We start from the raw sequence: 123,194 nt of genomic DNA, 5'->3' as shown, positions 1-123,194 counted from the left end.
TCCTAAAATATTTTCGTCAGATTTCCTACTCAATTAGGTTGCATCGGTTCATGTATCTTAATTCTTTTTTCTTTTGAAATAGAAAAAAATCTTGATTTGATTAGATTTCAATATTTGATTGGGCTTTTAAATTCCTAATTCGATCAATTTTGGAAAGTTTACTCACAATAAACCAATACAAAACTTGAAATTTTAAGCCTTTATTTATTGAAAAAGTAAAATCTTATTAGCAATTACATATGAATAATTAAATCATTAATTTTATATCAAATGAGAAAATAAAAACGAGAATATATGAAGTTTATGAACAGGCAAAAGTGTAAGATGTTGGGATAAAAAAAAGTAAAAACGTACCGATGTTAGTAGTTTTACACTTTTACCCAATTTACCCCAAAATAATCTTCCAATTTTGATTTTACCCCTTTATTTACAAGGAGTCGAACTATGTTCCATCATAAGAAACTCAGAATTTTCGAAATTTTTGCACAACCCTACTCGCAAAGGCTAAAAAAAACCGAAGCAACTGCATCAAATTCCCAGCTTCAAAGGGAGTAATGGCAGAAGCAGAAGCAGAAGCAGAAGCAATTAACACAGTTGAAGAAGATCAACGACACCTTCCTGACGATTTAATTACCCAGCAAATTCTTACAAAGTTGCCTGTCAAATCTCTTCTTCGATTCAAATCTGTTTCCAAACTATGGTATTTCACTATTTCTTCTTCCCAATTTGCTCATACCCACCTCAAATTTTCTCTCTTTTCCCCTCCCCATTTCATATTTATCCAATATAGGAATAAATTTTACCTCTTTTCTTGTAATTCTGATGATTCTTATGGTATTGGTGATATTTCCGACAAGAATTTGATCAAATTAGGGTTTGATTTTCGTGGTGATGACCTTGTTTTGATTGGAACATGTAATGGGTTGGTTTGTTTAGCTTCTTTTTCTGGGTTTTTCTTCATTTTATGGAACCCTATTACTGGGAGATTTAAGAAATATTTGGACCCTGATTTGTTACTTGATTCTCCTTGCCGGGTTTCGTGGGGATTTGGGTATGTTTCGAGTATTGATGATTATAAGATTGTTAGAATTCTTGAATTGAATGATTACCGAGAGATTTGGGTGCATGTTTTTTCATTAAAATCAAAGAAATGGACAAGAATTTCTGATGAGTTGTATAAAGATATTTTTTCATTGAAGACTAATGAGCATGAAGAGATTGGATTTGATCACAGCGAGGAGCCTATTCGGAACCCCTATGCATTCCATTCAAGGCAAGGAATTTTGGTTAATGAGACTCTGTATTGGATTGTGTCTGAGGTGGATGATTTCGGTCGGAAGATCATTGCCTTTGATTTAGCCCTTGAGATGTTTGATTCACCCGGCGATTTGGATTTGGTTTCAAATACTGCGTATCGCGATAAGTTTTTATGTGTCATGGGAAGATGTTTGTCTAAGTGTGGGATGGATATACGTGATGATATATATATATAACTATGTTGAAGGGTCCTGGGAAGATAGAATCTATTTGTCTTTCCAGAGACTTGAGGTTAAGATCATGCCAAGGCATTGTTGGATTCACAGGGACCGGCAAGTTTTACGTCCTGCTGGAAGATTCAACCATAGGGGTTATCAACCCTAGCTCTAAGCCGATGAAGTACACGCCAATTTTAACTTGGAAAAGGTTGGCGAAATCTCGCGTTGCTAGTTTTGTTCCAAGTCTAATTTTTCCATCCACCAATGTGTAGCTGTCAGGTATGTGTGTGTACTATACTCCCATTTATATCTTGTTTGGCTCCAAAACTTATGACCTTGTACGATGCATAAAGTTAAGGATAGTTTATGGAACTAAGGAGATCCAAACGAAGTTTTACAAGTGTCGGCCTCCACAATCAAACCTGAATAAGACCTACTAGATCCTAGCTCAAAATTATCTGCATGTCTTAGATCAAAATCAGCAACTTTGAGTCACAAGTCTTTCGAATCTCAATCCAAACGAGCAAACAAATCATAAAATTCCAATAAATGTGTATCTTTTTATGCTATTGCAAAAGTTTGAATGCATAAAATTTGCTGGATGACATTGTGAAGCAGAAAAAAGATTGGAGGAGCACTGGTTGTGTAAGTTGGAAAAGCTTAAGAATTATCCAAATAATCACCTATTATTTTCACCTAGTTATTAATACGTAGATACGAAGTAACTTTGTTCTGACAAATGCAAACACCTCCTGTGATGCAATGACCAAGGATAAGAATTAAAGCAGTCAACATATCTATGTATTTTGCTCTTATTTGATTTTACACGTCTCCCGTTTGTATAATGGCCTTTCCTCCAACAAACAGATACCCAATTGAGGTCTGCTTTGCATGGTGCAGCACCAAATTGTTGGGCTGTTGGCACTTGGCAATGTCAAACTACAAAAATGCCAAAGGAGTAACAAAAATATGAAGTCAGAATAATTGATTAGAAAAATTGGAAATGTGATTTTCTTTTCAAGATCCTCTTATTTGATTCGAACCGATGATAAGTGAACATGCTAGGCAGTTGAAAATGAAAGATACCTGATATTATTTCGAAGGGGTAGACAAGTAAAATGAAGTGCTACTAAATGAAGTAGAATTGCCAAATAATTGTAAGCTAAAAATGAAAGGATAGAAACTAACTTGATGCAAGAATATAAAGGAGTAGAATGATAGAAATGGAATTGAGGATATCTTCATTATTTGGTTAATCGCCTGTATATGCTTAGCCTAGTTGATGGTGTTAATAATTGTCTACTTCTTGCCTCTCATGTATAAGTACTTCCTCCATCTCTATTTACTTGACTAACATTTCTGAAAAATCAAGTTTTATAGAAATCAGCTTTAAAATTCCTGAAAAAATGTCATCTATATAGGACGGGATAGAGGATATAGAAGGGAGGGGTGGAAGGGGAAAAAAAAAATGAGGCAAATGGTGGAAATGTGGCATTAATTCCTTAGAGAAGGAAACATCCTATTCACTTTTAGAATCATAATCTAAATCCCAGAAGAAGTATTTCGGTGATTCACTATATCACTCTACTGTATGGCTATTATGTTTCCTTAAGCTTTGACTAGGACTTTCAAAAAGATTCTTATAAGGCATTTAGCAACTAATAAATGTTTTTACCTGTCTGCTAATGGGAGTGTACATCCAATAGCTTCATGAGGCTGTGTTACAGTAGTTTATTCATGATGCACTTGTTCTCCATTTCAAAATTTGTCTTGATAATATATGAAAGGGAGTGAGGGACTACTACGTTAATCTAAGAGGCTGGAGTGAAATTGTGCCTGGTCTGATTTAAAATCATTTGCATTTGTTTATATGAAGCAGCTGCAAATCATATAGCACTCGTACACTTGAAAGTTGTTTACATAGAATTGGTAGAAATGAAGAATGGTGAATTGGTGACTTTTTTATGTTTAAAGAGAATGCGGAGAGATGAAGTTTAAAGAGAATGAGAATGAGAGGAGAGATAAGAGTTAGGGAGAATGAGTGGAGAAATGGAGTGAGTGATTTAATTTCCCTTGTTTACTTGATAATTGAGTGATTAATCTTCATACACTCATCAGTAAACCAAATCCTTTAAATATTTGGATTTGTAATGCACTCCCTTTTATTCCTTCAACTTGTGTGTAATTCTAATTGGAAAATATTATTTATGCCTTCTTCCAATGTTCTTCCATACACTGCTCTACCTATAACTAAAATTTTCCAACTTTCAACTTTTATTTTGGCTTATTTATGTATAACAAATTTTGTTTTTGTAGTACATAAAAGGGTATGTTATTTCCCATTATTTTAGTAAATATAAGAGCCATTAATCCATTACTCCGTATTACATAATTTAAGAAAGTATGTACCACTTGCTATTGCTAAGCTAATTGTGAACTTAATTTTACAGGAATCGTCTCCCTTGTCGAGCTGAAGCTACTATTGACTCTTAACATATCATGAAAATATGACCGTCAGTTATCATATTGGCAGCTAATAGCTTGTGGATAGCTTGGACTGGAATGGGTTCTTGTTCTTCGAAAGCATTAGGCAGAATCAGTGATGATACCAACTCCACTGTTATCGGTCTACCTCATCCGTATGATTAAATGGACAAAATTTTGCTGCAAAAGTATCATATTTGATAGTTTTAATTTACATGGTTAATTGCCTAGATTTGTTATATTCCGTAGTGAATTTTCTTTATTAACAAATAAATTTTACTTAGGGTAAGTAGAATTCTTAAACTCCATACAATCGCATTGATTTATTTCTATTTGCACCAGTAAATCCAATAATGACATCTACTTTGTTCCAAAAACTTCTTGACCTAATATATTGATGATGAGTAGTGGAAACAACATGACACGATTGTAAAACAACGGATTTATGGAACGATTTCTCTCTAAAGAGATTTTCATGTTCTTACTCCACTTTTTTAACTTTATTTTCTTTACTTTATTCACTTTTTTCTTATAACTACATACATTTATAAAATTTAATTAATTCACATATCTACAAGACTACAATAACTAAATTAGACAAAAGGAAAAGTTAAATTTAAGTAATGAAGCGATAATATTTTATTATTTTTTGAGTTTCTTTTAATTTTGGCTTAAAAGACATTATTTTAATTCAGTTCAATTATGTAATTATGTGTAAATATATACGAAGTATAAGTATCACTGTAATTTATATAATTAATTTGCAATCTTTTGTTGTATATCTAAAACCTTATTCATCAGTGTGTTTTTTTTTTCTAATTCCTTTAAATATTGTTGCTGATGTATGTTAAATATATTTTTTAAATTTACCGGAGAATAATTTATATACTTATATATTCGCAATAACCAATTTTATCACTCTTTATTCTTTCATGTAAGAGATAAGGTCTATGTTATATGGACTCGGGAACGGGTGTCGACACGGACACATGTCCAAGTGTTCGATCTGGCAAGTTCCAAAATTTTAGGACACGGGTACGGGGACATGTCAATACGTCACTTAAATTTATATAAATAAATTATAAATTACAAAAGTTTTAAATTTTTCATTATGTCTACCCATATTTTTTTTATTATAATTCTTTCCTCAATAAATTCTCCTAATAAATGGCAATCTTCTTCTCTCCATCTTCTCTATATTAATGGTGGTTTTCGAACAAGATATGTTTTTTTTCATGTTTCTTCTCTTTTTTCCTCTCCTCTCTTAATGGAAGTGTCCGAGTGCACAGTGAAGGATCGAACACGTGTCCCATGTCCATGTCCGTGTCGATATGGACATTTCGCGATATTAGCCGTGTCCGATTAACATAAAATAAGGCATGCTCAAAGAACCAATGTAAATTTCAAATATAGGTTTGATCTTCAATTAAAATAGTCAATATAAACCTAAGATTCTAGTTGATTAGGGGATTTTGCTCCCACCAATCGGAATGCGCTACGTGGGCCAATCAGGTCCTGCCAAGTGTCCCCCAGTTGGAACTGTCAGGGCTTGCCACGTGGCACGCGCTTATTCGTCCACCTTGGACCTATTATGTCATGACATGTGGCATACTCCATGCCTAATGGAGAAACCGGCCACCCAGGCCCAACTTCCGAGGGAAGCCCAATCGGCCCTAGGTTAATCTAAACCTAGGATGGGCACGTTTCCCAAGGTTATAAATACCTCCCTTAATCCTCATTAAGGGGGGATTACGAAAAAAACACATTAATTACACCCAGTAATAACCGGCTGATCTCGCTAACAAAGCAGATTACCTACATTAAACACTCTCACCTAGAGAGACCCAATCACTTTAATTTCCGCATTAATTACTCCTTAATCAAGTACTAACTTGACCGTTGGAGGCGGAGCTCCCACCACCAGGAGTCTCCGTTATTTTGCAGGTACAGGCGTCCGGTTCCAGTCTCGGAATTGTAACTCTCCCGCAGGACATCAGAAAACCCCGAAACATTTGGCGCCGTCTGTGGGGAGAGTACTTCTGAGATGGCATCCAAGTCTGTACCGACTCCTGAAGAGAGGCGTCCCCTAGACGACCCTCAAGTTCAGTCGGACCATGATACCGAGAGTGAATTTGAAGTTGAAGCTCACACAGCTTCAGACGGGACCCTAAGGGCCCGACGTACCCGTCATACCGAAAGGAGGGAACGGGAACATCTTCAAACAGGAAGTGAGCCAGCAGGCGCACCGCCTGTTCGGCAATAGCCGACTGATGGGTCTGCTCCCATCACAAGGAACGAACTCATGACCTTCATGAGGGACTTCAAGGGAGAGATTCAAGAGTTGATCAACAAGAAGCCGCCTGCTCCAGTCAAGGAGCAGTCGGCTAAGAAACCCTCCACTTCACTGAAGAGGAAGCCAGTTCAAGGGCGAGAGGCGACTCCTCATCCTAAATCTAGGAAGCGGGAGCCACCTGCCCTTGATTTCACAAAATTCCGTTTTCCTACAGGAAATAGGAAACCTGTTCGTCATATTCAGGCGGACGGGTCGAAGCAAACATTCACAGACGCTCGGCTACTGCTAGAGCAGAAGAAGAGTGACCGATTGTCAGAGTCGGCCTCTACTTCAAACTTTCAAGACAGTCTACGAAATGCCTCGATGAGGCATACTCAGTCGTATCATGAGAGTCAGTCAGGCGGCACCTCCCGTCAGTCCGGCTTTCATAGCGACCAGGCGGTACCAAACTTACCATTTGTGCCGTCAGCCACCTCCGTTTGGTGGACCTGCAGCAAAAAACGTCCAACCTATGGACTGGCAGCTACGGTTGCTTAGACTTGGTGAACGGTCTTCGGCCTTCTCCAAGGAAATTATTGAAGCCGCTCAGCCGGCCAAAGTGAAAAATGTACTAGTAGGCGCCTATGACGGCACTACTAACCCAGAAGACCATCTGATGTCATTCACCAACCTGATGTACCTTCAAGGGTTGGATGATCCCACTTGGTGCAAGTGTTTCCCAGCGACTCTCAAAGGAATCGCACAACAATGGTTCGGCAACCTGCCGACTGGTTGTGTAAATAGCTTCAGGACGCTTGCTTACTTATTCACCTCCAACTTCGCGATGAACATCCCTGCGAAGAAAACGACCCTTGATTTAGGAACAATTCAGCAGGGCGAGAAGGAGGGGCTTCGTTCTTACATCAGGCGGTTTAACCTGATGAGAATACAGATTCAAGGGTTACCGGATGAGGTAGCCTATACTGACTTTTTCAGAGGTCTCAAAGACGGGTCTACCTTCAAATTTGATTTGGTTCGAAAGAGGGTGGCGACTCTTCAAGAGGCCTTGATTGAAGCAGAAGCCTATATACAGGCGACTGATCTTTGTACGGTAAAACAGTCGGACGGAAAAAGGTTCGACAAAAGAGAAGGACGACAGAAACAGTCGTCAAACAAAGATGAGAAGAGAAAAGAGGTCTGGGCGGCTGATTCCTCTAAACAGCCGGCCCAGAGAAAGAAAAAAGAATTCAAACCATACTCCCCAAAGTATGCGTTTAACAAGGATAACCAGTTTATCCTAAAAGAAATCAAGGGACGGATCTCAATTAAGAAGCCGGTCCCCATGAAGGGTTCTGCAAACAACCGGAACCAAGATAAATTCTGTGCTTATCATGATGATGTTGGTCATCACACCAATGACTGCATTAGTCTCATGCGGTACCTGGACCGCCTGGCTGAGCAAGGTGATCTTGACACTTATGTCAAGAAATCTACGGGGAACACTTCCTCAAAAAAGCAGTCGGCCAAAAAGAATCAACAGGCCGACAGCTCCGATACAGATGATGCAGTCGTCTACACTATTGCAGGCGGCTTCTCAGGAGGCGGCCCCACTATTAGGGGAAACAAAGACAATATCAGGCGGTTAGATGTAAATTCCGTTCACCAAGAACGGCCGTCCAAATATTCATTTCCTGAGATTGTCATCACTGAAGAAGATCTAGGAGGGGTAAGGGGGCCGCATGACGACCCTATCGTTATTGAATATAAAGTGGCCAACCAGAGAGTTGGCCGAATCCTCATAGATACCGGAAGCTCCTCAGATCTCATCAGTAGCAAATGTCTGTCGAAACTAAAATATCAGACTGATTGCATACATCCGGCCTCCCACCCTTTAGTAGGGTTTGGAGGAGGAGTCGTCCACCCACTGGGACGAGTGGATTTACCCATCCGCCTGGGTGAAAAAGGGGAAGGACGACACATGGTAGTCCGGTTCCTGGTAGTGGAAGAACTCTCAGCCTACAACATGATTCTGGGTCGACCAACCCTGAATAATTCCAAGGCTGTTATAATCCCATCTCTTATGTTGCTCAAGTTTGAGAGGGATAATGGAACAGTCGGCTCCCTAAGGGGAGATCAGAGGATGGCCCGAGAGTGCTATCTCTCGGATGTCAAGCCCACTGTTATGGCCACTGGGTCAAGCGGTGAAAAAACAGACCTTGACAATGTCAAGGAGAGTGCGCCTGTTCAAGAAGCAGGCGGCAAAAAGAGAAAGGCATCCCAAACAGGGGCCGCAAGAAAAGAAAGAAAATAGCAATCATTGGCAGAGGAGCGGTCGGATGAGTTCCGCCCTCAGCCGGCTGGTGAGCATACGGACCTGATCTTAGACGACTCACGTCCTGATCGAACAGTCAAAGTTGGGACGACTGCTCTGAGAGACCTTGGTGACGACTTTCACAAACTATTGAAAGAATACAAGGACATCTTTGCATTCGAAGTCCATGAAATGCCAGGCATTAGTCCTGATCTAGCGGTACATAAACTGGCTGTGGATCCAAAAAAGAAGCCGGTACGGCAGAAGAAACGGAACCATGGCGAAGAAAGAAGTCAGGCGGCAGCCGCCGAAGTGAAAAAATTACTTGATGCAGGGTTCATTCGGCAATGTTACTTCCCAGACTGGGTTGCAAATGTGGTGCTTGTTAAAAAACCGAATGGCACCTGGCGAATGTGTGTAGACTACACAGACTTAAACAAGGCGTGCCCCAAAGACAGTTACCCTCTGCCTAAAATTGATAACCTGGTCGACTCAACAGCCGGCCATGCTTTGATGAGCTTTATGGACGCCTATTCTGGTTTCCATCAAATTCCTTTATGGAAGAAAGATCAAGAGAAGACGGCCTTCGTCACTGATCAGGGGTTATATTGTTACACGGTCATGCCGTTTGGTCTTAAGAATGCCCCGGCTACTTTCCAGCGAATGATAAACACTGTGTTCTTTGATCAGATTGGGAGAAACGTCGAGGCATACATTGATGATATGATTGTCAAGACTAAACTTCAGAAAGATCATCTGTCGGACCTCCGAGAAACTTTCGCCACACTCAGGCGGCACCATGTCATGCTCAATCCCAAGAAATGTGTATTTGGAGTTGAGTCTGGGAAATTTCTCGGATTCCTTATCAATCAGAGAGGAATAGAGGCGAACCCTGAGAAGGTGCAGGCGGTCATTGACATGCAGTCGCCTCGTACCATCCGAGAGGTTCAGAAGTTAACAGGTTGTCTGGCGGCCTTGGGAAGATTTCTAAGCCGATCAGGCGACAAATGCCTATACTTTTTCCAGGCAATTAAGAAAAAGGCAAGGTTTGAATGGGGGCCGGATGCTGAGGCCGCCTTCCAGAAATTGAAAGTTCACTTGCATTCCTTGCCGAGGCTGGTCAGCCCTTTGCCCAAAGAAGTACTCTACATGTACCTGGCCGTCTCTGATCATGCGTTAAGCGCTGTTCTCCTTGCTGAAAGAGACGGTTGTCAGCTCCCGGTCTACTTTGTCAGTCACGTACTGAAAAATGCCGAGTTGAGGTATCCCCTAGTGGAGAAATTTGGTCTTGCACTCTTCATGGCTGTTAAAAAATTGAAGCCCTACTTTTTGGCACATGCAGTCGTCGTGTATACAGTCCAACCTATCAAGCGGCCACTTACCATCATGGAGTCGTCAGGCCGAATGATCAAATGGGCCATAGAAATACAGAGCCTCGAAGTTACTTTCGAGCCTAGAAAAGCAGTGAAGGGGCAAGCCTTTGCTGACTTTATTGTAGATATGACTCGTCCTCCTGACTCTCAAGTTCCAGACCAAGTATGGAAGGTATATGTCATATGTCAGTCGCCAGAGGGCGACAGGTACGAGTATGCTCTACGCTTCAGTTTTCTTGCTTCAAACAATGAGGCAGAATATGAAGCTTTACTAGCCGGGATCTGCATGTGCAAGGCGGCAGGGGCAAGAAAAATAGACGCCTGTTCCGATTCACAATTGATAGTGAGTCAGTACAATGGCGAATACGAAGCAACCCATCCAGCCATGATCAAGTATTTACAGGCGGTCCGACAAGCAGTCGGCTCCCTTGAGGATTTCCATCTAATCCAAGTGCTGAGATCAGAAAACAACCAGGCGGATGCACTGTCAAAATTAGCATCATCCGCCTCCTCTGATACTCCTCGAACTGTTTTTTGGGAAGTAATGGAGAAGAGAAGCATCGAGGAAAACCCTATTGGAATCCTAGACAGAAGCTCAACCTGGATGGATTCAATCAGGGCATATCTGACAAACGGTACACTGCCGGATGATCCTCAACAGGCGGCAGCACTGAAAAAACGAGCCACCTGTTTTGAAATGATAAAGGGAGAACTTCACAAAATGGGGTACCTTCAACCCTTCTTAAAGTGTGTTACTCCAGAAAAGGGACGAGAGATACTAGACGATCTTCACTCTTGTTACTGTGCTTCTCATATAGGCGGTAGGACGCTTGCTCAAAGGGCAAGGCGGCAGGGCTACTTTTGGCCTACATTGGAAGCAGATGCAATGGAGATGGTGAAAAAATGTGACAAGTGCCAAAGGTTTGGCAAATTAATTCACCGTCCGGCTACTGACCTCACTACCATTCATAGCCCACTACCGTTTGCTAAGTGGGGCATGGACATTCTGGGTCCATATACGCCTGCTACAGGCGGAAGGAGGTACATACTTGTTGCCGTTGACTACTTCACTAAATGGGTAGAGGCGGAGGCTGTAAAGGGAATCAAGACGAAAGATGTAATTTCATTCATTTGGAAAAATGTCATCACTCGGTTCAGGGTTCCCATGTCTATGGTTTTTGATAATGGTCCCCAATTTGAGACGCCTGTTCTCAAAAGTTGGTTGGGTGACCAAGGAATTGCAAACTACTTTGCATCTGTCGGCCGTCCACAAGCAAACGGCCAGGTAGAAGCCTTTAATAAAATCATCTCGGACGGTCTCAAGAAAAAGATTGAACGAGCAGGCGGCCTATGGGCGGATGAACTACCACATGTTCTCTGGGCCATTAGGACGACTGAAAAAGGGGCGACTGGAGAAACTCCATTCCTCCTAACTTACGGTGCGGAAGCTGTTCTTCCAATAGAACACTACGAGCCGACTCTTCGAGTAATGCTATATGACGAAGAGGAAAACTGGGAAGCCATGCGCCTGGCATTAGACTCACTTCCTGAAAAAAGGGGCAATGCTGTCTTGCGCCATGAAATCTATCGCCTGAGAATGACTAGATCATACAACAAAAAAGTACACAGGCGTCCACTCAAAGTAGGGGACTTTGTACTTAGAAAAATGGAAGCAGTTGGTAGGGCTAATGAGTCTGGCAAACTAACTCCCAACTGGGAAGGACCCTACCGAATCTGTGAGGAAGTCAGGGACGGTACCTACTGTCTGGAAACACCAGACGGACAACCGTTGCCTCGAACCTGGAATGTAGATAATCTTAAGAAATATTTCTTTTGAATGATGTAAATAGTCAAGAGCTACTTAATAAAAGTTTGCACTTACTATTCAATTTTGTACTAAGAGGGGCACGCCTACTAACAAATAGTCGGCTACTCTCCATGTTTAATTTTTATTCTTACTTAAAGAGGGGCATGCCGTCTGTACCTTTACAGTCGGCTACTCTCATTGAGTATTTTACTCTATTTTCAGAGGGGCATGCCGTCTATACCTTTACAGTCGGCTACTCTCCATTGAGTTTTTCACTCTATCTTCAGAGGGGCATGCCGTCTGTACCTTTACAGTCGGCTACTCTCCATTGAGTTTTTCACTCTATCTTCAGAGGGGCATGCCGTCTGTACCTTTACAGTCGGCTACTCTCATTGAGTATTTTACTCACAATAGGGGCATGTCGTCTGGGCATATAGTTGGCTACTCTCCATAAGAAGATGGCCGACCGGTTCCAAACACATAGCCACCCCCCTAATACTTAGCTAAAAAGATTAGGGCCTGGCCGACCCTGTGTCTAACAGGCGGCTACCCTCCTTTTACTTAGCACCTATGTTCACCAAGAACTTACCAAGGCCACAGGCCGAATGATCTGACCAGGCGCCAAGCCAACTGATCAAATCTACAAAACTAATACGACATGTCCCAACATCATAGCAGGCGTCCGGCGGCATCCCTCCGGATGAAATTCGTCGCAGAGAGCAGCTCCCTTTTGGGTGGAACATTGTTCTATAAACTAATTACACGGCACCTATACGACTGTCCCCAAGGGCAACCACGTAGCCGTTTTTGAGACAAGGATAACTCTATCACTAACCAAACCAGTGGTAGCAGTTGACATCTGAGTCAGATGACCGCCTGTATTACTTGGGATAAATGCAGGGGGTACCTCTTGAGTTAATAGCCAACGAACATTGGCGAATCAAGGGGTCTAGCCGGCCTCCGCCGCCTGGTACCTCTACTACTCAACCTAGAGTGTGACAGAGACTAAGTAACTCCTATGTTAACTTATAGTCACTCCCTCAAACTTAGTATAGAGCCTAAAAGGTATGAGTCGTCCGCCTGTTTTTAGCAAACAGGGGCTCTCAACCACTACTCCTGCTAGGTTAACAAATTATGAGTTAAAAGCCAACAAACATTGGCGAATAAAGGGAAACAACCGGTACCCGCCGCTTGTTATCTCTACTACTCAGTTCCTTGGAAACTAGGTAACACTAATGTTTACTTGGTCAGACCACTTTCCTACTTGGTTAAATTTACAAATGACAGGACCGCCTGCCTAAAAAGGATCCAGACCTTAAAATAGTTCAAATACCGATTGGATAAATGGCTGACTGATCGTCTATCCTGGAAACAGACAACCAGTCGTCCAGGGGCATAGGCGGCGTGACTAACCATCCGTACCTGTCTGCAACTATCGGCCATGTAAAACAGTCGGTCTAGTGAACAATTGGATATTAGAATATGGAATACTTAGACAAATTTGAGGCAAAACAAAAATTCATTAAAAAGAAGCCGGTCATTAAAGACCGGCAAAATATTCAAAGCCCTGGCCCCCTGGCCGGGTAAATACAAAACAAACGGCACGCAGGCCGTGGAAAGAATACATAAAGCTTAAGAAGGGGGCAGATCTTCAATATTAGCAGCTGCCGCCTGGTCAGCACTCTTCTTGCTGGACTCGGCTTCAGCTGCATCCTTTTTTGATGCCTTACCCCCAAGCGGCACAAGCGCCACTACCGGCTCCTCCTCCTCCAACGCTTCCTCCAACGCCTCTTCCTCAGCAGCCGCCAGGATCTCCTGATTATATGTATCTGAACACTGGCGGTACGTTTTTTCCCAAGAGGCAAAGTCAGCATTGGGGAAGAGGCGGCCCCAAGTCATTCGCTGAATTTGAGCGGAGTCTTCCATCATCTCCCGGACCAGCTCTTTCTTCTCTTGCTCGGCCTTTTCCGAGAGCTCTTGGGTAAGACTCTTCTCTTGGGTCACCAGGCGTTCTTTTACGCTGGCCAAGGATTTCTCCAAGGCTTCGTAAGAGTACATTTTTAGGCGAAGAGGTTTCAGCTCGGCCTTGAGATTGGTGATGGTCGCCTCCAGCTCGCCATTCCTCTTCTGGGTCGCCTCTAACTGAGCCCGAACAGCGGCGGTAGCCTGCACCTGATAATAAAGAATATCAATGGTCAGAACTTCATTTTGGGCAATTTGAAACATTGCCTTATCACAGTCAGAGGCGGCCATAGCTTTTGCAGCCTTTACTTCTTTGTTCTTCCGATCAAGCGGCTTGCGAAGGACGTTCACTCGGAGCAGGGCCTAAGTACAAAGGAACAGGCGTCAGTTTCCAAACAAAAAGAAAACAGGCGTCCAGAAATTCAAATACTCAAAAATATGCTTATACCTCAGCAAGGACCCCTGCAATCCCGTCTAGGTCAAGGGTGCCGACACCCCTGACCGCCTCCCTTTCAGCTGGAGGAACTGCCCTGATCATAGACTTGGCCATCTCTACCAAGTTAGGCTCCTGAGGGCCGGCTGCATCAAGCATAAACAAACGGATTAGACCTAGTAAAAAAGGGAGCGAGTCTAAAATTTACAAGGACAACTTCTTACTTCTAGGCGGCCCAGTTGGAGTTTTAGAAGAAGTGGTCGGCTGTTTCTCAGCCGCCACATGTTTCCTGGCAGAACCAGGAGAGCTCCCAACAGTCGTCTTCCGGGCCTTGGGGTCCGGCTGTTGGGAAGATGAAGCTCTTGGAGCACCCGTCTAAAAAAGAAGAAAAAAATTCAGTATATGCATAAACACAACTCCAAAAAGAGGGTGAAAGGTTCGGAGCTCACCAAGGGTGCCCCCTTCTTGGGGGAGTCGGTTGAAGCTTGTTGCATGATAGAGGCCCGCAACATGGCCGCCGCAGTCTTGGAGGCGGTGATTTTGCTCATGGCGTCAGCTGCAAAAACAAACGGCAAAGTTAATAAAAGTCATAACAAGAAATGTATGGAACAACAGAGTATTCGACAGGCCGACTACCTCTTGAGCACCGACTGCTAAGGCCACAGGCGGCCAAAAAGTACTCGTCGTAGAGCCATTTGAAGCTCGGGACGCACTGCAGGGGTACTTGCTCTCGTACCCCTGAAGTAGAGTCAACCCTCGACTCTATTTTAAAGAGTCCTTTATCAAGGATCTCTTTCCTAGCCTTGGGGGGAACAGGCGGCATGTTACGGCCGCCTGCAAGAAGGGGCGGATTCCTGTTCCACCTATTGAAGCGCTTGTTCAGCTCAATGTCTGAACTCTCAATGATGAGGAAGGTGCTCCGCCAGTCATTCCACTTGTTTGCTTTACCTCTCGTCATGAGGTAGCCCCTGTGGCTTGTCAATTGATACCATCCGGTACCGCCTGTCTTAGGGGTCCGGCTGAGATAGTTCATATGGGCGAAAGCCTCGAAGCTCGGCTCCACCCCGTGCAGTTCGCACCCGGCCACATAGCCGAGTACGTTGACCCAGGAGTTTGGGGCTAACTGCCATAACCCCAACTCATACCCATCCAAGATCCGCTGAACAGCCGGATGTAATGGGAAGCGAAGCCCTGCCTTGATGGCCGCCTCGTAGCAGCCAAAGCAGGCGCTATCATAACTGGAACCAGCCGGCCAGACGACTGTTCTTCTGGATCCGGCACAAATACTAGAAAGTCGGGGCCCATGGTGTGGTTTGCAATAAAGCTTTCCACTTTCTCTTGCATGGCTGTGATCCGGCCCCGAGGTACCGTGCAGTAGTAGGGAGTATTTAGCTCTCGGTAAGAGGCGGATGGCTCCGCCCAATTGTCCCCCTTCTCAACTGCGTGAGAAAGTCTCGCCTCTTGCAGGCGGCTGTTTTTCTCTTCTGTGTCCAAAGAAGCATGGCCAGAAGAGCTTGACTCGGAATCGCCCTCTGATGAGTCCGAAGAGGACGACTCCTCCCCACTCCCAGAGGGGCCCGCCTCCTCTCTTTGAAAAGGAGCAGAATTGTTAACTGTTAAATGGGAAGGGGTCACTATGACTCCCCCCACAGAATTGTCGGCATTCAGGTCGCCTTGTTTCACTTCCACATCTGGCGCCTGGTCAGATGTTTCACTAAGCGGCACCCTGTGGGAGGAGCCGTCTGAATTTGAGATCCTAGCAGTCTTTTTCGTTATGGCCATCCTGCTCTGCATAGACACAGATACAGTCGGACTTTGTATAAAGGGCAAAGATGGGTCTGGAAAAGGGCAGGCGGCACTCCTAGTCCTAGATTCAGCCGTCCCCGGTGACCGGCTGATCACTAACCTAGGTCGTGTCGTGTGCTTCCGTGGTGCCATTTCAAAAAATAAAAAGAAAATTAAGAGTAAGAGAACCGACAGTTACCTGAACGAGTGACGGTTGATGAAGTTCTGAAAATCCTGTGCAGGCGGCTTGTCAGAACAGGCGGTAGGCAGAAAAGGTCCGAAATGTCAGAGCAAGTTCAGGGGTCCGAATGTTCTCAAAAAGTTCTCAAAGTGTGAAAATGACTCAAGACAATCCTCCCTTATATAGGCGAAGTGAGAAGGCGAAGGGTCACTTTCAGAATTCAAAATTTGGGCGGGAAAATCTCTCGTCCTTTCGCCGACTGACACCTGTAGAAGGTCGCCGCCTGTTACAGTGCGACACCTGTCACAGGTAACACGTGACCAATCACGTGCCACCTGTGAGGGGCAAATGATTAGGGGATTTTGCTCCCACCAATCGGAATGCGCCACGTGGGCCAATCAGGTCCTGCCAAGTGTCCCCCAGTTGGAACTGTCAGGGCTTGTCACGTGGCACGCGCTTATTCGTCCACCTTGGACCTATTATGTCATGACATGTGGCATACTCCATGCCTAATGGAGAAACCAGCCACCCAGGCCCAACTTCCGAGGGAAGCCCAATCGGCCCTAGGTTAATCTAAACCTAGGATGGGCACGTTTCCCAAGGTTATAAATACCTCCCTTAATCCTCATTAAGGGGGGATTACGAAAAAAACACATTAATTACACCCAGTAATAACCGGCTGATCTCGCTAACAAAGCAGATTACCTACATTAAACACTCTCACCTAGAGAGACCCAATCACTTTAATTTCCGCATTAATTACTCCTTAATCAAGTACTAACTTGACCGTTGGAGGCGGAGCTCCCACCACCAGGAGTCTCCGTTATTTTGCAGGTACAGGCGTCCGGTTCCAATCTCGGAATTGTAACTCTCCCGCAGGACATCAGAAAACCCCGAAACACTAGTAATTTCCCATATTGAAACACTTGAAAGTCCCTTTACAAAAGTATCATAATGTAAAATGTGCCTTGTGTTACAAACTACAAGAACTTTTAAAAATGGTTTGCAAAGGAATTAGCCCACTTGGTATGTCAAAAAGAGACACTAGTACATAGAATGAAAGGCAAATAATAAAAGCAAAATAAAACAAGGATGACGAGGAAATCGAACAAGATATTGTTGATGCATCTAATATCTTTGACTACCCCATTTATGTACAAACACCTGGCCTTAGATAGTTAAATCTAATACTCGCTTCTTTTCTTCTTTTAACCTAACAAAAGCCACAGATGCTCATTATTACCAACGGTGTACATGCACGTAGCACACCATCTTCAACGCGTATGCTCTTACATCCTCATGTCCGTCATCAACACCTCATTATACGAGGGTTGTTCCTTTCATGGCCAGATCGGAACTTCGATATGAACCATGGCCCACGGGTTGTACGTCGACTTCATCCATGGCTGAATTGGAACTTTGTTATGATTCTTATGAACCATGGGTTATGAGTCTTATGACCCCTACTTGACCAATAGTTGGTCAAATTGTTTCACTATAAAAGTTTTTTAGAAGAAAAGGTACAAAGAAAAAAATTTCTTCTCAAAATTTTATCCATTTCAATGAAGAGGTCATATTATTATAATTACGGTTGCTACATCCTTTTCAGGATGCCATTAAGCATCAAATATTGAAAGTACACTGGAGATAGAAGGCCAGAGCGGTTGGCTAGTTTTTTAATATCCAGGCCTGAGCCCAAGGACTAAATCTCATCATACGGAAAAAAAAAATGGTGCATTTGCAACGACATTTCAACGCCTTCAAGTACCTGAAGGCACTTCCAACATTTTCATACAGAACTTTGCAAAAGATTTCATACTTCTTTCAATCACTGGCATACCTAGTTGGACCTCATCCTTCGATTAAGGAATTTAAAAGAACAAAAAAGGCACAACAAAATTGTTTCCGGCCTATAATAAGGCAAAAGTATGTTTTGCCTCTTACCATTTCTCATCACATTTAAGTGAGCTCAAGGTAACAAAAAGTTCCTCAAGAAGAAAAATAAATAAAAAGAGGGCTAAGAAGCTTACATATCCATTAGCAAATAACTCTACATTGAAATCAAACCAATATTATATGTTTCACCGGGTTGCATTAGAGAGGGGAATTCCGTCAGAGGTCACTGGAAGGGAGATGTAGACGGGCTAACAACAATATGTCTAAGAGGGTGCTCTACGTCCCTGCCACCAGCATGCTTGACAAACTCCTTAGGAGAATGGAAGGTCCCGTGACAAACGCACATTATGCGCACTTCTTCTCCTTTCCCGTACTTGTATAAGATCCCTTCCACCTTTCTACCATTTGGACCATCTCCTATCGTGAACACACATGGCATATCTTCTATCCCACCCGATGCTGTCTCTTTCTTCTTATTGTCGGTGCTCTCAGGCTGCTTAGATGAGCTCTCCGGTTCAGGCCTGCTAGCTCGGTGGAAAGGGTTGTCTTTGGTTCCCGAGGGCCCCATGGTTTCTTGGCTATCTCGGTCTGGTAGGGAATGAGTACTACTAGGTGGGCTTCTTGTATCACCACAGCTGCTCGATCCTATCAACATTAGAAATAACACAAGAAGATTTGAGAACCAATATAAACAGAAACCCATTTTTATTACCAACGCTTTAGATATAATTCATGAAACCTCAATTTCTGTATTTCAAAATTTTCAAGTGAGAACAAGTCCAGAACTTCCCATGTAGGAAAGTCGGCTCAGTGTACATCTAAAAATCTCCACAATGAGGTACTCATCAATATAAATGGAGCATGTAAACAAAAATATTCAACTCTATAACTTCCCATAGGCACGAGGTTATTGTAACCAAATGACAAAAATAAACAGTAAGAAGAGGTATAGGGAAGAAGCAAATGTATGCAGATTTACTTAACAAAATACAGAAGTTCCTTCCATTAATTCAAGGTCTAACCAACCTTGTTAATTCTGAAGTACCAGCTAGATATTGGACACAACTTTAATTTGAACTGAAATTAGTGAAATTAGCTACCCAGATCCTCATCTAATTAACCAAGATTTGAACTGCGTGAAAACCCTGGCAGCAGAACTACTAACTACGAAGTAATACACAAATGAGATTCCCAACATACACGTTTGCACATCTGACAAGAAACAAGTGATCCTTTTTGGTTCAACAACTACTTACTAACTAGTGAACTCAACACACAAGAGAAATAAATCAGCTCACAGGCTGCCTTAAAGATTGGCCTTTATAGTACCTGACTCTTTCTGCATGTACTACAGGCTACAGGAAACTATATACCTACCAAAATGCCACTGTGTTGTTTAAATTTGAAAAAAAATTCCGACACTTGAGATCAGAGGATACTTGGAGGACATCAGGTTTATAAAGTTCTAGAAACCGCAAAATCATATAAACCCACTGATCTTCAACTTTAATTTCTCTCAAGGTTTCCCCATCAGAACCTTATACCCCTAAGCTCCAATACATGAGACACATTCCAAAAGTAGATCCCGGAGGATGAAGTCTAGGCAAGCAATCCTAGGGAAGTAGAGAATTGAACACGAGAAAAAAATATTCCTGAAGACGTACTTCCAAATCCTTGGCTTTTATAGAAAAAGATCTTCTCAAGTTTCTCAATTGTTATGTAATAAAATGTCGTGTGTTAGCCTTTTTAAGAAAGATTACAGTAGGATATAAGGAATAAGATACAAATAAAATTAGTAGAAGTGAAATGTTAGGGTTGGAGGGGGAGAAGATTCACACTTTTGAGAAAGTGTCAAATTATTTTTCAAAATCTAAAACTAAACAACATGGAACCCATAAAAAAAAAATTACTGGTAAACAAAAAATAAAAATAAAAAAAGGAAGGACGCAAAATCTCTCAGTCTGGTTAACAAGGATTGATGGCGTGCTGAAAAGGAGATTGAAGATCAAAAATTGAAAGATATGGTTTGCACTTGAAAATGTTGGATAAACCTAATTCAGAGCCAGAGAGAGTGATCAGAAACAAGAGGCAACTGTAATAAATGACACACACTCAGATGATTTACTGTCGGAAAAAGAAATGGCATGTTTAGTCAATCTATACAGATTGCCTGTTCTCCCTACTTCCTATCCACGAAATCACTCTTGCAATGAGGTCTTCGTTTCCACTCAACAAAAAGACACCTTATGTGCCCATCCTAGAAAAAGAGGCCTACTTCTGCTCATTCAGTTTGGAACCAAATGGTTTAAGATTGCAAAGAGTTCCCACAGAATCTTGGCATATAACCGAATTTGTGAGAAAGAAATCGCGTAGTCCAAGTGATACTAAAGTTTCATTGAAATTAAAAATACAGAGTAGTCGTTATCAGATGAGAAAAGGAGAAATTTTAATGTCGCACATAAGTAAAAAGAAACCAAAATGTCCATATATACCTCTTTGCCAGCATAGTAAATCAAGCAATAATCATCGTATCATTCCCAATCCTGACAAACCAATAAAGATCAGAAATTTATGTTTGCTATGGATCTGATTTACTTCTACACATCACCATCTATGTACTCCCAAGCGCCTTTCTTAGTGGAAACAAACTATTATTACTTGGAAAAACAAAATACAGTTTCTTACTCCAAGTGCAAATGACATACCAGAGAAGACAATCTTCTCTGGTGACAGTTGAAAACTGCAGTTTAGTGATTGCAGCATCACCCTCCACTGTCAAGAAATGGAAAGCTAAGCCAATGACCAGACTAATGAGGGAGATATGTCATCAGGAAAGTTATGGTAATCATAATTGAGTATAAATGGAAACAAATTAAGGATCTCACTTAAGTTAAAGGAAACTTCAAACAACGAAACATGAAACGGTATCCTCAAAATATCTTGGAGAGTTAAATTATAACGAGAAGACCACAAATAGCAAGCAATAGAAGAACAAAAGACTATTGCAATTGGCTGGAAACGGCGACAAACTAAACATCCCACTCCAACCAATTGAAACAATGACGAATTATCAAGGGATTCAAGGCATTTTACCCGTGCAAACAACTATAATAATCCAAAATTTGAAGTTTAAATAAAAAGCAACTTGATACACTCGAACAAAATTACAGCATAGAGAGAAGATACAATAACAGAAATCCAAAAGCAATTTTTTAACTTCCAACCTAACTTTCACAGACACAATACCAAATCCAATCCAATTCAATTCAAATTGCAGCACAGAAACTATAAAATCAACAAGAACACACCATCGATCGAGGATCCTAACACAAACAATATAAAGAATTCAAGATGCACTGTACATAACAAGCAGATATAACAAGATCAACCTGAAAACATACATAATCAATCAAAAAAAACTAGGGCTTGATTAATTTCAATCAATAAAAGAAAATGATACCTTGATGGGTTTTACTCTCAAGCTCAGAGGCGTCAGAGGAAGTACCCCCTTGTGACTCCCCTGAGCCCTGAGACGAACCCTGCTGCGGTTGCACCTGCACCTGCACCTGCGCCTGTGCCTGAGCCTGAGCCTGAGCCTGAGCTTGATCCTGAGCAATCAAGAACCCTTGCAAACTACCAAAAGTAGTTCTTCTCCCTTTAACCTCCAAATTATTACTAGGTGGAGGTGGTTTAGATGACCCAAAAAAATTCCCCATTGATGAACCAATTAACTTACTAGTTAACCCCAAACATTGTTGCTCCCTTTCTAACCTAGCCCTCAACTTCAACCCCTCAACCCCTTTTTCCTCCCCACCACTACCTCCACTACCCCCAACACCCCCAGTTTCCTTCAAAACCCTCTGCTTCTCGGACCGGCGCCGCTTCGCCTCCATCCTCCTCAATGTCTGCATCTCCTTCCTCTTCCTCCACTCCTCCTCCGTCTCAACCGGCAAGGAGGAGGTTCTAACCAGATTATTATTACTATTACTATTATTTCCCGGGGTTGGCGGTAACGCCACCCCGGTATCATCCTCCCTAAACAAAGGCATAGTACCAGCAATTGATGATGACCTTATTAAACCCCCCAAATTTTTAGACTTATCTACCCCAAATTTACCCCCTAATGATAAACCAAGTCCAAGATTCAAACCCTCATCATCTTCTTCCTCTTCGCCTAATTTTGAATCATCTGATCTATTTCTTCCACCAGAATTTTTATTAGTATTATTTCCCAAAAATGTTTGCAAGAGATCTCTTGGATATTTGCTTATTTCTAATGATAAACTCTCCATTTCTTTGCTCCTATGTTTGCTACTATTACTACTGCTACTCATACTAAATCCTCTGCTAATATTCACTGTTTCACCCATTCCTTTTGAAGTACTACTTGAATATAGCTGAGATGAACTATCCATTCACTAATTTTAACTAAATCCCACCTAAATTCAGCAAAAACCCAGAAAATTTTCCATATTTTTTTGCTGTTTTCTCATCTTTTGCTGAGTAAAGTTTTGATCTTTGCTTCAATTTTGGGTTGAAACTGAAATTGAGAGAAACCCAGATTCAGAACAACCCAGAATTTAGATAAAAAAATTTATAAAAAAAATAGAAAATAAAAAAAGAATTATATTGGGTGAAATAATGAGTAGTAATACAAAGGAAAGAAGAAAGACAGGAAAAGAGACGGTTTTTGGTATTGGACTGTTAATCTTCAACACGTGGAGAACTCAACCCAGAAAACAACATAAAACGTTTTCTTGGGTTTTGTATGAAAGAAAGAAATTATCAATGGTTTTTTATTAAAAAAAAAAAAAAAAAAAAAAAAAGGAAAAAAATTCTCTCAAATGTTCAAAAATCATAGAGGGAAGAGAACTGTGAAAGCTTTCCTTTCTCCCTCTCTCTTTTTCTGCTTGTGAATGATTGGGGAGAAAGGGGTGAAAAATCAAATTCAAAAACTAAAAATTAATAAAGTTTAGTAAAATTAATAACTCTATAATTTTGTTTTTTAATCTTAGAATTAAAATTCAAGCATGTTTTTTTTAAAATTTTAACAATAATAGATTTTTGTATACAACGGATTTATAGTATTTATGGGCATGAAGTACTATCAAATTATCAATCAGTTAAAGTCAACTCCCTGTGAACAATGTACGGCTTGTTTACCCTTGTTTTTGTTTTTCTAACGAATTACCTAATCAATTTTACTTAGTTACTTTTTTGTCGAAAGAAAAGTACGGCTCATATACGTTTTTTTAGCGGGTTATAATCAATTTTACTTTATCTCTTTAATGTCAATTTTGTATTTTTTTTTTAATCTCCTTTAACACAACATTGTATAGTGTACATAAAACATATACTCCTTTTAACACACCAATTGATTTTATATATAGAACCGAAAGGAAATGTAGGAATCATCTTACCTTTTCTTTTCTTTTTTTTTTGACATAAGGAATCATCTTACTTAAACATTGCTCACTTCACATGAGTATAATTTAATTAAAATAATGTATTTATTGAATTTGATTTGTGCTAATCAAAGAAATTAATCAATAAGTGTGTTCTTCCTAATATAAAACTATGCATTATTCAAATAAATTGGACAAACAAATTTTAATGAAAAAGTTGTTTAATTTTATTTCCTATGTCCCAAAATAAAGAGCTCGATTTTATTATCATAGACTTCATCGTCAAACATTAAAATCTTTGATCAAATATTCTCATTAATATATAATCATGTGAGATATTCATCTCCAAGTGTTTTTTTATGATATCAAAATTTTACAATTATTATTAACATGTAAGTAAAAGTATCGATGGTCATATTATATTTAAAGACCTGCAAAATAAAAATAAGCACATCATTATATGATAAAGGGAGTGTTTTATTAGTAAACATTTTAGATGGTACTCAACTCATGAGATCCATTATTCAAAAAAAACAATCTCATGAGATCAAAATTTCTCTATATTTGCTCAATCTCGTTTACATCATTGCACTTCATGTTCTTTATACTTGATAATAGGGGAAAAGTACAAGAATAACAATAGTACCCTTCAATTGAGGAAGTACTAATGAAGGTTTGATATGTATTTACAAATATATATCAAACTTTAAAATATTAAAAAGTATTGTAAGCACATGGGGGTGAGAGAAAGTAGGAGAGAGATTAACAAGTGGGACCAATTTTTAAATGTACCACTAAAAACTTATATAATGTCATTGAATATGTAGTTATATTATTTCTATGCGTAGTTGGTAATACTAAATGAATTTATAGTACCATTGAATGAATATATAGTACCACTGAATGTTCAATGATACTATTTGATCATCTAGTGATACTATTAATCACTCAATGGTACACTTAAATCCAGCACGTGGGGGTAAGAGAAAAGGAGGAGAGAAATGGGTAAATTTCATGCGAAATGTCTCAAATGCCCCTTGATATGTATATACAAGTACCTATCAAACCTCCCTTTGGAAGGCCTCCCCTTCAATTAGGTAAGGAAATTGCCAAGAAATGCCATGTGGCTGCATTGATGCCATGACACGTTGAGCATCCCTGCACATCTATTACCTAATAAGATTTGATTACATCAGATAATATAATTAATCCAGAACCCTATTTCCAACAATAAGTAAATCGAGTAGAAATTCTTAATTTTTTATTTCTTGCAGTAATAATAAATAAATAAATAATAAAAAAAAATAGAGTTTCAAGAAATATTTTAATCAAAAAAAATGTAAGAGAAGCAAGTAGTGTGGGGCTGTCCCAGGGAAGTCGCAGATAGTATGACACGCGTCCAGAAAACATGAGAATAGGCAATAATAAACACGTGTCAAGTGGGAATGCAAAGTACCAGCATCAACCACGTGTCCTTAACCCGTCTCCTAGCCGCAGCGTTTTCTCTCTCATCATCATTGTATAATTCACTCTACTACGGAGTACTTTATTCTTTTGCAATGTCATCAACAAATATCAGCCATTGATTTTTTTTTAATTTTTTTTTTATTAGGCGGTCTAGATTTCTCCTTTGTAATCTACGTAAGTACGTAGTACGTACTCGTATATCTTGATATGTTGGGTTGGTCAACTATAAATTGTTTTTATAAATTAATTTACTGTTTTTTCATCGTATACCTCTAAGATTTTTTTTATTTATTCACCATATACCTCTAACCTTTTTTAAATTCATCATATACTCTCGAGTTTTCAGAAAAATACACCATATCCTTGATGAATAATGATTGTTATTTTCGTCATTATCCCGAAACCACCCTAAATACATACCCTTGCCCCTACCACCACACACATTCCTTTTTCCACCCCCAAAACCACCCTAAATTTCCCTTTCTCATCCTCAAAATCAATCATACGGATATGATTATAGAGATTTAGAGTGGTTTCGGGGGTTGAAGAATGGGAGGAGTGGTTTCGGAGATGAGGGAGAGAGATATAAGATGGTTTCGATGCATAATTAACAAAATTTCAATTATTTTGTTGTCATTAGGGGTATATGGTGAATATTTGTAACAACTTAGAGGTATATGGTGAATTTGAAAATTTTCAGGGGTACATAGTGAAATAACAAAAAAAACTTTGGAGTATATGGTGAAAAAACCGATTATTTATTAATTCTAAGTAGGAAAAAAAAATAACTTAGTACGTTTTTTTTTTTTTTTTTTTTTTGAAGAAATCGTACAAAATTATTTTACTACGGAGAAATCGGGAATGTGTAATACATCGGAAACAATAATACATACGAAGTACTTGTATAATTATCTTAAGTTATTATATCAATAATTTTTGAAACTAAATGATCAACTTAAATTAACCAAGGATGAAAAAAAAAAAAAAAAAAAAGAAACACTGAAAAACATAGGTAATGTATACTTTAATTTGTCACATACACTAATGATTTAGTTGCAGTTCGATCGTTGTTGTAATAGACTAATAGGTAAACCTTATTACTCTATCATTTATGCAAAAACGTTAATTATCCAATATGTTACGTGATTCACTAATTGATGAATTTGCTAAATGGAGTATCTTAATTGTAAAATCGTTAAAGAAGGGATTTAATCTATATGATTATGATTTATCTATAAAAGAAATAATTACTAGTATTTTTACATTATTAACAGTCTTTAACCAATACAAATAAAAAAAAAATACAAATCTAGTTTTGCACAAATCAAAGTATCTACTATATATTATCGCATTAATCTACTATAATTTGTAGGCGGCGTATTATCATTTAAAAAGAATTGACTTTTACTCCATATAAAAGTATATCATGCGGAGTCTCTACCTTGATGTGGTGTCGCATAATGTAAGTTAATGGTGAAGTGACAAATTTTAATGTAAATCAATCAATATCAACAAGTACACCACAATCAAATATAGAAAATTAATTGAAGAAACAATTTTTGAAAATTTTACAATAATCATTTGAAATATGACTATCATAATGTTTTAATGATTATATAGTTCATAATTGACATATTTTTTCCACATAATTAGTTATATTACTTTATTAATAGTATTAAATAGTATTATCAACATTTTTTGGATTTATCAAATTTTTAGTTTCATTTATGTAATTTTTATTCTTATTTTATAATTTCTCAAAAAATATTTATTTTATGTTGGATTAAAATTTTCAAAATTTAAATTTACATTGTATATATTATAAGACTAATTGTGGTCATTTTATAACGTGAAAAAATAAACCGACTATATTATATATCATTAAAATAATATGTTAGTCATTTTTCAAATGACCGCTGTAAAATCACCTAACAATTTTGGCATTGTTGGCCCTATTAATTTACCCTAAACTCTCTCTTCTAATATTATACGAAGTGTATATATATATATATATATATATAACACATTGTGCAATATAACGCAAAAAATTTATAAAAATTCTAAATATGTCCGAATTCACTTACAAATACATACATATAACTATTGTAGTAAAATGCAATAATTGTATTTTTTATTTTTTTTAAACTCCATACACACACCCACTCTAAAAGGCTCCATAACACATGTAAAACTCAGTGCAACAGTATTGATATCTGATGTATCATTCTTGAAAATCAAGTGTTCATAGGTGAGGCAGTCTTATATCTCCGCCACCCAACCTTGAGATGAAGAGTTCAATTCTATATTTCTAAATTAAAAATTTAAGGTGATAAAGAGGTTGGGTGGCTTTAATAGTATGAGAGAGCAAGGACGATAATGTAGAACATATTATTTTACATATTTTCTTTGTATATCAAAGAAGAGAAAAAAAAGAAAAAGAAAAACGTCCCACTCCAAATCATTTTCCTTTTCTTTATCATATTTATCTCCCTTTTTCCCAAAGAACTTAGTTTTTCTAAAAGACCTTTTTATCATAGCATATAATTAGTACTAGTACCATATAAATTGCGTCATATTCAATCATACATTTATGAAGCATACGTACGTAACAAGGAAATTGCAACAATGCAAGTTGTAGATTAAGCTGAGGTGTGAAACTTTGGTATGGGTGTAGGAAGTTTAGATTGCAAGGATAATGAGAGATCGAGTACGATACATACATAATATCTTTTCCGATTTATTACTTGTATTTGACGACTGTAATAATACACCAAACATGCTCCTATAATTATTCGAATGAGCTCATAATTTTTACCATTTTTAATTAAGTTAGGATAGAGGCTTAACTAGAAACACTATGGTGCCATATTAAGTTATTGACCACTTTTGATTAGGTAATCTATCTATTTGTCGAGCTATGATAAATTTTTTACATTTGTTCCATCAAAACATCCCCATGTCGTAATAATTAACAATTAGATTTAATTTTATTGTTCTAGATACTCCCATCGTCTTACATTAATCGCAATAATTTAATCAGCACATGGCTTTATACTATTATAAGAAAGCTAGTAGGGACTAGTGAGACAGTCAAAGTACATACGTATTGAAAATTGTACGTCAAAAATCAAATAAGCTGGATTTTAATCGAAAATCCGTTTCTATTTAAGTGCATCATTTACCTAATATGGAAATAACATAATAGTTGCACCATTTCCTTATTAAGTACGAGTACTCCATTTTTTTTTCTTACAAAATCTTTCATATGCCCCTACTTTTTCCCCTAAATCATTGTGCTAAAAAGAAATAATGCAACTAAATAGAAATGTGATAACAATATAAATTTAAATTATAAAACATGTGTTGCACAACAACAACAACAACAACAACAAAAAAAAAATTATAAAATATGTTTCAATATATTTTTTTTCTATTTGACTTTTTGCAACATTTTTAACACACACATTGGTGAATTATTATCTCTAATATGCACTATAATAAAAACACTCTTTGAAACTACATATCAATAAAATCTAACGAATTCTCAAATGGATGGTTTTTTCTTATATATCAATAAATAGTTATGGTTAAAATTTCTCTCTTGGAATTCACTACTTCGTATTATAATTGGAACAAAAAAAAAATAAAAAAAATTACGCTTTACTTTTGTATTGTAGGTAATATATTCAACTTACTCCGTAGATAATTTAATTTTTTTTTTTTTTGGTGTTCCACCCGCTTCACCCTCTGGGCAAATATAGATTTGAGGGTTAATTATGGGTGATTAGGTTTTAATCCCTACCCCAATTGTTGTTATAAGGGTTCGAACATGCGGTTTTCCCTACCAATGTAGCCCTAGATAACTTAATTATTTGCTCCGTATAAAATAAGAAAAATACAAGTAATACGTTGTAACAAACAAGTACACAAAATGTCTACAAGTATATTAATTTGTTTAGAATGTTGTGTGGGCGAAGTACTCTATATAATCTCTATAGTAGGTCCGTCCTCCAATCCTCGGATTATCGACAGCAAGGCAAATAAGCAATAAGTTATAGAAAACGAAGATTAAGATTCCCGACATATACAAAAGCCACGTGTTATAACACATCTCTGTTTTGATTTGCAACTTGTGTATCGCGACAATTGTCAGTGACTTAGGTGGCACACTCCACCTTCCCACACTTATTCCACCCATTTTACCATTTTTGTATACTTCTTCCAACTTGTCCTCTTCAACTCTTTTGATAATTAATTAGGGAAATAAATTGACAGAATAATCTTAACTTTGCTCAATTCGCCTAAAATAATTTTAACTTTTGATTATTTTTTAATAATTCAAACTTTAATATGAATTTGCTTCTAATGGTCCCAACCGGTTATATTTATAACAAGTCATCTGACACGTGTCAAAACGTGATTGTTTAAATAAATAAATTAAAAAAAATTTAAATAACTAAAAAGTAAAAAAAAATATATATAATTAATTAAAAAACTTTAAAAGAATTTTTAAAAAATATAAAAAAAAAAAAAATAAATAAAAAACCCTCCACCAGCCCGGCCATCACTGCCACCACCGCCTAACCCCCATCTCGGTTTTCGGCACCTGGCCCACTCCCCGGCTAGCAGATCTCGGTCGGCGAAGCTTGGCCACCATACCCCTTTCCCCCTTCCACGAACAACCCCTACTCCCCAAATTCCCCCACCCCGACACGTCGCCTTAGCACCCTCCTCCCATTTCCCCCTCCCCGATCCATCGCATAAACGACCCTCCCTTCCCGGAATGACCCCCGTCCGATATTCGCCGGCCCCCAAAACCTTAAATTCAACAATAAACTACCTTGTAAACCCAACGGGAAGCCTACCTTGAATAACAAGCGAGATGGGCGCCAGCGCTGGAGAGGAGTAGGGTGAGCTGCACCGGCAGGGGAGGGGGAAAGGGGCCAGCGGGATAGTCGCTGGCCAACCAGGGGTCACCTAGGCGCCAGCCGTCGGAGGTGGGGGGTCAGGCAGGGCTGTGGGCGACGGTTGTTGCACTAGGGGTGTTTTTTTTTTTTAATAATTTTTTTAAATTAATTAATTAAATAATTAAATCAATAATATAAATTAAAATAAAAATTAAACTTATTTTTGACCAATCATGTAATGACACGTGTACAATAAATTTTTTTTTTGTAAAAAAATTACCTATTCAACAGGTTATTGGTCACCTGGGACCATTGAAAGAAAATTCATATTAAAGTTCGAATTATTAAAAAATTATCAAAAGTTGGGATTATTTTGGGCGAATCGAGCAAAGTTGGGATTATTCCTGTCAAATTTTCCTATTAGTTATTACTTCTTCCGCCTCTTATAGGATTGTTACAGGTGAGTCGAGTTGGACATGAGCTTGGTCGGCATGAGAGTCACTTATAGCAGTATTCTAATAAGCACAAAATTCATTCGATTTTAGATGAGATCATTATGAGTCTAGCATGACATGAGAAGCACAACAGTGGATATAAGACGTGCATGAAAATAGGACAAGGGTTGTGCATGAAGAACATTTTCAAAAACTATCTTTTTAAGTAAAACTTCCATGTTGAAGAAATTAAAGAAATCAAAAGGTATGGAATATGATAGCTTGTGACAATTATAGTCAATTTTGATAGCTCATCTAATCGGGGCTCATCCAACCACACTATCTTTTGAATCCCCTGTATATTAAGCCCAAGCCCTTATTGGAGATGATCTAAATAAATTACACATTTACTGAATGTACTGAAAGTTGGAACAATTCTTAAGGTTATGAAATGTAAGTCTTACCAATGCACTAGGCCAAGCAGGCAAGCGTGACTGGCTTTAACTCTTCTTTCCAATATCAAATTTCTCCTTTTTAGTTTTGAAGTATATATTTATTAAAGAGTTGTAATGTCATAAGAGAATTGAACAGGGCTTTAATGGTATGACTCTCACCTCCTAATTATGAAATTGAAGGCATGGTTCCTGTACCCCTATCTTATTAGCCAGTGATTTATTGTAGTTATTGTCTCATTTGGATTGAAGTTACATATAATTCTAAATAACTAAGATTTCATCACGCGCAATCACATACACATTTCACTATACATATTTTATCGATTTTTCACCATATACCTCTGAGTTATTTTTTTTATTCACCAAATACCCATAAAATTTTCAAATTTACCATATACACTTGAGTTTCACAAAAATGTTACGAAATGCCTTTAATGATTAACGGCAGTTAACTCCGTTAGTCATTAAGGCTAAATTTTCCACGTGGTGATAAATGATTGTCTGCCTTTTAAATTAATTAAATTTTAAAATAATTTAATTAATTATCAAAAAATAAAGAAACAAAAAACCCACCACCAAAGCAAAGCCCAGCCAGCCAGCCACTATGTCCCCGCAACCCCCCACCGGCGCGGATTCGCTTGAACCCCGGTGCCGGCGCAACCCAGACCTCAATACCCCACCTACCGGTGAACCACCTTTCCTTCCCCTGAACCACCTTCTCCCGGATCGTAAAAACCCCCTTTTCTCTCCCTCAAAAAACCCTCCCCTCCCCACCGCCGGCGTCCAAACCCCCCTTCCCGCGCCAGGCCGCCAGCGAACCCAAATCGCCTCTCCCCTTGCCATTTCCAACCCCTTAACCACCACGCTGAAACCCCAAAATTAGGGAAAAAAATCCCTAAAATCAAAATCTAGGGTTTTGATTTTGGGGGTGGTGGTTTCGGGCTAAAGTGGGCAGCGGCAATGCGGGGGAGGGGGTCTGGGCTACCGGCGAAGGGGTATCTGGGGTGGTTGCCTGATTTTCGGCTCAGATGGTTAGGCGGGGAGGGGTTTTTATGGTCTAAGGCAGGGAGGGAAATCCGGAGCAGTGGTTCAGGGGATGGGGCAATCACCGGCGCGGGGTTAGGGGGAGGGGTGGCGCCGACGCAGTAGGGAGGCTGGGCAGGGTGGCGGTTTTGGGGAGATGCCTGGCTTGGGCTTTGGTGGTCGGCGGAAGGTGGCTGGTTGGGTTAGAGGTGTTTTTTTTTTTTTAATAATTAATTAAATAATTTAAAAAATAACCAATCATGCTGCCACGTGGCTTAATCAATCCTAATGACTAACGGCAAACTCCGTTAGTCATTAAGGGCATTTCGTGACATTTTTGTGAAACTCAAGTATATATGGTGAATTTGAAATTTTTTATGGATATATGGTGAATAAAAAATTAACTCAGGAGTATATGATAAAAAATCCGTATATTTTAAGTTACGTACAAATACATTAAAAATTTTACAAAAATTGATATTTTATGATTTGTTATGAATGTAATAAGTTTATTTTGTGATTTTTGAGTTTATAGGGATCTAAATTGTTGGCAAATGTAGCCCGTTATGATGGATTATAATAGTCATATCTGACTTCTAAAACTCCAAACCTGGACTTCAATTGTCAAATTTGACCATCTAGACCAATTTTCATACTGGTAATTGATAGTTGGATCACTTGATGGTAATTGCAGTTGTTAGGTTAAAAACTTATTTGACAGTGGAGTCGCTTGATGCCCATGGGCCAATTTGGTGGCGGTGTTTGTGGTTCACTTATTAAGAGTTTGATGGTCTCGATGGCTGACTGGCTCGAGTTCCACGGATGGTGGTGGTAGCCTGGGTTGCTATGACAGATAAGTGGTGGGGTTTTATTATATGGGTCTTAAGCTCATAACCTTATAACGATAGCAAGTGAAACTGAAATTGCATCCCCTATTAACTTGTTCCAAAACTCTGTTACGATTTTAGTAAAACAGAGTAGTAATAATTGTAAACAAAGCCTAAACTTAAGAATTACAAAGTAGCACAATTAATCAAGCAACAAACGAAAGAGAAATAATACAGATTATGTAAATACGAACAAGAATGCTGACAAAGTGACAATATAGAATTTCACATAAGACCAAACTCAGACAAATTGCCCATCAACGTTTTCTACGAGCAGAAAGATCCCTACCTATTCTCAGAAAAAATAGTGTTATAATAATAGAATAAAATATTAGTAATAACAATTGATTTTTCTAGCTTTCCTTCTAAAACTCCAGAGAAACTTTTGCCTATTTGAAAATGTAGTAGATCTAATGAAGGAAAGAGAATCAAGAGGAGACTCGTCCTACTCACTACAAAAATCTCTCTATGTATCACCAACTCCGAAAGGGGATATGGTACAAAAATCACTCCTACTTTGGAGGTGGTGCAGCCCCTTGGCGGAGGCCACCTCTTCCACCACCATTCTGGTAAACAAATCCATCCCCGTTGCGGTTGCCTCGAGAAGAAACTTCCCCGTTACGCCTGCCATTGTCACTTCTTACATATCCACGACCACCATTTGAAAAGTTGCCACGACCCCTGAAACCATCATTCCTGAAGCCATTTCGCCCAGAGGGATACGTGCTCACGCCATTGACAACTACAGAAAACAATAGAACATCAGATTAACAACCAATTTTTGTTGACTTTAGTAAGTTCCCCAACAGCAAAAACTGTATACTACGTAAAATGTAGCATGATGTGCTTACCTTTAGTACTCGTTTTCTTCTCTTCAATAAAAGCTTCTTTCCCACCAATATTAATGTAGCCCAACTGAAAAATTAAATAACACATCAGAATTAGACAATATGTAACAAGGAATCTCTGCAGCTGCCCAGAAGTATATGAATCCACACATAGTGATCAGATTATCTATAAGCCTATAGTTAAGGCGAAATCTTAAATGACACATCGTTTTCTGGTAAAAGTTTTTCCCATTTTTATCCTTTTATTTTACTCCCTCCGTTAAATGTTATGTGCAACTTTTACATTTCAGGATGATCAGGGTTATGTGCAACTCTCTGTTTTTTTTCTATTTTTAATAAACAAAAACCCTAGAAATTACATATTTACCCTTACTTGAAAATTTTGATTTTCTTAATTTTACCCTTAAATTATTTTAATCACAATAACCTTTTTAGTCTAATCTAAAATCATTAACCCAATTCTACCCATCCCATTTACTCATCTCCTAGTCTACCCACCACCCATTCATCTCTTTCCTCAACCTCTCTTCACCTTCACCCTCTTCATCTCTTTCACCTGCACGAGTCACGACCACCGCCCCTCCCACCACTATTCTCTCTCCTCCTTCACGACCACCTTCCACCCCACCACCGTCTTTCTCCTCCCTATGACCACAGCCTTTAGATCCCACCACCACGAATGATCCTCTTCATCTCTCCTCCCTCATAAGTTTTGGGTTTTCATGTTCTAAGTTTCGATTTTCCGGGTTTTGAGTCCCTCCCACCACCATTCAATTTTCTGAGTTTCAATTTTGTGGGTTTTGATTTTGATTTTTTGGGTTTTGATTTCGAATTTCTGAGTTTTGATTTTCCGGATTTTGATTTCAGTTTTCTGGGTTTTGATTTTCAAGGTTTTGATTTCGATTATCTGAGTTTTGGCTTTCTGGGTTTTTGGGTTTGGGATTTCTGGGTTTTTAGGTTAGGGAGGAGGCTGCCAGAAAAAGGAGGGAAAGACGGGGGAGGGGGCTGCCGGAAAAGGGAGGGGAAGACGAATTAGGGGTTGTTTGTTTGGGGATGGTGGGTTTTCGTGAGGGTGGGGGTGGTTTTGTGGGGGTGGGGGTGGTAGTGGTGGTAGTGGTGGTGGTGAAGGCGGCGGTGGTATTGGTGAAGGTGGTGTGGGTGGTGTTGCCTGGTCTTGGTGGTGGCAATGGGTTTTGATTAATTAATCTCTCCACCTTAATTACATACCACAAGTTGCTTAACTTTCTCTAATCTTTGCCCCTTAACTTTTGCATTGGCAACCGCAAACCTCCATTTTGTTGCACATAGCATTTAACGGAGGGAGTAATTGTTACTAAATCTTAACATATATACCATACCAATTCATAACTATCAACAAGGAAAATAATATTTTTTATATTATAACAAATCTAAAGTTATGGAAAAAAAAATTCCAACCAAAAAATGTATGAACTAATATATCATTTTGAAAACTAAAATTTCTTAAGAGTATATAACTTCTTATTCAATTAATCCTATTTTTTCACGCAAAAAATGTGAGACATAATCATATGTCAATTGTTTTATTTAAGTTTTAATATAATGTACTGTATTTTGAGTTAATTGTAAAAATAAATCTTAGTAATATCCGTGCATGAACAAGATCTAAACTAGTTCTTTATATACAACAAGAAAATGGAAAGGTACAGCCTAAGGACCCAACTAAGTTCATTTGCTCAATTATAACCTTGCATAATTGAATTGTACTAGGACTGTTTTTACTCTTCGTAGTTATAGGAATGTTCTCCTTGATATCTAGGTATAGAGAGATACTTAGATACCCAGGAGAACATTCCTAAAACTACAAAGATCAAAAACTAATAACTTCTGACATAAATCAAACAATGAGCTTCATCTAACAAGGCAGCCCCCAAAAGAACAATCTACATCCATATAAAAGATATTAGAGCTGGTAAATAATCATGGAGGTATACAATCTTCATGCTGGAAATTTTAATATTCCAAAGGAATCCAATAGCTAGTTCATGAATACCCCAAAAGATAATTATTTATAACCAAAGAGGGGGAAAAGCAATGGGAAAAATAAAAAACCAAAGTATTTGGTTTTATAAAAGCATAGCATGGGAAGCTATTAGAGCAGCAGGGGTAAACAAGCAGGTGGAAATTTTAAAATTCCAAAGAAATCCAACAGCTAGCTCATGAGTACCCCGACAGTGATTTCTTTATAAGCAAATAGTGGCAATGCAAAAAGAAACAAGGACAAACAGAGTCCAGAACGTACTTCGATTGCCTTCTGTTTCGCAGTGGCATCTTCATACTCAACAAATCCAAAACAATAACCCTGTAGCAAGCAGAAGCACAGAAGGAAAGAGATTTCATCGATAACATGCTTAAAATAGCTAGATAAAAAAAGTACATCTTGATTACAATAAGGTGCTTTTAGGCAAGAAAATACGCCTTCATGATTACATACCTTATTTGATCGTACTTGAATGCCATTGTGTTTGATGCGTCCAAATTTTTTGAATTCCTGCTCAATTTGAGCCGGAGTTGCATCGAAGGGCAAATCTCCAATATATACAGAATGACCCTTTTCTGCACATTTTCATTACAGAGTGTTAAATATTTATCATATCATAATTACTATTCTATTTTATAATATTAGACAAATGGAAATATAGTAAAGTTTAAATAATTGACACTTTGACTGTAGTACCTTCGGATTGGACAGCTGTATTACCATTGCTGCCATTAGGAGCAGATGATTCAGATACAGTTGCAGACACTGGAGCAGCAGGACGAGTTGGTTGTACAACAGGAGAGGCTGCTACATTCTTCTGTGGTGCCTTTGAAGTTGGAGCCTTAGCGGCAATAGTAGGTCTTTGCACAGGTGTCTTAGTTGCACCCTCATTCCCATTCTTAAGCTGAATTAAATCAAAAAATAACAAACGATCAGCATCAATAATAAAGATCCAACATAATCACATAGAAACAAAAACTTACAAGTGATGCATATGACTTCTTAGGAGCATCCACATGACCATTAGATAAAGTCTCAGCCACTGGTTGGACTTTAAGACCAGAGTCAACAGAGGCCTGAGGAACAGCCTTCTCAGTGACAGTCAATTTAGGTTCATCTTCGGATATGCTGATTGTTTTTGTCACATCCTCTGCAACTGGAGCATGATTTACAGTAACGTTTGAGGTTTCGATAGTGTCTGTAATGAAGCACAACATTTAGCATTGCAGAAATCAGAAACAACCTCTCCATAGAGGCAAAAAGGCAAGAAGATTATGACAGCGATGAAATAAAAGCTTACCTTCAACGGGAACCACAGGAGATGCTGGTGCACTTTTATCAACATCCTTCTCTTCTACTGAATTAACCTCTGGCGTGCTGTCTTCCTCAATAAACCTAAAAGTGTCATTGAGTACGAAAAAACCACCTTTGTTTTGAGGAGCTAGAAAGAATGACTCGGTGAAGTTCCTCCTCACATTGTCCTTTCCCGTCAAACATCCAGTCACTAATACGATCACTCCATTCATGTAAGAAGCTTGTGCATCGGCTGTCAATATCTCTACTTTGTAATCGGTACAATCTAAGGAGAGGATAAGACCCTTAATTCCCTGTAACATAAATTGCATTAGATCATATTGCCCAATTAGAAACATTGAAAAAAAAATACCCCAAACAGGCAAACACCCCTTAAGTTTTATTGGAACAATAATCAAGCCACAAAGATAGTACTATAACTATATAGTATACAATAAGTCAATGAGAAAAAAGTGGAAAAACAACAGAATTTCTAAACCACCAATCCACCATTAGATGATTCTACATCATAAGTATGACTTCAATGAATTTTCTCTATCAATACACAATATAAGCCATTACAAGACCTATAATTTATACATTTCAGATAACTGGTTGATCCTATCTACTAGTCTAAAGTACCACTCCAGGCAAGGAGATATAATAAGAGAGGCTTACTTCCATCGCAGTCACAGTCGCCAATGCTCCATCAGGGCCTGGTCGACTCATTGTGCTTGAATCTTGATAAAACCGGTAGACAAGCTCCGGTGACTGATGCAAAATTTTGTAAAACTGACCGACGAAAGCATTCCCCACCGTTTCCGCACTGAAATCTGAGGAAGGGGCATCCGTTTGTGCAGCCATCTCTGAAAAATCCAATTCAAATGTACACAATCAATCACAACACTACATTACATACAGAAAACCCAATATCCGGGTCGTCAATCAAAACCAATATCATGTTCATAAATCAACATAATAAGTCTTGATGAATTAGGGTTTTAGAACTCAAGTATACACCAATTGTACATGTATCTTTAACAGAAAACACAAGATCTATAAACAAGACAATAAGCAACACCGACACAAAGTAATTAACTTTCATCTACTTACATTGTGGACTAAGAACACAAACTATATCTAAACCCTAGATTCAATCAGGCTGAACTCTAAACTCTAAACCGGGATCATATCATAGTTCCGTCCTAACACTAATAAATTAGGGTTTTACATCACATTAAACAACCAAATTTGACTCAATTATCAAATTAATTTCTTCTCGCTCAAAGATTTGAATTTGAATAGAAAAAAAATATTACAAACAATAGTTCAATAATCAATCGAACTCAGAAGAACCCTAAACTGAATTAAAACCCTAGATTGTGAAATTGATATTCGATTAATAAAAAAGATAAATCAAACCTGAAGAAGCTGCTGAGGAATTCAGAGTAGACTGGTAGATTGAAGAACACAATGAAGCGACGAGAAAACGTTGTGTTCCGTATTTTAAGAGTGTATTGCCTAGCGACTTGTCACGAGACGAGGCTGCTCGATATATATATGCAAAGCTACTAGGTTAAAGCCTCACTTAATTTAGGAAACTAAGCTTAACAAGGAAATTTAATACCTAGTACGGACTAACAAAAGATATTACTCCTACTGGTACCAAACATCCTTACACTACCCTACCCTCCGAGAGGTGATGATAAAAAAAAACAAAAAAAATAAATAAATAAAAAATAAATAAATTGGGTCGGGTTGAGCCTGAGTATGAAATTTTATTCCCAAACATATATAGTTTTTGATTTATCGGGCCAAACTAGATTTTTCGGATTAGACTCGGATTTTAAACTAAGATTGTGTTTTACGCTTGTCTAAATCCGCACCTCTTTTTTTTTTCTTTCCCTTTTTTTTTGAAAAGGAAAGATTACCCCGTAAATCCGCACTTTCTTTGGATTGGGGTGAGTTGGACCATTGTTGATCACCTCTAGATTCTTGAATGCGTTACTTTGTGAAAGGTGTAAAGAATTGTGATTTTAAAAGAATTTTGGTAAAGTGTTCATTAATTGATCAGTCATTTGATGATAGGATGTACGAGTAGCAATGTTGTCTAATTCGATCTTATCTTAAACAAAGTAACAATTAACCTCAATAGGTTTTGTTTGCTTGTGAAACATCACATTACACCTTATAGGATGGTCATGTGAATTATGTCTTACATCGAGATAAAAACAAATAAAATAGACCTCAACTACTGTCATTCACAATTAGTATCAGGCAATAGGCACTAATTCAACAGAGGAGAGAAAAGATAGCGAGTTTTTCCTTTTCTTCCAATATACTAGAGAGAATTCCAAAATAACATATTAAATACGTTTTAGCTCAATAAATCGTATTTTTATTTTATTTAGCCAGTGAAAAAAGATATTTACAATTTATTTAGCCAATGAAAAAAGATATTTATAATTTATTTAGCCAAATGATAAAAGAAATTTAAAATTATTTTTAGAGGAACTTCCGTGTATACTTCATCCTCCAAGTCTCAATGTAGAAATGCGTTGTGCACAATCATTTGATGATGTTATAAATTACGAGGACCTTCGTTACAGATACTTCATTAGTTAATGTCAATAACAAAAAATCGTCAATTGCCAAAACCAACGTCTTTCCCCTTCAACTAAGGCCTTGTTTAGTTCAACTTATTTTTACTTATTTCAGAAAAAATAAGTTCAGATCAGATCAGATCAGAAAAAATAAGTTCATATCAGAACATCGTTTTATGTGCGGTTTTTTATCGCTAAATATTCTTAATTCCGTAATGAAAAAAATTGTGAAAATTACATATTAATAAACTACACATTATTACGAATCTAACAAGATCCCACTTGATATATTTTTTCCTTATAGATTATCGTACACTTAAGGTCAAAGTTTGGTCAAATCAGACAATCAGATCAGACCAGACCAGATCAGATTAGTAAAAATAAGGTGAACCAAACAAGGCCTAAGTGTTGTTTAGTTTCAACAAGCGATTTGAAATTTTCTGATATTCTAATTTTCGAATCGAATCATCGGGTTTCGGATCAGATTGATTTTCAAATCGAATCATCGGGTTTCGGATGAGGACGTTGAATTTTTTGAAAAATATCTGATTCAAAACTTTGATTTTTTTTTTTCAAAAGTAGTGTACAACTAGCCATTTGAGAGGAATTATTAACGCGGCCTTTTATGTCCTATGTCATTTGCATGACATTTTTGTTATAACTATTGGATTTTTTAATGTAAACAGACAAACCTTTGTCCGCTTCTCCCATATTGGACAAACCTATAAATCTGCCCATATTGGACAGAAGTTTACCATTTTTTGCCCATAATGGACTGAGTTTACGGGCAACCGGTTATTCAAGTCAACATTACCCATGTTGACCTCTAAAATAAAAAAATTAATAAAAAAAAAAAAAAAAAAACTCAAACCCCCAATCCACTGCCAACCCCTCCTTCCCTGACCTCATTGCCAACCACCCCTCCTCCCTCCGTCTGACGGCTACCAGCGCCCAACCCACCCCCAGCGCCGACAACCCCACCCTCGAACCCTAAACCACCTTCTCGAAACCACCCTCCTACACCACACAATTCACCCCTCAATGAAGATTAATCTCACTTGTGTTCGAATTTCAATGCTCAAATTCCTGTTTTGGTTGTTTTAAAGTGATTGATATGATATTCTTTTTTTTTGGTTTTTTTTTTTCGATTTAAAGTTCATGATTTCATTCTAATTCATATATCTGATATTCATTTTAATTTTCGTTTTACTTCTCAATTATTTATATCTGTGGGTTTTTGGTGTGGTTGCTCTATGGGTGTTTGGTTTTCATGTTATAATCTCTGATTTTATCATTTTTTTTTGTAGTGTTAGTTGTTGTTATGTTGATTTGTGGGTGGTTGATTCGGGAGCGTGGGTGAGAAGGGGTGTGGGTTGCGGCTGCTGTGATTGGACATCATCGCACCTGATTATTAATTTCACTTCCAGCCCTTTTCATCTTCCTGTGATAGGTGGTTAATGTTTATCATATCGGTGGAGTGGCGGGATGGTGGAGTTAAGACCTGAGAGGTGGTGCGGGTTTTCGGTGTAGGTGGTTGCTAAATGAAAGAGGTTTTTGGGATGTGGTGTCGAGCTAGTGGTGGGGGTGAGTTTTCGATTAAGGGGTGGAGTTTATATGGGTCGCCGGAGTTGGGTTGCGAGGTCAGCTGGGGTTGGACAGCGCAGACGTGTGATTTTGTCGGGGAGGTTATATGGTGGGTCAGGTGGTGTTCGGTGTGTGGGGTCAAGTAGTGGCCAAGTGGTCTGGTGGGAGGGAGTAGGGTTGGGAGTTCGTGGTGGAGGTTAGGTGGGGATCAAGTGGTGGTTGTTATGGTGGTTATGGAGAGGCGGTGGTGGTGCTGTTCTTGGAGGTGTTGCTGGAATTTGGTGGTGATGTTGTGGTTGTTCTTTGTTGTGGGGGGTGGCTGGCAGTGGGGTGAGGGGAGGGGGGCTGGCAGTGCGGTGGTTTTGGTTTTTTTTTTATTTCTTTTTTTTTTAAAAAAAATTATCAAAATTTAAAAATTAAAAAAAAAAAAACTTGATCAATGATTTAATGACAAGTAGATTTTTACCTGGTATAACAAGTAGGGTGACCTGCTTGGTCCATTTTGGGAGAAAAATGCAAATTTCTGTCCAATATGGGCAGATTTATGGGTTTGTCTAATATGGGTGAACCGGCCAAAGGTTTGTCTGTTTATGTTAAAAAATTCATAACTATTTACATATAGGTGATAAATGTGTTGAATGTTGTGCAGCTTTGTAATGTTCGAAACTTTAGTAAAGAAACTTTGATTTAGCTAGGGAACGGTAAAATAAAAATATCGAGTTCTAGAAATATAAATGTCTAATAAAATTTAAGTACTTATTGAGACAAATTGAATAAATTAAACAAGACATCACACAATTTTATACTCTGTAATCCTTATACTCAATATATATATATATTAAAATTAATTTATAATACTTTTAAAATAGTGTTTCAATTCTAAATAGAAAAAACAAAAAGAATGGAGAGTAAAAGATGACTTTAAAAATTAAACACACGTTTTTATTTATAAAAATTAATCAATTTAGGGGATTTAAGAGACAATTTAATACTTTTAAAATCAAATGAGGGCAAATATGTAAATTAACATTTTTAGGGACATAAATGTCCATGCATTGTTCATAAGAGTTTTGTTATATCAATAACTTAATACTAAAACAGACACCGAGAATGACACATGTTACTTCCTGGTGTTTTTTTTCCCTCCAAAATACCTCAGTCCTTTTTTTTTTTTTTTTATGCCACCTACTATATATAATCATTAACAACATAATACTAAAACAAACACCAGGAATGACACGTGTCACTTCCTGGTGCTGTTTTTTCCCTCCAAAACACCCCCTCCCCTTTTAGCAAAAAATCTTTTATTTTTGGAAAATTTGTATAATACAACTACAAAAATATTCCAAATCTTTACATAAAAATATATATATATATATATTATCTTTACATAAAATGTGTTTCTTTTTATTTCGTATTCTTAATTCTTCCACACACATTTACCTAAAATATTATTCTAACTCTTTTTTAATTATAGAAAAAGTGAACCACTGGTTCAGGTACAAGATACAATCAATACCGCCTGGACATTTTTTAGCCGGAGTATTATTGAAATTTTGCCCTAAAAGTAAGAATAAAATTGATTCATATAATTGATATTAAAGAAATTACTTTAAAATATCACTTTAATTTTTTTTTCAAATACCTCTAATATTTTGTTTCTTAGACTAATGGAGTATTACATATGATCAACAATTATATCATATGTCTAATTCTAGGAAAATATGAATTATCAGTCAATTTTTTGCTATTACGTAATTAAATAAATTTATATCTTAGTACATAAAAGAAAAATTATTGTCTTTTGTTGAAACATGTTATTGAGATGATAAATCTATTACATTTGACATTGTAAATAAATTGCATAGTAAAAGACACATCGGACATAGTGACAAGTGACATCTTCTTGTGTATCATTTTTTTTCAATAAATAACTATCATTTACAATTAAACTTTTAAGGCAATAAACAAACAACGATTAAACTACCATTTTTGGATAGCTTCGAAAATATTTTTATATAATACTCCCTCCAACCCCCAAATGTTTTTCCCAAGCCATTTGGACTGTGCACGTTTGTCAATGCAACACTTTGACCATAAATATCGTTAGTTGTTTATCAGTGAAAAATGTAACAATTGAATATTAATAATTAATTCATTGAGAAGAATCAAATAAGACCCAATTTGACAATATTGTATATTATATATTAAGAGTAATTTAAAAGATTCTTTCACCTTATGAATATTGTCAAAATTACTAATAGGAAGAAAAAAAGGGACAGAGGGAGTAACAAAGAGCGACGATATCATGTAGAGCATCAATTTATAAACAAAAAATGTACTATTAATAATAAGGTTAGTGTTGCTTAATTGTTGATTATAATTGCCTTTAATGATACGAGTACAATTGATTTCCATTGAAATTATTTTATTGATAAAGGTGATATATTATTTGTAATTTATATATTTACATGTATGTTGTGCTAATAGTTTTACTGAAGATTTTATTATGTTGTTTGATGAATATTTTCATGTTTATTAAAAGACATTTATAAATAAGTCTTTAGTCATATAGTCACTTTTTATTGTGAATAATATGCATCATTAATGTAATATAATGTATACTACTTTTAAATATTTTCAACACAACTAATCAACAATAATTTTTTTCTTCTCAATTTTAGTTTTAATAATTTTTGCGTTATTTTTTTATTTTTCTATATGCATTGCATTTTTTATCTCACAAGTTGCCTCATTTTTATATTATTTCACAATTAATTATGGGAAAATGATTATTACTACTGTGCATCGCACGGGCACTAATCTAGTTTATACACAAAATATTCACCAAATATAATTGTGGTAATTTTGATTCACACACTTTTCATATCTATACTAAAGTATTTTCCAAATCTATTATTTTAGATCTTATAAGAATTACTGTGATACCACAAATTTTTGAGTAAATGAATTTCTAGTATTCATTTTTTTATAATTATTTTCAAATTTCTTATTATCGTAAAAAAAAAAAAAAAAAAAAAAAAAAGAACTGATTGTGTGATTCAATCCTATTTCATTTGAAAACTAATTTTATCTAAAAATTTGAATTTTAATCTTATCATGGTTAGTTACATCAACCTATCTCAAACCTCAATCTCACCCAAATTCCACCTTATAAATTGCCTTGACCGTGAAAAGGGGGGGGGGGGAGCACAAAAACAACTATTCTACTTCTTCCACCCTTCATCTCCATTAATTTAATTGTAAGCCAAATTGATAGGTAAGAGAGCTCATTTAATTCATAACTCCTTCTTTATTTAGATGACTTTAACTAGTCAATTAAGCCTCAATCTTACGACTAGTAATCTTTAACACCTTTCACTATTAAACCCGTAACTCCATTGACGAACCCGACCTTTTGGCTCTCAAATTGAATCCGTTGCTTGTCTCCATTGTTATATCTCAATATTAGACCACCATAGCTTCAACTCATACCGTCAATTATTATCATCATCACTGTTGCTTCATTAGCACATTTTCCCTTTCGAAATTATGCCAAATTCATCAAACTGTAATGCTCTTATCCTATTTCTTTCAAAAGAAAAAAAAAAAGAGGTGGAAAACAAGTTATTATCGTTTGTGATTTAAGGGTAGCAGTACCATATATGGTGGTGGAATTTCATACTTTGTATTAAAATTTGAAAGCATTTGATGATTTTAAAGGATAAGTTGTCTTTAATAAAAATAGGAAAGGAAGACTACCAATATTGGTTATGGGTGTTCTTTTTGTTTTGTTTTCTTAAAAAAAGGAAAAATTTCTTTTGTAATCTATACGTAAGCAAGTTGGAGGCGTGTGTATAGTATTACTAACTAACTTAGTTTTATCATCGGTTTATTTGTAGACGGAGGCTACTAAGTGAACGTTTCGAAGGTTAATTACCTTGAATTTTTACGCACGATTAAGGTAATTTTCAATGTCCATCATCTTTAGAATCCCGTTAGGAAATTGTTTTGAAATATTGTGTGCCAACTATGTGCTTATGTAATTATATGTGATGAGTGTGTTACCGTATGATATTATGGAATCATATTTTATACTAGTTTTCTATATTTTGTGTACTATTATAAGTATTTTCGAAAATTTGATTAATTGGTATCGTATGAGTTTCTAAAATAATTAAAATATTAGGAATTTGATGATTGATTATATGTAATTGATGGTCTCCAAGGCCTACTGGGAAACGAGTTGTAATTAGTATGTCATGTAGAATGACTATGTTCTAAAATACTGAAATTGAAATATTGTTACTTGGGATTAAATTGATTTGTGCAATACTTGTGTGCAATGTGATCGGACAGTTTAATCTATTAATTAAAATGTACATTGAAATTAAGAAGGGAAATAAAACCCAAATAGGTTGCCCACTAGTAGTTATGGGTCAATGGGTATTAGTGAGGGGAGTGCACATCAGGGACATTCTGTTTTATTTTATGGCCATTTGGGGTTACGCGCGTCCCTCTGTTAAGCAGGTGGTGACAGGGACTAATTCCGGCTTACTGGCGTTCTCTTTCCCTTTCTTAACCAAAGTAATAAAGTGTTATGTGACAATTTGATATTGGTTTAGTATTATAATGTTTATGTAACTGTATTTTGTATAAAATGTTTTCAAACTAAAATTATTTATTTTACGGGATAGAGATGGAATTACTCAGTTTATCTGATTTTGGGAGTTTTCTCTCTTTTCTTGTTTCTAATTTATTTTGCAGGTTGGTGAGAGGGTACTTGGTTACGTGTGAGGAGACGTTAGAATAATCACGTGACTAAAACAATTTAGTTTACTTCCGAACTTATCTATTTTCCTTTTATTTACTTTAATTAAAATGTTTTACAGTTTGGATGTAATGACTATTTTATTTTTCCGCTACTACCACTTAGTTTATTAGATATCTTGTTTTGCTTTGCATTTGTTTTCTACGGAGAATAATGTAGCAGTAACACTCCCAAGGTTCGATGGTTGGGTTTTGAAAGTTAAAAAAGTTACTCTTATTGTTTTAAAAGACTCGAATTTTGGGGTGTTACAATCTATGTATGTAAAATTATGTTTTTAAATAGCACAATCAATCATCAATAACCAATAATCTTAATACTAAAACAGACACCGAGAATGTCACTTGTCACTTCCTGGTGTTGTACACACCAAAAATGACACGTGTCATTTTCTAGAGTGTCCCTTGGGATTTTTTTTTAAAAAAATAAAAAAGATATAATATATCCTTCCACAATATATATTGATACCATAAACTTGTGTTTTTAAAAAAAAAAATTCTAATTTCTAACATGATTTGTGACATAAATAGTATTATGCACTACTCTACCATTATTACAAGGTTTTTTTTTTAAAGATTTTTGTATTTAATTATGTATGAAAAATTCGTGGGAAATTCTACAAGGTGGCCTCAAGAATTTAACTTTTCCACGTGGAAGACGAACTTTTTTCCAACTCTCTTCAGTGGCACCAAGGTTTAGAAAAATTGACCATAGTGGCCTTTTTTAGGTTTATGGCTAACCTTTGATTTTTTTTTATTAAAAAATTATTTAAATTATATTTTAAAATAATAAAATTTAAATTATATTTTAAAATAATAAAATTAAAAAAAAGTAAAAAAATAAATAAAAAAATTCCCAAAAATTCCCAGCCACCTCGCTAACCCTAACCTTGCCGGAATCCGGCCAGCCACCAACTCCCGACCACCGAAACCACCTCCCAGCCAACTCCCAACCACCGAAACCACCTCCCAGCCCAACCCCCGATCTCCAATTTCCGAGCAGCCCACCTCCTTCCTCCTCCTCCATAATTTCCGACAGCCTATTCCTTCCTCCTTCCTTTCTCTTTCCCTTCACTCTCCATTAATTCCGATCCCCTCCACCCAGCCACCCACGACTGACCACGCACCCCTGCCAACCTCCCTTTATTGTCCTCAATTTCTCTCTCTTCGTTTTCAATTTCCGGCTGCCGCTTATCCTCTTTCGACACCGAAATCTCAGCTCGCCCTCCTCGAATAACAGGACCCTTTTTTCGATTTCGAGGGTAGTCAGAAACTGGACAAAGGAGGGGGAGGGGCAGCAACAGTCAGTAGGGGGGTAGGGGTGGGGGTGGTCGAAAACTGGAAAAGAGAGTAGGAGGGGCCGCAGAGGGGTAGGGGTGGTCGGGGAAGGTGGGTGGCTGGGTTCGAGATTGGGAGAAAGAGAGGAGGTGGAGGTGGGGGATCGAAGGCCGGCGCACCGGCGAAGGTGGAGCTGGGTGTTGGCGTTGGTGGGGGTAGGGGAGAGGTGGCTAATGGATGCCGGAAGGGGAGGGGCTGCTGGGGCTGGAATTTTTGGGATTTTTTTTTATTTTTTTTATTTTTTTAATTTTATTATTTTAAAATATAATTTAAATAATTTTTTAATAAAAAAAAAAAATCAAAGGTTAACTATTTTAACTAAAAAGTTAGCCATAAACCTAAAAAAGGCCACTACAGTCAATTTTTCTAAACCTTGGTGCCACTGAAGAGAGTTGGAAAAAAGTTCGTCTTCCACATAGAAAAGTTAAATTCATGAGGCCACCATGTAGAAACGCTAGGAAAGATATGAAAAAATATTTTAAGTCAATTGATTATTGAAAAAAAATACTTCATAAGAGAGAATGAATAATAGATTAATAGTGTGTAAAAAGAAATCTATTTGCGTACTAATACATATTGTTAAGATATTCATTTGGTTAACAAGAAGAAAATGATACGGAGTATAAATTTGTTAGTGAAATATACTGTATATAAAAATACATATATGCGTATTTTAAAATATCTATTTTGCTAATAATAGACTCTTTCATAATAAATAAATTCATTTTACGAAGTAATAACTTAGACAGATTCATTTTTTTCATTATTAAATGTAGTATTAATTATATACAGAGTAATAGTTATTGAAAATTACCGTGTATAATATGGGACTTAACCTAATTTTTATAAAGTAGGGATATCCGAAATCTTAACTTCAGATCAGATATTTTTAAACACCGCTTCGGCCCGACCTTCAACAATAAGACTCATCTTGCTTAAATTCGCCTTGAACACCTAAATACTTCCAAGAGCAACAGTTTTTTTTTTTTTTTTTTTTTTTTTTTGAGGGAAAGAGCAACAGTACTTTATCTTGAGGCAACTCCTCCAAAATCCAGGTACCATGTCGTTCAAGGGCATCAAGTTCTTCATTAAAAAAAAAAAAAAAGGCATTCTCCAAAAATAGAGAGCCCCCAGCGAGGATCGAACTCGCGACCTCTCGCTTACGAAGCGAACGCACTACCACTATGCTATGGAGGCATTTGTTGACACTTTTTCTTAAAAAAGCAAAATTTTTAATTATTGTTATATATTTTTTTGAAAAGCGTGTTTTCAGTTCACTGCGTCTAGGGAGGCAAGTAGAAAGGAGAAGGCGGAAGAGGAGAGAGAGGAGAGAGAAGAAAGGAAGAGAAAATGTGTGGAATTTCATTGATAATTGATGGCATTTGCTTCGATTTATCCTCCATCAATACCATTCAACAATCATCTTCAGATGTTACTTTTGAACCAGTTAAGTTATTTCTACTCCTCTTTTTATGTTTTTTGGTGGGTAATTTTGAGCTGTATTATTTCTGCTTCAATTTGCACTATTAATTCTGGATATCATAGAAAAACCCCATTTAGTGAAGAAAATTTGATGGGGTTGTTGTTGCTGTTCATATAATTATTATTTCTTCTTGTTCTTGACATATTTGCTGAATTGGGGTTTTATTTATGAATTTAGTTTGGTGTTTGGTGGAATAAGTATTTTGTTGATTAAGTAGAGGTGATCATGGGCCGGGTCGGGGCGGGGCACAATTTTTCTATGGTAATGCTATATGAATGAACAGTATGGTAGATTGCTGCCCTTATTGGTTATGTGGAAACATATTGGACTAATAGGAGGACTACTTGCTGTACTGGATGCAGTTTACATTTGCAATTGATGACTTGAAAGCCGGTTTACGGAGACGAGGTCCTGATAGTTTGGGGATCAAAAAGGTTATCCTTGAAGTGAGGGATACAGAAGTACATTCTTATGTTGCCAGGGACGAGGAAACTGAAAGGGAAATCTCTTGTTTGCGCGCTATGCGTGATTGTAAACCTTTTTCTGATAGAGAGAGTGGAATTGGAATGCAGCAGTCTGTTGCAGCGATGTACTTTGTTGGTGCTGTATTACAGTTGAGGGGAACAAAGCCAGTTGTGCAGCCGTTAGTCAGTGCGACTGGGAATGTCCTCATTTATAATGGTAATTTCAACATTATGTATTGTTGTTGTAGATTGAAAGGGCTTGAGCAATGCTAGACAAAATCTTTAGTAGTGTAGACGAGTGAACATCCATGATTAAGCAAAACAATCATGGTTGTTCACTTGTCTAAACTAATATTGAGTAGATATTGGATGTTTGGTGGGTAGCTTATTTGAAAATTTCAAGTCTTGCCATATGTCTTATAGGTCTTAAGTCATTTTGATGATAAGATTGAGTTTGTCGATTATTATTGCCTTCGTTTAATCAATTTTACTGAGGATGAACTATTAAATTTTGGATGAGAAAGTGAAGACCTTTTTCCTTTTATATTCTTTTTCAAACTTGCTTGTACCCTTCTCTTGTTCACTGACCTTTATGTGCTTCTGTTTGTTGTTCTCGATAGCAAAATAAGTGGTCTTGCAGCAGTGTTCTGAGTTTCTATATTGATTTTGATAAAAAAAAAAAATCAATTACATAATTATATGCTTATGATTTTGGTAAATTCATCCTTTGGTGAGGGAGGATAGCCATAAGATGCTTGCATTCTGTAAACTTAAAGTGCAAAGCTTTGTTCTTTTTCAATTGAAGGATGAATTGCTTTCTTTTCCTATTATATGCAGTGAATATGTGTGTTCTGACTTATGCGTGTATCCATTTTGAAGGTGAAATATATGACGGGCTTTATGTGAGCTGTGACAGCAATGATACTAATGTCCTTCTGCAGTCTTTGGAAAACTGTTGCTGTTGCCAATCCCATGAAAATGTGAGCAGCTGTAGCGGAAAACCAATCCCCGAACTTCTTTCATCTATCAAGGGGCCATGGGCCGCTATATATTGGCAGGTATCCTCTTGGACTGGTAAGTTCCTTTTGGCAGTTTCCTAGAGTCATGCTGCTTTTTTCCTTTTTAAATGTTACATTTTTGAATTATGCCCATCGATCTTAGGATGCCTCCAGGACTTTGTGGTTTGGCAGGGATGCATTAGGGAGGAGGAGTCTTCTTGTTCATTGGCCCACTTCAGAGGATTCTCGGCTTGTTTTGTCTTCTGTATCACCAGCATCCACTTCCCAGGAGCCTGGTAATGTTGCTACCTGATTCTCTTTTCTGTTACCCCTCCTTGGAAAACATTATGACATTACCACTTGATTAGGATTGTTTTAAGCACAAACTGTAATAGCTGTGCTGTTTAAGCATTTTTTTTAATCCTTGAAGTAGATCTTCAATTTTGAGTGGTGTCTGCATAACTGCACAACTACTGTTGTCTGGATTGAGGGTGCAATTTATGTCCAAGATACGGAGTATAAATGATGCCATTAATTCTTATATCCTATGCGACCTTGCGTTAAATCTAATTAAAGACCTATTTATGTCTTTACAAGTTGAGCACAAATGTGTAATTACTTTTTAATCCTCTTCTGTTTCTTGAATGTCATTGAAATTCACGTGTTTCTGAATTCAATTCCACATTAATCCATTTAATTGTTGTCCTCTGAATTCATCTATTATTCTATTAATGAATTGTTTGATGATCCATCTAATTTCATGTCAGAAAAATAATTTGATAGAGCCATTTTATGCCTTAGTTACAGGGTTATCTTAGGACAACCAACGTTCCAATGGTGTAATAATTCCTTAAATATTTTAAGGAAGAAAAAGGGCGTAAATGCTCCAGGATTCATGTGATTTTTAAGTTAGAAGGAAAATGATGATTTTACAAATAAGATTGTTAAGATATTATCACCAGGTAATCAAAAGAGATTGTAGGAGACTATTCAATGATTGATTGTCTACTGTATATGGGGGCTTTAAATCTAAGTTTTCCAATTTGTCCGTCGTTTGGATTGTCGCTTATTGGTCAACTGTAATGAACCGACATACACGGATGGTTACACGGATGGTTCCAAAGAGATGAATAATGATGATTTTGATTAATAAAGCTTTGAACCTGAAAATTTAAGAAGAATTTCAAAGAAAGAAGAAGATGAAATTTGCATTAAAATCTGTATATAAGAAAGATAGTAGAAGCTTTCGAGAGGCTTGTTCTCTCCCTAACCAACATTTGAGAGTTTGGAGCTCTCCACTTTTTAGCAATATTCAGCATGCCTTTTCCCTATGGCTACTCTCCCTTATCTATACTAAATCTGATGACTATTAACAGAATAATATTAGACTACCTATAATGCCCCTCCTTTAGGTCTGTTCATTACATCAATCTACATAATTTCTACTCCTTAATAATGCATTCCTTACTAGTTGTTTTTCACACGTGGCATTTGGTTGATTCTGCTGGGTAGCTCTTCCATCCTCTATATCTCCACTTGTGCTGCACTATGCTGATATAATCTGTTTTCTAGATCCTGAAGTTGAAGGTAGAGCTAGTAACATTACATACTGGGAAGAGCTCCCCTGTGGGGTGTACAGTATCGCTATTGATGCAACAGGAGCCGGTGCCTGTCTGGCTGGAAAAATCAGAAAACATGAATGGATGAACTATATGCTAAAAGATCTGATCAAGTGGGAGAGAAAACTGATTGAACCTAAGCTTATGGAGTTTAATTCTTCCAATTGCTCGCTACTTTTAGGGAACTCAGACATCCTTTCAGCATCTTGCAATGGTATGTAATTACTATGGTTTTCAGGACAAAGTGTTCAAGCTTGCCTGTGAAAACTGATAATGACATTAAACCTTAATTTATTGAATTTTGTTCTTTTCATGCTTGATTTTCCGTGTTGTTGTTTAGATACCGACTCTTAACATTGTTGTCTCTTTATACTGTTTGTGGATAACTATAGGAACATTACACTCTTCAACTATTTCACCAGCTGACAGGGTCTTGGCTGCCCTGAGAAAATCCATCACACGACGTACTACCCAAAACACAATTTATAAGGTGCTAAACTGTTAGATTTCTAGTTCTTTACCTTTAAGATATTTCTCTTTGACATTGTCTATTTACTTATTTGTGAAATCTTTCGCTCTTGATGTTCTATGCATGTACCTTGCAGACTTTTCTGTTTGTAGTACTCATGTAGTTATGTGGCTTGGTGACTGTTAATCAGAACATAAAATTGTCAGTTACTAGTAGACAAGAATCTTTTGAAAAGTGGCATATTTTGCTGATGGAATGTAGATGTCTTACTTTGAAGTGTGATGGAGTTTTTGCTCATTCATTCTTAGTGGCCATTCTGGTGACAATTCCTGTTCACTCAACCTGTTGCCAAATAATAAATAAATATTATGATTTGAATAATTGTACATTAAATATTGAACTTCACTATGTGCATGTTTGGCTAATTTATTAAATGGGTTTCAAAAAATTTGTAAAATGTTAGTTATTTGTTAAATAAATTATCACAAGCAAGCTCTTTTGTCCACTTTGAATAATGTCAGACTTTACTACTTTCCCACAATGAGTTATATACTTATCTTTGACTTAACACAATCAGGAGTGTCTCTAGAACAGTTATCTAAGAGTAAGAAATACTCCTACCATAAGTTATATGTAGTAATTTTAGTAAACAATAAATTAGAGATAGCCAAAAAAAGGAAATTAGGCAATCATGGACTATCTGACACATTTTCAGGCTTTGGTTCACAATAAACTTTATCAACCAATTACTGTTCTCTCAAATAGCATTCTGATCAAGTATTTAATAATACCCTCTTTCAAAATTAAGGTTTGACCTTCATGATCTGAGTTCTTTGAGCATGCTTTTTTATTTCAGTTTCCCATAGTGTCACATCTTCCTAGGGTCTGCTGGACTTTTTCATGGTTGTGGAAAGGCACTATAATTTGCATCGCGGTTTATACTTTTTAATGTTTCATTAAATTCTATCTAGCTGTTGAAACTTGAAAGTTAATGAGGCCCTTATGTTTGGCTTCTAACTAGATCCAATTGTTTGGACATCATAGATCAAGAAGGATTGAACTCATTGAAGGATTCACTTTGAAGTTTGAAATCTAGAACATTTACTTGCTTTGAGTTTTACACAAAATTTCTGATGCTTTGGTTGTATCATTAGACGGTTCTTAATGTTTGGTTTCTGGCAATTCAGCTATGTGTGCCACTTGGGACATATATGTTCCCTTCATACACAATTGCATTATTTGCATGTAATTGGGAAGTTAAAAAGATAGCTAGATGAACAGTTACAAAACTGGAATATGATCAGATTCCATATGTTATGCAATTATTCTTGCTAATTTCTCATTTTTTGTGCTCTCTGATCAGCAATAGTTTTTGTAAAGAGACCAGGTTCTGAGGGGTATGAACCGTAGGGCTCTTTAGGAAGGATAAACTGTGGCACTGTTGATGTAATTTGTGTCAGATAGGAAGATTTGGATGATAATAAATTATAGTATAGCCGCTACATATCAAACATTTGCTCCAGAGTATCGAGTGAAGTACTGGCAGCTGGTTTTCTTTTAAATCATTAATGCCTTAAGTGGGTTGTTATCAGTCATGGCTTTGCAGACAAGCCAGCTAGTAAGAATAGTTGAATATTTATGCCGTTTCACACTTGTTGTCCTAGTTGGTCTTTTACAATGAATAAGAAAAGTGGAATTAAACTAATATCAGTAGCTTATAACCATTATCAGAGGAATAAATTCATACATTGAGAGTTAATTGATAATTAGAATTGTTAAACGTTGTCAAACAAAGAGGAGGGAAATCACAGTCAAATGGAGGGAGTATATAGATAGCTACGATGAAGGAAGTTGGTCGCAAATGAGCTTAAATGCTTTGGTATGTAGTGCGTACTTGCAGAGATGATGGCCTTTACTTTTCTGGTGCAGCATTATTTTTCCTTTTTTTTTTTTTTTTTTTTTTTTTTTTTTTTTTTTTTTTTTCTTTTGGGGTCAGCAGTATTTAACTCACTTGAATTAACTCTAGCTCTTCTGATTGAATTTTAATCAGCAGGAAGCTTTGCATGACTGACAAAAGAACACTGTTCCTGTGGCTGTTCTCTTTTCAGGAGGGTTAGATTCCATGATACTGGCTGCAATACTGCACGAATGCTTAGATGCCGAATGTAAGTGGCTAGTCTATCTTAGAAGGCGTCATTAAACTACAATGCCTTTATTGTAATTATGATTTGTTGATTTTATTTTGGACGTCTGATTGATTATCTAGAGCTTGATGGCAGATGACATTGATTTGCTAAATGTCAGCTTCAATGGCGAAGCAGCTCCTGATCGAATTACTTCTAGAGCAGGACTGAAAGAACTGAAAAGAATTGCACCTTTGAGAAGGTATAATAATAGCCTGATAGGAAATGAAGATAACATCCTTTCTGTTTTTTTTTTCCCTCTTTTTGTGTCCTATTTAGCTTCTCTAGAATGCATCGTTTTATCTAGTAGCTACTTCGTATTAAAACAAACTCTTATCTGCAGTGAATTTAAAATAAAAAGTTTGAATAATTACCTTCTTGGAACCAGGCAAGGTGAGTTGGAGGGCTGGGAGGGGATATATAAATGAAGTATTCTGTGACTGCTCTCTACAGCGATTGCACATAGTTTTTTCAAAGCGGTAGACACTATTCATTTTACCAGGCAAGATCCCGGGCCTTTAAACAAAAGGGAGAGAATAATACAATTCATTGTCTGTAGAAATTATCACTATCCGTTTGGCTTTCTCTGTATTGTTTGTGGTAGTAGGACTTGCATTCTACTATCTACATTCCATATAAATGTTCTTGGTTTTATTTTGAGTATTTTCCCAAATTTTCTTGGATATTACTTATGTATAATAAACTCTTAAGCTTGTCCGTCTTCTAGATATTGATGTAGGATTTATTTGTTATAGACTCGGTGTCTACCACCACTGAGCCAACAAGGAACACAGTAGCACACTAGCACTAGAGGACAAAAGCAATTAAGAAAGCACTAGGGGGGGGGGGGGAGCATGGGACTGATTCCTGATTCTGTATGGCAGCAGTAGAGGACAAGAACAATTAATATTAGGTTAATGTTTTGTAATGTGGCTTTAGTATATAAAGTGTAGTAGTGAAGGCAGTAGGACATTATGTGAATTGTGAGGAAATATGTTGAAGTAATGGTAATCTCAAGTTACTAAGAGAGTGATAACCAAAAGTTATCGAGAGATTAATAGCCTAAAGCTATTAACCTATCACTTTTGTATCCATATTTCTGCCATTATCAATCAAAGACTCAAGCTTTTATCTTTACATTTCTTGTTCAATAGAACTTATAACCTGAAAATCCTAGTCTATTACATTATTCTTTCACTTGTGTTGACAGATTAGGATCTGCTTATTCTCTTCTTGCACCTTTTTCAAAAAGTAATAATCACAAAGTTGAATGGATGTATAAGTAGATTAAGAGCAACAAAGAAAAGTAAGATGAAGGTCCATGGCTAGAAAATCTTCATTGTAGAACAGTTGACATGGCACATTTATTTTGCTTGACAGAATTAAATAATTACATCATGTTTTGTTTTAAAATAAGGTTTAGCGCATGATGATCTTAATACATGGCCTTTTTATTTCCCCACCTTGAGATATGATCTTTATCGAATAACATAATGGTGTTCATGTATGTTTATTCCGTAGAAATTATATAAAAGCTACATCAGCCATTCTCAAGGTAGATTCTTCTTCTAGGATCCACTGTGTAAATTTTATTACTCCGTGCAAATCATTAAAAAGGGGGAGGGGGATTATCCTGTTAATTCTGATGGGTTGGGTCATCTTGTTAGATTAGCAAAATAATTCGATTTATTTGCACGATCATTCATTTAAGATGTACATTCCTTTGACATCAAATAACGCCACATTGCCCACATAATTGATTTTTCGAGTTCACTAGTTACTTGATTCTTCTTTCTCTTTACTGTATTGATAACTGTATATAACTTTCCTAATTTTACTTTGAGAGAAATGTTCGTAATATTCAATTGTTTGGAGAACATAGGTGGAGACTTGTGGAGATTGATGCTGATCTCTCGAATCTAACCATGGAGATGAAGCAAGTTATGGCTCTAATCAACCCTGCAAAAACTTACATGGTACTCCATTTTTATCAGTTTTATCTTTATATAGAACTTTTAGAGACTATTTTTGTTCTGAATCTGGATTTTATGTATTTAGGGCTTATTCTGTTCACCTAATTTTCACTTATTTCAGGAAAAAATAAGTTCAGATAAGCTAAATTTAGGAAAAATAAGTTCTGATAAGGGTTACCTAAGTTCAATTTACATCTATAATAAGTTATGATAAGATTTGAAAGTTCAGATAAGATAATACTTTCTCCATTCCACAAATATTGCAACAATTACCATTTTAGGAAATTTCACAACTATTGCAACATTTCCCTATATGCACATGTTTTCTTTCTTTCTCTCTCCGTATTACATGGGTCCCTATTTTTATTCCTCTCTATCTTTGTCCTCTTCTTAAAATTTGTGTCCCATTCCCATGTTGTAATATTTGGGGAACGGAGGAAGTATAACTTTAGATAAGTTCAGATAAGTGAAAATCAGGTGAATAAAACGCACCTTGTCTGGCTTTGGAATTTTTTAGTCTACCATTATATGGACGAAAGCCTTATTTGTTTGACTGTTTGCATGCTGGAGCTGGACCATTATTTTATGGGGTGTCAGTGTCTTGCCTTTTTTTTTGTATGTAAATTTAATTTTTAAAATTAATTTTATTAATTACCCTTTTCCGTTTCCCTGTCTGGCTTAATGATCAGGACCTGAATATTGGTATAGCACTAAGGTTGGCTTCTGGCGGTGATGGTTGGGTGCATGAAGTAATTAATTCTGCTCTGCATGAAGGCTATCAGCGCTTCAGATACAAGTCTGAAGCAAGAATACTACTAGTTGGTTCTGGTGCCGATGAGCAATGTGCTGGATATGGTAGGCATAGAACAAAATACAGAAATAGCAGGTAGTCTTATTTCCCATCTTTTTCATACATCAACCATGTATATGGCTCTGGCTCTTCTTACTTTCTTAGCAACTCCCCCCCCCCCCCTCCTTGCTTCCAAGAAAATACCCTCGTATTAGGAGTGGTGCAAATATTTTCTGGCATTTTCTTTCGGTGATTTGATTAATTTGAGGAGTAATAAGTAAGAAACACAAGAGGAGTGTGGAAAGAAATGATGCTCTATTGGCTTCTAATTTTGAACATCTGCATAAATCTCCTCAATTGTTTAAAAATGAGTAAAGTGCAATGTCTCCTCTACTTAAGGTTTATTGTCCCCAAGTTTTTTTAGTTTGATTGAAGATAACACAAGATAAAAGCTAGAATCTAGATCTCTTCATCTCCAATCTCCTTCCTCTTCCTTAAGTACATGAATTAGAGAAGCAGACTCTATGCTTTTCCTTTCTTTTCCATTTGTCTTATTGTTTCATTACTTAATTTTATGCTATGATCAGTTGGCTTGGCCTACATGAAGAAATGAAGTTGGACATGCAGAGAATCTGGAAAAGAAATCTTGGGAGAGATGATAGATGTATTGCTGACAATGGAAAAGAGGTAATGCTAGTCTGCTTCCGACTTCTCAGTTTTCACGTGAAATAATTGTTGTGTGATAATTATCAACCGGCATTTTCTTTTCTATTCTCCTCAGGCAAGATTTCCGTTCTTGGATGAGGACGTCATAAGGAGTTTACTTGACTTTCCACTATGGGAGATCGCTGACCTCAATCAGCCAAGTGGCAAGGGTGATAAAAAAATTTTGAGAGAGGTAATGCCTTTTTTTATGCTGAACTAATCCCTAGTGCTGTCTATTAATATGCGTTTTTGTATCAATTCGTAGTCCAATTGCTTGGACTTTTCATGATGTAGTCTTTCACAATCTTGGTGAATCTAAGTATTATCTTACTGAACCATCTTTTTTCTCCGTGTTAAGGTTGCTAGATTGCTTGGGTTACATGAAGCAGCAATTCAGCCAAAACGAGCTATTCAGGTAATGCAAGTATACCACAGACTGCAAAAATCTTCGTAGTTTCAAATTAAGGTGGAACTAATGTATTTTCAGCGCTGGTAGATTAACTAATATCTTTCTGTGCTGCTTCAGTTTGGCTCCAGAATAGCACAAGAATCAAATCGTAAGAATTTTGGCAGCAACCGTGCAGCAAATCAAGCATCTGCTGGCAGTGTAGACTTCCACAAGTCATTAAGTTAAAATCTCGTGTTACCTGGTGAGCGTGCTGATGGCATTGGTAAATGATTGGCAGCAGATGTTTTCAGTTTGGTTCCATTGAGGATTTGCTTACGAAGTGTAGATGCATAATGATTTTCCAGCAGTCGAAGTTTGCTGAGCATGACAAAATTTTGCTTTGAAGGTTTTAATTGCACTTGAATTTTGTATTTTCAAAGTTTCCAACTTCCAAGTATTTAGTTGAACAATATAAGCATATTCATGTAATATCAAAATCATTTTGAGAAATTCTACATGGTGGCCTCATATTATTCCAATTTCCACTTGGCGGAATATTTTTTGCCATATTCTCAAGTGATCGTTGAGTGACAAACATATGCTTGTGTAGTTGTGCATACACTAAGAAACAAAGTACTTAAATTAATTAAAAGATTAAAGTGAAATTTAATCCCTATTAGGCTTTCTTTAATTTAGCATATGTGTGGTGTGTGAGAGAGAAAGAGTGTGAGGGAGAAGGGTAGAGATCTAATGAAAACATTACCACCATTTACTGATTTGAATCTAACATTGTTGTTTAACTTATTAAAACATAAGTATATATATAAAAAAAAGTATAATGAACATTTTATTTAAGATTTGAACAAGTAGTTAGACCACTAACAAACAAATATTATAAACATCTTAAGTTATTTTATCATTTTCAAACTAGTAGTAACTTTTAGTTCAAATATAAAACAATTATTTACGAAGTATTATTACCTTGTATGTGATGACATCAAATGCGGTCCGTTTGGTTTGATGTAAAATGTTTTTATAGAAAATGATTTTCACATCTTTTCCCATTTTCCTTTGTTTGGTTTGTGAAGGGGTGGAAAACAATTTTTCCAATGGTGGAAAATTGTATCCTTAATGATGGAAAACATTTTCCTTTACAGAAGGGAAGCCACATTTTCCTCCCTCCATCTTACCTCTTTTTTTATTCTTCTCGAACTTTTCTTGTATGCAATCAAAAATAGGAAAACTAATTTGCAATTGTGCTTTTCTTTGAAATTATGTTTTCCATGAAAACTAATTTTTTATAAACGATAATATAACAATAGACTAATGAGCACCCACTACCCGGGAGCGACAATACCAGCAATATAAAAGATTATTTATTTATTATTTTTTTTTAAAAAAAATAAGTAAATAGGAAAAAAAACAGAAAGGGGGGTAAAAACCATTAAAAGCCATGAAACCACTTACTACACTTCCCGGCTTCCCGCGAAATCCCTAAAATCCACTCAAGAGTAGCCAATCATCAGAAAACCGGTCAAGACAAAGTATACTAAGCTAGTCGACCATGAAACCCATGAGCCAACCATCGGAAAACCACCAAACCTAAGCTACCATTACTAAGCGAATATCTTGAGGACAATATGGGATCCCATGTGTAGCGAAATCAAGTGCAATGCTCAGATTTATCTCCCTTGAATTGTAAGCTTCTGTAGATAAGCTGAATTTGGATGTTTGGGGGTTGAAGATGATGACGCAAATTGTTTGTCGGTGATAGTTATTGTTGATGTTACTAGTGTAATTGTAAATTGTTATTCTGCTATTGTTGATTTGTATACTGTTATTATGGATTTGTTTACAATTGTTGGATATTTGATATGAGTTTATATGTTTTCGATTATATGGAATGTGGGTTTGCTTTAAATGTTATTGTTTTAACAAAATTATTTTTAGTTTCTAAGTATACTATTATTTTTTAAAAAGAGAGTATTTTTTATAGCGTAGTAATTAATGTATAAGCTTTTGCGTGAAATTATATTTTTGCCCTAGGTATCGTCGCTCCCGTGTAGCGGACTAGCGGGCTATCACGGCTTTATAACAATACGGGGATATCGACATATAAATGAGTCAACGACCATTGTCACTGTGGCTCTTAAACCCCATCACAAGCCTTTAAACCCTGCGCCAAAACTTCAAACTTTTACTCATTCTCTCTCCTCTGAAGAAAATCAAAGGTGCAATAATGGAGGAGAGTACCAAATCCAGCAATAAATCAATCAGAAATGAAGAATGGAAAGCTGAACAATCAATCGCTGGAAATTCTGAAGCACTCCAAGCTCTTCGTGAACTCATCGCTTTTCCTCTTCTATACTCTTCTCATGCTCAACTCCTTGGTCTCAAAGTATTTGTCTCTCTTTCTTTCTAAATTATATTTCAGATAATTTTGTATGTTTTTTGTAATTTTTGATTATATTTCAGTGGCGTCGCGGCTTGTTGCTCTTCGGTCCTCCGGGCACCGGTAAGGTGAGTCAATCTAACCCCCTTTTCCCCCAATTGATTGAATTCTTTTTTGCGGTTTTGCCCGAATTTTGATTTTGGTGTGTGATGTCTAAAAATTGGAAATTTGATTATTGTGAAAGTTGTGTGTATCATTTTCTTGGTAATGGGAGTTAAATTAAGATTGTTATGGAAAGAGGGCATAGAAATTATTTGAATGTATTGATATAATTACGTCGAAAGTCTTGTTTTGAGGGGATTTTTAAATGAATTGCGAGTAGCTGATATATTCATTGGTGTTGTCACCTAAGCAAATGATATGGTGGTGGAAGTCTTTTTATGGGGGGGGGGGGTTGGCATAGTTCTATTTTGGAATTGAGGAACCCTAACCTAAGAAGTGCATGATTCTAGTGGAAATAAAAAAAATGTTGCTTAGGCTTTTTTTGGGAAAATGATTTTCCATAGAAAAGAAAACATGATTGTAAAAATAGTTTTCCTTCCTTAAAAGAAAATTAATAGAGGAAGAGGAAATTGGAAGTGTAAAGGAGAAGATGGATGGGAGGAGAGGAAAGGGATGCTAGGAGTAGGGAGGCAATTGTAGCATTGCTTCCTTTCATAAGAAAAATGTTTTCCATTTTTGGGAAAACTATTTTTTGCCTTTGGGAAAGTTGTTTTCCACCCTTTATAGATAAACTATAAAAAATGAGAAAAGTATTTTCTAAAAAATGCTTTCCGTTGAAAAAAGCAGAGCCTTAGTGAAAGATAAATGAAAAAGATTTGAGGTCATTGGGTTTGACCAACTGGTAGGGGAAGGTTATTTAGAGATTTTGATGTAGCTGCATCCATAGATGTTCTTGCTTAAGTGATCTATTACTAGTATAGTAGTATAGGCTAGCGATCATTTTTCAAATTTATTCTGAAGCTCTAATCAAGCGATCAACTTCATTTATATATTTGGCTACTGATGTGTTTCGTTTGCATTGCCAGACAAGCTTGGTACGTGCAGTGGTCAAGGAATGTGATGCCAAGCTAATCGTTATTAGGTAGTGAAAGTGTGTTCTCTCGTGTTTATTCATAAAATGGGTTCTAATTTGCTCTTGTTTTTGTTGCAGTCCACATACTGTTCATAGAGCTCATGTTGGAGAAAGTGAGAGAGTCCTTCGCGACGCTTTCTCAGAAGCGTCATCTCATGCAAAGTCAGGCAAGCCTTCGGTCATTTTTATTGATGAGATTGATGCTCTCTGTCCACGTCGTGCTTCCAGGTATGAAAGAATACACTTCTGATAAACTTAAATCTAGCTTGTAGCATTTCAGCTAGTATTGATACTTATTACATATATTTTTCCCTAAATAAGTTCTCTTTTCTAATAGATAAAAATAATAGAGGATTAAAATGAGAGACATGTGAGCCTCTAGCTCCTCTATCTTTATGCTACTTGATTTCAATGTGAGTAATTATTTTAATTCTGGAAAGCTGGATAACAATATGCAAATGAAAAGCCTACATTGATTTATGTTACCAAAATAATAGTCTTTCTTCTACGTCTTGTAGCTGCGTAGCGGGAATATCTGTTTGAATTCTGCTTTTCTGTGGATAATTGAAAGGTTTATTGATAGGACATATACAGTGTTATTAAAAATACTGATGTGATGTGATTAACATACTGAATTTAAAGATAGCATTTAGCATTTAAACTTTAGAGTCATGTCTGTGCTGTGGTTGCTCAGAGTGATATTTTTATTTTGCTGCAAACTTTGATTATTATCCAATAAATAACTAAATGCAGAAGAGAGCAAGATACTCGATTGGCCTCCCAACTATTTACACTTATGGATTCAAATGGACCCACATCAACTACACCTCAGTTTGTTGTTGTAGCATCAACTAACAGGTTGTTCCTTACTCTGATATCTATACTATCATGCAGTGTATTTACATCTTCCTATATGCTAATTTTTATTTCCTTGCTCCACCATTACAGTCTTCTTCTTGGCAAGTAGCTAAAACTGTCCAAATATTGATTGCAAATAATCTCTTTGATCATTCTGGTGTTGGGATCATTGCTTAAGATTATATTGCTGGGTGGAGATTATATACTGAATAATATCGCAATAATTACAATTCCTTCTTTCAAGGGATACTATGTTCAGAGCTTTGGTTGTCATATTACAAACTGGAATGCAGTACAAACATATATTTGTCCAATCTCTTGCACATATTCTAAAGTCTCTTCTTCCTAGTTAATTTTCTCGGTCATAGTGTCATACTGTCATATGATCTGGCAAATTCTGGGGTATTATCTCCTGTCATATATTAGCTCAAGTGCTCAACCAATACGGTACATTTGTTATAACTGTAGTTTGTTTGAACTCTATGAAACATAATATTATGCTGTATGTTGCCACATATATAGCTCAGTACGGATGTTGTTTGTCTATCACTCTATCTTATAGCTAAATATTATTATTATCTCCTCCATATGGAGTTGGATTGTAGTTTGCACCTTGTATTTGTTAGGCAACTATTTTTGGAAACACAAAAGAAGCTGATGAGAACCTTATGATGGATTATGTTGGCTTGGATATTTTTTTTTTCTTGTGTCTGTGTAGATTACATGTTATATTGATCTTGGAAATCTGTTTTTACTGATGTGGTTTACAACTTGATTTTTAATGATATTCATGATGATGATGGAGCTGTAGTAAGATGAACACCATCATCATCAGGGTCTTTTTTACTTTTGCATTTCAGTTAATTCACATATACTTACTAATTCTAAGTTGCTAATATCTAAAGGATTGATGCTATTGATCCAGCACTGAGAAGATCAGGACGATTTGATGCTGAAATTGAGGTGACAACCCCTAATGAGTATGAGCGCCTTCAAATATTGATGGTAAGCTATGATAAGGACCTCCTATCCTTCCTGTCTACATTTGCTAGATCAATAGACAGTTGACTTTCTATAGCAACCACTTCTTTGGATGTTTTGGCCACAGCTGTTGTTTATGCAGGTTTTTTTTTTTTTTTTCCTTGTTTTTGGCAGTTGTATACCAGGAAGCTTCCACTTGATCCCAGTACTGACTTACAAGCAATAGCTGCGTCATGTAATGGATATGTCGGGGCTGATTTGGAAGCTTTATGTCGTGAGGCGGCCATGTCTGCTGTGCAGAGATCAAAAGCTATTGTGGAAAATGATGATATGTGGTGCATCACAATGGATGATTGGAAGCTTGCAAGATCTATAGTTGGTCCAAGCATAACAAGAGGTGTCACGGTAGAAATCCCTAAGGTGTCCTGGGATGATATCGGGGGACTAAATGAGCTGAAGGTCGGTATACTCGATGAACTTTTACTTTCTTCTTGGCAGGAAATTTTTATTGTGTTTAGAGGTGGATTGAATATAACACGGTATGGGGAAGCAAGGGATGTAGAAGAAGCACAAATTTAGTTTAAGCTAATTTAATTACGAGTTTACGACATTGGAACAGATTTTACTGAGGAAAAAATATGTTGGACAAATTTACTTGAGCTAAAGGCAATCTAATCGATCTTAGCCTTTCCTGTAGTTATTGCTGTTAATGAGCTTCTGCGTATTTGTTTAGGCAATTTAGATCATATAAGAGGATGCTACTCTTAGGAAAATACCATACTAATATACCAAATCCATTGATCAAACAAACATCAAGTTATGAAGGTCTCTTGCTTACATCTGGTTTCTATATTTTGAATCAACATTTTGTGATAGAATACAAGAGACATGAGAACTGTAAATGAAAGCTATATGCAGACATAAAGGGTCTTAGAATGGTGGATAGACAAGATAAAGTTTCCCTTTAAACTAAATGATAATTTAAGATTTCAAGCTACTTTTGCATGATAATATCTGGATAGTATTAGGCCTGATGACTTCTCGGAATATGTTGGCATCAAAAGAGATTTTTATAGTGCTAGGAAGATCAGTAACTGCTAGCTTGACTTTAATATTGGGATGGATGCTATCAGGAAATTATTAGGTTAGATTTTGTTGGATTTCCTTGTAGTTTCTTACTCTCTTTTGGTGATGCTGCATTGCAGAAGAAGCTTCGGCAGGCAGTGGAGTGGCCTATTAAACATGCTGGTGCTTTTTCAAGGATGGGTGTGTCTCCCATTCGAGGGATTCTTCTGCATGGACCTCCTGGATGCTCGAAAACCACCCTTGCTAAAGCTGCAGCTCATGCAGCACAAGCTTCTTTTTTCTCCTTGAGGTATGGTTATCTTCAATATGCCAATTCTCAGTTGTAAGTTGTTATGCGATACCATTTGTCAGACAGCTACCTAGAGCATTTCTCCTTTATATAATTTCACATTTCTTGAGTACAAATTGCAAACTTCTAAATTGATGTTGAACATTTATACTATAACAGGTTCTCATTTATATAATTGTTTCACATAGTGGTGCAGAGCTATATTCAATGTATGTTGGTGAGGGTGAGGCTTTGTTGCGGAACACGTTTCGGAGAGCACGGCTAGCAGCACCTAGCATTTTATTCTTTGATGAAGCTGATGTCATTGCTGCAAGGAGGTTGTTATACTGTCTCTTTTGGCCTGAGGGTTTGCTTAAAATTTGTGTCTACTTATTGCATTGTCAGCATCCACTATATATAGAACCAGGAGTATCTACTATACATGACATTCATTCTCTTGTCAATTTAGCTGACTCTATTTAGCATAAAAAGAAAGATTTGCCCTTCTCATTTTATAACTTTACATATGGCATCCCTCTCCCCTTGTAATGAATTCCATACAGAGTTAAGGAACCTAGTTGTTTTATTCAATCTTCAAATAATAACTCAGTATATGTGAAAAAGCTTTACTTGTGACAATTGCCTCTGACACCATTTATTTGGTAGGCAGTGATATATTGTATGTGTTGTTCTTCACAAGTTCCAATTATCATCCATCACCACTTATGAGGTGGAATTGAGAATTTATGAAAGAAAATAGTTGTCTTGGAAGGACAGGCGTAATGGACATTGACATGGAGCTTCCCTTACATATTTTCATGTACCATTATTTATGTTTATTTCTGCCTACCATACGGGTCATAGGTTCCATCCTTTCTGTTTTAGGGTCAATTTCCGTAATGAGCTACAAGTGTAAAACAATGCAGGTCCATTAATAAGAGGATTTTTAAGGTTAACTTCTGGGGCCATCTTCTTTCTCTTTGTTTATCTAAATGATGCAGCGCAGTTACTAACTACAAATTGCCATCTGAAGTTCTGAACATGTTTACATGTGATGTATTTATTTTTTATTTTTATTTCTTTGGTGATTGAAAGAACATTTTGTAAGGATATTTGCCTTGATCTTCTTATCTTACTGTGTTGCCTAGTGCAAACTAAATAAAATTAATTATACTGTAACTCTTAAAGAAGTAATAGCTAAGTTCTGGACTCTTTCTGTTTTGATGGACGACTCTTATTCTCTCCTGACAATAATCGCCTTTTAAAATGTGATTTGGCCCTTGGAAAATGTTGGTACATGTGTTAGTGTCTTTGTGACATTGTATCAGCTTATTAAGAACTTAAGTGTGGTTTAATATTAACCTTTAGAATTTTTTTTATGATGATTCATTTCCAGGGGTGGGGGTTCAAGTGGCAATATATCCGTTGGAGAGAGGCTTCTGTCAACATTGCTGACTGAAATGGATGGTTTGGAGCTGGCAAAAGTATGCTATGATCTTGAATTATTTTAATATGTGCATTAACTGCTTACAACTCAGCAAAGTTCATTCCAGCACTTGTTTCCTTGCAAGCATGTTCACTTAATGTTTTCTTGTATATTGTTCATTTCTTCTGACCTTTTGACTTGATGAAATTTCCATTTTATCTTGTCAGGGAATACTTGTATTGGCTGCCACAAATCGACCTCATGCAATTGATCCTGCACTTATGCGTCCAGGGCGATTTGATTTGGTAAATATATTTTGTCAGACAGCTCCATATTAGCTAATTTCTAGACAGATTATACCACTTGAGTAATTCATTTATAATACTTCGTATAACAAGTCCTACAAAATTAAAAGGGTTTCTGTGTAAATAAAAAAAAAAAAAAAAAAATAGGGGTCAGACTTTCGCTGAGATGAAGAGATCCGCATGGAAGGAAGGGGGAGGGGGGGGGGGGTGAGATTTTTTATTTTCATCTCCACTTCTCAAATGAACAAAGTCTTGGTTATAACCATGAATTTGTGTGGAGGGTTTTTACTTGTAAGGGAAAACATCGCCTACTTTTAGTATAATTTTTTTTTTTGGGGTGTATCAGAGCTGGTCTTAACATGGAAATACACTAGTCACTACTAGAGAAGTGACTGGAAAATGATAGTCAAGTCTTGGCTATATCCATGAATTTGTTGTTGATTACTTAATGTGAGTATAGAAACTGTGGGGCATGGGTAGTATGTGCAATTGCAGAATTTGTGAGCTAATATTATTTTCCAGATGCCTGAAACAAATTGGTAAGTTATGTGTATAAAAATCAGCTTTACATTGCATCAATTCTTTCTTCAGCTCATTACTCAATTAGCCAAACTTTCAAATGGCCTAATTGATAGATTGTGAGAAGGCCCTCTGAACAAAGTTAAATGTCCCATTCAATTTGGATATACATTTGCAGTGTCTCCAAATTGGATTTGTAATTGTAGATAGAACATCTTTCACTTAGAAACTGGAACTTAAATTTATTTCTCAATTTGTAGAATTTTATGTTCGTTTCTCCTGAATTTTTCTGCTGTCCAGGTACTCTATGTACCACCTCCAGATTTGGAAGGTCGATATGAGATATTACGTGTGCATACAAGAAATATGAAACTAGGAGCTGATGTCAATCTTCAACAAATAGCAGATGGCACTGATCTATTTACAGGTGCTGAGCTGGAGGGCCTTTGTAGAGAAGCTGGAATTGTAGCGTTGAGGGAGGATATATCTGCAACCATTGTGAGTGATCGACATTTCCAGAGAGTGAAGAATTCCCTAAAACCTGCATTAACAAGGAAAGAAATTGATTCATACTCCAGATTCACGAAAAGTTCAGCTTTGCAATTGCACCAAGTTCAGTCCAGCACTGAAAATACCAACAAAAGCTCAGGAAAAAACTATGTTCCTGTTTCTATTAGTACAATCACAATTAGTGTTGTAAGCTTGTTGGTAGTTGCTGCTGCAAAGTATTTTCCCTGGAGTACAGACCGAAGTCTGCCTAAAACAACAGCTTCTTGAAAACTATAGCATCATACGATGTATCTTACACCATTACCTTCAAATCTGAAGGCTGATAAAATCTTCAAATCTATTTGCAGCCTTTTTTACCCTGTTCTCTTTCTAACTCATAAAAATTCCATAGTAATACATGTGTTTTATTGTTTATAAAAGGATCGAGATCCATTGGAAGATGTCGATTTCATCAGTTACCTAATCTCGCATACTAATGAACTAATTAGTAATTACATCTACATAGATACTACGTAAGTGTTTTGTATTTGTCTCTACCCTTCCCTACCTATAGCAATCTTCTTTCCTCTATACTAGCGCTTTTGTCTACAACATTCAGTTGTAGTGAACTGTATGCCTTTCATTTTTAAACACAGGGAAGTCTTGTAATAGCAATAGCGTTAGTTGCGATATAACTTCGCACTTTTTACCTCATTTATGTCATTTATTGCTTAAGTTTGCATGATTTTGCTTATTATTGAACAATATTGTTGTGTTTACATGCTATTAAAGTATGTAAACTTTGGCCAAGTGCGAATTTATCAAGTATAAGTTCAGTTTATTGAGTATGCATGTTGAGAAGCAAGCAATTTACGGCAATACAAAACACAAAAGTTTGAATAATTTTGAAAAATTACGGATTTTGGGTTAAGTTTCGAGGACGAAACTTCTTTTAAGAGGGGTAGATTGTAATCCTCCATATTTTTGAGTAAATTATAATTATATTTATTTATTACGTATACGAATACTTTATTTCGATTTTATTATATAAATTAGTTAAATTAATAAGCACTATTTTAATTAAAAATTCTCTTCTTACTTACTAACCATATTTTTGACAATGGTGTTATTAAATAGTAGCCCAATTTCAAGTGATCTAAGCCTACCTCTTTTAACCATCCAATTGTGGCCCAAATAGATGTTTTAATTCCATTAAGATTAAAAACCTTTTTAGCCAATTGTTATTTAAAAAGCCTTGCACCTTATTTTCCCTTCTTTTACTCACGTATAAACCTTTCTCCTCCCAAAATATTACTGCTACTACTCTCTTGTTTCACGCATTCAACCAAGAAAAAAAAATCGCTACTGTGCTGTTGCCGCCGCCGACAGCCTACCACCGGCGCCCACCGCTACTCCGGCGACCATCGCACCTCACCCACGACCTCCAGTTCGCACCCCTTCTCTCTCCTTCCTTCTTTCCTTCCTCTTTGTTAGATTATTTCAAGTTATAATCTTTATTAAGTTTTTGTTTTGAATTGTTATTTTTATGGTTTAATGATGTTTAATTATCCTAAAAGATTATAAATTTATAAGTTTTATCATGTTTAATTTATGCATTATAATTTCAGATTTATTTAGTTAAGAAAATTAGGGTTTAAAAATTGATTTTCATGGTTTTAGGGCCTAAAAACGTGTTGCTAAAGTTATTTAAATAAAGCATGATTATATTGTAATTCTACTATGATAATTGATGATGTTAAATTCAAAAACAAATTATCAGTTTTTCGTAATCAACTTTGATCTCCGTTCTTAATTATTTTTTTATCACGTTTTAATCACGTTTAGATTCTAACTCGTCCAATTTTTACAAAATAAATAGTGTTTTTCTCGTGGCCAAATTCAGCCTCTAAATATGGTTTGGAGCAGTTTTTGATTTTTAACATAGGTTTAATGTTTAAAATAAATTTTCAGATTTTTATAAAGCTCTAAGCTTGCTGTAAATTCATGAATAAGTATGTAATTTAAGGTTTTTGTGTAGGAAACATAAAGAACTATATAAAGGCTTTTAATTCTAGTAAAAAGGAAGGTTTTAAAGCGTTGTTCAATTGAATTTTGAAGGTTTGATTGAGTTTTTATGAAACTAATTGAATTTTAATTATATATTTCAAGTTTAGATTGTTGTATTCATACATTCTACTATTAAATTAAATTTTCAGATTTTTAATCTTGGTTTTAAAGGTTTTAAATCATGGTTTTATGATGGGTTTTTAGGTTTTTAACATACTAACCTACTATATAATGATTATTTCAAGTAGAGATGTTTATGAGATTGTTTTATAATCTTAAACTAAATTTCCAGATTATAATCCTTACTTTAAAGTTGCTGGAATTTTATGTTATAAGCTATATTTTCATGATTTTAACATATAAACTTATAGTTGAACTATTAAATTATTAACTTTGGCTATTGGGAACAATTTAAAAGCATTATTTCAATGGTTTAAGGGGTTTTAAAGTAAGTTAGTATTGCTGTAAATTATATTGCTTGGGTATTGATTGAATTATTTTTGTTTGGTTTAGGAGAGGACTTTGATGAAGGCGATTTTTAGTCCCTAAAGTGGCCAACCAACTCGTTTACTCAAGGTACGTAGAAGAACACGAAAACCTTGACTTTAGAAGCATGTTTAAGGATTTGGAAAACCTTAGAGTCATGTTAGGGAAACTTGTAGATTGGTTGAAATTGTTTGGTAGTGAGTTTGATTGATGATTAATGTGATGATTGGTTGATTCATGTATGAGAAATGCGTATTAATTTTTCTTGTAAGTATTATGTATGCAATAACTTGCAAGGTGAGCTTAGAGACAAAGGTACAAGAATATATGGAATGAATTATTATATTACTCTTTTACGATTATTGAAATGGAATTAGTAAAGGAAGATTTAAAGTCTTATGAGACAAGGTTGAGGATTGAGTTGCCTTATGCACTTAAGGTGTTTATACATCGAGGTAGTTAAAATAATAATATTGTTTGTAACTAATAAATCAAGAATTGAATTAGAAATTTGAATTGTTTGAATGATTGATGTATGATTGGTTGTATTGTTTTGCATTGAGTCATCACCAAGTTTAAACTTGTAAATCACGTAAAATGTAAGATACATGAGCAATAAAACTCTGGATTTGTGCACATCTAGAGTATTGACAATCAGGGGGGGTTGGGGTTCACGGGGTATTAGCCGTGTACTTTTTAGAGGCCGTCTAATCTACGAGTCTCTTGTTTTCAAATATTTTTTAAAACTATTAGGAGTTAGATGAGATCTCATACTAGCTATGGCCACGGAGTCGCGTCCGTCTGCCATTAGATGTTTATTGATGTTTCCGAAAGGAGGCATGGGGTTTTTCTTTTATTGATGTTCCGAAATGGAGCATGGGGAGACAACTTTGTCTATTGCTTAATTTAATCAATGAATGTAATGAAATGAATTATTGTTAGAAGTTTTAGTAATGTTAACAGTTGAAGCGTGTGTTTGAGTCAATAATTAAATTGTGTGTGCTGATTGGTTTTTAGTAACATTTTAGGGATTCTTTGTTATAATTCGTAGTTTGAATGTACTCAGCGTTGCTGATTGCGTGCTTTTGTGCGTCTCTTTCCTGGTCATGGCCTTTGCCTTTTCAATGACCCTGTAATGATCCAATTTTTACACTTGTAATATTGGGGAGTAGATTAATCACAGGTTTGTACATAATCAGAACTTGCATCAAGGTGGTGGGATTTTGAGTGGAGTGTTGGATGTTTCAACAGTATATTTCATCTCATAAGTTTGGATTTAATTAAACTTTGGTTTGATTTATTTACTACTTTTATTGGGTTTTGAATAAGGGCCTTAGTGGTTATGACTTGTAAAACTAAATTTGGTTTTGAAATTTATTATCAACTGAGTTAGTTTTTCTGCTGCCAAGTTCTAAACTAGCCTTAACGTTTGAACACGTGGCGGTAGCACGTTAGTAATTCTCTTGCAAATTGTTAAAGGTATTTACAGGTTTTTAAGAGAGAATTGTTGGGGTGTTACATTAGTGCTTCTATTTTTTCTTTTTCACACCGATTATGACTTGTGAGGTTGAGTTTGACAGTTTCCTCGATGTAAAAAAACACAAAGACAAAGGGTTGATCTTTGAATAGGAAAAAGAGTGGATCTGCAAGGTCCCAAATGAATTGGCCCGACAGGCATTTTACCAGAGGTTTTTATTGTATCAATCTCCCGTTGTGCGAATACAAGAACTAAAGTTGGGATTAGGGGTACAAATGTTGTGAAACTTCTAGACAATGCAAATAGAGGACTGAGGGGATCTATCGCTGGTACTAGTCATAGTGATTTGGGTATTTTTACCCTAGCCACGTGGACCAAAAAGAGCTTGACACGTGTCACCCTAGGAAGAGTCCAAAATGGACCTACCACCATGAAGACCACTGGATGGCCTACACCAACCTCATGTGTCTACAGGGGTTGGATGATGTCGCATGGTGTAGATGCTTCCCAGCTACACTGAAGGGCATTGCCCAATAGTGGTTCGACAACCTAGGTGCATAAACAATTTCAGGACGCTTGCGTTCCTATTCGCATATAACTTTTTCATGAACATACTTGCCAATAAGACAAGCATCGACTTGGGCACGATTGTTCAGGGAGACAGATAGGGGCTCTGTTCATATGTCAGACGGTTCAATCTGCTGAGAATCCAAATCCAAGGACTGTCTGACGAAGTTGCTTTTACAGACTTTTTGAAGGGTCTGAAGGATGGGTCGATTTTTAAGTTTGACCTTATCCAGAAGAAAATCTTCACTTTTTAGAAGGCGCTGAGGGAGGCAGAAGCCTATGTGCAAGCGATTGAGCTCTGCTCCTCCATCGGACTCAAAGAAGTATGACAAACAAAAAGGAGTCGGCAAGATCAGCCAGCTCAAAAAGCTGAAGAGAGAAAGAAGAGAAAAGAGGTTTGGGCGGTTGATGACCCTGATGAGACGTTAAAAAAGAAAAGGAAAGAGTTTAAACCGTACGTCCCCAGGTATAAGTTTAACAAAGACTGGGTGGTACTTGAGAGGCCCTCGGCGATGAAAGGTCCGGCAAAAAACCAGAACAAGGACAAGTATTTTCACTTCCATGAGGACTGTTATAGCCTCAAGCGGTTGCTGAATAGATTGGCTGATAAAGGTGTGCTGAAATCTTACATTCTCAAATCCAAGGTGACCTTGAAGATGGACCCTACGTAGCCGTCTAAAAAGTTAGCAAAGGCTGATAGTGGTTCGGACACAGATCCGGACATGATCTACAATTGCAAACGACTTTGCCTCCGGCGGTCCACCTATTAGAGGCACTAAGGACCATGTTAGATAGATGAATTTCAGCTCAGTCGATTAGGGTCAGACATCTGCCGACACTTTTCTTGAGTTCGTAATCTCTGAGAAGGACCACGACGAAGTCCACCGGCCGCATGACGACCGAATAGTCATCAAATGCAAGGTGGCTAACCAAAGGGTTGGCCAGATCCTTGTTGATACCAACAGTTCGTCTGACATCATGTTGTATGTCAAAGCTAAAGTACAAGCCAGGCAGCCTGCACAAGGTAACTCACCCCTTAGTTGGTTTTAGTGGTGGAGTTGTGTACCCAGTTGGTCGCATTGGTCTACCCATCCGGCTGGGAGAGAAGGGAGAGGGGCGCCACATGGTCGTTCGGTTCTTGGTCTAGAAAAGCTGATTGTCTATAATCATATCCTCGGCCATCCGACTCCGAACAAATCCAAGGCCGTCATTATTCCCTCCCTCATGCTGCTAAAATTTGAGAAGGATGACGGCTTTGTTGGCTCCTTGAATGGAGATCAGAAGACGGCTCAGGAGTGCTATCTCTCAAACATCAAGCCTATGGCAGTTGGCCGGGGACGTGGAGCCAATAAACCTTGACGATGTCAAGGAACCTGAGTCTGCCCCACCAGTAGGCGGCAAAAAGAGAAAGGCCGACCAGCCAGTGATTGTCAAGAAAAAGAAGCAATAGCAATCACTGACCGGGGAATGGTTAGATGAACTCTGTCCCCAGCCGGCTGGTGAACATATTAACATCGTTCTAGATGACACACGTTCGGAACGAACTGTAAAGGTGGGGACAGTTGCTTTTGCAAAGTTAGGGGCAGGTATGCACAATCTGTTGAAGGAATTCAAGGACATTTTTGTTGGATAATTTAGAGTGTATGAGAGAATTAGGATCATTTGATTTATTTCAAATGATCTAGGGTCGCTGCTTAGCGCGCCCGCGCTGAGGTCGCGCGTGTGTCGCTGCTTAGCACGCCCGCGCTAAGATCGCGCATAAACCGCAGACTATTTTGGATCCAAAAGTGATTTTGAGAAATCAAAATGGCGCGCCCGCGCGTCATGCTGCTGGCGCATAAACCGCGTACCCTTCTAGATTCAGAAGCAAAAATAGGTTGTAGAGGGACGCGCCCGCGTCGGTCTTGGTGCGCCCGTGCGGTGTTGGGTGGCGCGCCCGCGCCTCCTCGGTTTTTAGCCCGTTGTGTGCGGTTATTTTCTCTATTTTAAAATTTCTTTCGTTTTATCGAAGAATATATAGTTTCCAGAGACTGATTTTCTTCCCAATAGTATTCTCTACATTTTTCTCTCAATCTTCTTGCAAACTTTTGTGAGAAAAACTCTTGAAATTTAGCCTTCATAGTGAATTATTCATTGTATTTCGGTTCTAGTACTAAGAACGAAATTTGTTGTCAATTGTATCTCAAAGAGGATTTTCGGTTTAACCCAAGAACCGTGTGGGGGAAATAAACCACTTTAGGAAAGTGTATACACGTCTTTGACAGTGTATCAAGGAACTAGTCTTACGGGACATCGGGATTCTCATGTTCATGTTGGTTGTTCTTGGCTTGGAGGAAAAGCAATTTTGATCAACTTCACCTTAGTGTAGTCTTTGTAAATTTCAGTATTTTCTTAGAGTTTTATTATACTTGATTGAAATACATTGTGTTGTATTTGATATTTACAATTATTTTGTAATCATATATTTTAGGTTTTGTTCCCACACATTTTTATTAGTGTTTTCTTAGTGAAATCACTGTAAATCCTAACAATTTTTGCCTTTGAAGTAGAAGAGATTGATGCTTGGCATCAGCCCGGATCTTGCTGTCCACAAACTTGTCGTTGACCCAATGAAGAAGCCTATCAGGCAAAAGAAAAGAAATCACGGTGAGGAGAGAAGTCAGGCGGCAGTCACCGAGATTGAGAAGCTGTTAGACGTCGGGTTCATTCGACAATGTCACTTCCTAGATTGGGACCTGGCGCATGTGTGTTGACTACACAGATCTTGTGAAAAAGCCGAATAGGACCTGACACATGTGTGTTGACTACACTGATCTGAACAAGGCATGTCCTCCAAAGGACAGTTGTCCGCTTCCAAAGATCGACAGTCTGGTCGACTCTACAATCGGACATGCCATGATGAACTCTATGGATGCCTATTCAAGCTTTCACCAGATACTCCTGTGGAAGAAAGATCAAGAGAAGACGACATTCGTCACTGATCAGGGGTAATTATGTTATACTGTGATGTCGTTTGGCTTGAAAAATGCGCCTGCTACTTTCCAACGAATGATTAATACGGTCTTCATTAATCAAATTGGTAGGAATGTAAAGGCGTACATTGATGATATGATAGTGAAGTTCAAGCTACAGGCGGATCATCTTGCTGACCTTCGAGAAACCTTCACCACACTCAGGCGGCACGAGGTCATGCTCAATCCCAAGAAGTGTGTTTTTGATTGATTAAAGGGGGATAGAGGCAATCCCAAAGAAGATACAGATGGTCATTGACATGAAGTCACCTCGCACTGTTAGAGAAGTTCAGAAGTTAACCGGTTGTCTGGCGGCTTTGGGGAGATTCTTCAGTCGGTCAGGTGATAAGTGCCTCTATTTTTTCCAAGCAATCAGAAAGAAGACCGTGTTTGAATGGGGAGATGATGCTGAGGCGGCATTCCAGAAATTAAAAGAACATTTGTACTCCTTGCCAAGGATTTTAAGCCCTTTGCCCAAGGAGACGCTCTACATGTACCTGGCCGTCTCAAATCATGCTCTCAGTACTGTTCTCAGTACTGTTCTCCTTGCTGAGAAAGACGACAACCACCTTCCGGTCTATTTCGTTAGCCATGCTCTTCAAAATGTAGAACTCCGGTACTCAATGGTTGAGAAATTTGGTCTCGCCCTATTCATGGCGGTTAAGAAGTTAAAACCATACTTCTTAGCACATCCGGTGGTGGTCTATACAGACCAACCCCTCAAGCGGCCAATGACAACTTTAGAGTTATTCGGCCGAATGCTCAAATGGGCTATCGAAATGCAGAGCCTTGAAATCACTTTTGAACCAAGGAAAGCAGTGAAAAGTCTGGCGTTCGCCAACTTCATTGTTGAAATGACACGGCCGGTTAAGCCGGAAAATCTTGATCAAGTTTGGAAAGTGTATGTAAACGGGAGCTCTACCATGAACGGTTGTGGTGTAGGAATTATATGTCAGTCTCCTGAAGAGGACAAATATGAATATGCACTATAATTCAAGTTTCAAGCCTTAAACAACAAAGTCGAGTATGAAGCTATGCTAGCCGATATACGCATGTGTAAGGCGGTAGGGGCTAAGAAAATTGACGCCTGCTTTGATTCACAATTGGTTATTAGCCAATACCATGGTGACTATGAGGCCACCCATCCGGCTATGATCAAATACTTGCAGGTGATTAAGAGACACTTGATGAATTCCACTTAAGTCAAGTGCCTCGGTCAGAAAACAATCAGGGGGATGCTCAGCCCAAAACTGGCATCATTGATACACCTTGGTCAATCTTTAAAGAAGTGATGGAAAAACGAAGTATCGTTGAAAATCCCTTTGGAATACTTGACCGAAGTTCAAACTGGATGGACGGCATCCGGGCCTATCTGTTAGACGACACTTTACTAGATACATTCCAGAAATGGTTGCAATGAAAAAATGTGTGACCAACTTCGAGATTTGCAATGGAGAACTTTTCAAAAAAGGCTTTATGTTACCTATTTTGAAATGCATCACTCCAGAAAGGTTCTCATTCATATAATTATTTCGCATAGTGGTGTCGTCAGAATACCTCTCAGCCAGCAGAGCCAAGATGGTGTCGAAGTTGAGGGTCTCGACCCCTCGGTCAGAGTCCCTTTCAACAAGGGAGACGACTTTGAGCATGTTCTTTGCGAACTGCTGAATATCCGGCCTCTGGCTAAAATCTACACAATCAAAATCCCTTAAGTAGCTGACATAATCTATACCAACAGACCGAGAGCCGCCTAAGCTACTAGTCGTCTACTGATATGACTAAACCCTACAAGGGTAAGACAAGGGGTTAAAGGCAGAGATACCTTTGGCAATATCAGCCTCCTGCTCTATGGGGCGCTTGCTCCCACGTGCTGTTGCTGAGCCAGTAGCAGCGGTGGGTGGCTGGCCACCCTTCGACGCCTTCTGGGCGTCCGACTTCTTTAATGCTTCTAGGGAGGCTGGAGACTTGCCTGTAGTAGAGGGATGAGATTCGTTCTTTGCCTGAGCAAACGGGCGGGGCTTATGTGCCACGTGCTTCCTAGACTTGCCAAGAGCTTTGAAGTCGTAAACTGTCTTCTTTTGCAGCTTCTGACTTGGTTGATGGAGCACGGGCGGCTTGTTCAGGCCCTCCTGTAAAAAACAACCCAAGTATGTTAGTAGCAGGCAGATTAAGCAAGTAAGCGGATTAAGCAATTCTTATACTAAGAATGAACATAAGAGGCATTCTTACGTGGGCCAGCTGATCCTTCTTGAACTCATCCGCCTTCCGCTTATTTATTTGGCGGTAGTAGGTGGCAGAGTTGGCGGCAGGCTTCTTAGAGGTAGACAGGTGTTCCATTACTTTGGCCTTTGGTTGTGCAACACAAAGCCGAATGTTAGTAACACAAAACAAGAAGAGAGGCATGATGTCATGACAAAAAAAAAAAATTGCAGTTAAAAACCCATTCAATCGTCTACCTCTAAGCTTCTCGGTATTAAGGCCGCAAGTAGCCAAGTAGGTTCCATCAGCTAGCCATTCAAAGTTGGGAATGTAGTTGTGGGGGACTATTTCTTTTCATTTCTTCCCCTCCACAGGCCGGGTAGTGACCTTGAAAAGACCCGTCTCAAGGATCTGGTCCCAGCTACTCTAACTAAAGTAGATAGGGAAGTAGGGTCGAATCTACAGGGAAACAATGTTCTTTTATTCCTAATCAATTATTATAATCTAAATTATCAAGTAACCAATTTGTATTGTGGGAATTAAACTAACAATTAAACTAAGCAAATTAAATAAGGGAATAATCAATAATAAAAGGTCTCGGGTATAGGTTCACCAATAAATAATACTCCAAGGTAAAACACAACAATCAATCATCAATGCATGAATTAATCAGATTATAAAGGGCTTTCGCTACGTATTATAATCACAAAATTAATCTACCGGTATTAAATCGCATCTCTTGAATCTTGACCTAACCATTTATAGATTAACATGCCTATTGAAACTAAACCTAAACATTAATTCTCATCTCGAATCAATATTGCATAACTCATACAATTAAACCTGGCCAAATCTAATTGCATAGTATTTAAATCAATCAATAGGAAATCAATCAATCATCAATAATCAACAATAATAAATTACCCCTTCGTATTATTTATGGATCCCCACAACCCTAGAAATAAACTACTCGCACATAATTAAATCTAAATTAAACAAAGCATTTAAATTAAGCATAAGGATTAACAAGAACAAGAAATTAAAGAAAATAACGATAAAAAAACTTAAAGAAAACAATAATGTAATCAAACTAAAAGAAATCAACTAATATTCTTGCATGAAGACGAAATTGACGAAAAGCGAACAAAATAAGCTGCCTAAAAGAAAACAAAACAAAACTACCTTAGTTTTGTATAAAACCACCTTTTTAAAACTTCTTGTTGTAAAAAACCACCTTTTAAAAAAATGTTGTGAAAAACCATCTTGTTTAAAAATTTTGTTGCAAAATAACACCACTTGCCGGAAAGTTGTCGTTGACCATTAAATTCCGGCGTTGACCCAGTCACACGCGAAGCACGTGACTTTTAATTACCCAATTTTATTTTATTTTTCCATTTATTCTTCAAAGAAATTCAAAGAATAAATGTAAAAAATAAAAAAATAAAAATAAAAAAATTGGGTAATTAAAAGTCAATGCCGAAATTTAATGGTCAAAGGCAATTTTCCGGCAAGTGGTGTTATTTTGCAACAAAATTTTTAAACGAGGTGGTCTTTCACAACATTTTTTTTAAAAGGTGGTTTTTTACAAAAACAAGTTTTAAAAAGGTGGTTTTATACAAAATTTCCTTAGTTTTAATGAAAAGCTGCTGTAAAACTAAAACCTACGGACTACCCCCCTACCCCCATTACGTACTACCACTATTTATAAAAAAAAAAAAAAAAAAAAAAATCCTAAGCTAAATAAGTCCACCGACTAAATAGAGGTCTAATGGGCTTTACAACAAAGCCCACTAATGAAGCAAAGAACATGCAGGCTTAAACTCGCCCAGCTGACTTCTTTGTGAAATTGGACCTTTCCACTTGGGCTTATAACTGAAGCTGCGTTTTGATCCGTGGCCTTATTACTTGGTCCATAATTTCCTTCTTCTTGATATCCAAGTATTGAACTTGTAATAAAATTAGTATTCCAAACGAACCGAGCCCTTAATCACCGAACCAAATTTAATTAGCTCAATCTTGGGCTTCGTATATACGGTCATAAAATACGATCCGACTCCAATATCGTTGTAGTGGCCAATAAGCTCGGGAATTATCATAATTTTGCAAATTCCTACAAAATAATACCAACTCTACAAAAACACTAGAAACGTATATTAGTAATAAAAATAGCTCCGTAGAGCTCAAATAAACACAATTATGACCATTGGGACGGGGAATAAATATATATAAAATAGACTTATCAGCAGGTGGCGAAGACTATGCTTCGGAGCCTTCAGTCTCCTTATTTGATGAAGACGACCCTGATCTAGCTTCAAAGCCGCCTGAACTATCATTTGAACGGGGTGACCCGTGGACAGAGCCAGAGGTACTGCTCCCCGACTCCTCCCCAACTCTCTTAAAATGGAGTCGCCTGGTGTACTTGTAGAGCTGGGCGGGTGGTCAAAGACCTTACTAACTGGCACCCTAAACTCCTAAAGGAGCCGTCCTCATTTTGCTATTTGGACGTTTTCTTCGTTCCGACCATAGTGTCCTGCACAGACACAGAGACGGTCGAATCGGGGATGTTCGAGGGGTGGAGTCCAAGAAAGGGCATCCGACACTCCTAGTCCTAGACTCAGCCGTCACAGGTGACCGGCTGATCGTTATTCTAGGCCGTGTCGTGTGTGTTTGTGAAACCATTTTCAAAAGCAAAGAAAAACAAACACATGCGGTAAATAAATAGAAAGGAGAGAGAAAAACAACCGGTTACCTTTTAAATGAAGGTATTGTCTCTCTCAAATGCGGTAAAATTTCAAAGGCAATTCCGAAATTTACTCCAAAAGGTGAACAGTTAAAATACTTGTCACCATTGCATACGTGACAAATGTCACAGGCGCCACGTGGCGCGCCATGTCGCCTCTGTGAGGGGCAAATGATTTGGGTATTTTTACCCAACGATGTGGACTAATAAGAGCGTGACACATGTCACCCTAGGAAGAGTCCAAAGTGAACCTACCCAGACATGACACGTGGCAAGCAAATAGTAAAGGAAAGGCGGCCTTCAAGGCCCATTTCCCGAGGCGCCGTAAAATGGCGCAGCCCACCAAATCTAGGTCAAGTGACCTACATAAGGGCACTATTCCCAATGCCCTATAAATAGGGACATTTACCCCATTTTGGAGACACATTCATTTATTACATAATTTATTTTTCTCTTACCACAGAGAAATCACTTGATCTCGGGATCCGAGAAGATCTACTTACATTCCGCATTCTACTCTCCGTACATGTACTAACTTGATCGTTGGAGGCGGAACTCCGAACATGTAATACCCCTTATTTTTATACGTATTTTAAATTAAATAAGTATTTCTTAAAGTATTTAAATAATTCGAAATGAATTATTTATGGTATTTCATTAATTTAAAAAGAATTATTTTAATTAAAAGTTTATTTTTAATTATTTAACATTCTTGAAAATATATTATTTCATGATTTGGAAATTTTGGGGCATATTATTTTATAAAAGGAAATTTTAAAGTCAATGGTATTTAAGGAAAGTCAAGATACTAGTTTGAATAGAGGAATTTACCCAAAAAAAAAAAAACAAAAAAAAAAAAGGAGAAGGGATCATTAAGGGTAGAAAGGGGAATTTAAGTAGGAAGGTCTAGAGAGGGGGTATAAATACCCATCACATGGGCAAATTGAACGTTGCCCAAGGTGGAGAATACCCATAGGTAACTTTCTCTTTCTCTCTCTCTCCTCTTATTTTCTCTCTTTTTCTCTTATTTTCCCCCTTCCCTTTATTTTCTTCGCACCACACGCCGGCCACCACCACACGCCTCCAACCACCGCCGCAGCCACCAGCGAACGTCGGCGACAGCAGTGGCACCACCAGCAGGCGCGCGGTAACAGCCTTGCTGTGGTGTCGTGGCTTTTGGTGTTTGAACAAAAAAAAAATTCTTTTTTGTTTTTAATCCTAACCTAGCTCTGATTTAATATTGATTTTGAGTTTTGTGATGAACTTTATGATGTTTTATTTTAAGTATGATGTATTTTAGATTTGGTTTTGAATTAAAAAGCCCCAAATTACAAACCCTAGGTTACTAAGTTTATGTATATTGATGAAAATTGTTTATGGGTGATTTAAATTATTGAAATAGGTGTTTTAAAACATAATTACAGCAATTTAAGATGATTTAATAAAGCTGGAATTTTTGTATATAAGCTACAATTAAGTTTCTTGAAAGGATTTTTAATTACCCATTAATTGGGAATAAAAGTAAGGGTTTTAAATTAAATTTCAGCTTTATTTTGGAGGGTTTATGAGTGATTTAAAGAGTGTATATATTGTTGGAAATTTATATTGAATAGGTATTAATGCCTCTTTGTAATTTTGGATTGTAGGAGTTTTCCAAGTGAGTGATGTTATTTAGTCATGGCGATTTTGAGATCATATTCAAGGTACGTTTGCGTACTTGGTAATTATTTGAATATGTGGAAGCATGCTAGATTTTGATAAATTAATTCCAAGTAGTATCATGATAGGTGTTGGTTGGAATTTGTTGTATGATTGATGTTGGTGAATGATTTGTGATGTATGAATTATTTATGATGAATTGGTGATGATTAAAATTAGATATGTTGGCATGTTGGATATGAACCACACTTTTATTATTAGCATAATTGAAGGTGTGTTTGGTTAAACTAAAGGTTTAATTTGGTTTGGAATATGAAAAAGGAAATTTTATTATGGTTCATATAATTTTTATTGATGCTTTAAGCATTGGAATTGAGCTATCAAGTGTCTTAGTACATAGGAATTGATTATATTGCGGTGTCTATGTGCACTTAAGGTGTTTATAACAACGAGGGATAGGATTTGCGGCGCATTATGCGTTTAAGGTGTCTTTGACACCGAGGTAGATTAAAAAGAGTTCAACTATTAAAAGTTATGTGGTCACTAATTATTAAAAAATTTAAATTGGTATGTTCGGTTGCTTGAATGATTGTAATGTTGGATTGTGTTATGGTTGAGAGTCATCACCAAGTCTAATAATATGTAAATAACGTAAAGTGAAAGAGATTACGCACCAAAACTCTTGGAACGTATATACCTCGAGTATGAACATATGGGGGGAGTTATGCGACTTTATATTTGACCATAACTTCTACTAGGAGTACAAGACGCTGTATTTTCCTTTTTATTTATTTTATGCGCAAGACGTCCAGTCACTTCATGTGGCATTTGCCTACCCGGTTAGCTCCCGATGTAGTTTACCTCAATTTATTTGGGGCAAGGATTTGGTTGGAAATATGTTCGATGCGTAATCAAATTAAATGGACATTGGTATTTGTCTAGTTAAGTGTTGAATGTCTTGTATGCTTGTTTATAGGTGTAACAAGGTAAGTTGTGTGATGATAGGATGAAAGCATGCTACTGTGTTTTATTACGCTTATGTACTCAGCATTGCTGATTGTGTGTTGTATGTTTGTTTGGCCTTGTCTTTACCTTGGCCCTACAACGACCCATTTCTAATGGCGAGTAGTGGGGACAAGTAGAGATAAGTTTTTCAAGTGATGAAACATTTTCATGGTGGGCATAAGTGAAGAGCGAATCATGCTTAGTTTCCATAGGAATATGATGTGTTGTTTTTGCTTTGAATATTATTTATTTTATTATGCTCATGAGACTAACGTAAAGGTTTTCAGTATTGTTTGGTTTTAAGGGCCTAATGGTTCCAAGTTGTAGGTTGACTTTGTTTGACTTTGCTTAACTTTGGTTTGACTTTACTTTCATTTGGTTTCACTTTTGAGTTGACTTGTTTTGAATGGTTTTAAAGTCAGTCTTTTGTGTGTGTCTTTGATAATTGCCTTAGCCGTTTTCACGATGGCAATAATGTCTTAGATTTTCCTATTTTGTATTTTAAGAAGGGGAAAATAGATATTTTTAAGGAAAGGGATTTCTAGGGTGTTATAGAAAAACCGGAGCTTCCGTTTGTTGTTGGTGCAGCCGAGCGAGGAGCCAATCTTGGTGACGTAACTCTCCCGTAGGACATCTCGCAAAAAACCAGAAACAATAGGGTGTTCCAAACTTGTTCCCTTGCGTTTCTTGGTCCTGCAAAAGTAAAACTTGTAACACCTTTTACCTTCTTGTTTTTTGCCTTTAACCTGATTGGTCTTCCATGCTTCCTCGACGCGGTAGAGAACGTGAAGGTAGGGTGTGGAGAAGATGACTGTACTTGTTCAAGTTCAAAAATCATGGGGTCTTCCTCATTAGAACCTACGAATTCCACTTCAGCAATATCAATGGTAGTTAAATCTCTCGTAGGAGCCTCACTCCCCTCCTTGATATTTGAACCGTCATTACTGCTAGAAGCTAGGCCAGTAGATATATGATCTTCTAACTTCTCATCGGCAGCGGTGTTGCTCTTAGGTATTCCAACAATATGGTTGACCACGGTGGTGCCCAGAGATCGCTTAGCCTTTTTCTTTAGGCTCCTCTTGACACGATCCCTCTTTTCCGGCCCCACCATTATAATGGGCATGAACAAGGTTTCAAAGACTTTGGATTCCTTAGCCTTGTGAGAATCAGGATGCCCATCTTGGATGATATGTTCCTTCAGTCGTACAGTCATCCATGAAGCAGCAGAATGTTTGAAGAAACTCAAGGTTTTCCCTTAACTCATGTCCGAGTAAGACGCATCTGAAATCTTAAGAGACCCATTACTTCTCAATCTGTTGAGAAAATATGGATTTTCCTCGGTCCCTTGTCCTTAGCATGCCTAGAATCCTAGTTGATTGGGTAGCTGGTAGCTTCGTTATCTCCTTTTTCCAAAGAAGGAGTTACAGTTACTAATGGGATAAGGTTTTGTACCACCATTTCACTAGCGCGTCTAATTAGGTGGGTAATTCCGTAACATCACTCTGAATGTCACTACTAGACAACTTGTTAGATTCTAGGCTGACATCTGACTTACTAATCTTCCCCTTTTTGTTGAAGATGGCCTGTTAATGCCTCTCTTGCCCTTGAGCTTGCTAGTTTACTTCTAAGACCCTCCATCTTCTCCATTTCACGGCGGATGTCAGCGGATGTCCTGGTTATTAGGCTCAGCCTTGATTGCTTTGCCAAGGTCTTCAAAAGCCTTTTCAAGTTGGTAGAGCTTGATTTCGGCTAAAGCCCTTCTGTAGAGTGCTTTAGTGTTGTTATCATCAAGAATAATGCCTAGTGAGTAGAGCTCCTTAGTTTGTTAAAAAAAAACCGAACTTTTAAGGCACAAGCTGCGAGGTTTAGCTCAAGGGATATGGCAAGATTCCTTAGAAAAACACAATCATCTTCATCTCTTGGTAGTACAAAACACAGGAGTTTCAGCCCTATATCATACTTAGCCCCAGCAACGACTTCATCTTGCTTGAAGTGAACTTTTCCCTCCTCTTTTAAAGTCTTTGCTTGATTGAGGAAGTTCCGGGGGGCAATTATTTTTAGCAAAATTGACAATGCTTTCATCATAATCATAGTTCAAATGAATATGCATAAGGGCACTAAGTAATCTCCGGTAGTCCGTAATGAAACTTCTAAAAAAAACCGAAAGCGATAAGGGAGTTGGCTAACAACTTCACAAAGAACACACACAAGCAGAACAAACCGTCGGAGAGAATAGCACGACAACGAGAATAAAAGAAGGGGGTGGAGAGCCGGGTGATGAGTCTATTATATATATATATATATATATATTTTTTTTTATTCCCCGTCCCACGATCATATTTGAGCTCTACAGAGCTATTTTTATTACTAATATACGTTTCCTAGTGTTTTTTGTAGAGTTGGTATTATTTTGTAGGAATTTGTAGAATTATGATAATTCCCGAGCTTATTGAGCCACTATGAAGATATTGGAATTTGATCGTATTTTGTGACCGTATATTTGAAGCTTAAGACCGAACTAGAGTAATTTAGTTTGGTGAATAAGGGCTCAATTAAAGAAGAGGGAGGTTGAAATTATTATTACGAATCAATGGACCAAGTACGAGTAGAAGAAATTGGGCCGTTTCATATAAAGCCTTAGTTACAATCCAAGATGCAGACCCACGGCTGCTAGCTAGGTAGAATTGACCGGGCCCGATCGCGTAGCCCAGTGCCAGATCGGGCGAGCTTCTTTTGATCAGCTGCTTCCATTAAGTCGGTCTTGATATTTTTTGGTGGGTTATAAAAACCCACATTGGGGAGCAAGGGTGCAACTTTTATTAGTTAGTTGTTGAGAATTAGTTTTATAAGTTTGATTTTTTAGAGGATTCCTTTTTACAAAGTACTAGTTTTTCGTAGGTAACTTGGTCAAACTTTTGGCTTTTCGTTTTCTTTGTTTTTCGTAAGTTTATTTTAAGCTTTTAATCTTTGTTACTTCTTTATTTTAGCTTATTAGTTTGTTAGAATCTTTATTGCTTTTATTATAGCTTTTCGCTATAACTGCTTTACTTTAGCTTTAGTTTTGTTATTGTTTTTATATGAGTTTTTATTATTATTGTTTTTAATTTAGTTTTATTATTAGTTTCCATTATTCTTGCTTTTAATCATGTTTTATTTAATTGCTTTGATTATTTTAATTTTAATTATGCACGTCTAGTTTAATACTAGGGTTCTTGGGGATCCATGATTAATATGAAGGGATGATTTATTATTGTTGATTGTTAATGTTTTGGGTTGATTTCCTATTGATTGTTATAATGCTATGCAATTAGATTTGCGCATGTTTAATTGTATGAGTAATGCAATACTGATTCGAGATTCGATAGATGAGAATTAGTATTAAAGCCTACTTTCAATGGGTAGAATTAATTTAAAAATGGTTAAGTCAAGATTCGAGAGATGCGATTTAATACCGCTAAGTTAATTTTGTGATTGTAATACGTAGCGAAAGCCCTTTATAATCTGGTTAATTGATAATTGATTGTTGTCTTTCATCCCGGAACGTTATTTATTGGTGAACCTATGACCCTAGGCTTTTTGTCATTGATTATTCCCTTAGTTTAATTATTGTCGTAGTATAATTCTCACAAAAATAATCCTTTCTTCATAATTTAGATTATAATAATTAATTAGGAGTAAAAGAATATTGTTTCCCTATCTATTTTAGTTAGTGATTTTAGGAATTACTTTTGATTAGGTGATACGACTAAAGTCTGTCACCTGGCTTTTACAACCAAGACCCAGCCACAAACCGATGCCAGTTGCCGATAAAGGCTAAGGAGAAGCAGTCGCAGCCAAGCAGAGACCGTAGCACTACCACCAAGGCTGGACTACAAGCAAAATCAGGGGACTGAGAAGGGCGACAACCACCTCAAATTCCGACACAAAAGGTCGGCAAGGGCAGACCACGGCAGGAGGAGGCGGAGGCAAGCAAGATCCGCCGTAGGCCGGAGTACCCTCACTAAGCTAGCTAGCAGCGGACGTCAATCTACATGGGTGAAAGTTGCTCTGTTAAGCAGTGATCGGGGGCCTCCCGTGTTCTGGTAATGCCGGGCAAAGGAAAAGGCTCGCCGACGATCGAGAGGGGAAGCCGCCTACACAGATCGCCAGCAACCCGCTTGAGATAGCTTAAAGGAAACTGGAATTATAAAACCAGGGGATTGAAAATGTTTTTTGGGGGTTTTGTTCTCGCGCGTGGGGTGCGATATAGACAATCGACAGTTGAGCTTTGTTACAAATAAAATCATAAGAACAAGCACAACAATAAGCAAATAAAACACTTCCTCATTTTCTTTACCCACTTTCTCACTTCTCTTGCTCACGAGCATTTTTGGTGGTCATATTTTTATCCCATCACCAATGATAAAAAAAATCTCCTCACCATTCTATCTCCTACTTTTTTCAATATTCCACCAGCATTTCTCTCTCTATACACATCACCATATTCATATTTAATTATCTTATGTTTAAGGAAATTATACTACTATAAATTACATTTTTGAAACAATTAAAATGTAATTATGTTTAAAACAATTATGTAAATAATATTTAGTAAAATTATGTAACGAAAATTAACCGATCAATCAACCACTAACGAAAAAAATAATTTATTTTTTACTTTAAAATAACATAAGAAAGATAGATGTAATACCACCACGTAAACTAATTGTCATATTTTTCTGGTTTTATGTTAGTTGTATTGGTTTTATTGTCATAAACAACAACAATATTTTTCTAAAATAATAGATGTAATTGGTAAATATACATATTATTTGGATATAAAATAACATAAGATTGGTAAGTCAATAAAACACAACTAAAACAAAGTTAAATACGAACTTAGCACATTATTGAAATACAAATTTTTACTTCCCACCCATCAAAACGACGTGTTTTGATAAACACATCATTTTGGGGGTGGAGAGAGTAAAAATACAAGTTGCCATATTTCTTTGATGTGGGACCCAACAGTACTGTTCATTAGTTTTTTTTGCTCATAGGATGAGATTTTTTGTTTTACTCATGAGCATATTTAGAAATGATTATTGATGTAGTAGCTTAGTTTTTGTTTTTGCCATAATTTTTGCTTATGAGCATTTTTTTGCTCATTGTTGTCAATGCTCTAAGAATTAATTTGAAAAAATTGTTATTCATCATTATGTTCATATACCTCAATAGCTGATGATGATGATGATGAGAGAAACCAACACGGTTTGCAATTAGCTCAACAGCAAAGACTAGATTATTTTTATAGCTAAATTTCCTAATACGCGAGACACAAAATCGCCAGTTCCTTTAATCATAAGATATACTGTAAACTACAGATTCCCTCAATCCTCAAATAAATATTTCATTTGCTTTCTTTAATTTTCAAGACGTACCAAAAATTTGATGTCTTTTGATTACATTTGGGTTCAATTAATGCCTTAGGTTAGTACAAAGTGAGCTCAAGTTTCTCCGATTTTGGAAAGTGACCTTTGACAAGTTTGAATGGAAATAGTTATTTCAAAAGCATGTTTGTCTAATAAAAGCATTTACAAGCCTTGCACTTATATGTACTTAGCGTTTTTGCTAATCCGCTTTCCTTTTTGTTTTGGTTCGCCCTGTTACCGTTATTAGTAAGCAGTTTTGATTTCAGGTGTGGAGTTGATCGTGCGTATACTTGAGTCGGGATTGGGATCACCTAGTTAGGATTTTACTCACTCATGAGTCAGACATGTATTATTTGGAATATTTTTCAAAGTATATAATATGGTTATTATATTATTAATAAAGTTAGTTATTTTTCCGCTGTCATTATTAGTAGTTAAAAAAAAAAAAGCCTTACGTTTTCACGTGGCGGCGATACGCCCAAGTCTATCTCTACGGTATTTTATACGTATAAATATTGTATTTGCGTAGAGGGAGATTTGGGGGTGTTATACTCTTCCCATCCACCATCTTCTCACTCCTTACTCCTCTTCCCACGTTGTGATAACTCCATTGGAGGAGCTACAACTTTCCTCCACCTTCAACTTCTTCATCTTTACCCACCTTCCACCCAAACTACCATCTCTAACATTTCACCGACACCTGCATCTTTTTCTTCTCCACCGAAATGTCCACCATCCTTCTGAAATATCCATTGAAGCTGTTTAAATTCTCTTGTCGTTTGTTATTCATTAAGTTAACAATGTTAACTTTGTTTAGAGACTAATAATCACATTCTTTTTTAGTGTATAGTCAGAAGCTGATGATGCTACTGCATGACAAACTGCAGAGAAGAATGAACTTCACTAATATGATAGCCTGTAATGAGTGGTGTTGGGGTGCTAGAAGCGTATTCCAGAAATAGGTGTGCCAAAGTTTTTGTGCAACTTTGATCTATAATATCTGGTAGCAAAGGAATGCGGCCATTTGGGGAGCAAAAATTCTGAGGCATGAAGTTCTTGTAAATAGAATAGGTATTGATGTGTATTAAGGAATTTGTAGTGTTAGTTCTAGTAAAGTAAAGGCTAGAGACTTAGCTTGGCTATGGGGCATTTGCCTAGGGGATTAGTATCCTCAGTGTAATGTTTGGTTTGTGTGATTAATAAAATTTGCCTTTTCTCAAAAAAAAAAAAAAAAAAAAAAAAAAATGTTAACTTTTGTTATCACTAAAATTACAAATTTACCCCACTTATCTACTGAAAATAACAACAATGCCCCTTTGATATATTTTTCATGTTAATCAACTTGGAATTACCTATTAGTACATTGACAATTGTTGTGATTTAGTCTTTTTTATTTGCTTTATACTTCGTATTTTTATTGTGAGTTAACATTGTAATTCTTTATTGTGTGTACTGCGTAGATATCAACTAGCTTATTTGGTTAAAATCTTAAGAGTGCTATTCAAAATTTGAGATTAAATTTCTTCTACATTACTGCTCTTGTCACCTTGTGGCTTTCATTACTAGCTTAGTTGTGTGTTTATCGAGTTTTAAGTATTTGGTATGTTATATGATTTTCCCCGGGTGAAATTTATAATTAAAACCTTTTTCAAATGTTTATTTTGCAAGTAGTTATTTATGGGCGTAACTAAAATACGAGTTCAAATCTCATCCGTATCATTCTCTTTTGTACTCTATACACTGTAATACTCTGTACTTCTTCCTAGGCCCAAACGGCCAACCCTCACTAAAACCTCGTTTATCAGTTCAATGTCTGAATTATTTCCTGTTAAAATTTCTCTACAAAATTAAAAGAGGCGCCTGCTACTGCTGTTGTCGCTGCCGCCTGTAAAACACCGTAACACTCGCAGATCAACGCCCGTCTTAGGCGGCGGTTACGGCGGCGGTGGTCGGAGATGCCGTCAATGGCTAATTCACACTACAAACAAACCAACGACACTATTTCTAACAATGATTCCAGGTTCTTCTTCTTTTTCTTCTTCCCCTTTTTTCACTCTTTTTCTAATTTTGATTCCTGGAAAATTTTAAGTTCTAATTGAAAATTATGCAGGAGGCAAAAGATTTTGGAGCAGAGGAAATCCCTTCCCATTGCTGCTGGTACCCTTTTAATTTTTAATTTTAATTTGTTTTGATTTTTTTGAAATTGTTGACTAAAGATTGAAAATTTACTAAGAATTTGATTAATTTGTGGTTGTAGTTGAGAAGCGGCTAGTGGAGGAAGTTCGTAATAATCATACTTTGATTATTGTTGGTGAAACTGGAAGCGGCAAAACTACCCGTATGTTTTTTGTTTACCCTTTATTTCTGACTTTAATTTCTAAGAATGATAGTTTCCATTCTACACTCGGGTGTGAAATTACAGTCGTTAAATGCTCACATGCTTGTGTGCGGACTGCGGAGCATGTGAGCTTGAGGATGTGAGAGGGTGTAATTTTACACGCCGTGTAGTATGGAAACAGTGACTTAAATTTAGAAACAAGGAATTAGAATGTAGGTTAGGTTTTCATGGTTTAGGCCATTATGAAGAGAAATTTGTGAAATGTTACTTACTTTTTGATGAAATAGTTGTATAGTGTAAGTTGCAATATCGAAAGTTATTTGGAGAATTGAGTGTGAAGAGTTATACTTTGTGATTGTTTGTAGATGAATTTGTGTTGTTATTGTAGAATTACCGCAATATTTGTTCAAAGCTGGATTTTGCCGTGATGTAAAGTTGGTTGGGGTTACTCAACCTAGGCGTGTTGCTGCTGTTACTGTGGCGAAAAGAGTGGCTGAGGAGTCTGGTGTGCAATTAGGACAAAGAGTTGGATATTCAGTTAGATTTGATGACATGACTTGTGGATCAACGAGGATCAAGTACATGACGGATGGGTTGTTATTAAGGTAATTTTATTATTCTATCTAATTAACTTACTGGTTTGTCGTTTGTGTGTCCTATTAGATCCTATTCTGTTTGACTTATCTTGACTTACTTTAGACTGAATAAGTTGAGTTAGGTAATTATAGACGAAATAAGTCAATTTGAACATAGCCTTAATGTGCCGATTATTGAGAATGACTTTAGGGAGCATTTGGTTCATGAAAGGGAAAGGGAAAGGGAAAGATTTTGAGAAAGAGACACAAGGAGAATGGAAAGGAACTCCCTATAGTTTACCTTTCCTTTTCAGCATATCAAGAGCAAGCTATGCCTTACTTTTACAAATTGCCCCCATTGAGGCTCATGCCTTGGCTACAAAGTTGCCTCTAGATTACATTTCAATTCCATGCAACTTCACAAAGAAGTGATAAGCACATCTAGTGAGATGCCTAATATAGTCTGTTGTAATCCAACATTGTATAAATTTGCCAATAGTGACTCTCAGAGTAGTCTCAATTATGTTCAAATTGGAGGAGCCTTCATGGTGAATGTATATATTGTAAAAAGCCACTTTCTAGTCTCAAGGTTAAGGTTGCAGATGTTGATCTCTTTTATCCTTAAAGTTGTCTCCCTAGAAGAATTGGATAATACTAACTCCAATTTTATTTCTCTCTTAAGGATAATAGAATATGCACACATATTAAGAAGTTATTCGTGATTGTTTCAAAAAAAAAAAAAAGAAGAAGATATTCATTATTGCATTGATATTCAAAACTAACTACTTACAATACAATAAGAACTAATAATATGGAATAAGAAAGTTGAGTAAACTGATGATATAATTGGAGGGCATAGTTTGATATGATATGGGTGTAGTTGCAGTAATAAAGCTATTTTAGAGGGAAAAAAAAAAAATTGAAAATCAGGGGCTGAATATGGGATCAGTGTCTATATTTAACAAGTCAGACTGAGATTTGAATATCTATAAGGTGCTGTAGGTTTAAAGTCCTCTTCATGGCAACACCTCTGCTAAAATGTTTTAAAAATCTCCTACTAATCAAAGATTAAAGAAAAAGAAATAGATGGTCGAGTAGATTATAAGTAAATTTCTTTGTGCAGTCTAGCATTGAGATTTCATGTAATCACATTTTGAGATAGCTTTGAATGGTCCATCTGCTTATAGATTATGCAAAATTTTTGCCCAGATTTGTCTTCCGATTAAATGATGTGATCCTTGCTTATGTTCAGGGAAGCATTATTGGATCCTCGTCTATCTAGGTATTCAGTCATTGTTGTTGATGAAGCTCATGAGAGAACAGTTCACACTGATGTGTTACTGGGCTTGCTAAAAAATGTTCAGAAAGCTAGATCTCAATCTGCAAACGAGTTAGCTGGTAGAGCAAACTCAAATAATGACACCAATTTGGAAAAAGACAATGGGGTTCAAATGGCTAGCCCACCCAAGCAAGGCCAAGTTGCAAAACTTCCTCCTCTAAGGCTGATAATTATGTCTGCCAGTTTAGACGCACGTATATTCTCTGAGTACTTTGGTGGCGCAAAGGCTGTTCATGTTCAGGGAAGACAGTTCCCTGTTGATGTATTTTATACACTACATGCTGAGACGGATTATGTCGAGGCTGCAATGGTGACAATATTTCAGGTAGCGTATATACTGATAATTTGTTTATTGAAGCATAGCTTAGGGCGCACAACTTGTTTACCAGTTTTTTTTTTTTTTTTTTAATTTTTTTTTTATTTTTTCAACTATTTTATTAGTGTGCCACAATTCAATGAGGCGCACTGAGGCGTGCCTAAGGTGCAGGGAAATCCTTTTTGCCATAGTGCGCCTTGAGCCTTTTTATACATTTTGGCCAACTTTGAGCTTGCCACATTCTACTTATTTCTGCACATTGAAAAATTTTAACCCCATATGTTTCTTTGTTGTTATATATTTCATGGGATCATGTCTTTTACATATTTAGATTCATTTAGAGGAGGCTCCTGGTGATATACTTGTATTTTTGACTGGTCAAGAAGAGATTGAATCTGTAGAAGGACTTGTGAGGGACAAATTGCCACAATTACCTGAAGGCAATCGAAATATGGTAACTGTTCCTATTTATGCGTCTCTTCCCTCAGAACAGCAAATGAAAGCTTTTATGCCTGCGCCAGATGGATTTCGCAAGGTACATTAAGCTGACTCCTAGATTTCCCTCTACAATTTCGTTCATAGAACCATTTGTAACTTTAATGTAGAGAATTAAAGGACCTTGTGCTGGATTTTAATTAAAGCATGTCTATTGAAGTGTGTGTTAGTAAACTGATAAAGCTTTTCCAAGCTCTTATAGTTACAATGTGGTTTTTAATCTTGCGCTTCACAGTTTTAGTTGTAGGCTGTGTTACTTGGCTCTGTTAGAACTGTCAGACACAGCCATTTTATGATTGGTTTGAGTAATATATGTGGCCCAAAATGAAGTGTCTAGGTGGTGCTATACCCATGTCTGAGTGTCTTGTATTGGCACAGGTATGGAGATAAAAGACGGGTCTGAGTAACACTGGTTGTAAGGGCATTCAATTAATTTAATTTAATTTAATTTAATTGTGATGCAGCATTCTGTTGTTTAAGGCTTAGGTTGAAGTATTCCTGGGAAAAATATAACAAAGACACTTTGCTGCTGACTTATGTAGTTACGTTTCTTAAGTAATACAATTGGAAAGCATGCATGTGATTCTCATGGATCTGCTGCAGAATATATCACAATTCTCCGAATTTTTGGACTTAAAAGCCGTTATGATTCAGTCCAACGTCAGTTTCTGTTACTGTTAAAATCACTATTATTGCATATATTACTGTAGGATGATCTGGTCAGGCTGCAAAGTTAGCCCAGATATTTAGTCCATAGAGGTGTAGACTCTAGTTTCAATACTTTATAAATAATGCATAGTTTGTATCTTTAATTATGCATAGTTTGTGCTGATTGTGCAACTCCTGCTTATACAAACATTTATGACACCTTGTGTTCAAAATCCTAATTTACTTTTTCTTATTAAGGTAATACTAGCAACAAACATTGCTGAGACGTCAGTCACAATACCGGGAATTAAGTATGTTGTAGACCCCGGAGTGGTCAAAGCCCGGAACTATAATCCACGTACAGGGATAGAATCATTAAACATTATTCCTACTTCAAAAGCACAAGCTCTTCAAAGGAGGTAAGGCCACCAAGATGATTGTTGCCTTGGTCAAGCAGTTACTGTGATTTTGACAGTGAAATTGTGTTTTTAGTTCCATCATCAGAGATTGCTTCTCAGAACCCTAGTGTCGTTACTCTTATTTATTGCGATAAGACTAATTGTAATTATCATCATTTAATGTCATTCTGGCTTCTGAATAAATTCCACCTGATAATATCCTCCCTCCCTTAAATAAAGCTCTCATTTCTCACAAAATGTTTGTCTCCAAATAAAGCTCCCCCAATTCTCCTTCTGAGTTGGGTCCACAATCTTTCCTAAATACTTGTGCCCGGAATCTAATCTATTCCAAGCATCATATCTAGTATGCATATAGTGTTGTTGGGCACTTGGATACATGCTGGATAGCATTGCTGCATGGCAGTGGACTGTGTCAGGCCTTTGTGTCTGTGTTGGTCAGACGTGGGCCACAACGCACAGCCTACACCATGTTGTGCTTAGGTGGGCTGTGCATTGTCCAAATCAGTTTACCTTTTCTTGCTAAGTTTGGGACTTTGGGATATGTCATGCCTCCTACAGTCCTACCCGAAACCCTGGCCTAGGCGCAGCCTACACTGGGGGGCCTCATATCAGGGTATCCCCAAATGCCCACACCTTACCAAGACCAAACCATGCCATCACAGCTAAGCCTGATCAGGACCAACCTATGTTAGTTTCCTTTTCTGTTAAAAAAAAAATTGATTTCTTTCATTACTAAGCAGCTAAGCTCTTTGTTTCCGTTGGCTGTAATGCGTTTATTGGTAATGAACGTCATTATCTAGCCATCTGGCCTTTTTTCTGGGTGGGGTTCTTTTTCTTTTATCTTGTGAAAGCACCTCCTTCTTCTCAGGGAAATAGAGATAGAGAGTTTAATGCTAGGCCATGTCAGTAACGGAATTTTTTTGAACAGTTATCTGAAGTTCTGAACTGGTAATTTTACTTTTCCAGTGGACGTGCAGGCCGGGAAGGACCGGGTAAATGCTTTCGCCTTTATACAGAGAGAGAATTCGAGAAGCTTGCTGACTCCACGGTGCCAGAAATCAAGCGATGCAACCTTTCAAACGTCATTTTACAGCTCAAAGCTCTAGGCATTGACGATATTATTGGCTTTGACTTCATGGAAAAACCTTCACGGTGAGGACTGGTATATATGTGTATTATACTACCTTTTTTTTGTTCTACTCTCTTTCTGTTTAGGTCCCTTTTTAAAAAAAAAATAAAAATAAAAAATTCTACTTGCTTCTACTTTGTCCTATTTTGGCAAACCCCCTATACTATCTTACAATTCTTACCCCTCAATATTTACTCCTATCTACATTGTTTCTCTTACTTTTTCATACACCCAGCCACCTTTCAACTCTCTCTTACTTTTATGTTATGGTATCAGTTAAAAGGGTTACTTTTATGAGTATCCTTGTTCTTGAGATTGTAAGTATTTTGCTGTTACGTACTTCTCATAGAAATTTTCTAACGGTTTCTTATGTTTGTGTTATTGATTAACTGAATAAATGTTATGGAGTATTAGTTTCTTATGGATATTTACTTGGTTGTGCATGGTTTGTTAAAACTGTCATTTGGCTTTTTTTTGGTATTGCTTTCTATTCTTCTATAACAGAACAAAAGTGAACTATTCGAGTTTGTACTCATTGGTTATCTTAGCTGGATCTTCAGTTCATATCTGCTTTTCTAATTTTTTTTTTCTTGCCAAAGGGGTAACTTGTCCACTCCCGTTTGACTTCCTGCAGTAATTTGTAATCAACACTAACTTTGGCTGGTGCTTGTAAACATATCTTGTACAAAATATACTCTTTAAAAAATAGTTTGGTATAAATCTTACTGTGCTTTATTTGTTTTCTACATTATGATTCTTTATGCATGTTAAGATGTTAGCAATCAGAATCTCTACACTCCCCCCCCCCCCCTCTTTTTCTCCCTGGGGAAAATTAAAATGGAATGTATGACTTGTTTCTTTGAGAAATCATGGAGCCTAATGATTTTGATGGTCCTTGTACATCTGGGCAGGATGGCAATTGTGAAGTCTCTGGAAGAATTATTCTTGCTTGGCGCTCTAACAGAGGAGTATAAGCTTTCAGATCCTATTGGGAACCAGATGGCTAAACTTCCATTGGATCCAATTTATTCTAAGGCTCTCATTTTGTCTAGCCAATTCAACTGCTTGGAAGAAATGTTGATAGCTGTCTCAATGCTCTCTGTTGAATCAATTTTTTTTACACCACGTGAAAAGCAAGAAGAGGTATGGATGTTAAACCAGTTTGGAACATTATTGTATATATTGTATTTTAATACAGAGTATAATAATTCATGTGTGGCATAGTGAATGGCTCTAATGCGGTGGTTGTAGAGGCTTTATGCTGATATACTGAATTGCTGGCTTGTTCATTTCTCCTTAGCAGTCATATACACCAAGTTATTGTAACGTATAGCTCAGATAATTATTATTGTTAGGAGCCTGGCCATCAACTACTGGAGCTTGCAACTTATAGCTTAGATAATTATTATCGTTAGGAGCCTGGCCATGAACTACTGAAGCTTAGCTCTAAGCTCAGTCAAGGCTTAGCTTGGATCTTTATAGCCCAACCTATCCTTGGCTCGGCTCTAAAGCTCGCGAATGGGCTCGGGTGTTTTTTTTTTTCCTTAAATCTTTATGTCCCGCATTGGTTTAGTAAAGTGAAACGCTAGCTTATGTACTTCATAAGGAGAGAATATAGATATTCAAGTTGAATCGAGCCTGCTCTGACTCGTTCTTGGTTCAGCTCATCATCACCCCTGGTTATGGTTCTAAATTGTAGACTGACCGACAGCTAAACTGCTATAATGGACATCAAATTTTTTTTTAAAAAAAATAGGTATGTCCAGTGTGGCTTATTTCTGAGGTATGGTCTGGAGTACATTATCTCTTTAACTCTTTAAAGGGTTGTATCTGAAACAAAGCATGCATGAAACTTAACAAAAATAATTGCAAAATTTGTAGTTTCCTAAAATTGTTGCTTAGTAATGGAGTTTAAAAGTCAACACAAGTTCTATACATCTTCATGTAATTTTATTGGTATTGAATGTTTCCTTTTGACACATTGCTTTACGTATATGAATTTATATCAACTTTTATATCCTGATCCTTCATGGCCAGGCTAGGACTGCTGTCAAACGTTTTTCAAGTCCTGAAGGAGACCACATAACCTTGATTAATGTGTATAGATCATGTGATGAGTTCTTGGAGAGTGGCAATGCTAACAGCAGCAAGGAGAAAACTTTCAAGAATATGAAGAAATGGTGCAAAGAGAACTTTGTAAATGGTCGCTCGCTTAGACATGCTCGTGATGTACACAGGTATGGCTCTTCTCTCAAAGCATTTGTGAGAGGACAGATGCATTATCTGGGTCCACTAATCTGAAAATAATCTGCTTGAGGTATTAATGATCAGTTTATTGATGTTTACTTTTCCAAACTGCCTCTCTCTGTATTCGGTCTACTGTAGAAGCTCATGCGATCATGCTGCGAATTCGATTACATGCATAAACCATTTGCTATACACTCCTTTGCAATTAGGAGAATGCTCATCTTTACTTTTACCAATTCTGTACAAGTAGTTAAATAATTGCGTCTATTGTCTTCAAATGACTAATTGCAGTCAATCTTTTTGTCTTAGTTAATTTAGAACCATTTGGTGGTCTCAATGTCTGATATATATGGAAATCATTTCACAACCTTGTGCTTTAGATTTCATGGTTCGGCTTCTTACACTGTGTTATTGATTGCAGCCAAATTCGAGACCATGTCAAGCAAATGGGTCTTCGTATTGCTTCATGTGGAGAGGATATGCTTCTGTTTCGCAGATGCCTTGCAGCTTCCTTTTTTCTTAATGCTGCTTTGAAACAGCCTGATGGTACATATAGGTATATCTCTCGACAAGTATTTTGCCCTATCGCTTTGTCTTACTCCCTTGGAAAATTGGAAGTATATTTTACTCCCTTAGTCCCATAATATAGTGCTCATTTCTCATTTTTCACGAGAATTAAGAAAAATGGAGTATAAAATTATAATCTATAAAAATTAACCGATAACAGTGCAATAGTTTTAGTTAACTCTTTAATCTATTTCCGAGGAATATAATTAAAGCTTGTTGAGATTTATGTACCCCGGTAATTTCTTATCGAGAATTAAGAAAAGTGGATTATAAAGTTATACAGAGTAATTTATAAAACTAACTGATAATAGTGCAACAGTTTTATTAAGGCTTATGGGATTAAGACTTTGATTGATTGATTGATAATAGTGCAACAGTTTTATTTAGTTAACTCTTTAATCTGTTTCCAAGGAATATGATAAAAGCTTGTTGAGATTGATGTACCCTGATAATGCACGTTGAACAATTAACCATGCATAAATATTGAGATTAATAATAATATTTATTTATTATTTTTTTTTTTTTAATCTGTTTCCAAGGAATATGATAAAAGCTTGTTGAGATTGATGTACCCTGATAATGCACGTTGAACAATTAACCATGCATAAATATTGAGATTAATAATAATATTTATTTATTATTATTTTTTTTTTTACAAAAAAAAAAAGGTTGTTTTCAATATATGAATAACTACATTAGTGTCTGTGCAATGCACAGTAGTAATATTTTTTTTCCCATAATTAAATTGTGATATAATATAAAAATGAGGCAACTCATGTGGAATAAACAAATGCAATTTGTATAAGAAAAATAAAATAATAAGGCAAAAATTATTACTAAAATTGAGAAAAAAAAAAAAAAATTTATTGTTGATTAGTTGTGTTGTAAATATATTTACAAGTAGTATACATTATATTACATGAATGATGCATGTTATTCCCAATAAAACTATACAATGTATTTCAAAAAAAAAAAGCTAAGTAGAATAATAAAAAAAAAAAAATAAATAAAAAAACTTAAAGTTGACATCATATATTGATTTGGCGGGAAATTTTTTAATAATAGCTTGACATGTGTTCAAAATGATCTAAGCATGTTCTGTTTCAGTAATACATAATAAATTTGTACTTTCAAAGTAAAATGAGGACATTGTTAGGATAACATTAGTTTATGCGGGCAATTTGGTAGTAAAAAAGATTAAAATGAGGACATTGTTAGGAATTTAGAATAACACCCAAAAAGGCACTAATTATGGGATGGAGAGGGTAGCTTTTTTAATAAAAGTTATAATAGATTGTCTTTTAAATCATGGACTTTGTCTTCCATCATCTTGCTTTACTTATTTATACCATATAGCAATCCTGTGCATTGATAGCTTGCTTCTTGTATCATTTTGGGTATAGGGCTTTGGCAAGCAGTCAGATGGTGCAAATCCACCCAACTTCTGTGTTGTTTCGGGCAAAACCAGACTGCATAATATTCAATGAATTGGTCAGGACGAATCAGAACTATATCCGCGATGTTACTAGAATTGACCCCATGTGGTTAACAGAGCTGGCTCCTCATTTCTATGCCAGACAAGATTAACATTTTGTACAATTTACGAAAAGGTCAGAACTATGAATATTATCGCACATTGAATACCTTTTTACCTGCTGCTATTTTCTTATTGATTCTTTGAGCTTTGCCTGGTCTGAAATATGTTGATTTAAATTCTGGATCTTGATCTTCGCGGTAATGGACTTACCTTTCTGGGCTTTCTCCCTATACTCAACCAAAGCTTGATGTACAACTGTCCTCTATCCTGATTAAGGAATAACTCAGTTTGACTTGCTCATTGCTATTACAGGCCCATAGGTAGGGGCTTGTTAGTTCACTAAATTAGTACAGACAATTTATGATTGTTTACTGGATTGCTTTCAGGCAATTTGGTGATGGTTGGCAGAAGCATATCCCTAGTATAAGGCTAAACTTTGCAAATTTATGTTTCTATTGATTATGTTTATTACATTGTGTCCACCTTTTCAATGTTTTCACTAGCAATAACTCAGTCCTGAAAGAGTGGATATTCTATAATCTTTTGAAATTAATGTGTCTTATATTAGCTCTCCCCATGCCAAATGTGTTGGGACTAGGGGCGAGAGTAGGAGATTTATTCATTGCTAATGTTTCTAAATCAGTTAGTCTGCATTGATAAGTCTTCATCCATAGTGTATATTCAAGCTATTACTTCCATTAATCACGTACATTTGTTTCCCATTTCCCTCACACAGAGCAGCAGTGGATTGTACTGCATCAGACAACTCGAGTGGCAGCAGGCGTCTTCTGCCCAAGAATTTGCCACCTTTTGCACTTTGTCGGATACTGCATGACCCATTCACTTTAAGCTCGTGAAAATCAAATTCATTAAGTGTTACTGCCTCAATGGGAGTGTGAGCTCTCACATTTCTCAAGCCATTTTCTGTTGCAAGGGGCTGAGGGCATATGGTATGTTCAATGGTGCAGTTATATGGAAAAGCAGCTCAAAAGGAAGTATATTGACGGTGGTTGATTTATTCACTTGGATCCAAAATTCTGAACTCTAAGAAAGATTTCAGAATTCAGATTTCAGGAAGCAGGGTTGCAGGTTCCCTTGACGGTGTGCTCTATCAAGCATCAATGCTAACTTTAGTTAGTTTTATACCCATGAAGATGACATAAAACTTTTGTGTTCTTCCCTTGTATTGTAATTATGATACAGTAACAATATGCAATATGGTCTAAATACATACAATTATAAGGGCATTGTCTTTTTCTTCAGTTTTTTTTGGCGGTGTGCTAGTTGAAAGGTGCATGATTAAAGGGCAATGGGCATCTGAATATTTAAGCTATAATATAAGTTAAAATGCATGCAATGCAAATGCAATTTGTAGAGTTGAATGGATTGTCACCATCCGGTCGTTGAGTTGAAAGGAATTGTTGCCGACACATCCAAGGTTACTTGACATGACAGTATGTTGGCCACTATTATGTGGCTTCATACTTTTGAAGTTTTGATAAACTGAATTTAGAATTTTTAAATTATAAATTTGTAAATTTCAAAATAAAATATCACAGTTGAAGAACTTTATGTTGGAATGGATTGTCTCTCTTTAAGATTGATACTTTAAACCTTTTGATTTTACATACTACTTTAAGGGTTTTTTTTTTTTTTTTTTTTTTTTTTTTTTTTGATGAACAATAAAATATGGGAGTATTATAATTATGTGGGATATGGTAAGATTGATATTAACCTAAGAAGTATATTTTTAAAATAATATTTTTGTATGATAATGGTTAAAGTTACACTTTAGCAAATGTGGAAGTTAAAATATTTCATCTATAAAGCTAAGAAAGTAATTATATGGTATACGTGTTAAATTATTACTTAAAATTTAGAGGGTGTTAAATACCGTCATCTAAATTTATTGTCACTGCCATCATTTCAAGCAAACTGACAATTTTGCTCTAACTATTTTTTTTTCCCATTTTCTTTCTCTAACATTAGTCCATCAACCACCACCTTCTACACCGGACAGCCACAACGACGGCGAAAGTCGACGAGAAATGGATGGTGATTGAGGTGGCTCGACTGAAATCAAACTTAAGGTCAAACGGAGCTCCACGGTAACCGGTTTTGACATGCGGTTACCGTGGACGGTAACCGGTTTTGGGCTTCGGTTACCATGGTCAACCGAAGGTCAAAATCGGCAACCGTCCATGGTAATCGGAGGTCAAAACCAGTTACCGAGGACAGTAACCGGTTTGCAGCTCCGGTTATGCACGGTCACCGAAGGCCAAAACCGGTTATCGTGGACGGTAATCGGAGCCCAATTCAAAATTTGCTCAGTTTTCTTCAAAAAAAAAGTTCAAAAAAAAATAATAAAATATGGTGGCAGGTAACTGAAGGTGAAAACTAGTTGCCCACCACTGGTAACCGGACGCCAAATCTGGTTGACCGTCACCGGTAACCGGAGGTGAAAACTGGTCACCGGCTGCGGTCAACCGGATTCGGTCGCCGGTTACCGATGCTGGCAACCGGTTTTCGTCTCCGGTTACCATCCACTTATTGCATTAAAAAAAACGAAAATTAGAAGAAAAAAAAACACAAACCGGAAACTACTTACCTCCTTTTCTCTCATTCCGCCGTCGTCGCTGCTTGAGTCCGCGCCGCCTCCACCGCCTGAGGTCGCCCCGCCAATTGCTTCCCAGCAAACCCCAAATATGTGGTTGTGGAGGTTGTGTGGTAAAAAGGTGGGTGGTTAGTGTTTGAGGAGAAAGAAAGAAAATAAGGGTGGAAAATGGGTTTGGGTTAGGCTTTAGTAAAGACAAGATTGTCAGTTTGCATGAAATGATGGCATTGGCGATAAATTTGGATGGCGGTATTTAGGATTTCACTTTATTTTCCATGGTTGCTAAATGTAACCAAAATGGTTTTAGAAGAAACTAGAGATTGTTAGGTTATGTTTTTAATATAATATAGCTATGAGTACGAGATAGTGTTTGTATTTGGTGAATGACCTTCTAGTATTCGAACCACAGGTCATGTTTTCAAGCTATCGTTACTAACTAGTGTGTAGCGTGGACGTTGCACCGGGTTGCTATTTTAATTATTCCTTGTGATTATATGTATTTGATTTAATATTTATGGTTTCTTTTTTCAATTAGACCTTGTGATTTGCAATTATATACATTTATTTTCATGTTTATAACGTATTTGATAATTGGCTTAGATAGTTAAATAACCATCTTTCTTATAAGAGGTTGGGTGTTCGAATCTTCTTATCCTACGCCTTTGAATAGATTAATACACTTTAATAATCTCAACTTTGCTCAATTTACTTCATATAATCCCAACTTTTGATTATTCTGTAATAATCCCAACTTTCACCTGTATTTTAATTTCTTTGTTCAATCTCAAACCGGTCAACAAAAGTCAACAACCTAATATTCCAGGTTACTTAACACGTGTCAAGTTGTGATTGGTCCAAAAATAATAAAAAAATAATAGGAAAAATAAACCAAGCCACCACCAGCCCACAACCACCGGCGGTGGCCACCCTCCTCCGTAGCCCACCTTGAACCACCCCCTCCCCAGCCCCTCCACTGATTTCGACCCCCTTCCCTTACTCTAAGGCCGAAAATCGGCCTCCCATCCCAGAAACCGCCACCAACCTTCACACACCACCCTCGCAACCATTCCCCTCTGCATTCCAACCCTCATCGAACATCCTCCCTTCCCACACTCCCCAAACAGGCCCCCCTACCCTCACCCCAAAAAACGGCCCCCCTTTACCAATCTTCCCCCCCTTTCGTGCACTCCATCAGCAGTTTCGCCGATAAAAGCGTTAGTGTGTGGTAGGGTGGTGGGAATATGGTGGTGGGGGAAGGTATTCCGGGGTTGGGGGAAGGGAGAGGTGGTCGCAAATCAGTGGTGGGGCTGGGGGGGTTTGGTTCGAGCTAGGGCTGGGGAGGGGGTGGCCACGGCGGTGGTGGTGGGTGTTGGCTTGGGGTTTAGATTTTTTTTTTTTTATTATTTTTTTTAATTCTTTTTGAAGCAATTAACATGTGACACGTGTCAAATAGTTTTTTTTTTTAAAAAAAAATTAACCCTTTTATTAGGTTACCGATTTTCGGGATTGAAGAAAGAAAATGCACCTCGCTTCGTGGCTGGCAGGGCCTGAATCGAATGCTCGAATGTACTTGCTTTTCTTTGTTGAACCTTCTATGGTCTACCCTCTTTCTCGATATCCAAATTCTAGCGTTCGTTAGCAGAAGTAGAGATAGGGGGAATTTCTCTTTTTCTGTGAAAATGACAGAAGCCACTATAAAGGGAAGAAGCTAATCCTGCCCCTTTACCCGCGAAGCGCTACGCTCCTGCTTACAAAAAACGACTTTCCAAGCGAACTACTGAAGACAGACTACTCTACTGGGAGTGGGAATAAAGCTCCAGTCCTTAGCCCTGAACTCCTTCAATATCGCACCTACTACCTGATTAAGGGATTTTGCTCCCACCAATCAGAATGCGCCATGTGGGCCAATCAGGTCCTGCCAAGTGTCCTCTAATTGGACTTATCAGAGCCTGCCACGTGGCACGCTCCTATTTGTCCACCAAGGACCTATTATGTCACGACACGTGGCATCCTCCATGCCTAATGGAAAAACCGGCCACCTAGGCCCAACTTCCAAGGGAAGCCCAATCTGCCCTAGGTTAACCGAAAACCTAGGATTGGCACACCTCCCAAGGTTATAAATACCTTCATTAATCCTCATTAAACGGTATTACGCTGATTAATCACTCTCACCCAGAGAAGCACATTTTACCTTTCCGCATTAATTACTCCTTAAACAAGTTCTAACTTGACCGTTGGAGGCGGAACTCCAATCACTCGGAGTCTCCGTTTGTTTTGCAGGTACAGGCGTCCGGTTCCAGTCTCGGAATTGTAACTCTCCCGCAGGACATCAAAAAACCCCGAAACAGCTTGGCGCTATCTGTGGGGAGAGTACTTTTGAGATGGCATCAACGTCTGTACTGACTCCAGAAGAGAGGCGTCCCCTGGACGACCCTCAAGTTCACTTAGATCATGATACTGAAAATGAGGTTGAAGTTGAAGCACACACAGCCTCAGACGGGACCCTTAGGGCCCGATGTACCCGTCACACCGAAAGGAAAGAACGGGTAGATCACCAAACTGGACCCAGTAATCCAGTCGCCACACCGCCTGATCAGCAGCAGGCGACTGAAGGGTCTGCTCCCATTACAAGAAACGAACTCATGACCTTCATGAGGGGCTTCAAGGGGGAGATCCAAGAACTGATCAACAAGAAGACGCCTGCTCTGTCTAAGGAGCAGTCGGCTAAAAAGCCTTCCCATTCAGGAAGAAGGAAGCCTGTTCAAGGACGAGAGGCGACCCCTCATCCTAACTCTAGGAAGTGGGAGCTGCCTGTGTTTGACTTCACAAAGTACCGTTTTCCCACACCAGGGAAGAGGAAGCCCGTTCGTCATATACAGGCGGACGGGTCAAAGAAAACATACTCAGACGCTCGGCTACTGCTAAAGCAGAAGAAGAACGACCGACTGTCAGAGTCGGCCTCTACTTCAGATTTCCAAGATAGTCTGCACAATACTTCTATGAGATATACTCAATCAAATCATGAGAGCCAGACAGGCGGTACCTCCCGTCGGTCTGGATTTCATAACGACCAGGCGGTACCAAATTTACCATTTGTACTGCAACAACAATATTTTTTGCAGCCACCTTTGTTTGCAGGACAGGCGGCAAAAAATGTCCAGCCTTTGGACTAGAAACTACGGTTGCTAAGACTTGGAGAACAGCCGTCCGCTTTCTCCAAGGAAATTACAGAGGCCGCCCAGCCGACCAAAGTTAAGAATGTGCTAGTAGGCGCCTATGCAGACTAAGTGATTTAGGGACGATTCAACAGGGTGAGAAGAAGGGGCTCCGTTCATACATCAGGCGGTTCAACCTGATGAGGATACAGATTCAAGGGTGATGAGTGACATTTATGTTACCCTTAGGGGTAGTGTATTGGTCTCTTTTCTCCTGTTTTTCTTAGGTTTTCTACCTCTTTTCTCCTCTTATGGCTTCCTTTTCTTTTATGGATGAAAAGTATGCTTATTTGCGCTTGTTTTGATAATCTTAATGCATAATTTTATCATCCCCATGCTCTCGTGATCTTTGCTATCTTTTGCAGGTTCCATGACGGTCCTAAGCACGGTAGGAGGCCCCTTGGCCAAGTATGGAGGCATGGACAAAGACAAGAGGAGCAAAAGGGAAGAAGAGGAAGCAAGAAGAGGAAGTTCAAGAGGAGGTGTGGCCGAACCTCTAAGAGGTTCGGTCGAACCTAGGTGTGGTCAAACTTTTGAAAAGTTCGACCGAACCTCCAAGGCAGTTTCAACCAAGTTTTCAGCATGTTTACAGGAGGGGTCGAACCAGGAAAGTTCGACCAAACATGGATCAGGGAGGTTCGACCGAACCTACCTTGAGTTCGGCCGAACCTACCCTGAGTCCGACCGAACCTACCCTGAGTCCGACCGAACCTACCCAGAGTTCGGTCGGACCTTTTCCCGTTTCAGCTGACTTTTTGCGGAGCTTCCTAAGCAATTTTGTAAGGGGTATAAATAGTTTTTTTTGCTCATTAAAGAAAGATATATTTTTCAGTTTAGAATAGTTTTTAGGTTAGTTTTAGGTTTTTAGAGAGAGAAACTCTCAAATTTTGGAGAGGGAAAGTGAGGAGCACAATGGTTTTCATGGATTTTGGATAATCAAAGGAGGAATTTGATGATTTGAAGATCTCCATTTTATATCAATGAGCATTTCTTACTCTCTTCTCTCTTTATGCTTTATTAATTGCTTTGTTAATCATGTTTGAGTAGATTTCCTTCTACTAGGTGTTGAGTGAAGCTTTGTTATGGTTAATTGAGTTATTTGAGATAAATTTGATGATAATTGTGTGATTAAATTGATTGAATTGATGATGGCATGTTGTTTGTTTTAGATTGGATTGATCTCCCAAGATAGCAAACTTAATTGCATGTTAGTTCTAGTTTGACAAGGGATTGTGAATTAGAATTTATATATTTGATTGCATTTTGGGTAAATTTCTTCTATGCACCTAGTCAATGAGGGATCTAGGCTAGGAATTTGAGAGATTGCTCTTGATGGTAATTAATTCCCATTTTAATTCTTTCTTTGCATGATTGATTATCAACTCGATTCCCATTAACTTGTTAATTGTTCAAAGTGGATTTTTTCCCCTAGTAGACTTTATCATACCTTGTTCTTTATATGTGTTTTAGTGTAGTTGTAGTGTCCTTTATCCGTAAATCGACTTCGGCATAGCTTAGGCATTAGATTAAGAACAATCTAGCATTACCGTTCCTTGTGGTTCGACTCCGAACTTACCACTAGACTTGTTTAGGGGTTAGTTTTAGGATTTATAAATTTATTTGATTGAGTGTGGAATGTGCGACCGTTTTAACGCCCGTCAAAATGGCGTCGTTGCCGGGGAACGGTGTCAATGCTTGATTGTTTTTGATTGCTTGAGTCTAGGTCTTTGTGTATACTTTTCTTTTTATTTTATTTTATTTTATTTTTTTTAATTTTTGCTTGTTTTTGTAAAAAAAATGGCAAGTAACTCGTTTCCTCAATATGACAATGAGCCTTTTTGTGAATATTTCAATAGACTTGTGGGATATTTGGATTTTGATTGTTGTAGTCTTTGGGAGGCTTGTGAGATTTGTTATTTTGGTTTGAATGAGCAAACTAGGGATGAAGTTGAATGCATGCATAATGGTGAATTTAGAGCATTATCAATTGATGATGCTTGGGATTTTTATGTTTGGTTTGCTTGGGATGTCTATAATAAGGGTAATCATGATTCTATTATTGATATGCAATGTGTTGATACTTCTAATATTAGCATGAATTCCCATGATTTGTTACATGATCCATTAAGTGAACCTAAAACACATGATTTCAACTCTATTTCCTCTTTTGTTCATGATGATGAGGTACATGCTCAAGTTGATGCTAATGGTGTGTTTCAATATTCTTCATTATTTACCATGCCTTCTTGTGATGTGCTTCGTTCCCTTAATGATGAATCTCATGTGTTTGATTGTGCCCCCACTCCCCAATGTGATGTATATGCTCATGATCTTAATGTTGATTTTTCCAAACTTGGTTGTACTTCTTCTTCTCTTGTTGAGCCTCAACCTTCAACACCTTTTGAATCCCTTATTGCTACTTTTGAATCTCAAATTAGGTGCATTGAGCTTGATAATGAGCTTGGGCCTAGTAAGGAAATGATTCTTAATTCTATGAGAGGTCAATTAGAGATAATGAAAAAGAATGAGGAGCGTCTTGAGGAGGGAAGGAGAAGAAAAGAAGAGTTAGAAAGTCAATTGTCACCCTTGATGCTTGTTTGTGAAAAATCCCAATTTAATGTGTGTGTTGAGGATGATGATGATGATGATTTTGAGCAACCAAGAGAGTGTGAGGATCCCATTGGTGAGCATATGAGTAATGGTGAAGGAGTTGAGAATGAAGAGAGTGTTGATTTTGAAAATCCTAACCCTTTTTCCCATCTTGATGAGTCTCAAGTGCATGATTGTGATCCTTTTATCCATGAGTATTTGGATTCATTTAAGGTTATGTCTAATGTGTTTATTGAGTGTCAAATGAAAACCCATAGCCTTTTGAGTGAGTTCATTAAGAATGCTTCATGGGAGAGAGACCATTTTGAAATGAATTTGCATCCATTCATGCATGGATTTGAGATTTTAGGCTTTAAGGAAGTTAAGGGAGTTGTTGTTCATGATTGTAGTGAAGGGGATTATGTAGTTCCTCTTGGAAGTTGGATGTTTGAGGGAGATCATGATCATGAGTGTTCTTCTTTTGAGGATTCTATGATTGATTTTCATGCTCAAATTGGTGATTTGAGGAATGGTGGTGAAGAGGAGACCATTTGTAAGACCATTGCTCCTATCCCTTCTCTCATGTCCCTTTTTCAAGGAATTTCAACCATATCCCCTACACTCCTATATCCCTTCCTTCCTTTGTTAATGAGCCTATTGGGACCCCCTTGCCTATGAAGATTTTTATGTCCCTCATTCGTCTTCAATTGAGGAAAAGGGTGATTTTGCCACCCAAAAAGATTTTTGTGAAGAGAGTTTGCCTTTCTATTCTTCTTCTTATTTTCTTGAATTTTCTTTTGATTCTTCTTCTTCTTGGAAACTCCCTCTTCACCTTCTTTTGCGTGCACTAATCTGGGTGCATGCCCTTCTTATATCATTTGCTTACTTGTTATCTTATGAGATGTGTAGTAGTGCATTTGACAAGCTCTTGCGATCGTTGCAATATTATTTACTAGAGCGGTCAAGCTTGGACCTTAAGCAAGCCTTTCTCGGGAAGTAACCCGTGTTTTATTGCTTTCATTTTCTTTTCTTTTTAGAATAGTTTTTGGCCTCATGGAAATGTTTGTGTGCTTGGTGCTAGGTACATAACTTAATATACTCTTATGCATTGGTTTGGATCAAGAATCAAGGAAGTTTGACTCCACTTTTGCTAGCACATGGAAAACAAGATTCAATTTTAGAGGTAGTCGGCTTCAAGAAGGTTTAATTGGGTCATTTGCGGGTACTATACCCACCTAATATCCGGTAATATCCTTCCTTGCTCTTCCTCTAATGATTTGTGACTTGTTGGACATATGTTGGTTGGTTGGATGACTTTCTTTCTTTTCTCCTCCCATGGATTCTTTGGTTTAAAGTTTGAGCATGTTGCCTCATTCAAGCTTGGGGGAGGGTATTCTATCATGTTTGGTGGAATTTTGATTCATATATGCCATGCACATTTGTATATGCATTTCCATTTTCTTTATTTTGAAAATTCCAAAAAGATTTTGTTTCTATCAAGGCAAATTTGCAATGTGTTTTGTTTTGTTCTTACTTTTGACATAATACGCTTGGACTTGTATTCTTGAATGTCTTTATTCCTAAATTATAAAGGTGTGCACGGTTTGAGAATGTGTTAGGTTGACTCTAGGATATGGTATGCTAAGGTAGTTGGCTAAGAACTTTGGGACCATGAAGCTCTAGTTCACTTGCTTGTGGTAAGATGGAGTTGCTCTCTATGGTGGATATGAAATCAAGAGTTAGTTATTGTTATCCCTAGTGAGGTAAATTGTTCAAGCCTTCATCATACTTTGTTGAGCGGCATATTTGGATCCTTGGCTATTGCATTCTCGTATCTAGAACTTGACTTTTAGCTCCCAAGATCGCGACCGTGCCACTTTAGGGGATGACAAAGGAATTTCTCTTTTTATAGGATAGATTTTCTATTTTTGAGTTTAGTTTATATTTGCCCCTCTTGCTATCCCTTTTGAGCCATATACCTTCTTTTCTCTAGCCACAATACAAGACTTGAAGCCTTGGTTTCACTTTCTACCTTTAGTTTTGTGAAGCAATTTAGTTTTCGAGCTTGTTTTATTGTTTATGGTGCAAGTTTAGAATTATGAGTTTATTTGCAAAGCAAGTATGTGTTGTATATAAGTTTGTGCATAAAAGCAAATGCATTTTGAGAAAAAGCCGTCCAAAGTTAAAAGAGGCAAGGACCTTTAAAAAAAAAAAAAAAAAAAAAAAAAAAGCTTGGAAAAAGGAATTATTGAAAAAAAAAAAGTAAAGAAGAATGTAAAGCACAAAAAAAAAGGGGGGTTTTGTTATTGTTGTTCTCCCTGTTTTTGTTATTTTGTGTTAAATAAGCTTGGGGGAAAGTTATTTAATAAGCATACTTGGCACTTTTGTTTTGGAATCGTTTGGATCTTGTGGAAGAAGTTCCACCCGTGCTTCACATAGGTTTACCACCAATTTCAAGAGTTCTCCACACCTTTACTCTCCTAGCTTATATGTTAATACCTTGAAAGTCCTTTTGATCCTAGAGGGTTAAGTCATTCAATGATGGCGGGAAATAGGAATCAAGCCTATAGAGCGAGTTTGCATAGCCAAGATGTCGGGTAACCTTCTCAATGTTTTTAATTTCTTATTTATTTTCCGGTTTCTTCGTGGAATCATGAGAAGCTAACTTGAAAGTGGATTTGAAACTAGTAGAGAGAACGTAGTTTGATTGGTTGAAACAAAAGGTGGAATGTGTTTCCTTTAGTTCTCTATGCTTAGCATATGTTATGTTTCAATCAACCTTGGACATCTTAGAACGTGCATACCTTTATTATTTTAGAAATATTGTCATTCATTAGTGTTTGTTCCATCATAAAAGTCCACTCTAGAACGCTTGTAACTTTTCTCTTACTTCGATTTATTTTATTTTATTGTTTTTTTTTGCCTTGCCTTGATTTTTGTCAAGAGTTATGGGTTAAACTCTTAGGATACCCTTACGAGAGCATACTCGTCCTCTAGAGCGATCTATGGGGTTTAAAGTGCTTGATGCATGCGCTAAATGCATTCGTGATTCCTACGAAAGTGAGTTAGTGTATATTCTTTCTCTTCTAGTTTTATTTTATTATTATTTTTTTTAAAAAAAAAATATATATACATCGTTTTCCGTTGTGTTTGTTTTGTTTTGCTCGAGGATGAGCAAAAGTTAAGCTTGGGGGTGTTTGATGAGTGACATTTATGTTACCCTTAGGGGTAGTGTATTGGTCTATTTTCTCCTGTTTTTCTTAGGTTTTCTACCTCTTTTCTCCTCTTATGTCTTCCTTTTCTTTTATGGATGAAAAGTATGCTTATTTGCGCTTGTTTTGATAATCTTAATGCATAATTTTATCATCCCCATGCTCTCGTGATCTTTGCTATCTTTTGCAGGTTCCATGACGGTCCTAAGCACGGTAGGAGGCCCCTTGGCCAAGTGTGGAGGCATGGACAAAGACAAGAGGAGCAAAAGGGAATAAGAGGAAGCAAGAAGAGGAAGTTCAAGAGGAGGTGTGGCCGAACCTCTAAGAGGTTCGGTCGAACCTAGGTGTGGTCAAACTTTTGAAAAGTTCGACCGAACCTCCAAGGCAGTTTCAACCAAGTTTTCAGCATGTTTACAGGAGGGGTCGAACCAGGAAAGTTCGACCAAACATGGATCAGGGAGGTTCGACCGAACCTACCTTGAGTTCGGCCGAACCTACCCTAAGTCCGACCGAACCTATCCTGAGTCCGACCGAACCTACCCAGAGTTCGGTCGGACCTTTTCCCGTTTCAGCTGACTTTTTGCGGAGCTTCCTAAGCAATTTTGTAAGGGGTATAAATAGTTTTTTTTTGCTCATTAAAGAAAGATATATTTTTCAGTTTAGAATAGTTTTTAGGTTAGTTTTAGGTTTTTAGAGAGAGAAACTCTCAAATTTTGGAGAGGGAAAGTGAGGAGCACAATGGTTTTCATGGATTTTGGATAATCAAAGGAGGAATTTGATGATTTGAAGATCTCCATTTTATATCAATGAGCATTTCTTACTCTCTTCTCTCTTTATGCTTTATTAATTGCTTTGTTAATCATGTTTGAGTAGATTTCCTTCTACTAGGTGTTGAGTGAAGCTTTGTTATGGTTAATTGAGTTATTTGAGATAAATTTGATGATAATTGTGTGATTAAATTGATTGAATTGATGATGGCATGTTGTTTGTTTTAGATTGGATTGATCTCCCAAGATAGCAAACTTAATTGCATGTTAGTTCTAGTTTGACAAGGGATTGTGAATTAGAATTTATATATTGGATTGCATTTTGGGTAAATTTCTTCTATGCACCTAGTCAATGAGGGATCTAGGCTAGGAATTTGAGAGATTGCTCTTGATGGTAATTAATTCCCATTTTAATTCTTTCTTTGCATGATTGATTATCAACTCGATTCCCATTAACTTGTTAATTGTTCAAAGTGGATTTTTTACCCTAGTAGACTTTATCATACCTTGTTCTTTATATGTGTTTTAGTGTAGTTGTAGTGTCCTTTATCCGTAAATCGACTTCGGCATAGCTTAGGCATTAGATTAAGAACAATCTAGCATTACCGTTCCTTGTGGTTCGACTCCGAACTTACCACTAGACTTGTTTAGGGGTTAGTTTTAGGATTTATAAATTTATTTGATTGAGTGTGGAATGTGCGACCGTTGTAACGCCCGTCAAGGGCTACCAGATGAGGTGGCCTACACTGCGTTTTTCAGAGGTCTCAAGGACGGGTCGACCTTCAAGTTTGACCTGGTTCGAAAGAGGGTTGCGACTCTTCAGGAAGTCTTGATTGAAGCAGAAGCCTATATACAGGCGACTGATCTTTGTAGTACTGGAAAGCAGTCGGACAGAAGGAGATCCGACAAAAAAGAAGGCCGACCAAAGCAGTCGGTCAATAAAGATGATAAAAAGAGAAAAGAGGTATGGGCGGCCGATTCCTCTAAACAGCTGGCCCAGAAAAAGAAGAAAGAATTCAAACCATACTCTCCGAAGTATGCGTTCAGCAAGGATAGTCAAGCTATCCTCAAAGAAATCAAGGGCCGAATCTCAATCGAGAAGCCGGCCCCCATGAAGGGTTTCTGCGAGCAATCGGAACCAAGATAAATTCTGCCATTATCATGAAGACGTTGGTCATGAAACCAACGAATGCATCAGTCTCATGCGCTACCTAGACCGCCTGGCTGAACAAGGCGACCTTGACTCCTATGTCAAGAAGTCTAAGGGGAATACTTCCTCGAAGAATAAGCAATCGGCCAAAAAGAACCAACAGGCCAATAGTTCTGACACAAATGATGTAGTCGTCTACACAATTGCAGGCGGCTTCGCAGGAGGCGGCCCCACTATCAAGGGCAATAAAGACAATATCAGGCGGCTGGATGTCAATTCCGTTCACCAAGAACGACCCTCCAAAAGTTCATTCCCAGAGATTGTCATCACAGAAGAAGATCTAGGAGGGGTAAAGGGGCCGCATGATGACTCCATTGTTATTGAATGCAAAGTGGCCAACCAAAGAGTTGGCCGAATCCTCATAGATACCGGTAGTTCCTCCGATCTTATCAGTAGCAAGTGTCTGTCAAAGCTCAAATACAAGACTGATTGCATACATCCGGTATCCCATCCTCTAGTAGGGTTTGGAGGAGGAGTCGTACACTCAGTGGGGCGAGTGGATTTACCCATCCGCCTGGATGAGAAAGGGAAGGGTCGTCATATGGTGGTCCGGTTCCTGGTAGTTGAGGAACTCTCGGCCTACAACATGATCCTGGGACGACCTACCCTAAATAATTCAAAAGCTGTCATTATCCCATCTCTTATGTTGCTCAAATTTGAGAAGGATGATGGAACAGTCGGCTCCCTAAGGGGAGATCAGAAGATGGCCCGGGAGTGCTACCTCTCGGATATCAAACCCACTGTGGCAGCCGCTGGGCCAAGTGGTGAAAAAGTAGATCTTGACATTGTCTAGGAAGATGCGCCTGCTCAAGAAGCAGGCGGCAAGAAAAGAAAAGCTGCCCAGTTAGGGGCCGAAAGAAAAGAAAAAAGATAGCAATCACTGGCAAAGGAGCGGTCAGATGAATTCCGCCCTCAGCCAGCTGGTGAGCATACGGACCTGGTCCTGAACGACTCGCGCCCTGACCGAACAGTCAAGGTTGGGACGACTACTCTTAGAGTTCTGGGTGAAGATTTTCACCAACTTTTGAAAGAATACAAAGACATCTTTGCATTCGAAGTTCATGAAATGCCAGGCATTAGTCCTGACCTGGCGGTACATAAACTGGTCGTGGATCCGAAAAAGAAGCCGATAAGGCAGAAGAAGCGGAACCATGGCGAAGAAAGGAGTCAGGCGACAGTTGTCAAAGTTAAAAAGCTGCTTGACGCAGGGTTCATTCGGCAATGTTACTTCCCAGATTGGGAGAAACGTTGAGGCATACATCGATGATATGATTGTTAAGTCCAAGCTTCAGAAAGACCATCTGTCGGACCTCCGAGAAACTTTCACCACACTCAGGCGGCACCATGTCATGCTCAATCCCAAGAAATTTGTATTTGGGGTTGAGTCTGGGAAATTTCTCGGATTCCTCATCAATTAGAGAGGAATAGAGGCGAACCCTGAGAAAGTGCAAGCGGTCATTGACATGCAGTCGCCTCGCACCGTCCGAGAGGTTCAAAAATTAACAAGCTGTCTGGCGGCTCTAGAAAGATTTCTCAGCCGGTCAGGCGACAAGTGCCTTTACTTTTTCCAGGCTATAAAGAAGAAGGCAAGGTTTGAATGGGGGGCCGGATGCTGAGGCGGCCTTCCAAAAATTAAAAGTTCACTTACATTCCTTGCCGAGGCTGGTCGGTCCTTTGCCCAAAGAAGTGCTTTACATGTACCTGGCCGTTTCTGACCATGCTCTAAGCGTTGTCCTCCTTGCTGAAAGAGACGGCTGCCAACTCCCAGTCTACTTTGTCAGCCACGTGCTGAAAAATGCCGAGTTGAGGTTTCCCTTAGTGGAAAAGTTCGGTCTTTCTCTCTTCATGGCCGTTAAAAAATTGAAGCCCTATTTTTTGGCACATGCAGTCGTTGTGTATACAGATCAACCAATCAAGCGGCCACTGACAACTATGGAGTCGTCAGGCCGGATGATCAAATGGGCAATAGAAACTCAGAGTCTCGAAATCACATTCGAGCCTAGGAAAGCAGTAAAGGGGCAAGCTTTTGCTGATTTTATTGTAGAGATGACTCGGTCCCCTGATTCTCAAGTTCTAGACCAAGTCTGGAAGGTATATGTAGACGGGAGCTCCACCTCAAATGGTTGCGGAGCAGGCATCATATGTTAGTCGCCAGAGGGCGACAGGTATGAGTATGCTTTACGTTTCAATTTTCAAGCCTCAAACAACGAGGCAGAATATGAAGCTTTACTAGCCGGAATCCGCATGTGCAAGGCGGCGGGGGCAAGAAAGATAGACGCCTCTTCTGATTCACAATTGATAGTGAGTCAGTACAATGGCGAATACGAAGCAACCCATCCGACAATGATCAAGTATTTACAGGCGGTACGACAAGCAGTCGGATCCCTTGAAGATTTTCATCTGACTCAAGTGCCAAGATCTGAAAACAACCAGGCGGATGCTCTTTCAAAGTTAGCATCCTCGGCCTCCTGTGATACTTCACGAACCTTTTTCTGGGAGGTTATGGAGAAAAGAAGCATTGAGGAAGACCCTATTGGAATTTTAGATAGAAGTTCAACCTAGATGGATCCAATCAGGGCATATCTGACAGACGAAACCTTGCCGGATGACCATCACCAGGCGGCCACATTAAAAAAAACGAGCGTCTAGTTTTGAAATGACAAAGGGAGAACTTCACAAGAGAGGGTACCTCCAACCCTTCTTGAAGTGTGTTACTCCAGAAAAAGGACGAGAGATCCTAGAGGATCTTCACTCTGGTTACTGCGCTTCCCATGTAGGCGGCAGGTCGCTTGCCCAACGGGCAAGGCGGCAGGGTTACTTTTGGCCTACTTTAGAAGCAGATGCAATGGAGATGGTGAAAAAATGTGACAAGTGTCAAAAGTTAGTCAAGCTAATTCACCGTCCGGCTACTGATCTCACTGCTATCCATAGCCCACTATAGTTTGCTAAGTGAGGCATGGATATTCTGGGTCCCTATACGCCTGCTACAGGCGGCAGGAAGTACATACTTGTTGCAGTCGACTACTTTACTAAATGGGTAGAGGCAGAGGCTGTCAAAGGAATCAAAACAAAGGATGTGATTTCATTCATTTGGAAAAATGTCATCACTCGGTTTGGGGTGCCCATGTCTATGGTTTTTGACAATGGTCCCCAATTTGAGACGTCTGTTCTCAAAAACTGGCTGGGAGACCAAGGTATTTCACATTACTTTGCATCAGTCGACCGTCCACAAGCAAACGGCCAAGTAGAAGCTTTTAATAAGATCATCTCAGATGGGCTCAAGAAAAAGATTGAACGAGCAGGCGGCCTATGGGCATATGAAATACCACATGTTCTCTAGGCCATTAGGACGACTGAAAAGGTCGATTGGAGAGACTCCATTCCTCCTAACCTATGGTGCAGAAGCTGTTCTTCCAATTGAACACTACGAGCCGACTCTTTGGGTAATGTTATACGACGAAGAGGCGAACTGGGAGTCCATGCGTCTGCCTTTGGACTCACTCCCAGAAAGGAGGGGCAATGCAGCCTTGCGCCATGAAATTTACCGCCTGAGAATGACCAGATCATATAACAAAAAAGTGCACAAGCGTCCACTCAAAGTGGGGGACTTTGTGCTAAGAAAGATGGAAGCAGTCGGTAGGGCTAATGAGTCCGGGAAATTAACTCCCAATTGGGAAGGACCCTACCGAATCTATGAAGAGGTCCGGGATGGCACCTACCGCCTGGAAACACCAGACGACCAACCCTTGCCTCGAACCTGGAATGTAGATAATCTCAAAAAATATTATTTTTGAATAATGTAAATAGCTGAAAGCTACCTAATAAAAGTTCACTATTTCACTTCATTTATTTTGTACTAAGAGGGGAATGCATATTGGTAAAACAGTCGGCTACTCTCCATGCTCTTTATTTACGCGTTTAATTAAGAGGGGCATGCCGCTTGTTCTATACAATGGGCTACTCTCCCATACATAATTCACTAAGAACTATCCAAGGCCTATGGCCGAAATGATCAGACCAGGCGCCAAGCCAGTTGATCCAACTTTAAAACCAATCCGACCTGTCCCAACATCATAGCAGGCGTGCGGCGGCATCCATCCGGATGAAATTCGTCGCAGAGAGCAGCTGCCTTTTGGGTGGAACATTGTTCTATAAATTAATTACACGGCACCTATACGACTGTCTACTAAGACAACCACGTAGCCGTTTCTGAGACAAGGATAACTCTCAACTGGTCCAACAAATGTTTGCAGTTAGCATCCGCGTCAGATAACCGACTGTACTACTTGGGATAAGTACAGCCGGTACCTTTTGAGTTAATAGCAAACAAACATTGGCGAATAAAGGGGTCCAATCGGCTTCCGCCGCCTGGTACCTCTACTACTCAAACAATAGTGATGGCGACTAAGTGAAGTCCATGTTTACTTAGTCACTCCTTAAAACTTGGTTTGAAATTGAAAAAGGTTTTCACATACCGCCTGTCCTTACTAAGTTATCACACCTTGAGTAAAAATCCAACAAGGTTTGGTAAGTCAGGGGGACTAACCGGCCTATGTCGTTTAGTGCCTCTCCTACTCAAACTAACCATGACCAGCGAATAATCTCCCTCATACTTAGCCGATTTCAAAAGATATGACGGGACCGCCTGTCTAAAGGTGAACCAGTCATCAAAATACGTTAGAAACCGGTTGGATGAATAGCCGACTGATCGCCTAGCCTGGAAATAGACAACCAGTCGCCCAGGGGCATATGCAGCTCCTACATTGTACCTGTCCGCAATTATCGGCCACACAAAACAGTCGGTATGACATGCAAGCGGATATCAGAGTTTCGACACTTAGCAAAAATAAAAGAGCACAATTCGAAATTTGGCAGCTAAGGCGACCTAAAAAGATGGTCGCCGAAATTCTATTAACAACCGGCCATAAATACCGACACAAATATTCAAGACCCCGGCCCCCTGGCCGGGTAAAGACACAAAAATAAACCGGCCATAAAGACCGGCAAAGTATTCAAAGACCCCGACCCCTTGGCCGGGTAAAAGAGATACAGAAATAGACGGCACGCAGGACGAAGTGAAGAGAAAAAGAAACATAAGCTTCAAGATGGGGGCAGATCTTCAACAACAACAGCCGCCTGATCAGTAAGAGACGCCTGCTTTGGAGAAGCATTCTTCTTGCTTGTCTCGGCATCAGTTGCACCCTTTTTAGACGCATCTGCCCCAATCGGCACCAGGGCCACTACCGGCTCCTCCTCCTCCTCCAGCGCATCATTCTCAGCAGCCGCCAGCAGGACTTCTTGGTTATACGTTTCAAAGCATCGGCGAAATTGTTTTTCCCAAGAAGTAAAGTCGGCGTTCGGAAAGAGGCGAGTCCAGGTCATGCGTTGGATTTGGGCCGAGTCCTCCATCATGTCTCGAACCAAATCCTTCTTTTCTTACTCAGCCTTGGCCGAGAGCTCTTCAGTGAGGCTCTTCTCCTGGTTTACCAGGCGTTCCTTGACACGCTCCAAGGATTTCTCCAAGGTGTCGTAGTGGAGCATCTTTTGCCTAAGAGGCCTCAGCTCGGCTTTAATGTTCTGGATGGTCGCCTCCAACTCATTGTTTCTCTTCTTGGCCGCCTCCAACTCAGTCCTAATAGCAAAAGTGGCCTGCGCCTGATAATAAAGAATATCAGTTGTCAAAATTTCATTTTGGGTAATTTAAAACATTGCCTTATCACAGTCAGAGGCGGATATGGCTTTAGCAGCCTTTACCTCTTTGTTCTTCGCACTAATGGGTTTGCGAAAGCCGTTTACTCGGAGCAGGGACCGAATAAAAGAAAACAGGCGTCAGATTTCAAACGAAAAACAGGCGTCCTGGAATTAAACAATAAAAATACGCAAAGTATACCTCAGCAAGGAGCCCTGCAATTCCATCTAGGTCAGGGTGCCGACACCCCGAACCGCGTCTCTATCTGCTGGAGGGACGGCTTTGATCATGGACTTGGCCACTTCGACCAGGTCCGATTCTTGAGGGTCGGCTGCATCAAGAGTGAACAAGAATTTTAGGCAAGGTGAAAGAAAAGTAGGACAAAGTCTAGAAGAGCAGTTTCATACTTCTAGGCGGCCTGCTGGGAGTTTGAGAAGGAGTGGCCGGCTGTTTGTCAGCAGCCGCTTGTTTCCTGGCAGAACCAGGCGAACTCGCCACAGTCGTCTTACGGGCTTTGGGGTCCGGCTGTTGGGAGGAGGAAGTTCTTGGTGTGCCCGTCTGCAAAAAAAAAAAAAAAAAAAAAAAAAAAAAAAAAAAAAAAAAAAAAAAAAAAAAAAAAAAACAAAACACCAACAACAAATGGTTAATATGTGTATAAACCCAACCTTTTAAAAAAAAATAAAATAAATAAAGGGGGGGTGAAAGCTGGGAACTCACTAAGGGCGTCTCCTTGGTGGGAGAGTCAGCTGATGTGTGTTGCTGCATAACGGATGCTCGCAGCATAGCAGCCGCTGTCTTGGAGGCGGTTATTATGCTCATGGCTTCCGCTGCATAGAGGAATGCGAAAGTTAGAAAAATTCAGAAAATGATTCCTACAAGGGTACGTATTCGAAAGGTCGGCTACCTCTAGAGCACCAACTGCTAAGGCCACAAGCGGCCAGGAAGTACTCGTCATAGAGCCATTTATAACTCGGGACGCAGTGCAGGGGCACTTGCTCTCGTACCCCTGTAGTAGAGTCGGCCCTGGTCTCTACTTTAAAGAGTCCTCGATCCAGGATCTCTTTTTTAGCTTTGAGAGGGACAAGCGGCATGCTGCGACCGCCTGCAAGAAGAGGCGGGTCTCTGTTCCACCTATTAAAGCGTTTGTTCAGCTCTTTGTCTGAACTCTCAATAATGAGGAAGGTGCTTCTCCAATCCTTCCATTTGTTCTCTTTACCTCTTGTCATGAGGTAGCCTCTGTGGCTCGTCAATTGGTACAAGCCGGTACCGCCTGCCTTAGGGGTCCGGCTGAGATAGTTCATATGGGCCAATGCCTCAAAATTTGGCTCCACCCCATACATTTCACACCCGGCTACATAGCCGAGAACGTTGAACCAGGAATTTGGGGCTAACTGCCATAACCCCAACTCATACTCGTCAAGGATTCGTTGAACAGCCGGATGTAAGGGAAAACGCAGCCCAGCCCTAATGGCCGCCTCATAGCAGCCAAAGCAGGCGCTATCATAACTGGTCCCAGCCGGCCAGACGAATGTGTCTTCCGGATCTGGCACAAAAACCAGAAAGCCAGGGCCCATTACATGGTCCGCTACGAAGCTGCCCACTTTTTCTTGCATGGCCTTGATTCGGCCTTTTGGTACGGTGCAGTAGTAAGGGGTGTTTTGCTTTCTTTGTGTGGCGGATGGCTCCGCCCAATTGTCCCCCTTCTCTACTGAATGGGAAAGTCTCGCCTCTTGTAGGCGGTTGTGCCCCTCCTCTAAGTCGAGATAAAGGTGACCAGAAGAGCTGGAGTCGGACTCATCTTCCGAAGAGTCCGACTCCTCCCCTCTCCCTGAGGGGCCTGCCTCCTCTCCTTCAGCAGGAGCGGGAGAATACGTAGACATGTCTACGGTAAAATGGGAAGGGACCACCTTGATCCCTCCCTCAGAGCTGTCGGCAGCCGAGCCGCCTTGGTTCACTTCAACATCTGGCATTTGAACAGATGTTTCACTAATCGGCACTTGGAAGGAGGAGCCGTTCGAATTGGTGATCCTAGCTGTTCTTTTTGTTCTGGCCATTATGTTCTGCATAGACACAGAGACAGTCGGACTTTGTATAAAGGGCAAAGATTGGTTCGAAAAGGGGCAGGCGGCACTCCTAGTCCTAGACTCAGCCGTCCCCGGTGACCGGCTGATCACTAACCTAGGTCGTGTCGTGTGCTTCCGAGGTGCCATTTAAAAAAAAAATGTAAAAGAATAAGAGAACAGACGGTTACCTGAACGATTGAGAAGTTGACGAAGATTTGGAAAGTAATCTGAATATCAGTCGGCTTGTCAGAACAGGCGGTAAGCTGGAAATGTCCAAAATGTCAGAGCAGGTTCAGGGGTTCGAGTGTTCTCTTAAAAAATTCTCAAGTGTGAACAAATGTGAAGGCAACATGACCTTATATAGGCAATAGAAGAAGTTGAAGGGACACTCTTCAAATTCGAAAAATGAGCGGGAAAAACTCCCAGCCTTTCACCAAACGACACCTGTAGCAGGCCGTCGCCTGTTACGAGCCGACACCTGTCACAGGTGACATGTGACCAGTCACGAGCCACCTGTGAGGGGAAAATGATTAAGGGATTTTGCTCCCACCAATCAGAATGCGCCATGTGGGCCAATCAGGTCCTGCCAAGTGTCCTCTAATTAGACTTGTCAGAGCCTGCCACGTGGCACGCTCCTATTTGTCCACCAAGGACCTATTATGTCACGACACGTGGCATCCTCCATGCCTAATGGAAAAACCGTCCACCTAGGCCCAACTTCCAAGGGAAGCCCAATCAGCCCTAGGTTAACCAAAAACCTAGGATTGGCACGCATCCCAAGGTTATAAATACCTTCATTAATCCTCATTAAACGCTATTACGCTGATTAATCACTCTCACCCAGAGATGCACATTTTACCTTTCCGCATTAATTACTCCTTAAACAAGTTCTAACTTGACCGTTGGAGGCGGAACTCCAATCACTCGGAGTCTCCGTTTGTTTTGCAGGAACAGGAGTCTGGTTCCAGTCACGGAATTGTAACTCTCCCGCAGGACATCAAAAAACCCCGAAACACTACCAAAGAAGCTGAGCCTACTTTATGCACTTCCATACAAAGTAGGCAAGGCCAACTACACAAGCAAGAAGGCATCGCCTGCGGCTTCCAAGACAAGCAAAAGACGAAGAATTACTATACCTTACCTCCTAAACCGACAATAGATCAAGCCATCGATGATAATGTCGATCAAATATCCTTTGCAGTCCAACCAACAACTAAATCAATCAATCAAAGCCTTAATCCTATAAGTGGGGTCGGCTTCATGAACCAAATTTGATTATTCTGTGAAGTCATCGACAAAAATCTTCTTCCTCCATCCTTTACGATCCAATGCTTCATGCTCATGCAAATCCATATACTTCATATCCTTCCCAACTCCTTCCAACCAAGTCATTTTCGGTCTCCCTCTCCCTCGTTTAACACCTCCATTGTCCCACTCTTCCACTCTTTGAACCAGTGCACCCTCGGGTCTCCGTCTTATATGTCCAAACCAACACAGCCGATTTTCCCTTAGTTTGTCTGCAATGCCTGCCACACCTACTTTCTTGTGAATAACTTCATTTCTGTATCTATCTCTGAGAGTGTTCCCGCACATAGGGGTGAGCATGGGACAGGTACCCGTACCGTTAGTACTAACGGTTCGGGTAACCGATAACCAATATCACTAAAAGTGATATCCATAAACCGAACCGATAAGTTCGGGTACCTGGATTTTCGAATCAATTATCGGGTACCCAATAAGTATCCATTAATGATAATAAAACTTAATAATGTAGTTATTATGATGTCATTTAACACTAATTAACAACAATACCACATGATCTTGACCAAATTATTAATAATATTACTAATCATTGATATTATAAAGTGATTATGAAGTAAAGTAAGAGTTTAAATTTAGAAAAATAGATTTAAGTAGGGGAAAAAAACAAAAAATTGCTTATCAGATCGGGTAACCGTTAATTTAAAATGATACCCAATAACCATACCCGATAACAAATTAT

At 37.9% G+C, this 123,194-nt stretch overlaps 4 protein-coding genes, 1 non-coding gene and 2 pseudogenes across 6 annotated transcripts; 4 read left to right on the top strand and 3 right to left on the bottom strand.

Moving 5' to 3' along the window:
• The first annotated feature begins 318 nt into the window (after positions 1-318).
• On the top strand, positions 319-4,265 carry LOC110686111 (annotated as a pseudogene).
• A 13,637-nt stretch (positions 4,266-17,902) lies between these two features.
• Positions 17,903-22,957, bottom strand: LOC110686110 (ninja-family protein AFP1-like). Its single transcript, XM_021862696.1, has 2 exons — positions 21,440-22,957; positions 17,903-18,624 (listed from the first exon to the last, which is right to left on the bottom strand). Exons 1-2 carry the CDS (start codon positions 22,392-22,394, stop codon positions 18,203-18,205), a joined length of 1,377 nt encoding a protein of 458 aa, XP_021718388.1. The 5' UTR covers positions 22,395-22,957; the 3' UTR covers positions 17,903-18,202.
• A 9,742-nt stretch (positions 22,958-32,699) lies between these two features.
• LOC110686109 (ras GTPase-activating protein-binding protein 1-like) lies at positions 32,700-38,378 on the bottom strand. The gene is made up of 9 exons (XM_021862695.1): positions 38,141-38,378; positions 37,397-37,584; positions 36,726-37,032; positions 36,409-36,623; positions 36,122-36,329; positions 35,879-36,000; positions 35,687-35,746; positions 33,409-33,472; positions 32,700-33,299 (listed from the first exon to the last, which is right to left on the bottom strand). The coding sequence occupies exons 2-9, from the start codon at positions 37,580-37,582 to the stop codon at positions 33,070-33,072; spliced, it is 1,392 nt and encodes a 463-aa protein (XP_021718387.1). The 5' UTR covers positions 37,583-37,584; positions 38,141-38,378; the 3' UTR covers positions 32,700-33,069.
• A 9,501-nt stretch (positions 38,379-47,879) lies between these two features.
• On the top strand, positions 47,880-58,760 carry LOC110686108 (annotated as a pseudogene).
• TRNAT-CGU lies at positions 48,196-48,267 on the bottom strand. The gene has a single exon. It is a non-coding gene; the product is annotated as a tRNA-Thr (tRNA).
• Positions 58,761-59,425: 665 nt separating the features above from the next.
• On the top strand, positions 59,426-68,080 carry LOC110686107 (cell division control protein 48 homolog B-like). Its single transcript, XM_021862693.1, has 13 exons — positions 59,426-59,840; positions 60,189-60,540; positions 60,618-60,662; positions 61,623-61,678; positions 61,748-61,897; positions 62,423-62,527; positions 63,433-63,532; positions 63,683-63,967; positions 64,714-64,883; positions 65,072-65,200; positions 66,259-66,346; positions 66,516-66,593; positions 67,413-68,080. Exons 2-13 carry the CDS (start codon positions 60,382-60,384, stop codon positions 67,887-67,889), a joined length of 1,842 nt encoding a protein of 613 aa, XP_021718385.1. The 5' UTR covers positions 59,426-59,840; positions 60,189-60,381; the 3' UTR covers positions 67,890-68,080.
• A 712-nt stretch (positions 68,081-68,792) lies between these two features.
• LOC110686106 (pre-mRNA-splicing factor ATP-dependent RNA helicase DEAH10-like) lies at positions 68,793-101,215 on the top strand. Of its 2 annotated transcripts, XM_021862691.1 has the most exons (16): positions 68,793-69,048; positions 70,182-70,244; positions 81,795-81,851; positions 90,078-90,243; positions 90,334-90,380; positions 90,481-90,561; positions 90,950-91,166; positions 92,389-92,800; positions 93,123-93,326; positions 94,193-94,353; positions 95,320-95,505; positions 96,394-96,625; positions 97,520-97,719; positions 98,151-98,285; positions 99,700-99,906; positions 100,570-101,215. In XM_021862691.1, the coding sequence occupies exons 4-15, from the start codon at positions 90,179-90,181 to the stop codon at positions 99,881-99,883; spliced, it is 2,124 nt and encodes a 707-aa protein (XP_021718383.1). In that variant the 5' UTR covers positions 68,793-69,048; positions 70,182-70,244; positions 81,795-81,851; positions 90,078-90,178; the 3' UTR covers positions 99,884-99,906; positions 100,570-101,215. The 2 variants fall into 2 exon arrangements, with proteins under 2 accessions (XP_021718383.1, XP_021718384.1); XM_021862692.1 differs by lacking the exons at positions 68,793-69,048; positions 70,182-70,244; positions 81,795-81,851 and having other exon boundaries at positions 89,320-90,243.
• Positions 101,216-123,194: the final 21,979 nt, after the last annotated feature.

The sequence above is a fragment of the Chenopodium quinoa genome, unplaced genomic scaffold (assembly GCF_001683475.1).
Source record: "Chenopodium quinoa cultivar QQ74 unplaced genomic scaffold, ASM168347v1, whole genome shotgun sequence".
Taxonomy (NCBI): Eukaryota; Viridiplantae; Streptophyta; class Magnoliopsida; order Caryophyllales; family Amaranthaceae; genus Chenopodium; species Chenopodium quinoa.
The sequence above is the reverse complement of the archived record's forward strand: the minus strand, read 5'-3'. Positions and strand labels throughout refer to the sequence as shown.

Coding starts and splice junctions, on each gene's coding strand:
- LOC110686110 (XM_021862696.1), bottom strand. CDS start 22,394: ATGGATAGTTCATCTCAGCTATATTCAAGTAGTACTTCAAAAGGAATG. Junction 18,625..21,439: donor TGAGAGTAAAACCCATCAAG/GTATCATTTTCT, acceptor TAATGTTGATAG/GATCGAGCAGCTGTGGTGAT.
- LOC110686109 (XM_021862695.1), bottom strand. CDS start 37,582: ATGGCTGCACAAACGGATGCCCCTTCCTCAGATTTCAGTGCGGAAACG. Junction 36,624..36,725: donor TCCTGTGGTTCCCGTTGAAG/GTAAGCTTTTAT, acceptor GCTTCATTACAG/ACACTATCGAAACCTCAAAC. Junction 35,747..35,878: donor TTCAAGTACGATCAAATAAG/GTATGTAATCAT, acceptor TGCTTGCTACAG/GGTTATTGTTTTGGATTTGT.
- LOC110686107 (XM_021862693.1), top strand. CDS start 60,382: ATGGAGGAGAGTACCAAATCCAGCAATAAATCAATCAGAAATGAAGAA. Junction 60,663..61,622: donor GTCCTCCGGGCACCGGTAAG/GTGAGTCAATCT, acceptor TTGCATTGCCAG/ACAAGCTTGGTACGTGCAGT. Junction 66,594..67,412: donor GTCCAGGGCGATTTGATTTG/GTAAATATATTT, acceptor TCTGCTGTCCAG/GTACTCTATGTACCACCTCC.
- LOC110686106 (XM_021862691.1), top strand. CDS start 90,179: ATGCCGTCAATGGCTAATTCACACTACAAACAAACCAACGACACTATT. Junction 92,801..93,122: donor CAATGGTGACAATATTTCAG/GTAGCGTATATA, acceptor TTACATATTTAG/ATTCATTTAGAGGAGGCTCC. Junction 93,327..94,192: donor CGCCAGATGGATTTCGCAAG/GTACATTAAGCT, acceptor TTTCTTATTAAG/GTAATACTAGCAACAAACAT.